The sequence below is a fragment of the Leguminivora glycinivorella genome, chromosome 14 (assembly GCF_023078275.1).
Source record: "Leguminivora glycinivorella isolate SPB_JAAS2020 chromosome 14, LegGlyc_1.1, whole genome shotgun sequence".
Lineage (NCBI taxonomy): Eukaryota > Metazoa > Arthropoda > Insecta > Lepidoptera > Tortricidae > Leguminivora > Leguminivora glycinivorella.
This window is the reverse complement of record NC_062984.1, coordinates 13,321,063-13,465,241: the sequence shown is the minus strand read 5'-3', so window position 1 is coordinate 13,465,241 and position 144,179 is coordinate 13,321,063. Positions and strand designations below refer to the sequence as shown.

The following is a 144,179-nucleotide window of genomic DNA, read 5'->3' as shown; positions in this document are numbered from 1 at the left end:
AATTTTATTTTAAAAGTCAAACTTCGATGAGTTTTGGCTAACTTATTTTGGCCTGTCACTATATTAATTATAATATAATAAGTTATCTTGGAAAGTTGTGAAATATATATGTTTTAATTTATTAAGTATGGTGTTGATTTGATTGACTCTAAGATCCCTAGTTCTAAGCAACTATATTTAAATGTTTTTGAAAGCTGTGCGTATGTCGAAACAGTTTTGACAATAAATGTGACTCGAAATGTATGAATATCTAGCCAAATACTCGGCAGTCGATCAGAATATTCGGTTTTTAATATTCGGCTAGACCATTATTTTGGGACATCTCTAGAGGAGACTTTGTAAGAAGGTAGAACTTAGCATTCAACAAGGAGAAAATAAGCTATAAGGGTTTCAGAATGGGATACTGTTACTTCATACTAAATGGAGTTAAACTTGCAATTGCATACTGCATATAGGTTCCATACATAAACACGCCTTTATTCCCAGAAGGGTTAGGTAGAACGAAATGGTGATATTAAATCACATCGCACAGTTGACTTCTACGACACTCGCGAGAGGAAAAGGAGTGACAATGAAATAATTCTTAACCCGTTACCACACAGGAGATACCTTCCAATTTACAGATAATTATTTAGCTAATTAAGTATTTGTAATAGAAAATACCGCTTTCATTAATTACCTATCTGTGTAAGTATTTCTGTAACATACAATTCATATTTATAAATGTCGCTATATCGATTGAATATAAATCATTATCTATTGACGACTAATTACTTTTCAAACAACAACTATTAATAATATTATTGAGCTATACCCCAACTTTGTTTCTATAATATTCCAGTAAATCACTACACCGAGAAAAACTTTGCCCATCGCGAATAAAAAACAAAAAACAAATCAAAACTAGAGCAAAACCATTCATGTGAAAAATATGCTTCGACGGTTAACACTGGATATGAACGCCATGTTGATTTTTTGTAAAAAGCTGTCGGAGCTCGCTCGACGTTACCCGCTGATCTTTAATCTCTTAATTACATGAGAGCTGGGTGCACGGGTTTCACCAAAATAACTACCTATGCAAAGCGGATGGCCTCTACCCTCCCTCCTGAATATGAATTATTCTTTCGCTGCTACAGCTTGGACGCGTATTTTCATTTTATATGAGTTGTTAGCGTGAAGTTGCGTGGCTGTTTTACTAGTGGCTTTATCCTCGAGCGAGAATTTGACGTATTGAATTTAAATCGAAAGCGATTAGGTTTGCGCTCCGAGCATAATAGGTATATACCTACACATTAACAGTGAATAAGTTTGTGATATTGTAGTGGCAGGTCGCCTATCGCCTAAACCACAATTGAATCCTTATCCCATAGCCAAGTTCTACGTCACCCACGGGAACAAAAGGGGGTGGTGAAATTCTTAAACCGTCGCCACACAATTTGAATCATATTAGTCTTAGTATTTCGTCATTGAATAAATGGGTTGGAAAATAATAAAATTATTGTTTATATGCCTACGTGGAAATGCATTTGGTCTCGGTTAGCTATTTTCGTGGAATTCAAATAATATGTAGTCGCTCAAAATACAACATTCAGAAGTGCTTCTATTATTCCAGGAAAGAGTACCGACCTAACTATATCCAATATTAAAAAAATAACCTACAAAAACTACGTTGATTAAATTTTTTATTAGATTTGCGCTGAGGTACGATTGAAATTGAAAAACTGTGTTTAGTTTAACTTAAATTCAACATCCTACTGGCGCTTAAATGCGCTATAACTAGCATTAGCACTAACTATTATAATTGGTTATGAACATATACATAAAATGTATATTCATCTGTGCATCACTAACGTTGATACAGCGAAATACACAGTTACACGCAAGGGTATTGCATCAACAAAGTTATATCCAGAAACTTTGTAGGAAAAGCGCACTATTGCTTCATGACCCTCTGAGCTGTTTCCCTTTGGAGTTGATAAGGTTCCTTAAAAAGGATTCCTTTAGGGTTTTCCAACTTGGTAATGCATTAGTGGCTCCTCTGACGTTGCTTACGTGGGAGGCAATGACTGCGTCGCATCAGGTGCTGCTCGTTTCCTAGGAAATGAGCATGACTAATGTTATGTTTTATTTCAATATATTAAAACAGTAAAACTTAAAGTAGTACGTTTGTCACTCAAAAAACAAAATGTCATTTTTTAACTGTACTAATAGGGAACATGACTGTACTTAAAATAAAATATTTTATACCATGCACGACAAAAAGCATCAGATAAATATAAGAAAAACGTGGATAGAAGTTATTTTTAAATCCAATTTGTATTGAATAAGTCAGGTAGAAATATAAGAAGTAACTGAGTTGACCGTGACGTCACGCAATTCGATTTAATACTAATTCTATAGCAAGTCCTTCAAATTCGTTTTGACAGTTCTTAAAAAGAAGCTGATTTGACTAGGAGGCAAGTAGCCTATTCAATTATATCAGTTATTTAATATTTTCCATGTAATAGGCTACTTGCCTCCTAGTCAAATCAGCTCCTTTTTAAGAACCGTCAAAACGAATTTAAACGTCTTGCTATAGAATTAATATTAAATCGAATTGCGTGACGTCACGGTCAACTCAGTTACTTCTTATATTTCTACCTGACTTATTCAATACAAATTGGATTTAAAAATAACTTCTATCCACGTTTTTCTTATATTTATCTGATGCTTTTTGTCGTGCATGGTATAAAATATTTTATTTTAAGTACAGTCAAGTTCCCTATTCGCAAACAGTCTCAGTTGAAATATTTCAGAGTACCATTTTGCGACCGATCGGACCGATGACAAGGGGGGTTTATGACGTTCACTGCTGGGAGTTTGGCACTTTCACCTCATTGGAGATATTTTCCAGTTTAGCACCACGCCCGCCGTCCGTCGCATACGATAAGGCCACGATTACACTAAGCTTATAAGTTTGATAGCTAGTAAATAGCTTTTAGGAAGCGACTGTTGCAAACATAGATAACATAGATAAACAGTACACGATACACAATCAGCTAAAAAAAATGGCCCCTGAAATATGCCTCCCGTACAAATGCGGAGGTATATTGTCGATTAGTCTTGTTTGTACTGCAGACAGTGACAGTTGTCCGGAATGACGAAATGCTCAATGCATAATTGGCAAAATAGTCATTAGAAAACATGGAAAAAGGATGGAATATATTATTTCCTTAAGTGGCGTACTAGAAGAGAGGCCTATGCTCAGCAGTGGGCGATAAAGGGCTGATATGATGATGATGATGATGATGATTTCCTTAAGTTATTTCTTTGGATTACATTACATTACAAAATGAATGTATACTCGTCGTAATTTAATGGATTTAAATAAATAATTTTATTAGTACAAATTAATTAAAGACCGTCAAGGAACAAAGTCGCTATTAGGTCTATATTTTAATATTTTTTATATGGAATTTATAGATATAATAACATAATCTTAATAAATTCTTTTCCTATAAGATTTTCATAAAATCTCCAGCGGTCTGCAGAATGGAATATCTATTATAGCGTGAACAAACGTGACGCATTTTTTAAAGCCAAGCTACACGAGTGTTGTATGGTCGGTATGCAGAGTGTAAATGAAAAGTCGAAAGTCGTAGGTTCTTTCTATACCTTTTGCTACCCATTTTATATTTAAATTTGGCATTTGTACCCATTTTATAGTACTTATAATACGGGCGCAGAATGCAGATATCGGGTTATCCTATAATGAAACTCGAACACTCGCATTTTAGTTTTTGAACTAATTATATTGGCCCCGGCAAGGCCAAAGGTCGCAGGTTCGAGTCCTGCCAGAGGTGTGAATTTTTCCATTTTTCCTTTAATTTAAAAATATTTAATATCGCTCGCAGACGTTTCTGCATGATAAAAAACAGGTTTTACATATCATTACTTTTGAATATGTAACGTATTGAGTATTGACGTCTAATATTATTTTGATGGCATTACAAACTTTCAACCTCCTTTTCACGTTAATTAAAAAAAAAAACATTATCAGATAATATCTACTTTAGAACAATATGTATAATAAATAAATCTGTTTAACCTTTGGGGTGTCTGCTGTCGAATTAAATTATTTTCATATGAAATATTTTAATTTGTATTTTTCCAGCTAGATCCTGAGATACTTAGAGGCCCTGTCATTTTTTCTTTATACATATATGATATGATTTGCTTCAGTAAATCCATATATGTATTGCAAATTGCAATAAACGGATTACAAATCACCAAGATAAAGAGGACACACTAAGTGTATTTTTAAAGTTAACATAATTAAAAAAGTAAAAATGCGGCCGTTTATTTTGGTATTTCTATTTATGGAATAAATATTGAATACTTGGTCCATTTTTTTCAAAGTTGTCCACCCCACTTTTTTTGTAACATGGGTATTTTTTACGCGATTCATACTCAGAATCGCGAGGTCTTTCAATCCTGATAGCAGAAAAAAATGTCCCAAGATTTCCATACATTTTTCAGACCTTCCATTCCGTTACCGCCATACAAAATGTATGAAAAAATGGTAACGGAATGGGAAAAAATCCTTGGGACACTTTTTTTCTCCCATTAGGATTGAAAGAGCTCGCGATTCTGAGTGGAAACCACATAAAGATTTACAAATCCAAAAAAAAGTGGGGTGGACAGCTTAAAAAAAAATGGCCCACTTATTATAGTTATTATATATTGATAGCGGCTCCATTCGTTCAGTATTCGTCCACAATTCATTTTGACATAAGTCATTTGAACATATTACGTTTAAAGGTATTTTGATAAAGAGTTTTTAGTGTGTCACAGTTCCATTTGCAATTTTGATATATTACACTAAGTTGGTAATGGCATGAATTTTTTTTACTCAGAAGATAAGGAGTAAACGTTATTAGCATCAACAAGAAGGTGACAAATGTCATTTAGACCCAGATATTTGAACATTTTTGTTTAGAACTGTGCGTCCTTGTATTTAATGTCATTGGTTGCAAATAAATAAATGCGACGAATGTGGATGACCAATTTTACTATAAACAATAGGGACCAAGGAATACCTACGGCGGTTTGTGGGTTCAACATTGACATGAGCCGGCAGCATGCATTAATATCACTTCTTTTGCTCGGGTTATTCAAACTTTATGACTTATGGGCGTTCCCTGCGCCAATGACCTTCGATTCGAATCCATTGATATTATGATAGTTTTTAAAGCCTATCATATTAACAGCATCGTCTTTAAATAAAATAGTATCTCATAATTACTTCACAGGTCATCGTTTCTGTGGAATTTGGTATCAAAGTTGAACAATTTTAGGATCAAAAACGGGTTTTTTGGTCATAACTTTTGTTTTAATTACTTTAAAGTTAAAATCTCTCTTGAATTTTCAGAAAAGTTAAAGGTAAACCAAAAATGTCGATTTCATATACGTAACATCCTTCACTAAAATCAAATTTCGATAAAAGTGTTTTTTAGACCATGTTTAAAAAATCATAAATAATAAGTATTTACTTTTTAAAAATATGGCTCTTACAAATAGAGATAAAAGATTGAAGAACCGATGGCCGTCTTATAATTCTATCTGTAGTGCAAATTTAGGTGATTCAACTCAAAACTTGTAAAAAATCGATAAAAACCCCTTATGACGTGAAACTTGAGTTTTCCTTACGTGGGTGGCGCAGAAGTCGACTGTAGGATATGGATTCAGTTGTGAAGAGGGCGACGGGCTATCAACCTGTCAGTGCAATATCACAATTTCGCTTTCTTATTCCCTTCATTGATAAATAAGGCTCTGAAACTTGAAGTTTCATGTGCTCTGTCTACCCTTTTTAAAAATACCTACGGCGTGAGTTTATGTAGGTACGTTCATGGAAGTCTTTGTCTGCGAATGGTGTTTTTTATTTTATTTATTATACAGGAATGATTCATTTTTAAAATATTAATTATGAGGTCCCAGTGTGCCACGGGGCTGCGCCCTCGTCCGTTTTGCACGCTTTACGACCAGCGCTCTCGTGAGCCGAGCGCAGTAAAATTTCAATATCCGCCCAAATATGGCATTTCATTTCGGCTGCTTAGTGAAACAGCCGAAATGAAACATAAAACTGTATTAGATTTCTGTTATAATGGACCCTTTGGGTGTCTTTTTTCACACGAATGTACAGGAGACATATTCGACAGGTTACTTTACCATACTGTCGTAATAACTAAGAAAAAAAAGTTAAAATACATAAATATTGGTAAGTAAATAACTTGTTTCAGTTTCATGTACTTATTTTATCGTAGCGACTGAAAAACTTTAATTTTTTTTCTATATCCTGAAGGTTTTTACTTCCAGATTCGACATGTCCATCCAATCCATTTGTAGCCCCTCTCGGACCTGAGAGAATTATATAAAAAGAACTTAATAAAATTATTTCCTGCATGTACTGTACGATCCTGATACAAAGTTTTAAAGGATCTTCCGGAGTAATGTTTTAAGACATGTTCGTGGGTTTCAAGTGTGCGTTGTCATAATACGGGCATTTAAAAAACAGTGTTGAACTGCCCCACAAGTAATAATTCTATGTCTCACGATTTTTATTAAAACTTTGGCTCATCCTAATAAAATATTAACATTGCTATATCAAATTAAATATTGCTTTATAAGTCATAGTATTATAATTCCTACTTCGCCTCTAATCATTAATATTTTCATGGACAGCCGAGCGGAAACCAGTTTCTTATCATTCCTTACTGTTCATCATCTCTGCTTACTCATAATTCCGTGGTGACGTGGCTTAGTTGTAATTGACCGTTAAGATTGATTGTTCGCGGGCTTAAAACGCGGTTATTTTATGCGATTAACGGAAAGTATAAAATTACATTTTAAAATTACATCACCTATTCGGAAAGCAGGCAAAGAAAATACATAGTAAGTTTTATATAGTACAAAATCTAGTACCTACATCATCTACTTTCTTTATAGATTACATGCGTATTTACCACATAATAAATATAATAATTTCCATAGGTGTTGTGAAAAGCAGTGTGTCACTTAAAACCAAAACAATTTTATCTTGGGCGTTAACAATTGATTCCCTCACTATGCTCAGGATTGTAATTTAAAATGTTTCTATTTTGTCAGGGATTTTATACTTAAGCTTTTTGGCTCCCTTGTGACACAATCTACTATTAGATCTTTTATTACGTTCATGTGTATTGTAATTGCTTGAGGCTTGACCATTCAAATGTAATTCCGAAAATAGAGATGTTAAAGTGTGTGTTCCTGAGATAATGGTCTTCCATTTGCTACTGCGGTGTAGTCCGACACATACAAAATGTAAGGTGCTTGCAGCCTTGCATAGATACAGAACGCATAGAGTGCATAGCAATATAAACAAGATACGCCACTCGACGCGGTTAGAACCTCAATATTATAATATTTATAAAATATCAAATAAAGTAAAAATATAATTTTCTCAAACTTGCAATGAAATACTGTCTTTACGTTCCTTAAAATGGGCTGGGAAGTATCGCTTTTTGGGCGCAACAACTCGAGAGGACTGTAAAGGGATTCCATATTATTTTTTAGGCCTAGGCCTGCAAAGTAACTTTTTTTATAAAATATTGTCCTTTAGAGCATTTTTTTATTTCATTGTATGTTTGAGAAAAGCACTATACATGCCTCGGCGTGAAAACGGATTCCCAGCCTCGTATCCCTATCCAGCCTCGCTCGCACGCTCGCTCGGCCGTATATACCCACTTGGCCGGAAATCCTCATTTTCCCGGCCTCTGATGTAATCCATACTAATATTATAAATGCGAAAGTAACTCTGTCTGTCTGTCTGTCTGTCTGTCTGTCTGTCTGTCTGTCTGTCTGTCTGTCTGTCTGTTACGCTTTCCCGCTTAAACCACGCAACCGATTTTGATGAAATTTGGAACAGACAATCTTTGGACCCTGAGACAGAACATAGGTTACTTTTTATTTCGAAAAAAAGGGATGAAGGGGTTGAAAAAGAGGTTGAAAATTTGTATGGGATTTCTTAATTTTAAAAGATAAAACCATGAAACTTTATATTTTAGCACTTGATAAGAAATCATTAAACATCTTGATAAGGTCGAACGCGATTAATTAACATTATTTTTACCTTTTTTCTATTTTTTTGTGTGTCGTGCGGTGGGAAATAAACATTAACTAAAAGCGGGTAGATTATATTTATTTGTCTACCCCGAACATTTATATAAATTAATATCGGGTAGTTTTGTGTTGTTTACATCTCCGGTGACATTTTGCTGGGACGTCAGTCTTCCGCGACCACGGCCAGTGCAACCTGGCCGAAACGTTGGGAAAAAAGGTAAAAATAATGTTAATTAATCGCGTTCGACCTGTATGTGACTTTAAATATGTGTACAAAGCGCGAGAACTTAAAGTGTTATCTTGATAAGGGATAGGGATAGGATAGATAGCGATAGGGATAGCGATAGCGATAGCGATAGCGATAGCGATAGCGATAGGGATAGCGATAGCGATAGCGATAGCGATAGCGATAGCGTTAGCGATAGCGTTAGCGATAGCGATTAGCGATAGCGTTAGCGATAGCGATATTAGCGATAGCGATAGCGATTAGCGATAGCGCGATATAGCGATAGCGTTAGCGATAGCGTTAGCGATAGCGTTAGCGATAGCGTTAGCGATAGCGTTAGCGATAGCGTTAGCGATAGCGTTAGCGATAGCGTTAGCGATAGCGTTAGCGATAGCGTTAGCGATAGCGTTAGCGATAGCGTTAGCGATAGCGTTAGCGATAGCGTTAGCGATAGCGTTAGCGATAGCGTTAGCGATAGCGTTAGCGATAGCGTTAGCGATAGCGTTAGCGATAGCGTTAGCGATAGCGATAGGGATAGGGATAGGGATACGGATACGGATACGGATACGGATACGGATACGGATAATATAGTAATCGTTAGAGGGATACGGATAATCGGTCGGCGGTCTCTTACAATCAATGTGCTCTAAGACGATCGTTGTTTGCTTGCTTGAAGATTACGTTTGCGATAAGTATAAGCAAAATGTAAAAAATTGTAAGGGATAATAGAAAAAAGTACTTTTTACCCACCGATCATAGTGTCGAAATACGGGCTATGTGGGATGTTTATAAAGGTTTCCCCAGCGTATATAGAATTACCTACGCTGTGGTCGATGTGTAATTTTTCTACAATCATTGCAAGCAAAAGTATTATGTGCAATCGAAATAATCGCAGATAAATATACCTACAGAGAAACCTACGGATCCAAATGAAAATCTTAATGAATACTTTTATTACGCGGGCGAAGCCGCGGGTAAAAGCTAGTGTACTATAAATAAGTCAAGAGTACAAAACATTGTATTTTTTTTTTACAAATTTTACTTTTAATTAAGTTTTGCTTTGAATATAGTAATTTGTTGGTATTTTAGTTTCAAATTTTATTATACATTTTTCGTTAATCATTATTCATTCATAATTTCTACATGCACTTTTGCAGCTGATAGTACTTAAAATCCAAACTACAAGGTACAATTTGACGTAACATTGTTCAAAACAACTGAGGGTACTACTTTCTACGTACCCAATTAAAACACACTCAGTCAGTTTCTCCAATTGTGAGCTAAAATGTATGGTAGCGGTGTATCCACACTATGTACACAAAATAATATGTAATCTGCATCATATGTGTAATTTGAATGGCACGTGGGCAGTGGTAATAGTGCTGTGGAAGGAAAGGCGGTTTTGACTGATCGATCGATTTTCGCTCAATGCTGTGAATTCACAGGAATAGGAATACAATTATGTTACTATGTGTTTGTATGTGTAGGAAAGCTAAGATTAGTTTTTATTTCATCCTGACGTGTATCGTTTGCATGTGACAGTAGGTATGCATAAATATGTATATTTATTATGACATCCTTTTTTGTTAGGTAATTACAAATAAAAATCTCTAATTCATTTACACAGTAGGTATTGTATCATACTGTTGGGCTTTGACTTTGACTTCAAACATTTTTCATATGGCGACTCCACAGATTTTAGAACCACGGTATGCGATAAAAACTCCTAACTCCTAAGCCTACTCATGAGTTCAGAATACTTACGTTCCTCGAGTATCAATTGTATTGGAGTAATTGAGCAGCGCCCCCATACGGTTACTTTGAACTATGAATTTCACGTGAAGCTATTGAGGAACGTATTAAAAACTCATAACTCATGACTTACTGACCTAAGGTGTTTTGATGAAATACTAGATGGCCATGAAACCATCATGGCTGCAACAAAAAACATTTGCACGTAAATGGTAGTTTAGCAAATATGTTGAGAAGTCTCAGTGAACCCTCCCTAGGGACCATCGGGTAAGTAATTGTATTGAATTTCGAATTCGTTTAATAAATAATTCAATGAATAGTTAACATAGGTATAAGTTTCAAATTAAGCAATGCCCGATGCTTGTTACTCCCAGTTTCACATTAATTAAACTCCAATCAAAAACATAAATGTGAAATGAGAGCCAAGTTCAATACTAAGAATATGCGTCGTTGTCAACTATGTGAACAAAAGAATAGGCTACTTGACCCTTTTTAGGGTTCCGTAGTCAACTAGGAACCCTTATAGTTTCGCCATGTCTGTCTGTCCGTCCGTCCGTCCGTCCGCGGATAATCTCAGTAACCGTTAGCACTAGAAAGCTGAAATTTGGTACCAATGTGTATATCAATCACGCCAACAAAGTGCAAAAATAAAAAATGGACAAAAATGTTTTATTAGGGTACCCCCCCTACATGTAAAGTGGGGGCTGATATTTTTTTCATTCCAACCCTAACATGTTAGTACGAGAGCCCACGACCAAAATTTTTGTCTCATAGCAATACAGCCAAAACCGCATCAAATCGATAGATACGATTATCCTGAACTCGAAAATACCAATATCAGACATTTTCCGCGTAGCGTTTGATCTGACCGAATTTTCAAAATTGTCAAAGAATTTTACCGAACTGCATCATAGCAATATGTCTGATTTGCAGACTGTAGTTGAATGATAGTTCTGAGATACCGGAAACATATTTTTCAGACGTTAGTGGTGTAGCGCAAATCCGTAAAATCACTTAAAAAAATTAAAAATGAGACAAAAAAAATGTCTCATAGCAATACGTCTGAAAATCTTTTTTATTAGTAAATTTTGGTTATTTGATGCGAACAAAACAATTTTCAGACGGAAATGTGAACGCATTAAATTTTGAGACCGTTTTGAAAATGTTAACAAATTTTACCGATCGGTATCATAGCAATATGTCTGAAAATTGTTGGACATGATAAAATAAGTTGTCCACATGTGCAAAAAATTTATATCAGACAAATAAAGTGTAGCACCTTCTCTATCAGACAACTTTTCGATACTCAGATATCATTTAAAAATCGTATTGAGGCATCTTGAATTCTCTGTTACAAACCAATGAATACGTTGCGACCCTGAATTTATTAGATGATAATTAACAAAGAATTTACCCGAAACCGTAACATTAAAGTTGAAGGACTGAAATAAATCGCACAAAAGGAAGTGCCGAGTGAACTGTATAATAGTAAGAAAGGAGCAGGAGCGTAACAAGCGCTGAGGCTGTTGAAATTAAATACTGATTGATTTGATAGTTTTGGTTTTATTTAAAGCACACTTGAGTAACTTTTACAAAAGAAATAAGTAATGACATCTGTCATCTGTCAAAGTACATATAATAGACAAGGGAGATTCTTGAATATCTATGAAGGTGTTGTGTGCAATCCTGCTTTTTGACAAAAGTAACATAGTGGGTAGCTCCGATCTCGCCACGGTGACGTCGCCCGCGCCGCCGACCCCCCCTGCGCCCGTCCTCAGCAGCCGCGCGCACCGAGCAAGCGCCCGCAGTATGCGTCGCGCTCTCGACATGTAAAGGCGGGGTCGCTACTCTTGAGAAAGGTTCTCGAAATTGAACCGGAACATGTCGAACGCTATATCGACTTAATACGTGAGTAACCCGCTTAAAATATTTTTAAATATCTATGAAGGCTGTAAATTTAAAAAAACATTTAACAGAGGCGTCGGCCAGGCGACTCCGAAACGTTATTTTCGTTTTTGGGAGTATATGCTACACTTAAAGTGTCTGAAAACAGGTTTTTGGTAATCATGGCAGCAATACGAAAAGTTAAAAAAAAAATTTATCCGTATTGCTATGATACAGGTCGGCTAAATTTGTTGACATTTTCAAAAATGCGCTCAGGCTATGTGCTACGCGCAAAATGTCTGAAAACAAACTTTTTCGTAATACAATTATAAAATCTATGTACATTTTCACTATCAGACGTATTGCTATAATACCGACTGCCTTTTTTTTTTGACACAGCAGAAATGGCCTCCCACGCAGTTGCTACACTTTCGACCGTTACTACACACCTAGTCGGGTTCAGAATCATACAATCTAACGATTTTATAGGGTTTTTGCCGTATTGCTATGAGACATGGTTTTGGTCGTGGGCTCTAGTACTATGTGATGTGATATATTGTTGGATAGGTATTTAAGAATGAATAAAGGTTTACTAAGATCATTTTTTGATAATATTAATATTTTCGGAAATAATCGCTCCTAAAGGAAAAAAAGTGCGTCCCCCCCCCCCTTTAACTTTTGAACCATATGTTTAAAAAATATGAAAAAAATCACAAAAGTAGAACTTTATAGAGACTTTCTAGGAAAATTGTTTTGAACTTGATAGGTTCAGTAGTTTTTGAGAAAAATACGGAAAACTACGGATCCCTACACTGAGCGTGGCCCGACACGCTCTTGGCCGGTTTTTAAAGTTTGTCTTATATTATTACTTACTGTCCAATTAACCGAAAAAAAATCACTATATTTTATTATGACTTATAAACCGCAAAAAATATTTTTAAAGAATACTTATTACGTAATCAGGCAAAAACAACATCAGCCATGTCATCTATAGATTTTTTGTTAATGAAGTCATTCAGTGCGAAAACAACACTTTCTGACACTTTAAGTAGCGAGGCATAAAGGTCATTATGTCTGCAATTGATTTGATATGAATTCTATGACGTCACTACACGGCCGACAGCGTTTTCGGTGGCCAAAATTAGAAAAAATACTCACATTTTTGAATTAAGAATACGTAGTCATTGAACACATTTAATATCCAAAATCATCAAATATTGGTTTCTTATGTCAAATATTACAGAAGACAATCATTCATTGTGCCAAATTAGATATGAGTCTAGTAGCCTATTGTGATCTAAGTGGGTGCCAAGATCGAATACACGTACGCACATTGTGATAAGGGGGGACGCTATGCCGATATCATTATTTCGGTTTTTTCCTTTAAAGTGACGGGTCGGTCGCCTTCATCTAGCGAACTTGGTAATCTGTCGGCCTCTACAATGTTCAAGATTAAGGTTTAAAACGGATGAATAGTTTAGTGTTTCTTAATTGCTACTTTTATATTGTTGCAGAACAACCAACACCGAGATAACAGTCAGGTCCAGCCGCATCAACATCCACCATGATCAGAGCAAGCTGGACAAGCTGGGGCTGCGGGGACAGAGGTTCTTCGAGGGCCGCCTGTATCGCGTCACCATGGCCGTCATTCTCCTACCCTGGCTCATGTGGTGGCAGGTCGTTTTAAAAGCTTTTATCTACATCCATATCATAAGCTCTCTATAATATGCTTAGGATGATTAGAAATCTCCTATATTAAGAAATCTGTATCGGCTCGTTTCATAAAACAACATTATGCACCAGTCACATAACTATCAGGATTTTCCTGGAGCCTACCACCAGAGGGAACACTTTGTTCATTTGTTAGTCTCTCCCTTGTGAGAGGCAGTTAAAAATATTTTGAATTTATACATGTACTCTGAACAAAATCGATACAATAAGGCCTGATTTAGACGGCGTGCGAACTCGCATGCGATTTTAGTTACATTTCCGGTTGTTTAGGTTACATAAAACTTTGCATAAAACTCCTTTGCCTTGCCTTAAGTAAGTATTGACTGAATTCATGAGAAATGGAAATGGTGAGCAACCTGTATTTTGTGGCAATCAATTAATTCCCATGTCACAGATGACTGCATGATATTTAGAGTCGTGTGCCAGTGATGACATATGCAATCTTGCCAGGTAGGGAGGTAAGTTTGGTTCGTCCACTTTCGTTTTAGATATGGCGCTATCAAAATTAAATTTAGAAAACAATTTTCATTGTTACAGGTCCTTGTGCAATTTACGAACATATACCAATACGTTGTCCTATTCATGACTGAATATTACTTCACCAAGTTCTTTAGCTACTACCTGGATACAACAATTTGCGATTTGATTTTCGCAGCAGATGTCTTTGTTTATCTGTTACACGCTTTTTGGACTTTGGCCCGACTTCATATAAGAGTTTACAGGAGAAGTAACATATTACTACTCTACGATGTGGTCAGTCTTATACCATTTCGATTGGTGTGTAAGTATCATCATCATCATCATCATGGCCTTTGCGTCTATTGCAGACGGACCTATTCCCTGTAGTCTAAGGCCGTTTTCACATTATCCGATCCGATATCGGATGTCGGAAGGATTTCAATACAAAAAATCCAAGATGGCGCCTGTAATGTAGGGGATATCGGTCCGACATCCGATATCGGATCGGATAATGTGAAAACGCACTTACCGCGTAGTTTTACCAGTTGAACCATTGGGAATTTTCTTCCCAATGGTTCTACACATAAATTCAAGGCTATATTCCCTAGACAGACCACATGAAAATACTCAAGATTCAGTGCCACGTCAATAATTCATGACATAATTTTAATAATTAATGACATACATGTAAGTTATCGATGAACTAAATATCCAAACATTAAATAAATGTCATATACAAAGAAAAAGTGACCAAAGCCTCCAGTGCTCCGAGCTGGAATCGAACCAGCGTACTCCGCTTACCGGGCGAATGCCAGAACCACTCGGCTATCGGTCCACGAAAGCAAGGGTCGAAATTTCTAAGTATATGACATTTCCGAAGGCTCGTGGCGCCCGGTAAGCGGAGTACGCTGGTTCGATTCCAGCTCGGAGCACTGGAGGCTTTGGTCACTTTTTTCTTTGTATATGATATTTATTTAATGTTTAGAACATAATAGTAGTGTTACTACTTAAAATAACAAGTTAAAATATTTTCTATGAAAGTAATTTAATTTGTTCTTAGAGAACTAAATATCGGAAGGAATTCACTAGTGTCACTTCGTTCATGCTAGAAAAATATCTAGGTAGGTATAATGATTATGTTTTAGTTGAACACCGAGGCGTACCGAATACAATTAATTGACACTTTTTGACTTGTGCTCATCGACGTATTGTGTAGCCATTAATTAACAGTAGATATGTATTTGTTTATTTTAGTTCAGCACAGTGTGAACTACCGCTACTTGGCTAACATGGGCTGTTGGTTTTGTATCGGCCGAATATACAGGCTGCTAATTTTCTTCATGCAAGTTAACGAGTATGTAAGTACCTGTTTGTAGAATTTTAGCTTTCTTTGCACCATGGTCATATTAATATACCAGTACAAGTGAGACGAATGAGAGAAGTGCTAATAGCCTAGCGGTGATTAAGTGCGACTTTCGTTCCGGAGGTCGCGGGTTCCAACCCCGGCTCGCACCAATGAGTTTTTTGGAAGGGCATTTCTCAGGAGGCGCGTTTTTACGTGTCCGAGGCAAAAAACGTCAGAACGGACTGGTCTAAAAATCTGAATTAATTCAGGCACAATCATTAGCCTCTGTACTACTTGGTACAATATAAAATTATTTATTTATTATCTGTATAATATAAGTAATAAAATATTAAACGCGAAAAATGACCTTCGGTGGGCGTGTCCCGCACCCAGAATTTGCAAACAAAAAATCATAACTCAAGATAGTAGTAGGGTACCCCCGTTACCAGCCCGGGTCTGGGGCCTGCTCCCAGGACCCCACCACCGCCCATCCATGGTCTTACTGAACCTTAAAAAAAAAAAAAAAAAAAAAAAAAAAAAAAAAAAACTAATAGCCCCCCATTTAGATTCATTGCGCTGGGTCTCGACGCTCTCAGAAGCCTCCTTCTAGTATTTACAGAATACGTTCTTTACACAATAAACCTTGTGCACGACGGTCACAAAAGGATTACCGACCCTTTCTATTGTTCGATCTGGACTCGGCGCTAGACCATTGTTACCCTACCCAGCTACCTGGCAGTGTCATGCACACCTTTTCCTTGTGTCTCATACTGATAGGTATTTTATAATTAATTTTTAGTATAACTTTGTAATCATATGGATTGCGATTCTAACCTAACCTAACCTAATTAAAATACCTAACTTTTCCATTCGTAACCTAACCAAATTTAATTAAAACCTACTCTTAGTTAACCTAAGTAGTCTAGACTTACCTTTATGAAACCTAACTGAGTTTCACCTACTTTTACTTTTATTTCTATAAATGTAGGTATTTATGAAATGTATTATAATTACGTTTTAACTTAAGAACTTCTGAGTTACATTTAAGTTTATCCAAATACCTAAACTTAACGATCCTATCTAGCGTATCTTTCTTTTTCTCGAATATTTATGATATCTTATACCTATTTCTATCATACATCTCTTTGTTGTATTACCAAATTTGTACATATGATTAATAAGTCAATTTTTTGATTACGTCTTAATAAAAGTTAATTTCCCATCTTATCAAACTTTCTTTTTTTACATATATTTCAATGTTTTGTATCTGAATAAACCTCGGTAATTTTGTGAAGTTGCGTTTTTGCTTAATTGCTTTATTTATTGTACCTTCTTTGAATAATTTACTTACCTATGTCTATTATTATTTTTTATGACTTGTGTATTGTTTAAGAGAATGCATACTTTCAATAAACTTGTTACGACGTGAGAAACTGAGAACCGGTTAAAACATGTTTAAGGCTAATTCTATGTGAATAAAAATGTCTTTTGTGCATTTTTAAAGATAATATATATTTATTGTTTCCGCTTATTTGAATAATTCGGGTTTTGGGTAAAGAGATCCTTCGACGAACATGTCAAGGCATGATACTTTCTATTCATATTTAACAAAGAGCATTAACTGGTGTAAACATGTTTTAGACTAACGCACCGGTAATTCTTGTGACTTGAATTTATTATTGTAACAACTTAGTTGCTTTATTATAGATGTTTATTGTATTGTAAAATGACAAAAAGCTTATTGTTTGCGTTCAGGTATAAGATGAACTGGTTGAAACAAGATTTATGGTACGTTCCCCTGCTCTCTACCATATTACGAGTATAAAAGCCAAAGAGAGTCGAGGCTGAATAAGTATTCCTGTAGAGGCAGCCTTCTGTACCAGAGCTCCTTGTATCTAGTGTGGTATATAGAGAAGTGGAGTGTGCGTTCAAAAGTGAAGTGTTTATAGACAGATCCAACAATGGACGTGAGTATGTTTTTCTTTTTAAATTACTGTAACCCATATTGCCTTTTTATAATATTGTTTCGTCTAGTGTTCTTTGTATTTAATTAATAGAATTGTTAATAGTGTTTAAAATATTGTCTTTCATTGTTTCAGTTCTCTGAAAATACTTTCAAGAACTATTACTACCCGGAAAATCAGGGTGATTCAACCGATGAGGAAGGTACAGCTGGTTTCAAAGTTAAGCAAGCCCTCGCAAAGAAACGTCCTGGAAATAATATTGACAGCTTCTTTGAACGACCTAAAAAGCAGTGTAAAACCTTGAAACGGTCTTCGAATGTAAGCAAAAGTTCGCCAGAAGGCGTGGCTAATTTATCATCTGGACAAGATGATGGGGCGTATTCATCTCACTTAATTAAAATAGAGATATATGATATGCAAACAATCAAAAACATCCCATCCACGGAACACTGGAAGCACGCGGACGTCAGACTGAAGTATTTTGCGTTGGAAGACGACTTGGAATTACAAAATACGCGAAATATTGTATATAATATTACAAAACAATTAGCTTCTAAGGACACATGTGTAAAATATTTTATAGATAATAAGAAACAGTGATAAATATAATTTTTAACGATAGCAGTAGGATAGTGTTAAAGTGTTTCACATTTCTTATCTTTCCTTTTTATGATTTAAGTAAATTTCCTTGTAAGATATTCTTTTGCATTGTTTCACATTAAAAATGACGAAAAGTGTTAAGTCGGTCCACTACATTTGTTAATATGTAATAACCCTCTTTGTTTTATAAAATGTATACTCTTTATTGAATTACTTAACGCAGAAACTCAATGTGGGGAGGCGGCTTCGTTTGACAATGGATTCTCTGAACTGTGATGTTTATGATGCGGAACTTATAAGACTCTGTGAAGAAATCGAACTAGATGAAGAGTTATATGAAGCCGCCCGACTTGTGAGCCAATGTCACGGAGAGACGTAAGTTATTTCCACTTAAAATATTCATGTTCCTGCATGTTCAAACCATTTAACGAATACCTGCTTCATGTTGAGTTTTAACTTGTTATGACCGGATCTTGTTTCTACTTGTAGCGATTATTCCATTACCTGCTGAACAATAGGATAGTTTTTTAACGAGGTGATACTTGATCTTATTGTTACGTTGATGGTGAGGTGGGAGAGCCCACATATATAAACGGGGTATCTGAGATTGTTATCATTCAGTGTTTTACCACCGTGCTTCAATAATTGTAATACTTATTTGTGACGTTCATTTCCAAAATGGTTTTTACTTACTATCATATTGGTCCCACTTTACCTCGTGACAAGATTGCACAATTAAGTAAAGAATTTATTTTAAAATGTTTCCATAACAGTATAAGGCTCTGGTACACAGAAAATAAGTTACCTTCTACATTAGTGGAAGATTTTGATATTAAACCATACTTTACACCATGTAGTGGTCATTATATCAACGATTCCAAGAAGAAAACTGTATCTGAAGATGTAATTGACGGTGTTTTAATGATGCAAGCCTATTGTCAGCAGTGTCGAAAAGATTTGAGTTAGTATAAATGAAGTAACATTTAAATATTTTTAATTATATCTCGCATCAGAGTATTTATAAATGTATATGTTTTCGTTGTTTTAGATCTTCTCAAATAGGAGGTGGATTGAAAAGGTCGGCTACAGTTTTAGAGACAGAAGAAGAAGTATCTGTTAAGAAAAGTCGCCTAGCTGTTGAGCCTACATCATCAACGTCATCTAAACCAACCCCTTCTGTCATTGTAAGTACAAATAATAATGCTGAAATTGAATGTTCTGTATGTAAAAAGTTAGTGTCTAAAAGATATTTTAAAAATCATTTAAACAGTAATCTTCATAAAAATAATGTTATAAGATCTGACTTAGAATGGATTGATGTTCAATTAATTGAGAATGCGTTTAAGAATAGGGTGGCCACTTATAGAATACTACTTAATGAAAAAGTTTACCAACCTTTTACACCTGAAACTATTTTACAAAAGAATAGAGATAAAATCTTTGCATTATTGGATCGTTCCCTTAGTAATCATTTTGCATTGAAAGTTAACTTTATTCTAAATGCCGATTTTACACAAGAGAGCAAACAAATCAATAATACTTTTGATTTCCAATTATGTAACAATATTATTGATACTAGTAGCGACAAGGATGAAATTTTCGAGTCCGTGATTAAGGATATATTAACAAAATTATCTAACTTTGAAAGAAAAGACAGTGGGTGGGGTTTAGTAAAATTTAACTATCTAGATGTTAATGTTAACAAATTTAATCCGTTGCGCGGTTCTTCTTATATTGAGTTACCACGAGATATTCAAAATAAAAAAGCAGTTATTAATGTAAAAAATAGTGATCAAGAATGTTTTAGATGGGCAGTATTGTCAGGATTATACCCCCAACAAACCATCGTTCAAACTGTACTAAATCGTATATTGTTCATAAAAATAAATTGAATTTTAGAGATTTAACTTTTCCAATAAAATTGGGGGATATTCCAAAATTTGAAAATAATAATAATATGAGCATAAACGTTTTTGGAATTGAATACAATTCTCAAAATAAAAAACATGATATAGTAGGACCATTGCATTTAACAAAGTGTAGAAAAGATATCCATTTGAACTTATTGTATATATCCAAAAATAGTAACGGACATTATTGCTTTATCAAAAACTTATCTAGATTAGTATCTAAGCAATTATCAAATACACAGCATGCTGTTCATATTTGCGATGGATGCTTATCCAACTTCACAACTCACGAAAATTTAATGAAACATCAAAAAAACGATTGTTTCCATGTTTGCACACATTTACCTTCAGAACAAGATAAAAAGAAAAACTGGTTCAATGAAAACGTTCCCACCAATGAAGTTACCTTCGATAATTACGAACGTAAATTAAGGGTGCCTTTTGTTGTTTATGCTGATTTTGAAGCCTTTTTAAACCCAATAGCAACACAGTCAAATAACCCTACAACATCTTCTACTACAAATATTCAAAAACATGAGGTATATAGTTTTGGATATTATATTAAGTGTTCTTATAATGATAAATTGTCTGTGTATAGAACATACAAAGGTAAAGATTGCACCCAGGTATTTATGAAGTACATAGAAAAAGATTTAAAAAGCATTTGTAAGAGGAATACTTTCGGAAAAACTCCATTGCCTTTATCCATTGAAAATAATAAACATATTGCTCAGAGTAGGACATGTTACATTTGTGATAGAAATTTAAATAGTGATTCTATCATTTCCTACAATTTCCATACTGGTCTTTACGAAGGCGTAGCACATACATTTTGTTCTGAAAAATACAAAGCACCTCAATTTATACCTGTATTTTTTCATAATTTGAGTAACTATGATAGTCATTTCATAGTACATGGACTTGGTTTGGTGGAAGGGGACATTGAATTGATTCCACAGAACAAAGAAAAATACATTTCATTTTCTAAGAAGTTACAAATAAATAATCGCACAATCAAATTGAGGTTTGTAGATTCACTTAAATTTATGCCCAGCAGTCTTGATAAACTAGCAAAAAACTTGTTTCCTAAACAATTTCATGAATTAAAATTGAATTTCACTTGTGAGGACGATTTTAAACGCTTATTACGAAAGGGTGTGTATCCGTATGAATACATGACATCATACGATTCTTTAAAGTTAACTGATCTTCCCTCTAAAGATAATTTTTTTAGTTCTTTGACTGATAGTCACATCTCAGAAGATGATTATAATCATGCAAAAGATGTTTGGTCCCATTTTCGTTGCAAAAATATGGGCGATTACTCCGATTTATACCTAAAAACAGATGTTTTGTTACTGGCTGACGTATTTGAAAATTTTAGAAACCTTTGTCTTAAGACGTATGGTTTAGATCCCGCTCATTATTATACTGCTCCAGGATTAAGTTGGGATGCAATGTTATTTACTACAAAAATAAAATTAGAACTCCTAACTGATATAGATAAAATATCATTCATTGCAAAAAATATTCGAGGTGGCATATCGCAATGTAGTAACAGATATGCGAAAGCTAATAATAAATTTATGGGTGATTTTGATTCAAACATACCATCGTCCTATCTTATGTATTTTGATGCAAACAACCTTTACGGATGGGCTATGTCTCAATGTCTCCCTACAGGTAAATTTGAATGGGTTCATGTAGATACAGACTTCAATATAGCCGATGACGCTGATCATGGTTTCATATTAGAAGTTGACCTCGAATACCCTAACGAAATTCATGACTCACATTCAGATTTACCATTCTGTCCTGAAAACGTTTGTTTGGGTAATTGTAAAGAAAAAAACTGATTCCTAATTTAAATAGAAAAACTAATTATGTAATTCATTATCGAAATCTAAAACAGTGTTTGAAGAATGGTTTGGTATTAAGTAAAATACATCGCATTCTTAAATTTCAGCAGTCTATGTGGTTAAAAAGTTACATAGATTTAAATACCCACATGAGATCGCTGGCATCATCTGATTTTGAAAAAGATTTTTTTAAACTAATGAACAATTCAGTGTTCGGTAAGACTATGGAAAATGTTGCAAAACGTGTAAACGTCAAATTATTAAATCACTGGGAAAATCGAGGGAAATCGCAAGGGGTTCAGTCTTTGATAGCTAGACCTGAGTTCCACAGTCTATCCATATTCTCAGAGAATTTAGTAGCTGTTCAATTGAAAAAAAACTAAAGTCTTTTATAATAAACCGATTTATTTGGGGTTTTGTGTATTAGATATATCAAAAACTTTAATGTATGACTTTCACTACAACTACATGAAAATCAAATATCCTAACAAACTCAAACTTCTTTATACAGATACGGATAGTTTAATTTATCAAATTTTCACTGAAAATTTTTATACAGATATAAAAAAAGATCTTAATTTCTATTTTGATACATCTGACTATCCTCCTATCAATAAATATAATTTCCCACTTATAAATAAAAAGCGATTAGGATTTTTCAAAGATGAAAATAATGGTAGAATTTTAAAAGAGTTCGTTGGTCTAAAATCTAAAATGTATGCCTTAGATGTTGAAAAATATGATGAGAATGATGACAAAAAAGGTAAATATGGTGTTTTATCAAAAGCTAAAGGAGTCAATGTATGTGTTACAAAGAAATTTACTCTAAATAATTTCAAAACATGTTTATTTAACAAAAATGTGCAACGTGCTCAAATGCTAAGATTTAAATCTATAAAACATGTAATATTCACTCAAAAAATTAATAAAATATCATTATCTCATGATGATACAAAACGTTACTTATTAGAAAACACTTGTGACACCCTTGCGTGGGGACTTTGTAAAATAAAAAAATAATTTAAATTTTGTCATGTAAATGACAGAACATTCAAATTCGAATTATTGTTTGTAATATATATTTTGTATGTAAATTTGAATAGTTAACTTAAATTTAATTGTAAATTATATTTTAATTAATTGTTTAATTTAACATTTATTCGTGTTTTGGCATAAGAATATTGTAAACATAGATTTATTGTTTTTTATGTTTAAATTTAAATTGGTGGTTGGGTATATAAAATGTAACAATAGATTATAAAGAAAAGTGTTAATATCAGAATAAATATACATATTTTTTATCAGTTTTTTTTTTACTCTACTATAGTTTAAATAGTAATATGTTTATTGAATAGCACCATTTAATGTCTATCCGCATTCATATCAACACTGTTAAACATATTACAGCATTCAAAGATGATTCATTTTTATCATCCTTTCACTACCATTGTCGCAGGTCCCAGTGGGTGTGGCAAAACTCAATTTGTTACAAATTTTTTGAATAATACTAAAGAGATATGTAACATAGAATTTGATGAAATTATTTGGTGTTATGATGAGATGCAACCTCTTTATAATCTAGAAAATGTAAATTATAGTCAAGGAATACCAGATTTTTCAACTTTCGATGGGAAAAAACCTAAACTTCTAATAATAGATGATTTAATGAGAGAATCAGATGGACGAGTTGTTGATATTTTTACTAAAGGAAGTCATCATAGAAATTTAAGTGTTTTTTATATAACACAAAACATATTTCATCAAGGAAGAGGTCAACGTGATATTTCACTGAACACAAGCTACATTGTATTTTTTAAGAACCCTAGAGATAAAACTCAAATACGATACCTGTCACGACAAGTTTGTCCTGAAAACTCAAAATTCGTGGATGAAGCCTACAAAGATGCTACAAAGGATGCTCATGGTTACCTTATGATTGATCTGAAACAAAATACAAATGACATATGTCGTTTTAAAACAAAAATATTTCCATTTGATGGACATTGCACAGTGTATGTACCCAAAAAAGGATTTAAATATGATAAAAATCAACAAATTTTAGTCAGTTCTACATGATGCATGCAAGAGTAAACACATATAAACATTTATTAGAAGCATTGCACTTGCTTAAACCCAAATATCGTACTGCATTACTTAAATCTTGTGATGATGAAGAGATCAACATTATATGCGAGTGCATTTATAACGTTCTGAATGGGAAAATTCCTTTAGAAAAAAGGAAAAAACAAAGTTAAAAAAGTACAAAGACATATTAAGGAAATTAGTTTCAAAAGGTAAACATAAATTAAGAAAAACGGTTATAATTCAAAAAGGAGGTGCCTTTTTACCTATTATTTTAGGAGCAGTTCTAAGTGCCTTAGTTAACTCTTTATCATAAATAAACAAAATGGAAAACACGAAAAAAATGTTATTAGTTGAATCGGACTTTATTGAAAAGTTGAAACGCAACGAGAACCCTCCTGAAAATTCCTCATCTCGGCTAGATGAAGAGATGCAAAAAATTCTCAAAAGTAAAATGAACGATCGTGAAAAATGGATGCTTTATTCTCAAGCATTGCAGCGGTTTCTACATTTTATTGAAACAGATCGAAAACCGTTTAAGATACCTATAGTAATGGAGGGGTTCGATCAATTCAACAAAGAAAGTAATGATATCATAAATTCAAAGATACCCAAAAAGGAGGAGACAGAATATAAGGAATCAGCGAAAGGTGATGTAACTGAGATAGCTGCACCATCTTTGTTTAACACGACACCTGGTGAAATAAATCAAGAATCAATGCCGATCAGTCCATCAAAAATAATAGAGATATTACCTAAATCTTATGAAAAAAAAAGCTAGAACGCTATTAGATTACATTGTTTTAAGTAAACCTAAAATTTGGTGGAAGCAGACTGGTGAAGTTGTTATAAACAACCAGACTATTCAAAATAGCAATATTACTGATTTGGTGAGCGACACGGTTAGATGTCTTAAACGTCCTAAACCAATTGGCTGGGAAGTGTTTGCTTTACTTTTAAAAGATATCAAAGTTCCTAAGTCATGCATAGGTAATCCTACAAATTTAGCATTTATTAATGACACTCCTTTGATTGAGCCCTTTACCCCCTCTACTTCTATAAGAACACGAGCCTCGTTAGATAAAGAAAACAACACATCTACTCCTCTTACTACACGAGTACAAAAATCATCTGCAAAAACTATAAATTGGGAAAGATGGACTCCTTATTAGATATTAACAGAATCTACTATGATATCTCTCATCCCGCTGGTTATAGCAGTTTAAATAATTTAACAAAGGAAATGAAAGGTCAAATGAATAAAGAAGATGTAAAAAAATGGTTACAATCTCAAGACACGTATACACTACATAAACCTGTTCATAGGCGGTTTACTAGAAATAGATACATTCTATCTAACTTTAATGAACTTTGGCAAGCTGATTTGAGTGACATGAGTACATATAGTCAATTTAATGATGGTTACAAATATATTCTTTGTGTTATCGATGTATTCAGTAAATATGCTTTTGCAAGAGCCATGAAGAAGAAGGATTCAGCAACAGTTAAACATTGTTTTGAAAGCATATTTACTGAAGCCAACTCAGTTCCTCGTCATATCCAATCTGATAAAGGTACGGAATTCGTTTCAAAGGTGGTAAGAGATTATTTCAAAAGTAAAAATATTAATTATTTTACCACTAATAACCCTGATATTAAAGCAAGTATAGTAGAGAGGTTCCAGAGAACTCTTAAAACGAAAATGTGGCGTTACTTCACTCATAAGAATACATATAATTACATAAATGTTCTACAAGATCTTCTTTATTCTTACAACCACAGCTATCATTCAAGCATAAAAATGTGTCCAGTTGATGTTAACTCTAATAATATTATGACTGTTTGGTGTAATTTATATGATCGCAATACAGATAGACAAATCTCACCAGAAACTGCAAAACTAAACGTAGGAGATCATGTTAGAATCACTAAATACAAACATATATTTCAAAAAGGTTACGAAAGTAATTGGAGTGATGAAATATTTATAATTAATTCAATTATTAAAAGATCTCCTCGGATTGTTTATACACTAAGGGATTTGGAAGGCGAACGCATAATTGGGACGTTTTATTCAAAAGAAATACAAAAAGTAACTTACCTCCCCTCCAACGAGTATAAAATTGATAAAATATTACGTTCACGTCGAGTTGCTGGCAGAAAGGAAATACTAGTGAAGTGGCAAGGTTATCCTAATAAATTTAATTCTTGGATACCTGAATCAAGCTTAAAGAAAATATGAGTGATAATAGCTTTTATTTAACTTTGTTAAGTAATAGTTCATCCGATTATTACACAGATAATACGACTGCACATTTTTTAACAAAATTACCAAAGACCATTAAATTGGATGGAGAATGGGTAGTTGGTTTGGTGGAATTTCAATACCCTTGTTCTATGTATAATGTACAAGAGCATGAAAACATAATTTATATAAAGAAAAAAGTGTTTTCGCCTGCTGACAAGACTTCAAAAATTGTGGATATAAAAGCTCATATACCAGCCACTACTTACGATAATATAGATCACTTTCTTCAAGCGTTTAATGAAAACCCTCAGTTAAAAAATAATGTTAAATTTCGTTATGATGAACTAACAAAAATGATAGGAGTAACAACATCAAATAAAGATATCACTTCTATCATAACAACTCCAATACTAAGTCTTCAAATGGGTTTTAAACCAAGAACAAATTTGAAACAAATCACATTGGGAAAAAACCCAGCAAATTTATATTTAGGTTTACCATCTCAAATATTTGTTTATACAGATATCATTCATCCACAAGTAGTTGGAGATGTTATAACATCGTTACTTAGAATAATACCTTTAGATCCAACTAAGTTCATTTATGGAGCTTATAAAACACATATTTTCTCACCTGCTCACTATGTACCAGTTTTACGAAGAGAGTTTGATACAATTGAAATAGATATAAGAACAACAACCGGTGTCAGAGTACCATTTCAATTTGGGTCTTCTTGCGTGAAACTACACTTTCAACGTGTAAAATGATGTATAACAGATCATCAACCTCTTGTCCTTACGAACATTATTATTCACACCAAGCCGGCTCTGGTGTAGGAATTGTCTATAAGGGAGTTCCATATCAAAGAGGACATGGTATAGGCAGTTTTTTGGGAGGACTATTTAGATCCGTACTCCCTTTATTATCTAGTGGTTTAAGAACCATTGGAAAAGAAACTTTAGGAGCAGGAGTTGGACTCTTATCTGATATGGTAAATGCTCGCCCTATAGACAGTTCCATACGATCACGATTCAAGGAAGCAAGTGCAAACCTGAAAAGAAAGGCCGATGAAAAAATTGATTCCCTTATGTCAGGATCTGGGTATAAAATGTCCAATAAAAGAAGGGAACCGCTCATTGCTCTAAAAGCATCGCGACGAAGAGGAAGTAAAAAAAATAAAAAAGATATAAATAACGATATATTTTCAAACTAAATAATGTCATTTTTACATAATCATTCATGTGAGTGTGCGAAATCTGAATTAGATATATTTGCCCTTCCATCAACTCAAACAAGCATTGAAAGCGGACAGTGGATTCATTATAAACCAATTTCATCTTTAAGCGATGACGGTCCAATCGAATTTCAAGTACCTGGATCAGGTGATGACTACATAGATCTATCACACACAATGATACACATTACTGCTAAAGTGTTGAACCAAGATGGTACTAAATTAAAAGCAGATGCTGCAGTTGGACCCACCAATAACTGGTTACATTCTCTTTTTAATCAACTTGATGTATATTTAAATCAAAAACTCATATCACCACCAAACAATACATATGCCTACCGTGCTTATATGGAAAATCTTCTCAACTACGGACCAGCAGCCAAAACAACTCATCTTACTTGTGGATTGTGGTATGAAGATACGCCGGGCTATATGGATACTGTTGACGTTAACAACAAAGGGTTTAACAAAAGGCTGGAATTCATCAAGGAGAGTAAGGAAGTAGAAATGATTGGTCATTTACATGGTGATATATTTAATCAAGAGAAATTCTTAATAAATGGTGTAGAACTACGTATTAAGTTAGTTCGCTCAAAAGAATCATTCAATCTTATTTGCCACCAAGATAAAAAATTCAAAGTACAAATAATGGATGCCAGCCTCATTGTAAGGAGAACGAGAATCAATCCTAGTGTTTTGTTAGCCCATCAAAAAGTATTAGCCACAACAACTGCGAAGTACCCCATTACGAGGGCAGAAGTTAAGGTTCTCACAATACCAACGGGGGTTCAGGGTAAAACATTAGATAATATATTTCTCGGACAAATTCCTAAAAGATGTATTATTGGATTTGTATCAAATTCAGGTTTTAATGGTAATTTAGCATTAAATCCGTTTAATTTTCAACATTATAATATGAATTCATTTAGTTTGTTCGTAGATGGTCATGAAGTTCCTTCTAAAACATTACAACCTTCATTTAGTTCTGGTACAATAGCAGCAGCATATCACACTCTATTTTCTGGAACTGGTATTCATTTCCATAACGAGGGTAATGGAATAAGCAGAACAGATTTTGGTCAAGGTTATTGTTTATTGTGTTTTGATTTAACTCCTGATTTATCTGCTAATTCAACTTCACACTGGAATCTTGTTAGACATGGTAGCGTTCGGATAGAAGTACGTTTTGATTCCGCTCTAACTAGTACCATTAATTGTATTGTGTATGCAGAATTTGATAATATAATTGAAATAAATAAAAATCGTGATGTATCTGTAGATTACAATAGTTAAGAAACATATAAATACCCCGTTCTCTTTAATTTATTTTATTTGAAATTCACCATTGTTTGCATGATCATCGATAATTTGTATATGTTACTTAACTATGGATACTAAAGAAATTCAATTTTGTATGAGGAAACTAAACCCATTGTTTAATTCAAATGTTTTTGCTGCCAACAAAATACCTATTCGGGTTAATCTACCTACCTTTATTGTCAGTAATTTGGACCCTGATTCAAAACCGGGTTCCCATTGGGTTGCTATACACATTAATGTAAATGGTGTAGGTGAATATTTTGACTCCTTTGGCAGGAAACCTTCCGGTTATCATAAGTCATTTCTAGATAGAAATACGAGACGGTGGTTTTACAATAATAAATCACTTCAAAACCATTTCACTTCTGTTTGTGGTGAATATTGTTTAGTTTATTTGTATTTTAAGTTTCATGGAAAATCTATGAAACATATGCTTAACTTGTTTTCTGATAATTCTTTATGTAATGATCTAGTATTACGAAACATGTTTAAGACCTTTTTTGTGAAATAAATAAAAATACGTGTACTGGTAATAATGATTTTTATTTTGAATTCTCACATAGTAACCTTTATAAAACTACAGACATTTGACACCATTTTATTTCTTATTTATTTTGTTTGGAATGTGAAACAATGCAAAAGAATATCTTACAAGGAAATTTACTTAAATCATAAAAAGGAAAGATAAGAAATGTGAAACACTTTAACACTATCCTACTGCTATCGTTAAAAATTATATTTATCACTGTTTCTTATTATCTATAAAATATTTTACACATGTGTCCTTAGAAGCTAATTGTTTTGTAATATTATATACAATATTTCGCGTATTTTGTAATTCCAAGTCGTCTTCCAACGCAAAATACTTCAGTCTGACGTCCGCGTGCTTCCAGTGTTCCGTGGATGGGATGTTTTTGATTGTTTGCATATCATATATCTCTATTTTAATTAAGTGAGATGAATACGCCCCATCATCTTGTCCAGATGATAAATTAGCCACGCCTTCTGGCGAACTTTTGCTTACATTCGAAGACCGTTTCAAGGTTTTACACTGCTTTTTAGGTCGTTCAAAGAAGCTGTCAATATTATTTCCAGGACGTTTCTTTGCGAGGGCTTGCTTAACTTTGAAACCAGCTGTACCTTCCTCATCGGTTGAATCACCCTGATTTTCCGGGTAGTAATAGTTCTTGAAAGTATTTTCAGAGAACTGAAACAATGAAAGACAATATTTTAAACACTATTAACAATTCTATTAATTAAATACAAAGAACACTAGACGAAACAATATTATAAAAAGGCAATATGGGTTACAGTAATTTAAAAAGAAAAACATACTCACGTCCATTGTTGGATCTGTCTATAAACACTTCACTTTTGAACGCACACTCCACTTCTCTATATACCACACTAGATACAAGGAGCTCTGGTACAGAAGGCTGCCTCTACAGGAATACTTATTCAGCCTCGACTCTCTTTGGCTTTTATACTCGTAATATGGTAGAGAGCAGGGGAACGTACCATAAATCTTGTTTCAACCAGTTCATCTTATACCTGAACGCAAACAATAAACTTTTTGTCATTTTACAATACAATAAACATCTATAATAAAGCAACTAAGTTGTTACAATAATAAATTCAAGTCACAAGAATTACCGGTGCGTTAGTCTAAAACATGTTTACACCAGTTAATGCTCTTTGTTAAATATGAATAGAAAGTATCATGCCTTGACATGTTCGTCGAAGGATCTCTTTACCCAAAACCCGAATTATTCAAATAAGCGGAAACAATAAATATATATTATCTTTAAAAATGCACAAAAGATATTTTTATTCACATAGAATTAGCCTTAAACATGTTTTAACCGGTTCTCAGTTTCTCACGTCGTAACAAGTTTATTGAAAGTATGCATTCTCTTAAACAATACACAAGTCATAAAAAATAATAATAGACATAGGTAAGTAAATTATTCAAAGAAGGTACAATAAATAAAGCAATTAAGCAAAAACGCAACTTCACAAAATTACCGAGGTTTATTCAGATACAAAACATTGAAATATATGTAAAAAAAGAAAGTTTGATAAGATGGGAAATTAACTTTTATTAAGACGTAATCAAAAAATTGACTTATTAATCATATGTACAAATTTGGTAATACAACAAAGAGATGTATGATAGAAATAGGTATAAGATATCATAAATATTCGAGAAAAAGAAAGATACGCTAGATAGGATCGTTAAGTTTAGGTATTTGGATAAACTTAAATGTAACTCAGAAGTTCTTAAGTTAAAACGTAATTATAATACATTTCATAAATACCTACATTTATAGAAATAAAAGTAAAAGTAGGTGAAACTCAGTTAGGTTTCATAAAGGTAAGTCTAGACTACTTAGGTTAACTAAGAGTAGGTTTTAATTAAATTTGGTTAGGTTACGAATGGAAAAGTTAGGTATTTTAATTAGGTTAGGTTAGGTTAGAATCGCAATCCATATGATTACAAAGTTATACTAAAAATTAATTATAAAATACCTATCAGTATGAGACACAAGGAAAAGGTGTGCATGACACTGCCAGGTAGCTGGGTAGGGTAACAATGGTCTAGCGCCGAGTCCAGATCGAACAATAGAAAGGGTCGGTAATCCTTTTGTGACCGTCGTGCACAAGGTTTATTGTGTAAAGAACGTATTCTGTAAATACTAGAAGGAGGCTTCTGAGAGCGTCGAGACCCAGCGCAATGAATCTAAATGGGGGGCTATTAGTTTTTTTTTTTTTTTTTTTTTTTTTTTTTTTTTAGGTTCAGTAAGACCATGGATGGGCGGTGGTGGGGTCCTGGGAGCAGGCCCCAGACCCGGGCTGGTAACGGGGGTACCCTACTACTCAAGATGGAGTTGTTGATCGCAGTTGATATAGATATTCACGTATAAGGTGTTAGTTAACCTATCATATTTTCTATATAAAAATAATATGTTAGCTAAACTCATCGAGTAAAGACAAATTTACGATGTGTCCCGGGCTAGTGACTGATTTCGGTGTAATTTGTTAAACATGACAGTACTCTTACAGATCAGGGACGTAGTAGCACAAATATAGTTAGTTTTAGCTATGTTTTATCCATTTAGTGTAGAGGAGATGAAGTACCGTTTTATAAAGGGGACTTTTTGAAAGTTTCTCAGTCGTTCGCTTGGTTTGGTCCCATGTTTTTTAAGATTCGGTGGATCAATTTACTCCCACAGTTTAGGTCAATTTGTCGTTATGTAAGGTACTAATAAATCCTTGAAAGTATGTTATTACGTCATTATGACATCTCCTCTGTATCATGCATGCTATTGCAGTTATCTCGAAAAAAGCTATAAAATTTGATATCAGTGGAGTTGATTTCCGTGGTTTCGGTGGATTTTTTGACCACCGATATCAAAAAAAGTGACCACCGACTTCGATTGCCACGTTGTAAACTGATTAAATGTCCATTATTTTTTAATATTTCATACTTAAATAGTAGGATATACCTTGTAAAAACATAGAACTATGTTTCTAAGCAAATTAAGCCGCTCTATGGGTACAAAATTCTCTACTGGATAATGACTAGCATATTACCATGTTAAATTTAGTAAAATTGCGCGATTATGAGCCTTTTTACATGACCTGTCATCGAATTAAAATGAAAAATATCAATAAATTGAATAATAATTAATAAGTTACATATTAAGTTGAAATGTGGAATAATATTTAAAAAATTGAATTCGGTGGCGCAAATTGATTACAGTGCCCATACATAATTTCGGTGATTTTAAAATGTCAGATTTCTTACAAACTATAAGGTTCTAATGGAGGCCTTCACCACCAATATTTTTTATATTTAGGCTAGATTTTAGTAAATTGACTGACATATCAATAAAGTAGTAAATAAAAATCAGCACCGAAATCAGGCACCGAACATCATCCCTGAGAACTGCCCGGAATTTATGTGCGAAATGTCATTTGAGATTTGCCAGTCGCTATTCGGTGTAGGGAAAACATCGTGAGGAAACCGGACTAATTCCAATAAGGTCTAGTTTACCCTTCGGTGGAAGGTCAGATGGCACTCGCTTTCGTAAAAACTAGTACCTACGCCAAATCTTGGGATTAGTTGTCAAAGCGGACCCCAGGCTCCCATGAGCCGTGGCAAAAGCCGGGATAACGCAAGGAGGATGATGAAGTGAGACGAATGAGATGCAAGTTACCTACGCATTTTCCGTGTCATAAGTACTCGTAACGTTTTCTTTCTTACCAATGCAGATGCACAAGTCTAGGCGACTGGTTTTACTCTCACAGCACTTCATATGTCTAGTGCTGTTCTTGCATGGCACGACATGCATTTGGTACTACATTCACCAAGTGAACTTTGACTCGTCCGAACATTATGACCTGGGATATCCGCCGGAAGTTGGAGCTGACCAGCTAAGGTTTAACAAGTAAGTAATGTAAATGATGTACTTATGATGTGTAATGCCAAAAAAATATTTTTGAAAATCCATCTGTCTTGGAATCTTTCAAAAGTCCGTAGATGTTATTTGACCAAATTTTTAAATAATGGCAGCAGCTTCTGCTTTACGCGTTTATTCTCGTCAAAACTTTTTTATTCGGTCCATGAACACAACATTTCTGAGTTCCTATCACTGTAACAGTATGAATTCTGATGGACAGTCACCGAAAAATGGCATGGATGGGCATAAAGAAGTGATGATTTCTGTACCTTGTCGCTTATAATCGTTTGACAATTTCCTATGACATTTCAAACAAGACGTTAATATGATAAGGTACAGAAATCATAACTTCTTTACGTCGGTGACTGGACAGATACAGTCAAGCAACTAACTTTCCACTTCTTACACTGAGAGAAATTTGCATTGTGAATTTAACAAGTTCGACTTGTTGCGGTTTATCCGTTTGAATCAGCCAAACGTATGTTTAAAACAATATGTGTCAGGTCAGGTTGTTTTTATAAAATCGACTTGTTGATTCAAATATATTGCCGATTCAAATGACAAGTAGCTTGTTGTTTGAACCAAAGAGCACGTAAGCGCTATTTTAACCAAAAAACTTGTTGAACGAACATGAAAACTGGTTGTATTTTCTCTCAGTGTACATTTTCACAGCCGTTGTTTATTTGATGCTGTACAAAGTGGAAAATTTATTAAATATTGCCAAAATAGCACAATGAAATAGGTACTAACTGTGGCTTATTTATTTCACAGTTATATGGCTTGCTTCTATTACTGTGCTTGTCGCCTTTTGAATGTTATATTTGGTGATTCTTTTCCTGTTGTAAGTATATTTCAGTTTGAATGTTGCTATGTTACCTACTTACCTATACACATTGTAGATTATAGATTTGCATGACTTTCACAGATATGCCCTAAAAGACCCAATTAGCCTATTAGACATTGAGTTTCGTCAGGCAGTGTATATAGATCTAACTTTTAATAGCACCTAACTTTTTTTTTTACTATTCAAGGTTAGGTGCTATTAAAAGCTAGATCTATCTAGTCGGTTCGTATTAATAAGCACTAAATACTATTAAAATGAAAGATCTACACCTCCGACCGATCGGTCTGGCTCAGTCGGTAGTGACCCTGCCTGCTGAGCCGCGGTCCTGGGTTCGAATCCCGGTAAGGGCATTTATTTGTGTGATGAGCACAGATCCTTCGTCATGGACGTTTTCTATGTATATAAGTATTTGTCTATTATATATTGTATATATCGTTGTCTGAGTACCTACAATACAAGCCTTCTTGAGCTTACCGTGGGGCTCATTCGATCTGTGTAAGAATGTCCTATAACATTCATTTATTTATTTATTGGAACTTATTCCATGCTGACTTTAGTTGTCATTCTTTTTATTTATTATCCAGGACAAAAATTCCCTTTGCAGCAGAAGACTTCAATCAAGTTACTCCACTATTTTTTCTTAGAATTATAAGTAACTTCTTATTAATGTTTCTACTAATATAGCTACCCTTGGAGATGTGGATGACATCCGCCATGATGATAATGGGACACACTATCGTGCGATATCGTTTCATCGGGAAGCTCACTTGGGATTTAGTAGTTGTGAATAGTCGCCGCCTGCTGTTCGTCGACCAAGTAAGATTTCTTTGCGAGTTCGTAAAGGGCAACACTGCTGGGCAAAGGTCTTTAACATAGAATTTAAATTTTTCTGTTACAAAAAAAATACAGACGAATTGAGAACCCTCTTTTGGGGCGGCGCGGCGGTTAAAAATGTATCTTGCTCTTAAAAGTTGTCAATGTTTAATGATTCTTTTTATTGGGTGGGTTTTTATAATTCGATTTGATTCAGATCATTTACAATTGTGCAGACATTCGTGAAAGCTGCAAAGAATATTTAAAATTTCATCTTACAAGAAAGTTAAAATAAGTTGAAAGTTTCTATAGAAATCTTGTCCGTTTTGAACATTCATTCCGATGGGAACTTTTATTGGATAACTGGCTTTTGTTCGCGTGGCTAGGATATTGTGTATTCTTTGTGAGGATAGCTTTTCTTCCGGCAAAAAATTGCTTTTTGTTATGCATATTTGGGATTGGCAAAACTTGTGCCTACGCCGAATCTTGGGATTAGTTGTCAAAGCAGACCCAAGGCTCCCATGAGCCGTGGCAAATGCCGGGATAACGCAAGGAGGATGATGATGATGCAAATTTGGGATTGGACACAAACTAAGTTTTAAGTCGTAGTACCATGACGACTTGATGATAATGACATATCTATGTGTTAAACTACCTTTAGGTTAGAAACACTTTCTATATACAGGGTGTAAACCTAATACGGGCGAACCTCTTAACGGTGGTGAGTATAGGACATAAAAAATGGAATTAGATAACTTTTACTTAAAATTGAAATATTTTTTTTATCCATACAAATTAATTCGGCCCGCAACGTAATGCAAACACACTCGCGTTTAACGCTCGTTGACAGTTGTCATTGATTGTCATCCACAGTTGTCATCGCAACCACGTTTACAGTACATTGCTGCTGGGAATTTTTTCAAAAATTCATTATGGAGTGAAAATTAAGAGTAACTCAAAAACACCTCTTAATTAATGATAACAATATTGAATTATATGCCTGGTTTCATTTAACGCCCTTATTAGGTTTACGCGCTGTATAATGGCAAAGTCTAAATTAATATTTAATGTTACAGTTTCATCACATGCTGGACTATTTACAAAAATCCGGTGCCCCAAGGACGTTGGTCGAGCTCGCCTATACATACAAGATGCAACTCTGGCGCATGAAAGATGGAGTCTTGACGTCCGACCACCTTCAAAAGCTGCCGCTGCCACTGCAGATGGAACTTATATTTGACATTAATATAGCCCACTTTCACGATACTTTGATATTTCGGGATTCACGTAAGATATTTTAGGATTTTGCTTTTGCTTTGAAAATTCGTATTTGTGTAACTACCTACCTTAGAATAGAATAGAATAATAAGTAAGGTATGTCTTCAAGTGTAAGTTCTATGAGTGACACGTCATGGAAGGCAGTAAGGAAACGGGATCCTACGATAGTAAATTAAATGCTGAAGATTTAACCCCGTTGCTTAGAATCAGACATAATATAAAATCCTAGTTAAACTCTTTTTCATTAGCTTACTCAAGCGTATTTCATTATTTCTAATATGAAAGTTGACTACTAATTGCTAACGAATGCAGTATACCTACCTACTTAACCTTTTTGATTTTAAAGTATTTAATATAAAAGCGATAAAGTATAGCGGGACAAATCTAGACTGGGGGACAAATGTAACTGGTCAATTTTTTCCATGTTTTACAATGTTTGCGTTAAGAGTTTTGAATGATTCACGGTTATTTTCATTAGACTTATATTGACCGGGATATAGACCGTGATTACCTTTTTGATTTTTGTCGAGCTCCCGATATTTCGACGCAGTTGCATGCATCATGATCACAGAAAACTGACGAAGGCGGGTGGATGTTAAAGTTGTATAGACAGCGCGCGATCTACCCTCCTTCGCGCGCGTCGGCTGCGTTCACTTTCAGCGTTACCACTGGTCGCGTTCACACTCGATGGTCTGTCCAAACACACTACACTCACAGTGTCACTACGTTTGTTCAATTCTGACTTCACCGGTTTTTTACACAAACAAATCACTGGATTCCATACATTAGATAGTTTGAAGCCATCCTCACGATTGAAATTTTTATATTTGTGAATCTCAATGGCTTCTCTTACCAATCTCGGTATGTAGTGGCGTTCCGTCGAAATTACCTTAGGACTATGCAACTCGATCCAATGATTTGCACCCGACTCAATGAGATGTTGAGCAATAGCAGACTTGCGAGTATCGTTCTTTTTGACTGCAGCAATGTGTTCTCTAATTCTGCAGGCAATAGTGCGCTTGGTCTGCCCTATGTAAGAACTGCCACAACTGCACTCAACTTTGTACACACCAGGTTTTTCCAGAGGAAAATTGTCCTTAGGTGACCGCAAGAACTGTGCAATTTTCCTGTGTGGGGTGAAGATAGTTTTTACAGAGTACATACACACCAGACACACACAGATCGTTACTTGCATGCGAGCTCACACCATCATCCCAGACAGTTAAACTCGGTCGTAACATCACTAACCAATCGAGCACACGCTTTGTGTGACTCCTCTCATCGTGTACAGGAGCTGAACCATGTTCAGAGAGTCCTGAGGAGAAATGGTTACCGAGTTAACGTTAATAAACGGGATGCAAAACCCAAGCACCTCACTCATCGCGTAGAGAGACAACCAGCGTTTATGCCGTACGTAAAGGGAGTGACAGATAAGATCTCTAAAATACTAAACAATTACTCTGTAAAAACTATCTTCACCCCATACAGGAAAATTGCACATTTCTTGCGGTCACCTAAGGACAATTTTCCTCTGGAAAAACCTGGTGTGTACAAAGTTGAGTGCAGTTGTGGCAGTTCTTACATAGGGCAGACCAAGCGCACTATTGCCTGCAGAATTAGAGAACACATTGCTGCAGTCAAAAAGAACGATACTCGCAAGTCTGCTATTGCTCAACATCTCATTGAGTCGGGTGCAAATCATTGGATCGAGTTGCATAGTCCTAAGGTAATTTCGACGGAACGCCACTACATACCGAGATTGGTAAGAGAAGCCATTGAGATTCACAAATATAAAAATTTTAATCGTGAGGATGGCTTCAAACTATCTAATGTATGGAATCCAGTGATTTGTTTGTGTAAAAAACCGGTGAAGTCAGAATTGAACAAACGTAGTGACACTGTGAGTGTAGTGTGTTTGGACAGACCATCGAGTGTGAACGCGACCTGTGGTAACGCTGAAAGTGAACGCAGCCGACGCGCGCGAAGGAGGGTAGATCGCGCGCTGAAATATCGGGAGCTCGACAAAAATCAAAAAGGTAATCACGGTCTATATCCCGGTCAATATAAGTCTAATGTTTGCGTTATTAAATAGAGTGTCCACCGGTTATACATATATGGTAAGCGTCTTCAGTGGATACATGTAGAACTCAACATCATAGTGTAATAATGGAAAAAGCGGATCAGTTACAATTGCCACCCAGTCGAGATTTGCCCCGCTGTTCCTTATACTATTTCCCTGACAGAACACAAAGTAATATTCACTGTCCTACTTCATTATCCTGTAGCTGAAGCATTCCTGCGCCAGATCTCGTTACTCATGCGCCACGAGATCTTCATGGCGGGCCAGCACATCTGGAACCAGGGTGTGGTGAAGAATGGCATGATCTGCCTGAAGAAGGGCGTTGTGGAGATGCTGTCTGATGAGGACAATGAGAGCCCAATGATTGCTTTTGCGGAAGGAACGGTGAATTAAATTTTTCCCCTCACTAGCTCGGAAATACGTGTTTTGTCCTTTAATACCAGCGGGTAAAAACGCATTTTATCCACTAGTGGGTAAAGTAATTTGACCTTGAATAAAGTCAAATTAAATGCTTTAAAATGGATAAAAGTAGGTGAATCTAGTAATAAAGATGATTTACCACCTGTGGAACTACTGGAAGCAGTGATAAACGCATTTTTTGCGTTGTAGTTTCCTCGCTATAGTGAGGGGAAAAGTTTTGTGTTACACTCGGGTGCAAATGTATTTTACTTCTCGTGTGTTAAAAAACTCGCAAGTTCAGGATTCTATTCTCGAACCACTCGCTTCGCTCGTGGTTCAACTATAGAATCCTTTCACTTGCTCGTTTTTAATTCCACACTCGGCGTTAAAATACAACTTTGCCCCCTTGTATAACAAATAACTATTGTTAATTATTATTATGACGAAAGGGAACAGACCGTGCGACATCATTTCTCATACTATAAACCCAGTCATTTCTCCCCTGGGTAACGTAGCCGAATGCACAAACTATTATGATAGTATCCTTATCGCTATCTCTATTGCTCTTCTGAGAGAAACGGCTGGCGTAGCCGAATGACAATCGTCGACGCCAGACGACGATAGAAATGAAGTCTGGCTCTGTCGCGCCAATACGCAAAAGCGATAGAGATAAATAGCTATCACAGACCAACCCCTATAGACATCCATTACAAGACGACTCGCGGTCGCCAGCCTTCCTAGTATTTGCACTGATATGAGCGCGGGCGCTCGCCGTGCCCGATCAGTATCGACCAAGTAACAGACCCGAAAGCAGCGCGTGTTTTTCGCACTAAAAAATTGGAAAAGGGTATTTTGATGCCTTAAAGATGTCCACCTGTAGTGTGAAATGGTGTGGAAAGGTAACAAGAAGCTCAAATTTAAAAACAGACGGCATTACATTCCACAAATAAGTCATATTTATAATTTATTCAGAGCCGGCATAGGTCAACTTACATTGGCCACTTACGCATCAGTAGAGGGACAGTCATACTTCTGTCCCTTTTCATCTGGCGCGACTGCCCGCCGTCCTTGAAACGGCCAATCACAGCGCGCTTAACACATTCCCCGCCCGCTCCTCGCACCCCAAACACTGGTGACTCGTATCGCGAACAAGATATACAAGCTTGCTACTCTATAGGAGGTTCTCTGTGATAGCTACTAAACAGATATTATCGATGTGCATTCGGCTACACACAGAGACTGCGTTTGGATTGGCGTCTAGCGTCAACGATTCAGCTAGGCCGGCTGGGATAATAACATAATAACCTAACCACAAAATTAGTAGACCGATTTTCATGAAACATGGCTAAGAACACTCCCGACTTACTCAGCTTTCAGAAAAAAAAAACTAAATCCAAATCGGTTCATCCGTTTGGGAGCTACGATGCCACAGACAGACACACACACAGACAATTTATCGCCTAACTTTGATCATCGTATTATTATGGGGGATTTCAATACGTGTCTCATAAAAAACGATCACCGGTCTCGCAAGCTTAACTCACTGGCATCCTCCCTAAATTTTGAAATCTTACCCCTCGGCCCCACTCACTTTCTACATAATGGTCCTCCCTCCCAACTTGATTTAATTCTTACTTCTTCCGCTGAAATAGTGGCACGGCATGGACAATTTAACGCACCAGCCTTCTCTAATCACGACCTTATTTTCGCTTCTTTCAAAATTCGTCCCCCCAAAAAGCGTCATAAAATAGTGCTGCGCCGAAACCTTCTAGACGTTGACATACAGGCTCTCCAAGATGACCTGCGCATGGCTGATTGGTCAGCCTTACAGTTGGCTGATGATGTTGACGTAAAACTGGGGACTTTCAACGACGTATTGCTCGCGATCTTTGATAAGCACGCTCCTCTAAAGCCTACTCGAGTCAAGTACTACCCCGCGCCATGGCTTACAGATGAGATTAAGGCCCTCATGGCGAAGCGGAATCGTGCTCGCGTCAGACTCCGAAATGATCCTTCGTGTGCTAATCAGAGTGCTTACATGACCTTACGCAACCGTTGTAATAAGGCATGTAGAGATGCAAGACGTCGGTATATACACCAGGCAATTGATGACTGTCCCCCCACAAAGCTGTGGAAATTTCTCAAATCTCTTGGGGTGGGCAAAACTCAGCAAGATCCGGTGGGTGGCCTTGACTTAGATGCCATTAATCGACATTTCAGTTCTTCTCCGGTCGAACTTGACTCTTCAGTTAAGCAACGAACTCTCTCCCTTCTAGCCAGTGTTCCTCGACCCGATTCGTCTCTGTTTCAGTTCCGCCCTATTGAACCACAGGAGGTTCTTGCTATTCTGCGAACCATCAAAACTAAAGCCGTCGGAGAAGATGGGTTCAGACTGGCCATGATCATGTTAGTAGCGGATATGCACCACCTGGCCGGCCGAGATCATCAATTTCTCTTTTGCTTCTGGCTCCTTTCCCTCATCTTGGAAACTTGCTAACGTCATCCCGCTACCAAAGGTCTCTAGTCCGACTTCTTTCTCCCAGTACCGCCCAATCTCTATTCTCCCAATTCTCTCTAAAGTAATTGAACACTATGCCAACAGACTTCTCTCTTCGTTTCTTAACAGACATAATCTCTTTAATCCCTTTCAATCTGGCTTTCGCCCAGGGCATAGTACTGTTTCGGCATTAGTTAAGGTTACTGACGACTTCCGCCTCAACATAGAAAACAAAGAGGTTACAGCTCTGGTTCTCTTAGATTTCAGCAGTGCCTTTAACTCCGTGGATTTTGATATTCTTCTGGCTATTCTTCCTAATTATAACCTATCTCCTTTAACTCTTTCTTGGTTTCGTGACTATCTACTTGGAAGACGCCAACGGGTCATGGTCGATGACACAGTCTCCTCCTGGTGCGATCTGTCAGCGGGGGTGCCGCAGGGCGCTGTGCTATCTCCTTTACTTTTTTCGTTGTTTATCGATGGGATCACGAAGTCTCTTGCTTCGTCTTATCATCTCTATGCAGATGACCTGCAAATCTACTCAGCGGCAAGCATAGACAATTTAGATTTTTTAATAAGCCGAATCAACCGGGATCTCGACTCTATTTGTTCTTGGGCAGCTTCTTTTGGCCTTATGGTTAATGCGAAGAAGTCGCAAGCGATTTTGATTGGGAGTCCTCATTTCATCTCCAAGTTGTCTGAAGTGACAGTGCCTGAAATTTTCTTCGATGGAACACTCATTCCTTTCTCTTCTACCGTCAGGAACTTAGGCATTGTCATTGATCAGACTCTCTCGTGGGCACCCCATGTGACTGAAATTAACAGGCGACTCTTTGCCTCTCTTCACTCGCTTCGACGTCTCCAAAGCTTCCTTCCGTTCCGTACAAAGGTTGTCCTTGCGCAGTCGCTTTTGATTCCACTTCTGGATTATGCGGATATCGCATTTTTGGACCTTACCGAGGAGCTACTTGACAAGCTCGAACGTTTGCAGAATGTGTGCATCAGATACATTTTTAATTTAAGAAAATTTTACCACATCTCTCATTTCCGCTCCCAGCTGGAGTGGCTGCCCATCCGTCGCCGTAGAGACATGCACGTGGTTTCTCTCCTGTATAATGTTTTATTTTCTCCTACTTCCCCTCCCTATCTTTCAGAACGATTTAAATACTTGGCTGACGGTAGCGGGCACCGGCTCCGTTCCAGTGTGAATCTCACTTTGAGTATCACGCCCCACAAACATAGGTCCTATAATAAATCGTTTACAATCTACGCAGTTAAATTGTGGAACTCCTTGCCTTTATCTCTTCGACAGTGTCAGTCGGTCGCGTCGCTGAAGGCTAATCTAAAAAAGCTTTGGCTCTCTGATGAAGACTAAGGTATTGGATGTATGCGGTTTTGTAGTTGTAGTTTTTATTATGTAAATTTATATATTTAATTTATATATTATATATTTATGTTATTTGCTATTTGTATAGTTGTATATTATGTATTTATTCGTATATATTGCATGTTAGTGTAAGTTATAATTTATTATTACCTAGAATCCGTTTCCTGCGCCGTTTGTACTGTATGCCTACCATCTCCAATTCTCCCTCAATTGCTCAAAGGTTAACTGGAAGAGATCCCTTAAAGGGATAAGTTCGCCTTTGTACTTATAATAAGCTCTTTTTCCTGTGTGTTGTATTTTTTCTGGTACAATAAAGTGTTTTACTACTACTACTACTACAGACAAACAGACAGACAGACAGACAGACAGACAGACAGACACGTCAAACTTATAACACCCCTTCGTTTTTGCGTCGGGGGTTAAAAATCTAGCGCTGGACATGCGACTGCCCAACAGATGATGGACTTAAGAATGCATGTGGCTTCGAGGACACAGTCGAACACTGATACTTTAACCTTAACATTATTAAAAATATTTTAAGGACAATGAGAGCCCGATGATAGCCTTCGCGAAAGGAACGGTAAATGCAATTTCATTCAGTAATTCATTTAATGCAATTTTATTACGACGAAAGGGGACCGGCCACGCGAATTCGCCTCTTCATAGAAAGCTATTAGCTGTTGTATTTTTATTTTTTAACCCCCGACGCAAAAACGACGGGGTGTTATAAGTTTGACGTGTCTGTCTGTCTGTTTGTCTGTCTGTGTATGTGTCGGTCTGTGGCACCGTAGCTCCCGAACGGGTGAACCGATTTCGATTTAGTTTTTTTTGTTTGAAAGCTGAGTTAGTCGGGAGTGTTCTTAGCCATGTTTCATGAAAATCGGTCCACTATGTCGCGGTCTAAATTAAGTTCTGTGTTAAACCCGGTTGAGCAAACCGGTTTTTGAAATTCGAACTATGAAATAATCTCGATTTGTCGGGTTTTACCTCCATCCCTTCGATATGGGCTTTCAAATATGTAGTAGAATTAGTTAAGCTTGATTCCACTCGCTGTTGCACTGGTTTAGTTAGCCGGGGAGGCTTACTATAAGCTGCTGGCTGTACGATAAAATACCTACAACTAGGTATTGCGTGTGACTTCATCTGCGTAGAATTTATAATTTGGATAGCGCATGATACTTATAACATTATACCTAGGCAATAAGGCCAATAAGAATTGAATCTTAGCAGAACCGATACAACTAACAGGATCTGCCTTATTTCTGTTATTTTTGAATTGGAAGTAACATAATTTTCCACCTATTTAGGGATGAATTCCGAGATATCCAGTGTCCTTCTGAACGATCTCTTACCAAAATTAATCTTTACTTAACATATAATACAATATGTATACTTAGTAGTCTACATTCAGGTAAGAGGTAATATTATGTATATATGTGAGCAATTCCCGTTAAGTTTGTACATTTGGATCACCGATTTTGATAAAAATTGGTAGGCTCATAGAGTCCATCATGATGCTGAGCAAGATCCACTAGGTTTCCCAAAATGTCCTATGTAGTTTGTATGAAATGTTCCTTTTTTGTTACCAGATTTCTATACATTTCCGGTAATAAAAAAGGAAAGTTTCATACAATCAACCTAGGACATTTTGGGAAACCTAGTGGATCTTCATTAGCATCGTGGACTCTTATCAGCCTACCAATTTTTATCCAAATCGGAGACGTGATCCAAATGTACAAACTTATCGGGAATTGCTCATAAATATAATATTTGAAACAAAACAAATGACTGATGGATGAACTCTAATCGATTCTTCTGAACGGAATGTTCAAAATTTTAATGTAATTAAAGTACCTATGGGTTATAGTGCTTGTAAAGTAATAATAGGCTACTTGACCCTTTTTCAAAGTATGTCTTATATTATTAATTACTGTCTAATTAAACGAAAAAAATAGTACCATATTTTATTACGACTTAAAAAGCCGCAAAAAATTATTTAAAGTTTACTTTTACGTGATCAGGCAAAAACAACATCAGCCATATTAATCTATAGAATATCTATGACATGACGTCACTATATTTAGAAAAAATATTTCACATTGTCACACCCAGTCACACCCGTCAACGACTATGAATTCTAATACAATAGAGGTTGCTTCTATGGAGATCAGATTACTACCTATAATTTCCATAGTTGATCTGAATTATGTGACGTCACTCAATTGGCCAACACCGTTTTCGGAGTCCATAATTAAAAAAAAACATACACAGGGCAATTGTGTGGTAGGGCCCAGCACAGCGGATATCGTCTCCGCTCGAATCTAGAGCAGAGCCCAACTGGGGTAGTACCTCCGCTTTACAGAAGACCGCAGCCAAATAGCACTAGACCCTACTCATAGTGTTGTGTTCCTGTCGGTGAGTAAGGCTGCCAGAGCTCAACGAGGGTGCGGTGTGCTGATGACGGGAGGTCTTACTGAACTAACTTGTTCCGTTTATTGTCCTTTGAGTCGTCGGCAACCCGAACCCTCCTTGGAACTTGTACACTCCTTTTTGCTGTGTACTTAACACAGCAAAAGGGAATGTACAAGTTTCTAATGGGGTGGCAACGCGCATGTGACACTGTTTGAGTTGCAGGCGTCCATAGGTTACGGTGACCGCTTTACATCAGGCGGGCCGTATACTTGTTTGCCACCGACGTAGTATAAAAAAGAAACACATCTTTAATTAAAGATACGCAGTCATCACGCACTTTTAATGCCCGCAAGCTATAAATATTGATTTCTGAAGTCAAATACTACAGAAAACAATAACTTGATGTGCTAAATTCGATACGAGTCTAGTAGCCTAGCCATTGCCTATCGCTCCTAAGCATGTTATAGGGAACATATGATATGGATGTAGATAAAATATTAAACATTTACAACTCCCTCTGTGATCTCCGCTCTCCATTAGAGTAAATCTCTAGAGCTTACCAATCCCTGGAAAAAAGTTTTTATTGAAAAAATGTTTAACACATTTTTTCTCTGTTTTGGCAGATTTTATTTATTTATTAATACCTGTATTTTTACATTCGATTCTTATTCTTTTTTTAGATGGTACAGTAACGTAATATACCCAGTTGTAAAAATAGAACTTCTAAGTAAAGAATATGCCAACAAGTAGGTAAACGATAATTTCCAATAGGCTATTAGGCTAATTAGGCTGCCACAATAAATGATTGTCTTCTGTAATATTTGACAAACAAAAGCAATATTTATAGATTTTGGGTATTAAAAGTGTATGATGACTACGTATTTTCGATTAAAAATGTGTGTATTTTTTTATTTCGGTCACCGAAAACGCTGTCAGCGATGTAGTGCCTTTATCGAATTCGAACTTACCTACTTCATATCAAAACAATCACTGACATAATTTTTATGCCTCATACTTAAAAGTCAGAAAATGTTGTTTTCGAATATAATGATCTGCACAGATAATCTTTAGATTAACATGACCGTGTTGTTTTCGCCTGATTACGTTAAAGTATACTTTAAAAATATTTTTTATTAATATTTGTTTGAGACCCAGAAACAGTTTTCTAAAATTTAGTTATTTAATGTGAGTTTATAATTTGATTATTAAATTGTACTCTGGTTCTGAGAAGGTTAATTACATCAATTTAGTTAATTTTCTCTCATGGTACTTAACAATAAGTAGGTAATTTAAGTAAAGTGAGTAATCTCTTCACTGTCGCTATGAATAAAACAGTATTCCGTTTCCAATACAATTTTAAAACATGAACTTCGTATAACGTAATCAAATACGATTTATGATTGGAATTTTTTTTGATTTCCCAGGTTCTTGGAGAGTTGAGTTTGTTCTACTCGATCCCGGCCAAAGTTACCGTCACAGCTGCTACGTACGTGGAGCTACAGGCAAGTTTTAGGTTTTCAACTTTTCCACTTAATTACCTGAAATGGGTTATTGCTAGAGAAACTTATATCACTTTAACTTAACAAAAATACATTCCTACTTGCATTTATAAGCGATTTGGTCCGGTGGCTAAGGGGCAAGGGGTGTAACTCTTGGTCCAGATCGTACCTGGTCCAACAGATCTCATTGGCTATTCAACGTGGTAACGCGGCCGGTGTGATGGGGACATTTGAACCAGCACGGGAAGCATGGTCGCGCGATAGACGATAAAATAGCAGGCCGTCCCTATCACACTATTTGTAAGTGCGATAGGGACGGCCTGATATTTTATCGTCTATCGCGCGACCATGCTTCCCGTGCAGGTACGATTCGGGCGGTTTTACTTAGCATAAAGTTATTATTTTACATATGACGAAGTCTGTTGCGGATATCATCATTGGTTTGTTTGACGAAGCGTGTTGTTGATTTGGATTTGTGGCCACCTGACGAAGCCTGCGTTGCGGATGACTTTTCAAATGAGAATAGTGTTAAGTAGGTACTGTTTTATTTTAATGTTGGAATTGTAATTTTTGTATATTTGACCCTAATAAATATTTTAGTTATTTACATTTACGCAACTATGGGAACAAATCAAATAATTTTAAGAAATATTTTGATTTGCGTTTTTGAAGTACTATATATAAATTAAAAATCGAAACAAGATGTCGTATATTAGGCCACCTCGCCACCTCGTCACGGTGGCGAGGTGGCCTAGGGGTTCATGGCGTTAGCCCGGATTGCTAAAGACGCCGGTTCGAATCCGGCCTTCACCACTGGTGGTGCTCGTCGTTTTTTCTTTAATATAATATGACATCTTGTTTCGATTTTCATTTACATTTACATTGAAAAAAGTTGAGGCTATCACAGTCTAAAGTGTCCGTGACACTGCCGACCGTGGCATGTGAAAGTGGAGTGCAAAGGATGCGTTATACTCAATAGACAAATCTCGTAATACAACCGTGATAGTTCCGTAAAAAAATCACGAATAAGGGACGGATAACATTTATGACGTTGGTGATAAAAAGCTAAAGGATAATACGCATTTTTTAAACATTGATTACTACAGTGTTTAAACACCCTGTAAGTTCCACTTGCACCAACCACTTATTCGTATTCGTATAATAATGGCTTTCTGCTACCAGGGCACTTTGCCAATGTCAAGTAAATTACAGAGATATTTACAGTATAAGTAGTTTTTTTGCGAACGAGGCCTTCGCGATGCACTGGAGGATAGCTGGAGCAGCAGTACAACTACAAAGCATGATGGCGGCCGGGACCACGAACTACCGAGTGATGTCCGTAGAATTGGTTATTCATATCTCCAAAAAAATTCTTCATTAAATGCACTCTTTGCGCGCTCTATACATTAAACAGCAGAATGCAAAAATAAAAAAATATATCGGAAGACGATCCGCCATGTTCCACGGGTCAAACGAAAGTCCATCCACCAACCACGTAACTTAGGGTTGGTGGGTGGTGGATGGTGGGTTAACCCTCAATTTTCGTTGGTGCAAGTGGCCCTTAGTGTGATAATTTAATGAAAAGCCATTGAACAGGTTTTACTTAGTATCTCTTAACTGTAATTGGTCAGCAATACCTACATGTAGTTACTTTATGAGTTTTTACATTGATGCCTGGAGCTTTTTAAATTGTGGTTAAACTGTTGAGTTTTCTTGTTCAAAGCTATAATAATATTAAGAATATGAGACGATACTACTACAATTTTGCCATTACCATTTGCCACTTCTACATTTTCTTGTCATACTGTAACTTTGATAGTTTTCGCATCTTTATAAGCGCATTGTAATATGCTTACCTACTTGAAAAAGCATTTTTCTACTCCCGTAGTGTTATTTGTCATTTACAGTGTCGTGCATAGATCTTGAAAACCCTGCATAAAAAATGACAGCTGGGGGCCGGCGCCCCGAGCACCCACGCATACGTTACAGTTCTTAAAGCATTGTTAGGAAGTCTTTAAGGGATATAGCGTGGGTGCGTGGACCGCCGGCCGGGGCTGGCGGCGGCGCGGGGGAGTGAGAGCGACAGGGTGAGTTCAGGAATAGAGAGAAGGCCTTTGCGTCAAAATACAGGAAACCGTGCGAATATCACGAAATTATTCTAGAAAACGATTAAAAAGTAAGTGCATGGTCGTAGAAAAAGTATTGTATGCAACAAAGTATGCACGCGCGTAGTAACGTTACAACAATGCGTTGCCACGGTTACAGATGCAAACAATGCGTTTTAAATTTTTTCGTTACTGTGCGCATGTGTGGGAAGCCGGCGGGGCTGGCTTTGTGGAATAGACTTTTATGTAGGGTTTTAAAGATCTTTGCACGACCTTGTAAATGACGAATAAAAGTTCGGCAGTAGAAAAATATACTTATTTTTATTTACGGCATTACCATACATATCATTCTGGGATTGTTTAATCTGTAATTGCCCATCCTTCATGCAGGGAAGTCAAATTTAGCTATCAATATTTCATGATAATATTTTATGAATAACCATTAAAATATCGGCTGCATTGAATTTTTAAGCCATCCTCGGTGTGGAGATTAATAACGGCTTCTGTTAATGATGGCCAATTTCATTTTCTGATTTCATAACGGTATTGTTAAAGCTCTCAATTTTATTTTACTGAAGTAAATTTATGGAAAATATTTTATAAATGGCTTTTACACAAAAGCAAACGATTAATATTTCATGTGGTTAGTTATGTACTTGCGCTTTTAATTATGTAAATATACGTTTAATGTTATTGAAGCATTATATTGATGTTTTAAGGAAGGAAAGGTTTTACACTTACGGAACAATGATGCAACGTTTATACTTTATTTTCAAGTTACAGGATTTTTTTTTTAAGTTGACGCAAAATAGATCTGTATATCTTATTTGTTAATTCTGCTCACTTTGTAACCCTATATCGACATAAAGTTCGTCTGCTAACACTACAACGTCGGAATGCAATTCATATGTTCGTTTATATAGCCGATAGCTCATACTGACTAGCTCGCGGTGGGACCAGTGCCTATAGAAGTTGCAGTAGTTCCACTGTATCGGCCCCTACATCCAACATAAAACTATTATAAAGAATGAATGACTCGAACGAAATGCGATGCTTCTAATACGTTTGAAAACGCTGAGAAAGCGATTTTCTGTCTGACGATATTTCATTACTTGGCTTTGATGATATTGTATATTTTCGAACGTTACGGATTTGATAGAAATACAAGCCGTAAAAGTCATTTTGCAAAGGATTCTCGTGGAATACACCTAATATGGTATATTTGAATGTGCATCATTTGTTTTTCTTTCATTAGGTGTTGAGGAGAACTGACTTCATGCGCGCTTTATCTGAACAGCCAGCTTTATTGTACGAAATTCGCGACAAGATAGAGCGACGGCTCCGTAGTGCGAGGACGAAGCAAGTAAGGCGGTCTTCACATTTTACCTAGATAACAGTAAAAATTACCACCACACATGAAACAGTAAATTGGCACGATTTTGAAAGATTCGTTAATGAAATGAAATGAAATGAAATATTTATTTTCCAAGTAGGCATATTACAATGCGCTTATGAACGTCAAATAAAACTACGCCGGCTCTAACCCTACGCCTCAGCCTCGAGAAGATTTCAGTCCCCCCTCAGTTGGAGGAGGGTATCCACTATGGGACCGGCAAGAAACTCGGCGGGCCACTTCTTTTCAAAACATTACATCTTATATTTAACATGCATTAAAAAAAAAAACAAGATACAATTTAATAAGCAAAAGTATTCATAAAAAAAAATTAACACAAGAAATTATACAAAGTACAAAGCTATTATGATTATTAATAAGAGATGTTAGAGATGTATAGAGTCTCTAAGTGTCAAAGTACATCTAAAAAAATTATACATGAAGAAAAAAACCGAATAACTAAAATAACTTTAGAGTTGTAAAAGACTCTTGTTGTCTTAAGCAAAGGAAAAAAAAATATATGTATACTTAATCTACTTTTTTCCTTGGAGATGTATATGGTCTCCAAGAGTCAGAAAGAAAAATAAACAAACAAGGACCGAACAGAGTGCCTCAACGTAATCTCATTCAAAATTAATGTTACATAGAATAGCATAGCCCCTATTAGCTGAAACAGACCGGTCTTCACAAACAGCACCCGTTCACGAATATGGCGCGCATCTCAGCCATCGCCTCCCTCAACCTTCATTCGGGAAGGTGGCGACCCGATCAACGACGTCACCGTAAGCAAAGACTTTTTAGCGAGCATGACATGTTCAAGCTGTCCGGGCTGTATTAAATATTCCAATAATAAGTGAATACGGTATACCTAGATGTAAGACACAACATTCCGTGCTTGTATGTTACATAGTTTAAATTGACTTAATTGAAAACAAGATCTTGGGAGATGTAAAAGGTCCCCACAGTCAATTATAATTAATGGGATATAATAAAAAATAAAAATTTGGAGGTGTAAAGGTTCTCCAAGTGTCAAAAGAACTAGAAATAGAAAAAAAAATGCGTATGAAATACAAATTTCACGTCAAGAGACTGTTAAGCTAGCAATCTCCAACTAATTCTACAGAATACATAACTAGTATGTACTCAACAAGTCAATATATATATATACCAAATTATAATTATACAATAATAAGGATCAATAATTTAAACAGCCAGTAGCAACAGCGCCTTAAGCATGACACAATGTCTCCCCGGGACACTGCTAGCAAAACTATGACAGATTTTGAGCCTGGATAGTCGGCCATGGTGTAGTATCTCCCAGGTAATCATCAATTTTGTAGTACCCCTTTTTGAGAAGTGCACTTTTTATGTACTTCTTGAATGAAGTAAAGGGCAGATCCCATGCCTCTAAGGGTACCTTATTATAAAATGTTACACAGTTTCCCAGGAACGATTTCTTCACTTTCTGTAGACGAAACTTGGAAACCGCTAGCTTATGTTTGTTCCGTGTATTATAACTATGAATATCTGACAGTTTCTTAAAGGACTCTATATTCTTATGAGTATACATTATCACATCTAGTATGTATTGTGAAGCTACTGTAAGGATGTCTATCTCCTTAAAGCGTTCCTTCAGTGAGTCACGTGACGCCATGTTGTAGATAGATCGTATTGCCCGTTTCTGGAGAACGAAGATGGTTTGAATATCTGCTGCTTTTCCCCAGGCCAATATGCCGTAAGACATAACACTATGAAAGTAACTGAAATAAACTAGGCGAGCTGTCTCCACATCAGTTAATTGCCTAATTCTCCTTACGGCATACGCGGCAGAGCTCAACCTTTTTGCTAGGGCAGATATATGAGGACCCCATTGCAGATTGCAATCTAAAGTAAGACCAAGAAAGAGCGTATTCTCGACAAGGTCCAGGTTTTCGCCATTCAGCGTGATGGTAGTATCTGTCTTCCTTACATTGGGTAAAGAGAATTTAACACATTTCGTCTTCTTGGCATTAAGGAGCAAGTTATTTGCTGTAAACCATTCTAGTACCTCCTTCAAAGTTTCATTCACATGGCTATAGTCACTCAGTTGCCTATCAACTTTGAAAATTAGTGAAGTATCATCAGCAAATAAGACTATCTCACATTTGTTCTTTACAAGACATGGCAAATCATTTATATACACAAGGAAAAGAAAAGGTCCCAGAATAGAACCCTGTGGTACTCCAAGCTTTACAGTTGTACCGTTAGATTCAGTACCATTTACAACCACTTTCTGGGTTCTTTCGTTTAAGTAAGATTCAACAAGCTGTAAAGCTTTAGAGGATAGACCGTAGTGCTTCAGCTTGTGTAGTAGTGTGTCGTGCTCCACACAATCGAAAGCTTTGGAGAGATCGCAGAAAATACCGATAGCATCTAACGAGAGTTCGCAGGCATCGTATATGTGCTTGATTAGCACAGAGGCAGCATCTGTCGTCGAACGACCTCGTGTAAAACCAAATTGCTGATGCTGAAGTAATCCATTCGTGTTAAAATGTCGAAGCAACTGGTTCAATATAATTTTCTCAAACACTTTGCTGAGAACGGGAAGTATGGAAATTGGTCTAAAATTTCCAAGGTCATCCTTGCTGCCTGATTTAAACAGAGTTACTATATAACTACGATAACAAATTGAACAATGGAGTTTATTTACAAGTACAGTCGTCCAAAAATGTGGTTTACCACCCTACGGTTGAGGTTCGTTTGAACGTCATGAGGCAAGGTCGATTTCCGCTTGCAATAATATTATGTCAGTGACAATTGCTCTCTCTCTATATATGATACTTACGTCATGCCATATGTCATCAACCTTATCGATCGTTAGAGCTCGCAAAAACTTTTGTCAAAAGTGGTAAACCACTTTCATGGCCGACTGTACGTAATCATGGAATAAATGTACTTAGGATAACTTTTTAAATCAAAATATTAGATAAATGTGACAAAACCAATGAATTAGATTACTGTGAAGAACGGAAGTTTAATTTTTTTATATATCTTCAGGATGCAATAGACGCGTATGAAAAAAACGATTCTCGACAAATCAGGACGCGGTACAGACCGATGAAAGTGCTCAAAAATCGCCTAGCGGGTATAGAAGACGAGGATCCTACGTTCGTGGACGATTCACACATGTATTACAGAGGTAAGAAAAAGGCTGGAAAATGTTTATTTTCTCTCCATGGAGTTTTAGTATTGTAGCAACTCTCCATACAAAGACTCCAGACTCCATACGATCTCGTTTGTCGCCTTTCATGTTTTCCTAATAAAACATTGATACATTAAGTGGATTCCTATATTTTTTTGTTATTTACGCCTTCACTAATCTCTGCGTCTATATTTGGATAAAACTTTTTTAGTAGTAATATTTATTTTTCAATATACCTATTAATGATCTATAGGCACTGGTCCCACCGCGAGCTAGTAAACTATGAGCTATCGGCTATAAAAACGAACAAAAGATAATCACTCTCGTGTAAATAAAAGAGACACGGCGATGTTTATAGTTACTCGCCCAGCGGTGAGCTATCAATATAGCCGTGTCTCTTTTATTTGCACGGGAGTGCTTATCTTTTGTTCGTTTTTATAGCCGATAGCTCATAGCTTACTAGCTCGCGGTGGGACCAGTGCCATAAACATGTGTTAAAAACCTTTCGTAGACTCTAAAAACGTACGTCGGCCGAAATTTACTGAGGAGTTCCTAGAACTGTATCAGATGTCCCCGAAAGTGACCAGCATCAAGGCTCCAAGGATTTGTCTCAGGGCATCATTCCCTTGGATATTAGAACCTGATACTGATTTTGTAAGTAACAAACCAGGTATCATTTCTGTTACCTGGTAATATGTTTTCTGAAAAAACCGGCCAAGAGCGTGTCGGGCCACGCTCAGTGTAGGGTTCCGTAGTTTTCCGTATTTTTCTCAAAAACTACTGAACCTATCAAGTTCAAAACAATTTTCCTAGAAAACCTTTATAATGTTCTACTTTTGTATTTTTTTTCATATTTTTTAAACATATGGTTCAAAAGTTAGAGGGGGGGGGCGCACTTTTTTTTTTTAGCAGCGATTATTTCCGAAAATATTAATAATATCAAAAAACGATCTTAGTAAACCCTTATTAATTTTTTAATACCTATCCAACAATATATCACATGTTGGGGTTAGAATGAAAAAAAATATCAGCCCCCACTTTACATGTAGGGGGGGGTACCCTAATAAAACGTTTTTTTCCATTTTTTATTTTTGCACTTTGTTGGCGTGATTAATATACATATTGGTAATAAATTTCAGCTTTCTACGGTTACTGAGATTATCCGCGGACGGACGGACGGACGGACGGACGGACAGACAGACATGGCGAAACTATAAGGGTTCCTAGTTGACTACGGAACCCTAAAAAAGGGAGGAGCGTGCTTCTCTAAGACAGGAATGGCGTCGTACGGTTCACTAAAGTATTGGCCTTTTTGAGACACGGCGTTTAGAAAACCTTGACGCAAAACGTCATTCCCGGAAGACCAGTCCAAAGCCGTCCTGCACTTACACGTATAACACAGCTGGCCAGCTATATTCTGCTCCGTGTAATCGCACGTTTAAAACCAAGTTCGATTTTGCGAGTCATTTAAGAGCCCACCAAAACCAAAACTCAGACAACATGGACTAACAAGGAGTCGCCATGATCATTTCTGATAAATATAATTAGGATGTAAACCGTCCATTACCCCTCCAGCCCCTGTCTGTGTGACTGGACAGTTGGACACCCTATAATATAAAAAAAAAATATACTATTTAAAAATAGTAGCAGAACTGATATAGTGCCCTACTGGAGTTTATAACAAACAACACATCTTTGTTACAGTCTATTTGAACGAGTATATATCAATTTTACGTCACATACTTAGAAATCAGAGTAACGTCTTCGGGACATTTCAGATGCGCATGTTGAATATCATCCACTTCCTCATGATCCTGTACTTATGCACCATGGTGCCCTACTCGAACATCATTCAGCCCTCGCAGTCCGACGTAGAGAAGGTTCTCAACACTGTGATCACCACCGGCCTGGTTCTGAACATCTACATTCAGCTCACTACTGCCATTTATGATAAGGTTTGTCAGCTGTTAACTTATAAGATTCACGACTCACTACAACATTGAATGTTACATCAGTGATGTAACATCACCATCATGATTTTAGCCAGTAGTCGCAAAGGTCTCTTTATGTACATCGCTTACCCCGGGTTGGTGTCATCTATAATTATGTAATTCTCGATTTTCCGTATGTCGTTCACCCAATGATTGTCAAACCTCCAATCCGTCAACTATGTTGTGCGGGACATGTTGCCGGAGAGGAGGAATAAGTATGTAAGCACCTGTCTGACAACATGTCCCGACCATTTAGGCTTGATATGACGTGAAATGTTTAGTAAAGTGACTGCTATTTTTGCCGATTTGCATTTGTGTCGCTTAACTTCAAAACTGGGTAAATCCATTCTGCTATAAGGTTGATTATGTTTCAGATCATATTATGTTTTTTATATATTCAACCTTAAAGCAGAATGGATTTACCCAGGTTTGAAGTTAAGCGACACATTTAGCAAACCAGTGAAAACTGTTCATGTGTACCAAAGACATATAACATACATGTAACTCCGTATTATAGACGGATAAAGTCTAAGAAAAAAACGTACCTCAAAGCCCTAGAGAAAAAGGTACGGTGTCCTAGATGGCGTTACACCTTTGGGAAATGCTCGGCTAGATGGCGCTAATATTAATATTTGACATTTGAACACATATCAAGCTAACAATATGGGCCAAATTGTCAAAACTGAGGTTCAAAAGTTTTAAGCCTGTGTTGAGAGATGGCAGTGCACTGTGATTACACATTTTACTTTGACAGTAACTCTCTATAATACTCGATCCTCTTTGATGTGTACATTTTGATTCAGACCATGTAATTTTGATGTCATAAGAAGCGAAAAATAAATAGTGCTCTCGTTTTCAGAATGTAATAAGAGATACAGTAAAGGATATATCGGAGGTAAAAATGGCAACGATTGGTTTCTACTTAGACATATTGTCAGTGTTCCCTTTCTACATTTTCACGGACACGCTGGACCCACAAGGGAGTTCAATGGCCAACCAAGTGGCGGCACTCTTTCCCGTGCTGCAAGTGTGGCATATTTGGGAGTATATGGACAAATTGGAAAGAAATTTCAAAAGTAATGTCAGGGTATGTCTAAATTTTGTGAAATGATTTAAGGCAGAGTCCATTAGGTTGGTTCATGTTTTATAAGAAACAACGAATTCACTGCGGGACCTGAGAAATTGTATGATGGTGAACGCGCATACCTTCATTGCTGACAGTGAATATTATTCTTAATCTTCTATGCAGACGAAGTCGTGGTCAAATGCTATTAGTCCGAATTTGACCATTTGGAATTCCACAGGTACTTAATAAAATGCATTGTCATACATTGACACTATCTCAAAGCGATTTTGCGGTTGTAAGTAGTACACAATTCTATTACTCGGATTTTTGTTACTTTCCGACTAAGGTAATTTTCTAGAGGTACGAAGTTGCTAATTATACCTATACATATTAATGTTTTCAGATGGTTTGCCTTCTGAAGTTCGCTCTAATGTTTTGCATATTCTGTTACTGGTCTGGTTGCTTTTTATGCTTGATCTCCTGTCCCAATCAATTATGCCGACCGGTAAGTTTAATACTTACTGTTTCAAATTTTAACGTCTATTATTTTTTTATGTCTTTCCCATCACGGAACAATGGCGTTCCGGGCCTTTGGGAGGCGTGCGCGGGATAAAAAACCGTACGCCTGCCTGATAAAACGGTATCCAATTATATTTTCCGCAGACGATGACTCGTCCCCACAAGATGGGCCCCCACACAAAGCGTAATGTCTGTTATTATTATGGTACCTAACGGTATTTGTAAATTAAGTCACTCGCAGTCACTTCTAAAAATAATACGTTTTGTAAAATAAAAAAATCTCACATATATTTGTTAATTCTTTTACTTTGATTTGCATTTAGAACTCATGGGTAAAGCATCTGATATATTGGGAGACGAAGGTGTTCTCAACTATGAACGCCAAGCATGAGAAACCGATGGTGTCGTCTCTGATGTTCGGCTCCGCAGCCTTCACCGGTTCCGGCATAGCCGACATTGCCCCAGGAGTCGCTGATCTGTTTGTGGTGAGTAGTTCTGATACACAGGGACCTATGTGGTATCAATTTTGAAAGCGTGACATGAAACACCGATGCACGACGTGTCGTTTACGTTCGACCCCATGGTTTTCAGCGACGCTGAGGCCCTGATATATCGGACATAGCCGCAGGGGTTACTGATGCGTTTGTGATTGGTCAGTTCAGTCGCTTGGCTACGCAGTCAAAATCACAATTGCTACTTATTACTTCGACAACGAAAAGCTTAGTGTCTCTCTATACCTATTAGTCTGACACAGTTGCGTTTCGATCGCTACGGTGCGTAAACGATTGTCACCTTCTCTAAATAGGTACCGATTGTACACAAAGTTTTTTACTGGACATGCCATCCTAAGTAATTCAACTCCACCATAAAAAGGCCTGTTACGCCTTGCTAAGATATTTGTTATGTCTTGTTTTATTATCCTTTTAACTGTTTGAAAATTTTAACCGAGCCGGTAGTACGATGCCGGTACCTATACGAAAATTTGTATTATTTATAAGACCGGTGGAATGAGCTGGATAATGCTTATTTATCGGACCATCGGTTAAAGGGTTATATAATGTATGCCTAAGAAGATGACTTTACTGTTTCAGGTGATAGTAATATTTGTTCTCGGGTTTTATCTGAGCTGTTTCTATACTGCCACTATGTGCAGCCATTTCATGCTTGCAGCGCAGAGGAGATGCAAATTCAAGGTGACTTATTAATGATTTGCAAAATGACATGTGAACATATTTAAGTCTAGTAATGGTCGTCGTCCTCCTTGCGTTATCCCGGCATTTCCCACGGCTCATGGGAGCCCGGGGTCCGCTTTGACAACTAATCCCAGGATTTGGCGTAGGCACTAGTTTTTACGATAGCGACTGCTATCTGACCATTCTGACCTTCCAACCCGAAGGGTAAACTAGACCTTATTGGAATTAGGCCCGTTTCCACACGATGTTTTCCTTTACCAAAAAGCGATTGGAAAGTCTAGTAATGTATTAACATTGACTATACTTAGTTAAAAAAAATGAAAAAAAAAAAATGAAAAAAGTTTATTATATAAATTAACAATTACAGAAAATCGCGACCCTGTGTCCTGAGCTAGGAAACCCTGTGTTACAGCATTAAAACATTGTTAAATAATATAAACTTTGCCATTCTGTGAAATTTCAATACATTTTTAACAGGAATCAATGAGGGAGCTTTTCTGCTTTCTATCAGTAAATCAAGTTAGCGAGAAAATCAAGTCTCGAGTGAGGAAGTTTTTCTGCGTACAATGGTAAGTGGTTTTTTCTTTTGGTGAATTAATATTTTAAAGTTTGACTTTCGCCGTGACGTCGTATTTCAGATTCGGCCATTAGCAGATTAAAAACTCGGCCGGTAAAGATTGTTGTAACTACATTCGTAGCATTACTGTAATGTGTACTTTCTTGTACTAAATTAAGATAAAGAATTGAATACATTTATATTATGAATTTGAAATAGTATTATTAGTACAGTTAACTACGGATCTACGGATTTGTTTGTGCAGTAGAGGGAGTCGTTAGTATTTAAATACGCTTGTAGACTTGCTTATTACTATACCTCTATACGTATGGTAATGATTATGTAAATTCAATTTACTTGCGACTTTGTTCAGGTTGTTATCCCAATTTCATCCCATTTCATTTTTTAAATTCAACCTGAACTAGAATATTTGATTTTATAAATTTGAAGTTTCAGGAGTCTGTTTTAGCTAATATTGCACCAATTTTAATAAACAAGTGAAAGAGCGTCACTAATAATAACGTCATGTCTTCTTAGATAATAGAAATACATATCCCTTCAGGTGGCGAAATCCGGGAGCCGACCGCACGTAAAGTGGCAGGTAACCGGGAGCCGGACTTGAAATAAAAAGCTGTTGAGTGGCAAGGATACCGATAAAATGACAGAAAAAGTTTACCCTTGAGTGGCGGGGCTCTCACGGGTGGTCATCGCGAATGTCACTTGTGTTACAAAAATTATAATTTCTCAAAAAGTGTAGGGATGTTGTGCATAAACCATGTATCACTGGATTCATTATGAAACGGCTAAAATCATTCCATAGCAAAAAAATATATTCCATTTATGTGAATTTTGCTAGACTCGATCAAATATCAGGTGGCTACGTTTTCCACTTCCATGTATTAAAGTAACTTTATTTAGGAAAACAAACAGTAAATTGTAATAAAAAGTTATTCAGGGACTTAAATATACATTTATTTACACTTATATCCCTTTTTTTAACATATTACAGTACAATTTTTGCAAAAAAGACGGTTTTTAAACACGTGTCTCAAATATGGCAGGCGGTTGGTCCAATCAAATTGGGTCATATTTCAAGCTGTTTTGAAGTTGAGGGTGTTGGACCTTTACTGAATGCCGTCCTTGTTTAGTGACGAATGGTTCGTGCAAGTGTGAGGAAGCTAGATACAGTTTTAGACGGTTTTATTTATATATTTAGGTACTATATCGTCGCACGGGGTCCGGGAGCCGGTCCCTGCCACTTATCGGCTTGTTTTTCCCAGAGTCCGGCTCCCGGCGCCTGCCACTTAACGGAATGTTTTATAAAACGACCGTGCCACTTATCCCCTATGCAACTTGTAGCTCCGCCACCTGAAGGGATATACGATGACATTTCCACATTTGCCTTGCAATCGCAAGTAAATAACGTCATTTAGTGCTAGCTTGATCTGCCAAAAGATGCTCGTATATTTATGAACAATGATGTCAACAGGTATTACAATAACGCTGTATGCGTGAAGGATCTATTCGAAGACATGTCCGCGAATATTCAGCAAGAAGTGTTGTCTATCGAGACTGTGGAGACATTACTTTCCTGTCCGCTGTTTCAGGTAAGTATTCTTGCTGGATTTAATTCTTACTGGGTGTTCCCAAAGTTTCGTATAACTACTGGTACAACTTAACACGTTGTTACTTTTATCAATAAGTGATGATTTTTAACGTGAAGTCTGGTTCAAGTATTTTCGAGTGGTGTTTTTTAGGGTTCCGTAGTCAACTAGGAACGTAGGAACCCTTATAGTTTCGCCATGTCTGTCTGTCCGTCCGTCCGTCCGTCCGTCCGTCCGCGGATAATTTCAGGGTGGCTAGCCGAATGGCACAATCGCTCACGAAACGCTCACGAAACGAAGCGCTAGTAGATATCTATCTCTATCGCGCTTGCGTATTGGCGCGACAGAGCCAGCGGCGTATCGCTTTCGTTTGGCGTCGGAGAAATACCATTCGGCTACGGGGCCAGTAACCGTTGGCACTAGGAAGCTAAAATTTGGTACCAATATGTATATCAATCACGCCAACAAAGTGCAAAAATAAAAAATGGAAAAAAATGTTTTATTAGGGTTTTTCCCCTCACTAGCTCGGAAACACGTGTTTTGTCCTTTAATACCAGCGGGTAAAAACGCATTTTATCCACTAGTGGGTAAAGTAATTTGACCTTGAATAAAGTCAAATTAACTGCTTTAAAATTGATAAAAGTAGGTGAATCTAGTAATAAAGATGATTTACCACCTGTGGAACTACTGGAAGCAGCGATAAACGCATTTTTTGCGTTGTAGTTTCCTTGCTATAGTGAGGGGAAAAGTTTTGTGTTACACTCGGGTGCAAATGTATTTTACTTCTCGTGTGTTCAAAAACTCGCAAGTTCAGGATTCTATTCTCGAACCACTCGCTTCGCTCGTGGTTCAACTATAGAATCCTTTCACTTGCTCGTTTTTCAATTCCACACTCGGCGTTAAAATACTACTTTGCCCCCTTGTATAACAAATAACTATTATTAGGGTACCCCCCCCTACATGTAAAGTGGGGGCTGATTTTTTTTTTCATTCCAACCCCAACGTGTGATATATTGTTGGATAGGTATTTAAAAATGAATAAGGGTTTACTAAGATCGTTTTTTAATAATATTAATATTTTCGGAAATAATGGCTCCTAAAGGAAAAAAAAGTGCGTCCCCCCCCTCTAACTTTTGAACCATTTATGTTTAAAAAATTTGAAAAAAATCACAAAAGTAGAACTTTATAAAGACTTTCTAGGAAAATTGTTTTGGACTTGATAGGTTGAGTAGTTTTTGAGAAAAATACGGAAAACTACGGAACCCTACACTGAGCGTGGCCCGACACGCTCTTGGCCGGTTTTTTCAATGTAATATGTGTTAGATGCAAAATTTTAGGTAAAACTCGCGGTACGCGCCCATGTGTCAGCGGTGCGCTGACTGACATGGGCTGACACATCATACTATTTTTGTGAACCGGCTTCGCTCGGTGCACACGCGATACGTTGCGGACTTCCTAACAAGCACGTAGAAAAAAAGTGTAAGGGCCTTAGACGGGTTATACAGAATCGAAATGAAAACTCTAGCGTTAAGACCGCGAGTTTATTCGATACCTAATTTGAGGATTAATGCAATGCAATGTATAAAGATTTCATACAGAGACGGTATGGTTCTGTTTCTTCTGTAAGTGATGCATGGAGTTTGACGACTTCACGATCACTACTAGAAAGAGGGAGTTGGGGACTCATGAGTAGGACGAATAGGCAATTTTTTTTTCAAGATTTAGGCCCGGTTGCATCAAACCGTCTGTCACCGTAAAACCGTTCCTTAAATTTTATTGTATGGGAAGTTCCATAGTCGTCTGCTGCGTGACGATGATGTGTCTTTCAAATGTGGTTGATGCAACTGGCCTACCCTACTGTTTTGTAGGACTGCAGCCGCGACCTGCTGCAAACGGTTGCGTCCAACAGCAGAACCATAGTATTGCCCGATGACGAGGTTGTTCAACACGCAGCGGATATTGGCCGCGATATGTATATCATACAAAAGGTCAGCTTGTCTTACTATTTCAATTATATTCTCGTAAGATCCGCGGCAATATTTCCTTCACATCACTTTATATCCATATTTTTAGTTTTTGTAGAAATTAAAACACCATAATATGCGCTGATTGTGCTCGTAAGTATATACAGAACAGAGTGATTCATGAGTCGTGAGCAGGAGTGAACAGGGTACTGGTGAGGGTCACACTGAGCAACTTTCATAATGGGGCAACACTAAATTGTGATTCTTTTTAGGGTTCCGTAGTCAACTAGGAACCCTTATAGTTTCGCCATGTCTGTCTGTCCGTCCGTCCGTCCGTCCGTCCGTCCGTCCGTCCGTCCGCGGATAATCTCAGTAACCGTTAGCACTAGAAAGCTGAAATTTAGTACCAATATGTATATCAATCACGCCAACAAAGTGCAAAAATAAAAAATGGAAAAAAATGTTTTATTAGGGTACCCCCCCTACATGTAAAGTTGGGGCTGATATTTTTTTTCATTCCAAGCCCAACGTGTGATATATTGTTGGATAGGTATTTAAAAATGAATAAGGGTTTACTAAGATCGTTTTTTGATAATATGAATATTTTCGTTAATAATCGCTCCTAAAGGAAAAAAAAGTGCGTCCCCCCCCCTCTAACTTTTGAACCATATGTTTAAAAAATATGAAAAAAATCACAAAAGTAGAACTTTATAAAGACTTTCTAGGAAAATTGTTTTGAACTTGATAGGTTCAGTAGTTTTTGAGAAAAATACGGAAAACTACGGAACCCTACACTGAGCGTGGCCCGACACGCTCTTGGCCGGTTTTTTTCTTAACTATGACTTAGATTGATAGTTAATCATCAATTAAGTCATAATTTGAACGTAATTGATAATTAGCTATCAATTAAGTACCGATCGATTAAGCCATAGTTAAGAAAAAAAGAATCACAATTCAGTGTTACCCCATTATGAAAGTTGCTCAGTGTGACCCTCCCCAGTACCCTGTTCACTCCTGCTCACTACTCATTAATCACCCTGTATATTTAAGTTAATGAGTAATAAGCCCAATTATTACTACCTACGATGTAACTTATCACAATTGAAATTCAATCTCAGGACTCCGAATTTAAATACACGCATTTTTTTTTAATTTATCATATGTACGTGTGTTTTTGTTTCATAAATATATCTAGATTCAAGGGCTCTAAGAAGGGTAAAGCTACGTTAAAGAAAACAGAGTTTTGATAAAATTTTCTGAAGGTAAATACTTAATAGGATATCATATTTTGAAAGGGACAGATATAAAACTCTAGGTAGGGAAAAATGTATTATAATATTTTAGGCCTAAGGAAACATTTGCCGAAAGAAGTGGCGAAACCTTTATTTTAAGAGGATATTATAGTAACCTAGACCTAAATGATCCGTCTCTAAGAAAATTGTTTATGTTTCTAGGGTTACTGCAATGTTGTTGATAACCAGGGAAAAGTATTAACATGCGTAGGCCCTGGAAGCCAATTTGGAATGATTGAAATGCTTTTTGGATTGCCGAAAGTAAGTAACATATTGTAACGTAAATTAAAGGAACTACCTACGTATTTCGTATCTATAAGTAATTTTTATAGCAGGCAGAAACGTCTGCAAGCTATAATACAATTTTAAGTAAGATTGAACCTGTGATCTTTTGCTACGACCGGTGTTTCAAATGAAGAATCCTGAAGAAGTTGTGAATTGTCCCGTTTTTTCTTTAATCAAAAACGTATTTTTAATTAATTTCCCAAAAAAACATGTTGCTTATTATTTCTAAGTCCTCCCCACAGACCACAACATAATAATATTAAACGGATTTTGGCCGTTGTATCGAAAGTCACTCAAAATAGGTTCCCAATCTGCACCGCAGGGATATCAGTGGACACGACGTATCTTACCTTTACGCAAATAAGTAAAATACCAAAATGGAACTCAGGACCATGAGCAAAACTGTCAAGGGACGTACTAACTTTCTCAATTTCCATAGTTCCATGTTCACATGACTCGATTTTGTCGTAGCTACATAAGTTAACCATTGTCGTGGGCAGGTATACACCGTGTTGACGTCAACTAACTGCATATTGCTGCACATGGAGTACAGTGCGCTGGTGCAGTGTTGGGGCACGTTTCCTGACATCAGCGCTCCGATTATGAAGGTGATTCATGTATAAGGCTGTGGATTGTTCGTGAGAGAGCGTAAAACGTAGGGTGGCCCTATTTAACGCAAGATTACGCAGATGTACTCGATAAAGTATAAAGTCGATTTTTTTTATTTTAAAATATGTACTCTGAAAATGAATTTCAGATTAATTTTGTAATTGCAACCCGCGCTGATTTTCAAGCGATTTTCCAATACGATGTATGAAATAGGCCATGTGTGATGCGGAGGGTGTTGGTTGTGGATGAATAGACTCTTGTAAATAGACCACGGCCATAGCTATGCCCCGTAACTGTGATGGATTTGTTTTTACGTTATGAATTTTAGGGAAGCTTTTGGTCAGGAATTTCTAATATTATTTTTGTATAAGAAGTGGAAAAAGCATGGGATACACTGAGAAACAAATGGCTAGGGTAGGCAGATATTTTTACTTAATCATTATTCAAATTTCAATTTGGTCCAATAATTGTTTTTTTGCCCCACTATGGACTGTCGAGTTGTTTGTTAAATAAATAATTATATGTACTATATATCCAATTATAAATTAAATCTATCAAATTTTCCTTTATATAAATAACGTCCTACTATTGACTAAATTATTTTACACATATATTTTCCAGGTTTTAGAGGATCCCGAAATCCGCAGCCAAGCAGTTCAGTACGAAAATGCTAAACCCATGGTCGGCCGCATAGACGTCAAAACAAATCGGATTGCGGTAAGATACTATTGTGTCCTGTGATATTGTTGTAGGTAGTACTCATAGGTACCGTGTATATCAAGAAGAAGATGTGGTTAGAAATATATTAGGGCATTGATTTGCAATGCAACACTTTAGGTCCTATTCTGTTCTAAACTCGACAGTTCAGTGTAATCCGTAAAGTTGGTACATTGAGTAATTACAGGTACAAATGAAGTGAAAAATCCTTTGCCATCGTACTTTGGCGTTGGACCTCCTGGCATCCTGCCTTATATATGCCGCAGACATTTAGTTACAGTTTCATATACATAAGTACAAAAAACTCATATAATTAAACCACCGCGCGAACCGAAGACAATCATTATTATAAAAAAAAACCGGTTACCTACCTAGTTCCTAAAATTAAATAAACTTTACCTCGTCTCAAAACGAAGATGCACTTTTGACGAATATTTGCGGCACTTTCCGCGGTTTAGATTCGAGCTAGCATTCACCGTTACCGGTATAAATCAAAGTCGGGCAGTTCTCCGATGTAGTTGGAGATTCTCGTACACATATTTCAAAATATTCGCTTTTACAGTAGTTTAAAGCATTTCCAGAAAGGAATTCCTCGCGAAAAGCGCGGCGTAGGTTAACTCTAAAGCTGCGTGTTCACTTAGTGTTCTGAACAGGGTGCGTAGCCGAATTGCACAAACGCTCACGAAACGCTCACGAAACGAAACGCTAGTAGATATCTATCTCTATCGCTCGTGCGTATTGGCGCGACAGAGCCAGACTAGCTTTCGCGGCGTTTCGTTTTCGTTTCGCGTCGGAGAAATGCCATTCGGCTACGGGGCCAGTTCTGCGAGCATCGGTTCGATCGTGCGCAGATGAAAACACTTGACTTCCATACATTTATCGGTGCACGAACGAACGAATGCTCACTCAGAACTGTTCAGAACACACGTAGAAGGTTTTTCACGTCCGATTTGCGCCCGATTGTATACGGTGACTACTTAGTACTAACCATCAGGCGTTGTTTGTTTTGAAACAAAGCAGAAAATAGCCGTCGTCAAAAAATGCTAGCGTTCTTAGATTCAATGATAGCAATTTTGAGAGAACTGCCGGTCGGTGCAAGCGTTACTTCGAAAATCAAAGTTCAATGAAAATATGACATTTAAGGTCAGTGCGGGCAAGACCGGCATAGTTTATATTTGAAATAAAGTTTGAGTGGATAAAACTCTATAATTAATGCAGTCTGGCGTAATGCGCATGGTCCTATGGGATAGCAAATATCATATTTTACAAAGCTTTTAAGTGATAAAAATCACATTTTTTAAGGCTCGGCGGGTTGACCGTTCTCCCGCGATGAGCACGGAAAGACCGTCTAGTGCTTGTTGTCGCGTAATTTCATATGAGACTAGGTTCCAAAATCATGATCATTGTTATTTTACGTAATAACGGGGCAGAGTGTGCTAGATAATTATTAAAATAACGTTGAAATTTTGAACATATAAGCATTTTTCTATTTATAAGGCAAGACCGGCATATGTCCCGTAGATGGGGTTCATAACCTTTTCTTTTCAGGTCCAGATATTGCATAATACTGTTTTTCCAACGAACACCTGCGAATACAATTTAGTCACGATATTACAGGCTCATATAAATCCAACTACTTATTCTGTTTTTGAAACTATGTTATTAAGAAAACGTAATAGGATATTAATATACGTGAATTAGTTTGGTAACATTTCTTAACAATGCTTGGTTTTGCTATAGTCACTACAGTATGAATGAATGCGTTTTTTTTTTCATCATACTCGCACACTAAATGTGATTTTGCACGCTGGCGGAGCGTGAGTTATAGAAAAATCGTTCTCCCGAGGGAGTTATGAAAATTCTAGTACCGTATTCAATTTTTTTTTATCTTTTTACATATTTTTATATTGCAAACATTGTGTGTAACTCGAGGAGTATGAATATTACAAACACGAGTCTTTAAATTGCTCTGGCATGCCGTCGCGATTTAACTTACTCTCGTTAGTAATATTCAAGTTCCTTCCCTTGATGCACAATTATTAAATGCTAAATAAAAAAATACTACCCACTATTTATCCATTACAGCCTTTGTTAAAATACGTCAAATTGGCATTGTTAATACCAAGTTATTTTTTTTACAAGGGCGTTTTAAAGTCGTTATTTAATCGCAAGTAGGCTTAGTTCGGTTCACCACTTATAATTCTTCACAACTATGTCATTTTTATTTAATACTTTCGAATGATATTAGTAACACCATACGAATAATTACCAAAACTGTATTTCGAAGTTAAAATCAAAAACAGTACAATTATCATAAGCCAAAAACGTACTTATATATTGATATTGTTTACACTCGACTTATCACTATCACTACATAGTATAAAACAAAGTCACTTTTTCTGTCCCTATGTCCCTATGTCCCTTTGTATGCTTAAATCTTTGAAACTACGCAACGGATTTTGATGCGGTTTTTTTTAATAGATAGAGTGATTCAAGAGGAAGGTTTATATGTATAATAACATCCATTAAATAGTGGAGAAGTACTGTTATTTTTGAGGTTTCTAATGTGATGTCGTAAATAATTACATGCGGGTAGATTATATTTATTTGTCTACCCCGAACATTTATATAAATTAATATCGGGTAGTTTTGTGTTGTTTACATGGGGTGACATTTTGCTGGGACGTCAGTCTTCCGCGACCACGGCCAGTGCAACCTGGCCGAAACGTTTCTCCACTATTTAATGGATGTTATTATACATATAAACCTTCCTCTTGAATCACTCTATCTATTAAAAAAAACCGCATCAAAATCCGTTGCGTAGTTTCAAAGATTTAAGCATACAAAGGGACATAGGGACATAGGGACAGAAAAAGTGACTTTGTTTTATACTATGTAGTGATAACATCCATTAAATAGTGGAGAAGTACTGTTATTTTTGAGGTTTCTAATGTGATGTCGTAAATAATTACATGCGGGTAGATTATATTTATTTGTCTACCCCGAACATTTATATAAATTAATATCGGGTAGTTTTGTGTTGTTTACATGGGGTGACATTTTGCTGGGACGTCAGTCTTCCGCGACCACGGCCAGTGCAACCTGGCCGAAACGTTGGGAAAAAAGGTAAAAATAATGTTAATTAATCGCATTCAACCTGTCTGTATGTGACTTTAAATATGTGTACAAAGCGCGAGAACTTAGTGTTATCTTGATAAGGGATAGGGATAGCGATAGGGATAGCGATAATCGTAAATTCGTAAATAAACTTAAAAATAAACTTATGCTTGAAGCGTATTACACTGTTGACGAATTTTTCAACGACGTGCACTCTTGAACTGGTTCACTATACCAACCATTTTGAATTATAAAATTGAAATGTATCTTCGACAGCATGTTTGCATTAACTATGTAAGTTATAAGTGCCGACTGTAGACACTTAATAACAAAAAATAATAAAGAAGAATGTATTTATATGTAATTTTGTTGACATGTAAAACTATGTTTGATAAAGGAATAAATGAATGAATGAATGAATGAATGATAGGGATAGCGATAGGGATAGCGATGTCACTACATAGTATAAAACAAAGTCGCTTTCTCTGTCCCTATGTCCCTTTGTATGCTTAAATCTTTGAAACTACGCAACGGATTTTGATGCGGTTTTTTTTAATAGATAGAGTGATTCAAGAGGAAGGTTTATATGTATAATAACATCCATTAAATAGTGGAGAAGTACTGTTATTTTTGAGGTTTCTAATGTGATGTCGTAAATAATTACATGCGGGTAAATTATATTTATTTGTCTACCCCGAACATTTATATAAATTAATATCGGGTAGTTTTGTGTTGTTTACATCTCCGGTGACATTTTGCTGGGACGTCAGTCTTCCGCGACCACGGCCAGTGCAACCTGGCCGAAACGTTGGGAAAAAAGGTAAAAATAATGTTAATTAATCGCTTTCCACCTGTATGTGACTTTAAATATGTGTACAAAGCGCGAGAACTTAGTGTTATCTTGATAAGGGATAGGGATAGCGATAGGGATAGCGATAGGGATAGCGATAGGGATAGCGATAGCCATAGCGTTAGCGATAGCGATAGGGATAGAGATAGGGATACGGATAGGGATACGGATACGGATACGGAAACGGATACGGATACGGATAATATGGGTATCGTTAGAGGGATACGGATAATCGGTCGGCGGTCTCTTACAATCAAAGTGCTCTAAGACGATCGTTGTTTGCTTGCTTGAAGATTACGTTTGCGATAAGTATAAGCAAAATGTAAAAAATTGTAAGGGATAATAGAAAAAAGTACTTTTTACCCACCGATCATATAGTGTCGAAATACGGGCTATGTGGGATGTTTATAAAGGTTTCCCCAGCGTATATAGAATTACCTACGCTGTGGTCGATGTGTAATATTTCTACAATCATTGCAAGCAAAAGTATTATGTGCAATCGAAATAATCGCAGATAAATATACCAGAGAAACCTAAGGATCCAAATGAAAATCTTAATGAATACTTTTATTACGCGGGCGAAGCCGCGGGTAAAAGCTAGTTTCCAATAAAGCCTAAAAAAGGTTGGCAACTCCTTGTTTATCATATGCCGGTCTTGCCTTTCTCTTTTATGCCGGACTTTCTGAGTAGGCACAATTTCTAAGTTACATATAATGACGGCCGGTCTGGCGCAGTCGGTAGTGACCCTGCCTGCTACGCCGCGGTCCCGGGTTCGAATCCCGGTAAGGGCATTTATTTGTGTGATGAGCACATATATTTGTTCCTGAGTCATGGATGTTTTCTATGTATATAAGTATGTATATATTATATACATCGTTGTTTGAGTACCCACAACACAAGCCTTCTTGAGCTTACCGTGGGCCTCAGTCAATCTGTGTAAGAATGTCCTATAATATTTATTTATTTATTTATATTTATTTATTTACATATTTCAGAACATAAAACAAGAAATTGAACGCGTTTTGAGTAGATTAATAGTACTAGTCAGAAAGAACGGTTATTAAATGACTACGTTACATATATGATATACAAATATTCCGACTGCTTCTATTTTATTTTAATTTTTTGCGGAACCATGTTGAACTCGATGCTCGAGTTCGAAACACGAATCAAGTTTATTGTTAACTATAGTGTTCGTCCTAGGGATATGTATTGAAGACCAATGGCTTAAGGATGAAAAACTGATATACCTTCGGAGGTGTGAGAGGCGTAGATATATAAACACAAAAGTTATAGTCAATAGACGGTCTTTACGGGTAGACGGTCTTCCCCACACTGACCTTACTTAACACACGGGTCTATCTAATCGCTATCAACTCAGCTTGGTGCGACTCAAGGCTCTTAAAAAACCTGTTACGAAAAGTTTTTATCCTTACAGCAAGAGATAAAGGAAAGTTTCGTCGCCTTAAACGGCCGCGAGGAGCGAGCCCACTACACGAAGACCTTCGAGAAGTTAGGCGTGATGAGGTAAATATTAAAAGGATGTCTCTGAAATTATGGTATAGTATTATAAACGTAGAACTTTGCAGCTCGGTTACTATGTTGATTTTAAATTGTAAGCTTCAAGCTAGCGACAGTGTGAAATTGATTGCATTTTCAGATCGCGTAACTCTATCGCGCTTTTACATTTTATCCGGCAGTGATTATTGCGTTTTATTCGCTATACGGGTCGTTTACCATTGGTTACGTTGGCTATGCAGTTATGCACCCAGATGAAGGGACTGTAATCGAGTTCACTAACATAGTATTCATATTAGCATTTTCACGTTTTGAACGACTATGAAAGCCGTTTTCAGCATTTAATTTTATAAATATCTTTTGAGCGATCATCTCATACGAATCGAAGTTTCACAAGCCTGCCCCTAGATTGATAGGTTTTTGAAAGAAAAATATGTTTTTAGGCTCGAAGTTTGTTATTTAACGACACTTCACTATAAATTACTCAGATGAAAAATGCGATGTTTTTATGAAATAATTTTCCAAGATGGTTCTGAATTTTTAGTGTCTGATGAGAGTGATGAGGTGGCGCTTATTAGTTAATGTACATTTAAACAGAGGTGCTCGAAATATGTCGTGGGTGCTATGAAATATGCCAATTGTACCTAAACATGGTTGATAATAAACTTTAACCGAATAAACCAAAAGTGCATTTAAAAAGAAATGTGTTCATATGAGTCTAACTAAAGGCAAGTCATACATGATATATTTTTTTGTAATTTCTTATTATATTTATACCATTCCACAGTCCTGAACTATTAGTTACCTTCGTTGTTAATATACTGTTTCAATAAACGAATTCTTTTCTTCCTTCCTTTACGGATATCTAGAAAAAAAAATGTAGAACATAAATATCAACAATGCGGTAACCAAGGACCATTTAATACTAGACTGATATAGCCCATACAAAAAAGCGTACCCCTGAAAAAAGCTTAGTTTTTGCTTTAAAACTAGATGGCGTTGTTTCGTAACCCGGGAGTGGAAAAAAACATATTTTCACACATATTTTTACTTGTTTTTATATTATACTATGAATAACTATCAGAAAACTTTATTTTAATATCAAAATATTGGCTCAAAACACAATTTTTACAAATTATATTTTTTGGTCGGCCTCGACGTAGTTGTGATCGCTTCGCTGGCTAAGTTTGTTCGCATGTTGTCTAATTATTGCCAAATAAAATGACTAGATGACGTTGGTGGACTAGGAAAATGTCACATCCGTTTCGTTGTTCATTAATATAATATACTTAGTGATAATAAACCTATATGTTGAGCTCAAATACGTTCAACAAAACGCAATCATTGTGCCAACAGATGTGACATCTGACATCCATGTCACATCACAAATGTCATTGTATGATTTATTAGGATTTATTGAATATTCATAATATATGGATATTAAATATTTTAGAATCGCAGCAGCAATGCGAGTAGAGATACAGAATTAATAACTGTATAAATTAATAATTGTATGACCAATGACCTCATACATAAAATTACCAGTTTAGGTGACAGAAGGCGAATCCAATTTGTAAACATTAAATGTGCTAAGGAAAAGAATCTTTCCGATTTTCAACGGGACACGGCTGAAGGGGCGAGCTGGTTTCGACTGCGCCCAATGCATCTCAATTGTCCAGAAAGTTCATTCGAAGATCATTTTGCTTATAATAATCTGAGTAATCACAGTGAATGGTTTGACAGTATTTCAGCTAACATTTAGAGAGACTTGCTAGCTTTGTCGGTCAGGTTTCGTCTTGGACACAACGCGGATAGTTAGGCCGCCAGGTGTGGCACTTTTTGGATTACGTTTTTATAATAAATTAATGATAGTTTGTATTGTTTTGGTAATATATTTTCTACTCATATACTACTCGTTTGGTACTCGTATAAACCTAAACTGAGATAATAAATGAATAAAAGGAAATAATTAGTAAAACTCTGACATAAGTAATAATTAATGAGACTAAATGCGTTTCCACATTATCCGATCCGATATCGGATGTAGGACTGATACCCCATACATTACAGGCGCTATCTTGGATTTTTTCCATTTAAATCCTTCCGACATCCGATATCGGATCGGATAATGTGAAAACGGACTAAGACAATAGATACCTTGTTAGTGTTATATACCTATGCCTATGTATATCCCACCAAAAACATTCTGTAAAAAATAGCCGTCTCGATGGAGCTGCTTGTTTATCTCTAAAAAGTAATGAAATCTACATAAAGTTCCTTACTGCGATTTCTTTATTATTATAGTTAACTAGCCTTTGCCCGCGGCTTCGCTCGCGTTAAATTCGAAAATCTCTCCACAAACTTCCATCCTCCATTCTAAGGAAGTGGGGGATATAAAAAGAGACAAAAAGTAGCCTATGTCACTTTCCATCCCTTCAACTATCTCCACTTAAAAAATCACGTCAATACGTCGCTCCGTTTTGCCGTGAAAGATGGACAAACAAACAGACACACACACTTTCCCATTTATAATATTAGTATGGATGTTGTGTGACTTGGCCGTTGAAGTGTAGCGGTGCTGGCGACAGATTGGTGCAATGGTGTCATGGAGCACCTGGTTATAAACTTCTTTATACCCTTGTGTATGAAGAAGTTTATAAGTTTCATATTCGATGGTCCGAGCTAAGGTTCGTAAAGCCATGAAGCCGAGCTGATAATCATTGTCGTTTGTCGCTAAACGCCGATCGAAACGCAGTCTGAAGTGGGTGATAAACGTACGATACGAGCAGGTATGCGTACTTATGGCTCGACGACCTTTTTCGATTGTGTGTCACCGTAAGTACGCGTAAAAACCGCTGCGCATAGTAGTCGTCCATCCAACGCGTACTTGCTCGTACGCCTATCACCCACTTGACGTCGCGCCAACACTTTATGGAAAAAGCGGGTTTTCGACATCTACCAATAAGAATTTAGACATTCAAAAATCTTCAATAATACTCAACTGTTTCGGTCGCACTCGTTCAAATATAGGATAGGATTGGTATGAGCGAGACGGTCAGGAGATTGATTGTCAACATGATATCTATCATAAACACCGTTCGAAATGGCCTCATTAAAATCTAAATTTTAAATATATTGAAAGTAATATTACTAATCATTGACGTCACGCTCAAAATGAAAGAGATAGAAAATTTGACAGTATGGTACTCTTTTGCATGATTGTCATAATTCAAAATAAGAACGATGGCTTGCGTTGTAAACAGGGACTGAAACATGACACGGGCCCCTAGCGTCATCTATATACTTTTCACTGTATCACTTGTAATGCCGTTGAACTACCGCGTGCGTATTTTAAAAAAAAACGACATTTTTATTCAAATGACACTCTTAGTGACATCTAGTGACATAGATTTACGGCTGCCAACGGGGTACGGTATTTAGTATGGACTCTGCTGGTCCTTTATAATCGTCCTTGCGGTAACAAAGTATAGCACAGGTTTTTTGCTCACAGGTTTATACGATTTATCATAATACCAGGAAGCATTACACCTTATGGGATGTTCTTGAAAGTCTGGTGCCTTCTCAGAGCGATACTGGCCATATATTATCTGATTACTGTACCGTATGGCATAGCGGTAAGTACAACTAAAGATGATAAACAAAATCTAAGATAAAATGGAACCATAATATAGCTAAAAGTTATGCTCGTTTATAGGTAGATGGCGCGCACCTTTAGTTGATGCTCGCGCTAAATAAATAACAATTATAACACATACTACTTAGAAGCCATGATTCAAATTGTAAAAACTGAAGTTCTCTATCTGTACCTATATCGATTCTCTTTGGTAGACTCATACAACATTGTATCACAGTCAAGTTGACAACCGAAGATTACTGCGTCTTTTTTATGTCGGCGGTGTAGGTATTTGGCCACCACATACTATCGTCTTTCAAGCGTCGGTGTCCAGTCAGCGATATGGAAAAAGACATCGGTATGCAATTGCCTTTTTAATGTCGCGTTGAGTACCTACGATACGTAGAGTTGCCGCGATGCTAACGCTCGGGAGACGGTAGTGTGGGGTGGCTAAGTATTGAGTTAGGGCTATGGAAAATTAGGTAGCTTTGGATTAGAGCCGACATTGCGCCGAGCATCAGCGGGCTTAGCACAACTTCATACTTCAAGTCGCGCTAGATGTATGGACTCGCGCGCGACAAGTCGACAACGCAAGCTATGCTAGCCCGCCAGCTATGGAGTTGGTACAACGCTCGGAAGACGATAACTTGTGGGGTAATGTTAATTAGATATGTCGTAGCATGCCGCTATTGCACCTACCTACTGGTGATTTCTAAACATTAATAGTTATTCTGCTTTACTTTAATTAGGTAAAATAACTAAATAAGCGCATTATTTTAATTTATTTAATGAACACGATGCAGTCACACAAGCAAGTACAAACGACATAAGTATCTTAATTCAATTATTTGTTATTTTCCCATTTGAGAAGTCCCACGGGACACATTAAACTCCAGAAAACAATTAGCTCTCGTAACATTGCTCAAATTATGAAAAAGTTACTAAATAAATTATCTCCAGTTTGGAAACAAGCAAAAAAAAAGTTCGTATATCAGTCTGTACATTCCAACTTTTTTATTGGATGGCATCCTCATGGAGTATACCAGCGGGTTCCAATCAAATTAAATTTGTTTACGAAAGCCTATATTTGGTAGAGCTTTTATACATACATGCGTCAAATATTTTCACAATGAATGCCTATTACAAAGGTTTTGCGGTAATCTTGTACAGAAAATTATCAAGTCGTCAAGAGAATGTAAGCTCATACTTTCTTTATGAGTCTATTTACTTAGTGTCCCGCTGCAGACCAAAAGTCTCCCTTTGTTTTCTTCAATAGACGCTGTCATCGATGTTTACCCATCTCTCTATCTCCTTATCAAAACTATTTTTATCATGCAATAAACATGCAGAAACCTCTGCGAAAGATACTTTTTTTTAAATTTGTAAAATTCATACCACCGGCTGAACTGAACATGTGTCCCTTTAAAACACCAGTCCAATTCCAATTCAAAGCTTAAGACATTAAGATAAAATTTATATGTAATCTCTTTGCACTCTTGTGGATAAAATGCTACCTAACTATAAAACTCCCGTGAGACTCATACATATTTAAAAATATTTTAAGCGGGTTACTCACGTATTAAGTCGATATAGCGTTCGACATGTTTCGGTCCAATTTCGGTACATGTCGAGAGCGCGACGCATACTCGCGCTCTCGACATGTAAAGGCGGGGTCGCTACTCTTGAGAAAGGTCCTCGAAATTGGACCGAAATATGTCGAACGCTATATCGACTTAATACGTGAGTAACCCGCTTAAAATATTTTTAAAATGCTACCTGTTTTCTAATAGCAAAGAGATCCTTTACCAGTTGGTGTGGTGTAAAAAATTGTTGTATCTAACTCTTTATCACTATGCCAGCACCCCAACATGCACTGTGTATGATGTTCCGTGATAAAAATTGTATAAGTAAGTAGGCACCTCTAGTATCCCATTCTTGTTTTCAGGTATCATACAGCAAATTTCGTGGCAATTTCATTTTTTACGAGGACCTTCTGCTGTACGTCGACATAATGATAATGGCGTATGTGGCGTATTACGACGAGCGATCGCTTTTAGTCACTCACCCGTTATATACGATATCACGATATCTCAAACATGGATTTGTTTTGGATATTTTCATCTGTTTTCCGCTATCCCGTTTTGTACGTTAATGAATATTTTATAATGTAGATGGGCCATTTTTTTCAAAGTTGTCCACTCCACTTTTTTGTATGGGTATTTTTTTACGCGATTCATACTTAGAATCGCAAGGTCTGTCGATCCTGATAGCAGAAAAAATCTTCCATACATTTTTCAAATTTTCCATTTGCCCTGTGTCAATCGATACTAACATATTGCATTTCATCTTGGGGTGGCACAGCTAAAACCACTCTATTAAACTTAGAAAGAGCCCAGCGAGCGGTGCTAAAAGTAGCTACTTCCCGACCTTTTTTATACCCTACAGATCTTCTTTATCAATCATGTCAAGTACTAACTGTTCGTCAATTGTTTATTTTAAGCGCAACATTAAAGCAGCATGGCCGAATATCCTTCAACACAGATTATAATAACAAAAGGCGGAAAGATATCGTTTGTAGTCAAACCGTACATAGAAAACACGTTTTCTCATCTAGATTTTTCGTCTTTCTGGGGCCATTTCTATACAACAGGTTAAATGCAAAATTAGACTTATGTCCACTTAGCTATGTTTGTTGTAAAAGTGCTCAACGACGAGTCCTGCAAAATATGACGTACGATGATACAGAAAAGTTACTTATGGTCGTTAAATAATTACCTATTGAATATACAATGAATATATATGTAATGTAATAGTTCGGAACCTACGAAAATAAGTCTTGTGTTTATTTTCTTATAATTTTTATTTTAGTGAATAATTAAAAATAAATCACTAATTTAGTCTTTCCTCTGCCAGAAACACAGGAACTATCCTAGCTCAGGCATTTGTATAAAACATCTCTTATATGTATAACAATTCTTAGCCTTTAAGAACAATCACTGTATAATTATGTTTTTATTAATAAATTATTTGTATTTGTATTCCTTTACCGCCATACAAAATGTATGAAAAAATGGTAACGGAATGCAAAAAAAACCTTGGGACACTTTTCCTTCCAATTAGGATTGAAAGAGCTCGCGATTTTGAGTTTAAACCTAAAAAATATTTCCAAATCCAAAAAAAATGGGCGGGAGGCATTTTTTTCAAAGCTGTCCCCCAGCTTTGAAAAAAATGGTCCAGATAAATCCTATGAATTAACTTTCTATGTATCGTTTTAAGACATAATATTTAGTATTAAGTATAATATAACTTACTTAGTAGTTTGTACGGAATCCTCGATGGAAGAGCACAACATGCTCTTGTCCGTTTCTTTTAATTATATTATATTTATTTTGAAACAAATATTAATGTTTTTTGTATTTTTCCAGGTAAGCCTTATAAATGACCAAGCGGATTTAGATTTATATCGTTTGAACAAGTTGTTTCAGGTATGATTACAGACCTATTTATTTATTTATATGTATACATAATATATGTGTCCAAAATATACCTACTTGGGAAAATCTTAATAAGAAAATATTTTAGCAAGATAGCGTATATGGCTAACCCCGAAATCACGAAATAATATGGCTATTTCATTTTGACTGTGAGTAATGTACATTGTGTTTAGTACATATGTTTTAACTGTGATCGCTCAAATAGTACATGTGAACGTTTGTCAAATTACATTTTCGCTATTTCCGGGAGAGTAGGTCCTGTATGTCTTACAGGTATATTTTGATACAGTTTTGTACGCCTTTACAGACATTTTGTGACGATTTGAGTAACAGGTATCACATTGTCGCTGGCCATAAGGACGAAATTTGCTCAAACGAATAACCTGTTAGAGCGTCCTTTTACTTGTGCGACAATGTAGTGCCTTTTGCTTGAAAACGATACATATGCTCTTTTGACAAACTAATAAAGTACAGCGGGGCAATTAAAACTGGGGGACAATTTTCAACTACTCAATTATTTCCATGTTTTACAATGTATGCATTATTAAATAGAGAGAACAGATCATATAATGGCACAGTATAATAAAGAGTACTATCGTGCGCGTTCACCTACACGAGCTTAGACTGTGTGCTAGGAACGCGCCTTTTTCATATATTTGATCGCCAGTGTCCGAGGTGTGATAATGGCACGCGTGTCTAGTGGATACATATGGAGCTCAAGTTAATAGTGTAAAACATGGAAAAAAGTCGATCAGTTGAAAATTGCCCCCAGTTCTAATTGACGCGCTGTACCTTAATTACAATTTCAGCTAACCAGAATAGTGGCCGCGGTGAATTACTGGGAAGAAGACATCATGCAAACGAGCCAATTGATATTCTTACTAAAATTCTTGCCAGCAGCATTGACTATCGTGAACTTTGCTTCTGCGTTTTCTTTCATCTCGTTTTGTAGGCCCTATCTACCGAATGGGACCGACATTATCATGGCTAACTGTTCAAGGGTTATTGTTATGCATGGGACGAATCATAATATTGGAGGTAAGTGAGGATGGGTGAATCAACTTTTTCTTTTCTTTTGCATAATTTCAGTAGCATAATTATGCATAAAACCAGCGTGACTCAGGGGACCGTAAAAAAAAATATGAGGAATACTCAAATATACCTAGTATGGTGACGGGTTAAGAATTTCGCCACCTCTTTTCCCCCGTGATTGTCATAGCCTCATCCTGCCCACCATATACAGTTTGAGCCATTGAAATTTAAATAGGGTAGTTTTCCTTTGTAACACGATTTAAGTAAAACATACAAAAATGGTATTTTTTTGCCTATCCAGGCTTTTAATTTATAATTTTCTAAAAATGGAATATGTCCTTTTTAAATAAATCACATTGGGTAGGATGAGGAGGTACTATCAACTATGCGGTACAGGTTCCATTGCGGTGTAGGCAAGGGGCTAGTAAGCTGCCATTGCAAAATCACAATTTCGTTTTTCTTCAACCCCTTTATTGCTAAAGGTGGCATTAAAACTTCATGTGCTCTGACTACCCCTGTAGGTTTGTTCAAACCAGAATCGATAGCACGGTCGCGCGATAAACGATAAAACATTAAGCCGTCCCTATCGCACTTATGAATAGAAGTACGAAAGGGACGACCTGCGTTAGCCGAATGCACAAACGCTCACGAAACGCTCACGAAACGAAACGCTCGTAGATATCTATCTCTATCGCTCTTGCGTATTGGCGCGACAGAGCCAGACTACCTTTCGCGGCGTTTCGTTTTCGTTTCGCGTCGTAGAAATGCCATAATTCCGTTAACTTTAAGGGAAGATTATTTAGTACATTAAACAATCAATTTCTTTAAGGGCCACTTGCACCGACGAAAATGGTGGGTTAACCCGAGGGTTAACCTACCATTTTATATGGAATTTGACAAATGACAAAGTGAAAATGACAGAAGTGGGCCTAAGAAACTAGCCTCTTAACTTTTACGCTTATCGAATTATGAAAAAAAAAAAAATGACTGAACACGTGTGCGGCATCCCTTACCACTCAAAATCAAAATCAAAATAATTTATTCAGCAAATAGGCCACAGGGGCACTTTTACATGTCACATGTAAATATTTAAAATTGAATTGAAATTACAATTGATACTATTATATACTCGTACTAATTCTAAGTTCTAACTAAAGTTAACTCTATACTTTCTCATGTTATTTGGTTTGGATGTGCCGTCAAACACTTGACAATGACTTTAATGTTATGATTAAGGTCCTCTCACACTAATTAATCCACTTATTATGTATAGAAACAAAAAAAAACGAATTTAATAAAAAGCGATATACAGGGTGGTTCCTGATGATGAACGTTGCGCTTGCGTGTCGAATTTAACGGAAAACAAAAAAACACGGTGTATACGACTATACCTGAATATACACGTAACATATCTCTTTAGATACTTCGAGATAGAGAAATTCCCCTTTGAATTGCTAACTTCCAAGTACCAGGCCCCGTAGCCGAATGGCATTTCTCCGACGCCAAACGAAAGCGATACGCCGCTGGCTCTGTCGCGCCAATACGCAAGCGCGATAGAGATAGATATCTACTAGCGCTTCGTTTCGTGAGCGTTTCGTGAGCGATTGTGCCATTCGGCTAGCCACCCAGGTCATTAGTCTGCCTCGCTCGTTTTAGCTGTGCTGTAGCTGAACTAAGTAGTTAACAACTTGTCGGTATCGAATTCATTGCTGCGAAGCTATTCCCGGACTGATTCCTCGACTCGATGAGTGGTTTTGTCGATACATCTGAACTTTATACTATACCCGCATATTTTATAGAATAGAATTCATTTATTTAACGTCACAACATAGTAAACACAAAAAGAAGGCATGCATACAAAACATACAATGAACGCTAAATAGGACCCTTACTCAGCAGTCAGCATAATGCCGCGGCAACCCGCAGCGCTGGTTTTCTGTGAGGACCTGACTACATCTAAGTTAAGTGGCGGCGCCAACGACACATAAAACAATTAAGAAAAAAAAAGAAATAAAATAACATAAATACATTTTATAAATTAAATTAAATTGTGTTATGTTATTTTATTCGTTCTTTTTTTTTGTAATGGCTATTATGTGTGTTTTTTTTATATTTGATTGATTTTGTATGTTTTTCTTATAATTGACAACATTTCATATTTTTGAGTACAACTTTTTATTGTTTGATTTGAAAGAACTCAATACTAAAAGATACACGTATTTTTTTATTTTTCCAAAAACTGCTATTTTAATGAGAAAATCCCTTCTTATTACTACTTCGAGCAGAAAGAGCGTAAGTTACAAACGTCAAGACAACAGCTTCGTGACGTCACAATGTGTTAGACTTATATTGACCGGGATATAGACCGTGATTACCTTTTTGATTTTTGTCGAGCTCCCGATATTTCGACGCAGTTGCATGCATCATGATCACGGAAAACTGACGAAGGCGGGTGGATGTTAATAGTAAGGCGGCGGAATTGAAAAAAGTCGTCTAGTTTTAAAGTTGATGTGACTGGAGAGTATACTGCTGACAAGTGGTATCGTTGTGATCGGTAGACTTTACTGAGTACGAAATAATGACTTGTCACATTCTCAGACTGTGGGGGGGTTAACTATGACGTCACAAAGATCGCGGTCCCGGGTTTCAATTTTTTGCCAATTTGTCTAGAACCCCTTATCCAATTTTGAAAAATGAGGTGTCGATTGTGAGCGTATAACATGCTGATTAAGATTTGTTATAAGTGAAAAGTATAGTTTTGTTAGTTATTTTTTAATTAACAATAATGCAAAAAATACTTTTTTTTTACTCTCTTTTTTTATTTTTGTGACTCAAAAAGGCAATGAAAACGGCCACTTAGCTAAAAAATATGTTATATAAATCATTTAGCTACATTATTAAGCTATCTGTTGCTTTTTAAATTTTTACGATCGGATAATAAATAAGCAAACTACAAGCACATACCTGTTGGCGGGGAGTACCGCTTGACACGCGTTCCCATACATTCGGCGTCTACCAAATTACACCTCGCGCAAAATTCGTTTCAAGCAGATATACCTCTAATCTTATTCATCGTAACCTATCAATATTTGTATCATTTGAAAGTACAATTAAAGTCCTTTAAGAAACAATATCAACCATTTTCTTAAAATCAATAATCGCCAGTCTACGGTGGTTACAAAGAAAAAAAGCGGGGATTCAATTTGACTGGTTCCCTAGGTTTGATACCCTAGACGAGTTTAAAAGGGGAGGTAAAGGTGACAAATATGGGTCGTTCTCTGGCCTGAAAGCTACACAGAGGGCCAGGGGAAGAAAAACTAGGGTTTAAGTTATTTTTTCTTTTATTTGTTGATTTTATTGTGTTTAATTTTTTTGTAATTTTATCAAGAATACACGCTGGTTTCTTTTTGTGAAAATGCCCTTTTTTATGAGAAAATCGATGAATTTCATGGCATTTTCCGATAGAGACTAAAATTAACTTTCAAATAAGGCCACATAGTCATACTTTTACTTATATAATATTAAGGGAAATAGCCCCGGCGGAGTAGTGCAAGCGGGACAGCAGTGTAGCAATCCAGACTTCACTGGTTCCTCAGTGCCACACATAGTGTTACGAGGTGCCCTGCGCGCCCTGCTCTCACTGAGTGTACTGAGTGTATTTGCAGGAGCTGCATGTACTTAACAAGTGTAACCCAACAACTATTTCATGTTTATAAGTTTTATAACGCATTATTAATAATAAATATGCTCTTAATGTTATCTTGATCTTGACTTCTGTCGAATAATTATGTTCTGAGAAAAGTGGCTAAAAGTAATGATTATAATTACTAAAACATTAAAGGTAACTTCATTTTAGTGATTTAATGTGTATAACGACCGAAGTTTGATTTTAAGATTACTTTTTAATACCTACTGGGTCAAAAAACCGCACCTCTAAGTCGTTTGAGTTCAAACGGTATTACTTGGTATTACCCTTAATATTATATAAGTAAAAGTATGTATATGTGGCCTTATTTGAAAGTGAATTTTAGTCTCTATCGAAAAACGCCATGAAATTCATCACATTTCTCATAAAAAAGTGAATTTTCAGCAAAAGAAACCAACGTGTATCCTTGATAAAATTACAAAAAAAATTAAACACAATAAAATCAACAAATAAAAGAAAAAATAACTTAAAACTAAACTTAAACCCTAGTTTTTTCTCCCCTGACCCTCTGTGTAGCTTTTAGGCAAGAGAACAACCCATATGTCACCTTTACCTCCCCTTTTAAACTCGTCTAGGGTATCAAACCTTAGGAAACCAGCCAAATTCCATACCCACTTTTTTCCTTTGTAACCACCGCAGACTGGCGATTATTGATTTTACGAAAATGATTGACATTGTTTCTTAAAGTACTTTAATTGTACTTTCAAATGATACCAATATTGATAGGTTACAATGAATAAGATTAGAGGTATATCTGCTTGAAACTAATTTTGCGCGAGGTGTAATTTGGTAGACGCCGAATGTATGGGAACGCGCGTCAAGCGGTACTCCCCGCCTACAGGTATGTGCTTGTAGTTTGCTTATTTATTATCCGATCGTAGAAATTTCAAAAGCAACAGATAGCTTAATAATGTAGCTAAATGATTTATATAACATATTTTTTAGCTAAGTGGCCGTTTTCATTGCCTTTTTGAGTCAAAAAATAAAAAAAGAGAGTAAAAAAAAAGTATTTTTTGCATTATTGTTAATTAAAAAATAACTAACAAAACTATACTTTTCACTTATAACAAATCTTAATCAGCATGTTATACGCTTTCAATCGACACCTCATTTTTTAAAATTGGATAAGGGGTTCTAGACAAATTGGCAAAAAATTGAAACCCGGGACCGCGATCTTTGTGACGTCATAGTTAACCCCCCCACAGTCTGAGAATGTGACAAGTCATTATTTCGTACTCAGTAAAGTCTACCGATCACAACGATACCACTTGTCAGCAGTATACTCTCCAGTCACATCAACTTTTTCCGAGACCCTCTCGCCGCTCTACTATAAAGTTGTATAGACAGCGCGCGATCTACCCTCCTTCGCGCGCGTCGGCTGCGTTCACTTTCAGCGTTACCACTGGTCGCGTAATCACGGTCTATATCCCGGTCAATATAAGTCTAATGAAAATAACCGTGAATCATTCAAAACTCTTATTGTCACATGTGTTGTTTCATACACCCAAGAAAACGACAAAATCATTTCTAAAAAAAAAGTTTTAACAGTCAGCTCAAACAGTTCGGTATGTCTGACTGTCAAGTGACTCAAGTGTCACTGTCAACCAATAGTGAATGACTACGAACCATAGACTAAGCCATGAAACTTTTAATATCTTTGCTACGAAGAGTAATAAGTGTCACTGTCAAACTCAAGTGACATCCCAACTGGAAGATTTTTTTGTTATAGTGGCAGCTTTAAATCAGCTATTTGACGTCACTTCCCCTTTAAGCTATTTTTAAGATTTTTTATACTAAAAATACGGAAAAAAAATTAAAAAAAATATTTATGTGATCTACAAGCGTATATCTCGAAATGGTTTTCGATTTAGGGACATTGAAAATTTTGAAACGTTGTCAATTATACCCACGTACCCACGTGGTGGTTATACCCACGGCGAAATCAGTCATTGATTTAATACAGCTAAGATTTACATAATGTACCCTGTGAAAGTCCTAAAGAGGTTTTCCTTACAGCGACACTGAATTTGTTTTGTAATTATACCAATTCTGTTTTTTCTTGTATTACATTTTCAGGAGCCATAACGGAGTATGTGAAAGTGTTCTTCCACAGTTTCAAAACTTTTGTCGGTTAGTATTAGTATGGTTTGATTTTGTACATTTAACCATGAACCTAATACGAGTACCTATATGCAGAGTAATTTACCTTTTTTTGGGGTTTACAGTAATAAACTCATGTAACATATATACATGTGCCTTCGTAAGTTCGAGTTCGAAGCCTCAAAATTTTCCATCAACATATATATCTTCACTGGTGACAATTTTGGCACAAAAAATATAAGGCTTGAACAGATTATATGGGTAATAATGTATGAATTGTTAGGTGACCATAAATTATGATTAGACATTGTGAGAATTTGTATGCAAAATTTCATCATACTAAAATTACCTAATACCAGTACTGATTTTGAACTGTTAGACAAAAAACCGGCCAAGAGCGTGTCGGGCCACGCTCAGTGTAGGGTTCCGTAGTTTTCCGTATTTTTCTCAAAAACTACTGAACCTATCAAGTTCAAAACAATTTTCCTAGAAAGTGTTTATAAAGTTCTACTTTTGTGATTTTTTTCATATTTTTTAAACATATGGTTCAAAAGTTAGAGGGGGGGGACGCACTTTTTTTTCCTTTAGGAGCGATTATTTCCGAAAATATTAATATTATCAAAAAACGATCTTAGTAAACCCTTATTCATTTTTAAATACCTATCCAACAATATATCATACGTTGGGGTTGGAATGAAAAAAAATATCAGCCCCCACTTTACATGTAGGGGGAGTACCCTAATAAAACATTTTTTTCAATTTTTTTTTTTGCACTTTGTTGGCGTGATTGATATACATATTTGTACCAAATTTCAGCTTTCTACTGCTTACGGTTACTGAGATTATCCGCGGACGGACGGACGGACAGACAGACATGGCGAAACTATAAGGGTTCCTAGTTGACTACGGAACCCTAAAAATAGTCTGTATGTTCACAATATAAAATTTTGTATCAACTAAATATGACATTCAGCAGGCCTATGATGTTTACAATTTTATCACTTATCTACGTGGATACCTCTGTTACGTCACAATATAAAACCAGTAATAAATCTTCTAACAAACGTACACCGCGCGGGGTGCACACAAGCGCGTCGTGTACATACGCAACACATGCAAGCGGATAAACGTGGATAAGAATAATATGCATAATGATATTTTTTGTGTTTTCTGGCTGATATAATGTCGTATTATTATACTAATATTTATAGTTAATAGTATTCAATAACAACATCTTACTTTGGACGATGAGTAACATTTATAGTAATTTTGTTCAACCACGTGCTTTCGAACGCAGTAGGTACCTTTCGCGTCGCCGCTGCCGGAGATTAACTACTGAGTCGTCCTTATACTGTGGTTACGTTTTGGCAAGTATGTCAGAGTGACAGATGTCTTATTCACGTTGATAAGTGATAAAATTGCAAGCATGATAGCCCCGCAGGACTTAATAAATGCTTGCTTTTAGGATGCGGCTGCACGCCCACAATGTCTGTCAATACGACGGACGCCCTAATCTCTACGTCGCTTGCGATCTTAACAATCTTGTATTTCGCCTTTATGTGCGGGTATGTCGCGTCAGCTCGCTCTTCCACGGGCACCGCCTTACTTGATCACACTGTGAGTACCAAACAAACTTTTACTACAGTCGAGTTCATAAATATGTCAGCATTTTTTCACCTTATTGCAACGAATTAAGGTGAAGAAATGTACACATATTTATGAACTCGACTGTACAATAATCAATACCATCAAACAAGCGCTGGTGGCGTAGCGGTAAGAGCGTGCGACTTTCGATCCGTAGGTCGCGGGTTTGAACCCTGGCTCGTACCAATGAGTTTTTCGGAACTTATGAGCGAAAGGTCTTTTGATATTTGCCCGTCGCTTTTCGGTGAAGGAAAACATCGTGAGGAAACCGGACTGATTCCAATAAGGCTTAGTTACCTTTCGTGTCGGAAGGTCAGATGGCAGTCGCTTTCGTAAAACTAGTGGCTACGCCAAATCTTGGGATTAGTTGTCAAAGCGGACCCCAGACAAGAAGGATGACGAATCAATATCTTCAAATGTCCTCACTTCGTCTTGAAGAATCTCCTACTCTTTACCTACTATTAAAATTTCAAGAACTTACTGGAACTTTTTCAAACCCTCATGTTGAACACGCAAGTATTTTTCAGGAAAAAACTTCAGACTTGGCAAACTTCTTATACCAAGAAAACGTCGATCCAATGTTAACAGCGAGAACGTTAAAGTACTTCGATTATTTGTGGAGACGCACCAACGGAAGCAATCCTCAGGTGAACTAGTTCATGAAAAGTCAACTCTTTAAGTACTCATCAGTTATCACTCCCAATCAGCCCACTAAAGGTGTCATTACACTAGCGATTTGCGGGTGATTTGCGACAAAGCGACACGAGTTTGTCTAGAGCGCGCAACGAGAGCAACGAACGCAACGAACGCGGCAAAATTGCTACGAATACGCTTCGCTCTTAAAGATCACTTAGCAAATCGCTGATTGCTCTGAGATAAAAGCTAAGTTGAGCATTTCTTATGTTTTTTTACCATTTTTTTATTTTAATTTTTTTAGGAAATTTTAGGTCAACTGTACTCAGAATCACGAGTACTTTCAATTTCACTGGGAGACAAGAAGTGACTCATAATTTCCATACATTTTTGCTACTTTCCTCTTTTGTTACCCCATACAACATGTACGGAAAATGGTAACAAAATAAGAAACAATCGTATGGGACATTTTTTTTACTACTAGGATTGAAAAAGCTAGTGATTCTGAGTAGAAATAGCATATTGTTTTTCAAAAATATTACATTTCATAAAAGTGGCGAAAAAAAAAGAAATTCTCAGTTACGCTGCAAATATTTGAAAATGTAGGTGTATTTTATTACTCGTACCTTCAAATAATGTTTTATTTCTTGACTAACAGAAAGAATTTGTTTAGCAAATATGCCGGCGACTCAACTCTGCATTAATGGAAGACACTCTTGTGTTCATGTACGAGAGAACCCTACGCGAGGTTCCACTCTTCAGCAAAGTGGAGCGCTCTTTCATCAGGGTCATCACTCAACACCTCAACGAAATGTACTTCCTAAAGGCCGAAACAGTCATTCAATGCAAGGATGTGCAGCCCTATATTTACATTATTTATCGGGGCAAGGTAAGGCAACTTGAATTGCGGGTTCGTGATAAATTTTTTGAAGGGTAGTTCTCATAAATAAGTGGATTTAATATTTTCAGGTTGATGTCATGAATTCTTACAATGAAATGATCACTTGTATGGGACCAGGTGGAATGTTTGGGAATTTTACAGGGGTAAGGAATGATTTAAAAAATACATTTCGTATATCAAGTGAAATGACAAATATTTTTTCTATGAACGAATCTAATTACTAATACGATACTAATTATTTATAATAAATTTAAAAGATAAAAATGTACTGTCTCGCGTAAACTCATGGTCTTCTGGAGCACTATTCCAGCGCTTTGCGAATCGAGCCACCAATTCTTTATCCATAGTTAGCGAACTTTTATTTATTTATTTACCATCATGAGTTTAACGCCGTCCAGAGACCTTGAATTTAAATTCAAGCACACACAGTCATTTTTCCATTTTTTTTATCATTTTGAAAAACGCCTGTAAGTATGACTAAAAATGTTTTCTTTACAGCATCCAATATCTTGTTCCGATGTGTCAATATACGCAAGCCGGAGCCTTGATTTGCTGGTCATCCCTAGCCAGACGTTCTTCAACCTGGTGAAGTACTATCCCAAGATACAGGAGCCCTTGAACAAAGCGTTCGAAACGTCGAAAGACTACATTCTGCCAATTAATGTGAACATCGCTGATGATTCTGACTCAGGTATCAAATTCGACCTAAATGTTAAGGGAAAAATTTACTTATGACATCAAATTGTGGCCTTGCGAGTTCAATCTCACCAAGAATTATCACGGTCATTTTTGCCGGCCCTTAGACAATCGTTCTCACTGTGTAGCGTAGCATTTGTAGGATATATAACTATTGCTCATCTGTATTGGCGCGCCCGAGCCAGTTGCGTTTCGGACGCAGCGTGAACCCTGTCACTTCGGCTAAGCCGCCAAGAATGAAACTTTTCTATGACGTTAGGAGGTTCCATAATTTATGATATCATTTATTGAAATAAAGCTTCATGTGGTTTTGTGGATACTTTTGTTATCAATTGGTAAATTATTAATACAATATTATTATTCGTTTTATTGCCATTTCATTAATAAAATTATTATCTTTTTTTGTTTTTACAGAAGGGTCAACACACGATGTGTATTCTATGGACTCTAAATTCAGCTCCATCTGTACGACAGATGACAGTCGCTATGACATGCCCGATTACACAGGTACTTTCTAGAGTTGTGCCTGCTCGTTCACTGAAAAGATCGCTCCCAACTAGACCAACTAGTACGATCTCCGAAGTGTATATACTAGTTCGTTCTTTTAGGACATTTAGTACAGTAGTACACCGAGAGAGCGAGAGACAAATTGTGCATATGGCGTACAGTAACGCTTGCTCGTACTAGCCAAGAGCTGATCGGCCGTTTTCGCGCACTCTCGGTCCGAGTCAGTCGGTTATATTTCGGTTGCGGTCGGATCACACGGATCGCTTTGCTGTCATTGTCACTTCCCGGCTCTTCGCTCCCATTCTGTTGCGCTTGTGAGTGTACTAAATGTACTAAAGAGCAGAATCATTTGGGAGTAGTTCGGTAATACAGTGCAGGGAATCGTGTCTTTTGTACTATTAGTACATGTACTACACAAGCTTAGTACTTTCATAATTACCATTTTAGCCTCCAGTCGCTTACTGCTGAACATAGGTAGGCACTACTTAGTAGTAGGCACTACCCAGGACCGGGCTGGGCGGCTGTTCCCATCCAAAAGTATGTCGAGATTTTAAGAATGTAGTCCGCCCAATGGTTGATTCATTTTAGATATACCTGCAGCTGAATACAAGAAAATAAATTAGGAGCAGAACCCGTGCTGCATTAGTTTCGTGTGTCTCCATACCCGGCTGCTACAATTTTGCGCGCTATATTACTTCACATATAAATAGTTTAATTTATATGAAATGAATATCGGTATTCGGTATCGGTATAATACGGTATTACAGTACCTTTTACGTTAACTTCGCAAGTCCTGGCAGGCAAGTATGGCCATCCCTATCGCACTTACAGATAGTGCGATAGGGACGGCCTGATGTTTTATCATTTAACTCGCGACCATACTTGGCTGCCTGGCGTGCTTAATGGACAGAAATAAAAGAAAGTTCCAAATTGACGACAAATGAAGACCGGTCTGGCTCAGTCGGTAGTGACCCTACCTGCTAAGCCACGCTCCTGGGTTCGAATCCCGGTACCTAAGGGCATTTTATTTGTGTGATGAGCACAGATATTTGTTCCTGAGTCATGGATGTTTTCTATGTATATAAGTATGTATTTATCTATATAAGTATGTATATCGTCGCTTAGCACCCATAGTACAAGCTTTGCTTAGTTTGGGGCTAAGTTGATCTGTGTAAGGTGTCCCCAATATTTATTTATTTATTTAAATTCACAACCGGAAAAATTGTGTGAGTCTTACGTTAGTTTTCAATGGCCTTTCAGTGATTTTTGGCATCATTTATCAATCAATTACTAGTACAACGATTGCTACAACGATGTACCCGTATTTCATTTAATATTATGAGTAGGTATAGGTACAAAACCCGGTTCAATATAGTAATTACCAAACTTTGAAGTAAATGAAATTTGTTTGTACGCAGCTGTTACGACGCTGAGATCCGCCCAATCGCAGTCGAACTTGAGCCAGACGAAGTCGGTGGGCACAATGAGCGCGTTCTCCGTGCAGAGCCAGAGGAACATTTACAATTTGTTCAGGCCGGGGACTTGGATGTATTTGGTGAGTATTCAGACCTCTACATATATACGTATATATTATGTGGGTACATACTTTCGATTACGTTCGGTTAAAAATAATTTTTGAAAACTATGCTGTTTCTTTATGCTCGAACTTTTCAAACATGTCCAATAAACATTGTCGTTTTGGGTAGATTGTACTATCAGGATCTTGTCTTGTAAGTTTTGCTTAAATAATTCAAACAAGATGCATTCATACGCTTGATGGTACGTCCCTCCTTAAAGTTTGATATGTACCTACTTCCAGTAGTGGTTTGGGTCTGGTTTTTACCACAGAATATATAATAGTACAAGTACAGAAGGCTCACTGCTTTGATGTTCACGAAATGCCGCCTTTTTAAATGCCTACAAAATTCTAACAAAGAAACGAGCCGCACGTGCGCAGCGTCGGACGATAGGGTTGCCTATGGATTAAAACGAATTAATACTCAGATAAAATGTTATACTATTATAGTCAAGTATTGGGTACTCTAGATATATACATATACAGTATTTATATATTTTTGTTTAAGTCCCAACATCACAAGCCTTATTGAACTTTTTCGTGTGACTTAATCAATAGAAGATAATTATATGTAAGATTTATTACGATGTCTATTTAACTAAGCATTATTAATCATTCCACATGCGGACATCGCATATGAACCTTAAAAAAACTCGCTACGTAAAGTAACAATAGAAAGTACGAACGTGCGTTCCGTGAGAACGCGCACCACCCCTGATTTATTAGGCCGCGAACTCGCGGCCGCCAGCATGTACTTGTAGCGCGGCGATAGAATCGAAGTCGATTATAAGGGTCGAAAGTCCTCTAGCCAAACGTACAATCGCTGATACTCCGTGGCGACGATACGCAAGAGGCCTTGTCGGGCCAAGACGGAAGTGCGATAGGGAGCGATACGAAGCGTCAACGATTGCACTCTTGGCTACAGGTTCTGGACGCCATTTAAAGTCCAAAATGGTCCGCGTTCGTCATTGTCAGCAAGCCGATTATCTTTTAAGCCTTTACACTCACTCGGCTTCTTCCCCTCTTTTAAATAATTATACCCGAAACCGGCTAAAGAAATAAAATATGAGTATTTTTACGGAGATTTGTAACTGGCGTTAATTTGGGAGGGGGGGGGGGGGTGATAAAAACGCTCGACTTATTATTTTTATTTAGGGCCGTTCAATTTTTATATTATGATATAGTGCTCCAATTATCTGAGTTTTACCGGTTATTTGAAATACTACAACCTGAGGTATCAATACCAAGTCATGGACAGAGACTTGATAGTGGTAGTCTCATTCCTACTTAATACGATTGCGTTATATGAGAAACTAGCTTTTACCCGCGGCTTCGCCCGCGTAATAAAAATATTCTTATTGAAACGTTTACAAAAAATAAGATTTTCATTTGAATCCGTAGGTTTCTTTGTAGGTACATCTGTCCGCGATTATTTCGATTAAGGTAAAGCGGGGCAATTCTCGACTGGGGGGCCATTGTAACTGATCTATTTGCTGTACGGTCCGGTTTTGGCTGACTGTACCTTACACATATTACTATTGATTTTAAAGAAATTCGTGCAATGATTGTAGAATTGTTACACAGCGACCACAGCATAGGTAGTAGGTACGAATATATATGTATTTTACCTATATAAATATTTATACTGGGGAAACTTCATACAACCCACATAGCCAGTATCTCGACGCTATGGTTGGTAGGGTAAAAAGTACTTCCTTGCATTATCGCTTACAATTTTTTCCATTTTGCTTATACTTATTGCAAACGTAATAAACATATAAAAGGCAAGCAAAACAACGATCTTCTTACAGAACATTGAATGTAATAGTTATTACGGATGCAAGATACTCGCCGATGCCTATAATACTTACTAATCCCTTCCCACTGAGCCACCTGCATTTTACACTGCCTAGATATCGATTGCCGACCGATTATAACGACCCCAATCCCTATTCTTATCCCCGTCCCTATCTCTATCTTTGTCCCCGTCCCCGTCCCTCCCCTATCCCTGTCCCCGTCCCCGTCCCCTATTTTTATCCCTATTTCTATCCCTATCCCTATTTCTATCCCTATCCCTATCCCTATCCCTACCCCCAATCCCAATCCCTATCCCTATCCCTATCCCTATCCCTATCCCTATCCCTATCCCTATCCCTATCCCTATCCCTATCCCTATCCCTATCCCTATCCCTATCCCTATCCCTATCCCTATCCCTATCCCTATCCCTATCCCTATCCCTATCCCTATCCCTATCCCTATCCCTATCCCTATCCCTATCCCTATCCCTATCCCTATCCCTATCCCTATCCCTATCCCTATCCCTATCCCTATCCCTATCCCTATCCCTATCCCTATCCTATCCCTATCCCTATCCCTATCCCTATCCCTATCCCTATCCCTATCCCTATCCCTATCCCTATCCCTATCCTATCCCTATCCCTATCCCTATCCCTATCCCTATCCCTATCCCTATCCCTATCCCTATCCCTATCCCTATCCCTATCCCTATCCTATCCCTATCCCTATCCCTATCCCTATCCCTATCCCTATCCCTATCCTATCCCTATCCCTATCCCTATCCCTATCCCTATCCCTATCCTATCCCTATCCTATCCCTATCCCTATCCCTATCCTATCCCTATCCCTATCCCTATCCTATCCCTATCCTATCCTATCCCTATCCCTATCCCTATCCCTATCCCTATCCTATCCCTATCCCTATCCCTATCCCTATCCCTATCCTATCCTATCCCTATCCCTATCCCTATCCCTATCCCTATCCTATCCCTATCCCCTATCCCTATCCTATCCTATCCCTATCCCTATCCCTATCCCTATCCCTATCCCTATCCTATCCCTATCCCTATCCCTATCCCTATCCCTATCCCTATCCCTATCCCTATCCTATCCCTATCCCTATCCCTATCCCTATCCCCCTATCCCTATCCCTATCCCTATCCCTATCCCTATCCCTATCCCTATCCCTATCCCTATCCCTATCCCTATCCCTATCCCTATCCCTATCCCTATCCCTATCCCTATCCCTATCCCTATCCCTATCCTATCCCTATCCCTATCCCTATCCCTATCCCTATCCCTATCCCTATCCCTATCCCTATCCCTATCCCTATCCCTATCCCTATCCCTATTCAAATTTATTCAAATTATTCAAATTTATTATTCAAATAAGTTACACAGCATAACAGTAAAACCAAAGCACTGTGAAACTAAAAAATAAAAACAATAGGTATAGCACATAAAACAGTAAAAATCAGACAAAAAAAAAAACAATATTCTATTTAGGCGACGACGTAACAGCGTGGCTCCGTTGCGTCGTCTGACACGGCGTAGGGATCGGCAGGTTGCCCCGGAACCCTATCCCTATCCCTATCCCTGTCCCTGTCCCTGTCCCTGTCCCTGTCCCTGTCCCTGTCCCTGTCCCTGTCCCTGTCCCTGTCCCTGTCCCTGTCCCTGTCCCTGTCCCTGTCCCTGTCCCCTGTCCCTGTCCCTGTCCCTGTCCCTGTCCCTGTCCCTGTCCCTGTCCCTGTCCCTGTCCCTGTCCCTGTCCCTGTCCCTGTCCCTGTCCCTGTCCCTGTCCCTGTCCTGTCCCTGTCCCTGTCCCTGTCCTGTCCCTGTCCCTGTCCCTGTCCCTGTCCCTGTCCCTGTCCCTGTCCCTGTCCCTGTCCCTGTCCCTGTCCCTGTCCCTGTCCCTGTCCCTGTCCCTGTCCCTGTCCCTGTCCCTGTCCCTGTCCCTGTCCCTGTCCCTGTCCCTGTCCCTGTCCCTGTCCCTGTCCCTGTCCCTGTCCCTGTCCCTGTCCCTGTCCCTGTCCCTGTCCCCTGTCCCTGTCCCTGTCCCTGTCCCTGTCCCTGTCCCTGTCCCTGTCCCTGTCCCTGTCCCTGTCCCTGTCCCTGTCCCTGTCCCTGTCCCTGTCCCTGTCCCTGTCCCCCTGTCCCTGTCCCTGTCCCTGTCCCTGTCCCTGTCCCTGTCCCTGTCCCTGTCCCTGTCCCTGTCCCTGTCCCTGTCCCTGTCCCTGTCCTGTCCTGTCCCTGTCCCTGTCCCTGTCCCTGTCCCTGTCCCTGTCCCTGTCCTGTCCCTGTCCTGTCCCTGTCCCTGTCCCTGTCCCTGTCCCTGTCCTGTCCCTGTCCTGTCCCTGTCCCTGTCCCTGTCCCTGTCCCTGTCCCTGTCCCTGTCCCTGTCCCTGTCCCTGTCCCTGTCCCTGTCCCTGTCCCTGTCCCTGTCCCTGTCCCTGTCCCTGTCCCTGTCCCTGTCCCTGTCCCTGTCCCTGTCCCTGTCCCTGTCCCTGTCCCTGTCCCTGTCCCTGTCCCTGTCCCTGTCCCTGTCCCTGTCCCTGTCCCTGTCCCTGTCCCTGTCCCTGTCCCTGTCCCTGTCCCTGTCCCTGTCCCTGTCCCTGTCCCTGTCCCTGTCCCTGTCCCTGTCCCTGTCCCTGTCCCTGTCCCTGTCCCTGTCCCTGTCCCTGTCCCTGTCCCTGTCCCTGTCCCTGTCCCTGTCCCTGTCCCTGTCCCTGTCCCTGTCCCTGTCCCTGTCCCTGTCCCTGTCCCTGTCCGTCCCTGTCCCTGTCCCTGTCCCTGTCCCTGGCCCTGTCCCTGTCCCTGTCCCTGTCCCTGTCCCTGTCCCTGTCCCTGTCCCTGTCCCTGTCCCTGTCCTTGCCCCTGTCAAATTATCATGCTAGGAGGTGAACTTTGAAAAATCCTTTCTTAGTGCTCCTCTAAGGAACTTCCGTGTCAATTTGAAATCTCTTGAACCAGAAGTAAAGATAAAAACTAAAGCTATACTTATGGCTATTTTGGATATTTTAACCCCATTGCACAACAACAGGGGAGAAAATTTCTTTTCCACCTCATTGGATTTTAAAATCGTTGTATTTATCGTGATCAGCGACCCGATAAACCATAAAAACGATACCCATATTGTGTTTTTGACTTTACCCCCTTTGCACCCCTTTAGGGGTCAAATTTTCAAAAAACCTGAAACATGTATTTAGTCAATATGTCTTTAGGAAGTTTCGAATAAAATAGTCAAACTAATCTTGTTTCCCCATACAAAATTTGAACCCCCATTTCACCCTTTTAAGAGGAGAATTTTGAAAAATCCTTTCTTAGTGCTCCTCTACGTCATATAAGGAACCTATGTGCCAAATTTGAAATCTCTAGGACCAGCGGTTTCGGCTGTGTGTTGATATGTCAATCAGTCAGTCAATATCTTCTTTTATATATTTAAACCCCATTGCACCACAACAGGGGAGAAGGTATTTCACTTCCGCCTCGTTAGATTTTAAAAACGTTGTATTTATCGTGATCAGCGACCCGATAAACCATAAAAACGATACCCATATTGATTTTTTGACTTTATCAACCCCTTTCCACCCTTTTAGGGGTTAAATTTTCAAAAAACCTGAAACACGTATTCAGTCATATGTCTTAAGGAATCTTCCTGTGAAGTTTCGAATAAAATAGTTAAACTAATCTTGTTTCCCCATACAAACTTTGAACCCCCATTTGACCCCCTTAAGAGGTGAATTTTGGAAAATCCTTTCTTAGTGCTCCTCTACACTATATAAGGAACCTACGTGCCAAATTTGAAATCTCTAGGACCAGCGGTTTCGGCTGTGCGTTGATATGTCAGTCAGTCAGTCAGCTTCTTCTTTTATATATTTAGATTAAGAAATTCTTTGCTTTTCATCAGTGCTGGAATAAGTGCGTATTGCAAAAATAGATTATCATCATCGCTACAGACTAGCCGAGGCGAAGACGTGGCCTAAGGAGCTTGCCCAGAAGATGCCTGTTTCCCTTTGCATGATAGGTTGCGTTGTTATATGAGCTGTGAAATATAGATGCCGGCAAGGAATTCCACATTATTATTATATTACTTTTTCTTTCTTCCGCAGATGGGGGGCTACTTGACCAGTTTCATGGCAACGGCGAATTACGTGCTGGTACTCTACGCTATGACTACGCTAAACGACTGCTCTGCTATTATGTGGGCGTTGGCATTTTTCGACATCTATTTCTATCTGACCATGTACTTGACTATGCACGAGGTACATTTTTCACCACTTTAATAAATATGTATTAGAAGTGTAAGGTTTGGTGTGACACATTGAAAAAACCTTTTAGCCAAATGGTATTTTTGCATAAACACACATGTCATAATAATTATTTCCCATAATGCTCATTAGGAAATTTTTTTTTGGGAATGGTTTTTTGTCAAATGAATATTATACATACATACATACATACATATACATACATATAATCACGCCTGTATCCCATAAAGGGGTAGGCAGAGCACATGAACTACTAATTTTCAATGCCACTCCCCATACAACCATTTCAGTCGCAAAATCTTCAAATCAGTAACTAACTGTCAAATGTGACATAACGCGTGGTAACGTCGTGCAAACAATGCGACCGTATTGATACAATAACAAAATGTAGTCGTCGTGTGCACTCGTTACGGTAACAAAATGTGTACGAATTTGTGGCTGTCAATGTCACTGTCAGAATGACTTTTAACGACACTTTATTAGTCGACGTTTGCACACATAACGGTAACAACATGTGGACGAATTTGTGGCTGTCATTGTCACTGTCAGAACGGTTTCTGACAGTGACATTGACAGAATTTGTACACACATGTGTAGGTCTGATTACCGAACTGCTCCTAAACCACTGTATCCGCAAATGACAATCTGAAATACGAAGGTTTCTCAAACTGTCTTGTGAAGTTGTGGACTGGTTGCTTTGAATCATTTAAATATGAGCGAATTAAATAATAATAAACGACGACGACCATTTAAGCACTCTTCGACATTTTATAGAAATGTGGGAAAGTTAAGAAAAGTGCAGAATGATAATACAAATAGATAAGCACTTTATAGTTAGGTACTTAATGTATTAAATATATAATTTTTAATTCTTATTGATAAAAATGAAGTGTAGTGTTGCTTTACACAATAAAAGTAGAAATCAAATGAAATAGAGTATTTACTGTGATATTAATAGAATTTCTGTTGCGCAATGATAGTTTTTTTTCAGTACAGATGCTGCTTTTTTTAACGCAGTAGTGCGAGCAAATCAAGCAATGATTCTTTTCTTGTCTGGTCGAAACTCTTAGCTTAGATTTAGGTACTGAAAATCGTCGTACGATACACGTGCGAAAAGGACATTCACAACTCGTGTCGATTTAAAACACTCCCTTCGTTCGTGTATTAATTTATCGCTACTCGTATCGATTTTCCTCTTTTCCGCACTCGTATCTACAAGTATTTTGTTTGGGTTACAAAAAAACACATTATTTACTCTACTACGTTTTATTTATGTCTCTTTAACATTACAAATTTGTAGACACTTATCTATACAAAAATCTTGACAAAAGAAGTACAGATCGCTGAAATTAATGTTGATAGTAATATTAATGACGACTACTTCAACAAGTGTCAATTGTGAAATGCCGCAAAATACTAGTTGCTCTATAGAAGACCATAATAATATGATCCCCGATCCTTTACAACCCAGCAGCTCGGTACGCACGTTACAATTTTTTTTAACCTTCTTTAGTGAGGGCAACTGAGTACGACGGCATATTTAATTGTTTATAAAGTTTGAGGATACCTGGAAAAAATTAATACAAGAAGCCATTTTTTGCTTTCGGTCACGCGTGTACGCTGCGACCATTTTGCGACCGTTTGTCGACCGTTTGGTGACCGTTTGGCGACTGTTTTTTATATGGAATATTACCGTCTTAATCCATATTTTAACAACTTTATTGGTTTTCTAGGCATTATTTTTATTATTTCAGTATAGTATATGCAATTATGCACCGGAGCACTAAAACTTCACCAATCAATATACATAACACACAAACACCGAGTAGTCAATAATATTATTACTGGTTAAACTGAGGTAAATTGATGGCGCGTTGATAAATTTAGACTTATTGTATGAAATCACTCGAGCAATTTAATTGGCCATGGTAATTAGCCCACATTATATTACAAATGCAAACAATATTTTATCTTTAATAAATTCTTACGCCATTACATTTTAATGTCAAATGATTTTATTTCTTTTTTACTTTGACGTCTCTGACAGTCGCCATTTGAAAAGAATGAAATGAACGAATGATTTTGGGAAAGTAGTCGCCAAACGGTAACAATGTGTGCACGCGTAGTGCACACTTCTGTCATTTCTGTGACCATTTGTGCCTGTTACCAATCGTCCCCATTTGGGTCGCCGCGAATAAACGTCGACCGTACTGCGACTAAGCATTGAGACCTGAAGACCTGTGTGTACACAAAATAGGAGGATTTGCGTAGGAACGGCGACCGATTATGGTTATATGGGTCGTGGCAAAAAGGGGTTGAAAGAAACCCAAATTGTGACATTGCAGTGACAGGTTGTAACGTTATACGTTACATGAAACTATTATCACTCGAATAAATAAAATCATAAATAAATGTACCTCTAAAAACTATATATTTTACAAGCTAATACTTATAACTATTTACAATATACATCTATTTTAAACAAACAAAGTGCAACAGTGTTCGTCGGCGCCGTTTTAGCGCTCCCAGAATAATATCGCGTGCAACATTTAGCGCCCCGGCAACTAGTCCTTTTGTTTGTCACATCTGGTGACACCTATATCACAGCGGCGCTTAGCCGCGCGACCATTTCCGATCTTCATTCGATACAGAACGCACGGCACATTAATATCGGTCTTTATACATGCATCGTTTCGACATGTAACCAATTAAATATTTTGTCGTCTCTAAACGTTCGTCGAAGTGCTCAACGTTAATATTTTTATAGTAACGCGAGTGTAATAAACCCCAAATTGGGTAAGTGGTACATTTAATAACTCAGATGTAGTTAATTTTGCTAATTAGATTAAAAGACTTTGTGTTGTAATTTTAGTATTTTTAGTGCTTAAAATATCTTCCTCAAACATCAACCTATTAAATACTAAATACTGTAAACTATTTTGCACAATCATTTCGTTGTAACGGTATTGCATCAGAATTTATTTCCACCCTCATTTTAAAAATGTAAACTGCTGCATCATCTTTCCAAAATGTAATCTCCGATTCTGATTGTGAACATCCACGGCATCACTGCTACATCTTAGGTGCTTTCTCTTCCTTCCGCTTGCCGAGGATGTTCACAAATCATGCAGCCGGACTGTTTTCTCATGGATTTGGATGACGCGTTCCAGGGTCCAAGGTTCGGGCTGTCATTTGGAGTGTCGACTCCACCACATCACCACCATCGCTACTCTCGCCAGGCAGAGCAGACCTCCCTTGCCGAGCCCTCGGACAGCCCCTGAGTACCTACGGTCGGCTGCATTTCCAGAGGGGCGTCCCCCCACCGACGGCACAAACCAGGCGAGAGTACCTAACCGCAGTGTAGACAGGATTTTGTGTGAATTTATAAAAACTAGAACCTACGACCTAAATTAGCTCAAAATTTAATCATTAAATTTCTCGTTTCCGAACTTCGTCTCCGTTTCCGACATTTAAATAAATTAATATTTTTTTTTTGCACGAATTTGGATTACTCATTTCTCTCTTTTAGCTAGTAATTCAGACCCTAATCGTGACACTGGCGCCCTCTAACGTGGTTAAATTCACACAAATCCTATTTATTCTCGGCTTTTGTAGTTAGTGTATGTTGGTGGCTTTTATTTTGTGCAACGTTTTCTTTTGGTTTTTATTTGCTACTAAGGTGCACTATTATTAGTAAAGCCGTGGGAAGTTTTTTTTTTTCATTTTTGTAAGTTATTGTTAAAATTTATATCTACCCACATTTTTTTGAATTTAATAAATTGTATATTCTTAATTGTCAAGATATAGGTATTGTATCACAAATATTGTGAAGTTATTAATATTAGTTTTGGACATTACGAGTGCACATTAGTAGCACGCTTTTCTTCTTTTTATTTGCAACTAACCTGTTTTATTTCTTTTATTTTGTACTAATCGGGAAAACCAAACGTTCATCATTCAACCAATTTTGTAACAGATCGGAGAACTTGTTTATATTAGTGGAATATTAGTTTCTTTTACCACTTACCCTCTAATCAAATTCAAATTCATGATGTTACCTGTCAAATATCTATCTCTTCAAAAATCGGAGCTCGAATATGAGGTCCAGATCAGAGGTGCTACTGCTGCCTCTTCAGTGGAGGAATTGCGTAGACAAATTGTAAAATTAGCCGCAGAGCACCCAGCTGAACACATATTGGAGTCCCCGCTAGATGTTCGACAGGATCTTAGGGGTTGCGTAGAGGTCCTTACCAAAATTCAATTAAATCTGGACATTCCCGAACCAACCTTACCAACAATTATGAGAACGCAAAATATGCTGAGCCATCTTCATAATCGTTTAGCAAGGATAACGTGCGGTGACGACAAAAAAGAATTGAAAGATATTCAGGACAGTTATAATGTTGCTGCTCAAAAGCTCGCGGCTCTTCAAGCTAAGAAGGTAGTTCTTCCAGTGGCTAGCACTTCCTCTAACTTAGGCGCGGGTTCTTCTAGTGAAACTTCGACGTCGGTCCCCGAGGTTCAGAACTTGATTTCGGTAACTTGTGATCGCACTGTAGCTGACCTTAGTAAATTAAAGTTTAACGGCCGAACTTGCGTCCGCTCATTTATACAGCGCGTCGACGAATTCATTGTTGCCCGTAACATTTCATCAGCTAAAGTATTAGCTTTTGCCACCGAAATTTTTCAAGACAACGCGTTGCATTGGTTTCGCTCAGTTCGGAACAAGATTTCTTCCTGGCCAGAACTTGCTTCCAAATTGAGGGAGGATTTCGATCAGTCCAATTACGACTATAGGCTTACTACGGAGATTCGGTCTCGGACACAGGGTGAACATGAGAATATAACAGTTTACCTGTCAATTATGAGTGGTATGTTTTCTCGTCTTTCGACACCGCCGAGCGAAGCAGAACAGCTCGAAATCCTGCTTCACAATATTAGGCCGTGTTACGCAAGTACATTAGCAGCAGCATCTACCGAAATTAGGACAATAGATTCCTTACGCTCCTTGTGTCGCAATTACGAGACATATCATTCTCGTCTCTCGCAATTTCAGGAACCGCCCCGGGTGACTTCTGACACTGTGGCACCGGAATTTGCATACTCTAGGGAATCAAATAAAAGCACAAATAAATTTAATAGTAATAGTAATACGTACAATAAACAAAATTATGTGTTTAACAATAACCATAATAAAGGGCAATATTTTAAAAATCAAAATTATAGTCAAAATCAATATAAATCACAACAGCAAAATAACATACATTCCGTTTCTGATACAGCACAAAGCAATAAACAGCAGCCATATTGTCCAAGGTGTCGTAGTAATACACATCATATTCGACAGTGTAAGGCGAGTAGGGATGTTGTTTGTTTTAAATGTGGTATGAAGGACGTGAAAACTCCAGATTGTCCAGTTTGTAATAAAAATAAAAATACAAAAAACTGAATAGGAGGAATTGTAGTAATTTTGATAAGCAAGACTGGGACTCTTGGCTTTCGTTCATTAAAACATTTTCTACGTCTTATCAAGTTTCTACAATTCTGCAGAATAAACCTCTCTTTGATTCTAGGCCTTATGTAAATATAAAAATCAATGATATTAATGCTTGTGCTTTGCTCGACTCTGGTGCTGCAGTATCTATAATAGGTAATAATTCTCACCTCAAATTAATGGACTGCACTTTGCATCAGGGTGCCCACCCTCCTTTAACAGCAGCTGGCAATCACCCTTTAAACTGCATTGGGTACATGAATTTACCCATCACATTTGAAGGCCAGTTTCATGTGATAAAGGCTTACGTTGTTCCTGAGGACCCTACGTCAATAATATTAGGAGTCGATTTTTGGCGTGCATTTAATATTTGTCCCAAATATGTAGGTAGTATAACGTTATCGGAAAGCCCCCTTGATGGTTTAAACGTTGATAACTCTGAATCTTTTATTAATTCCTACGACAATTTAATACCATCGCAGAAGTCGATTGCTGATAACGTCATAGCTCAATTCAAATCCATTTCTATGGAAGAGAAGGGTTTAGGTAGGACAAATCTTATCACGCATAGAATAGACACGGGTGATGCCCAGCCTATTAGGCAACGCTATTACAGAATGTCGCCAGAAAAACAGCGTATACTGGTAGAGCAAGTAGACGAAATGCTGTCCCTAGACGTTATAGAGCCATGTGAGAGTGCGTGGTCGTCTCCAGTACTTATCGTAACCAAGAAGAATGGTCAGCCTAGGTTTTGCCTCGACAGTCGGAAGCTCAATGCGGTGACTAAGCGCGACGCGTACAATTTGCCATACGTCTCGGAAATTCTCGACAATCTGCGAGATGCAAAGTACCTGTCAAGTGTTGACCTTTCTAAGGCATTCTGGCAGATACCTATAGAACCTGCGGATCGCGATAAAACAGCTTTCTATGTACCCGGCCGCGGGAGTCTAAGATTTAAAACTACCGCTTTTGGGCTAACCAACGCGCCTGCGACCCAGCAGCGTCTGGTAGATTTGTTATTTGGTGACATGGAACTTAAAACTTTTGCATACCTAGACGACATCATCATTATTAGCTCGTCCTTTGAAGAACACGTGTCACGTCTTTTACGCGTGCTAGATAAACTTAAGGCAGCTAACTTGACAGTCAATTTCGAGAAGTGTCAGTTTTTCCGTAGCGAGTTGAAATATTTAGGTTATGTTGTCGATTCTCGTGGCTTACGTACAGACCCAAGTAAAGTAGACGCTATCTTGAACTTTCCAACTCCGACAAGCAAAACGGAACTGAAACGCTTTCTCGGTACAGCAACCTGGTACCGACGTTTCGTTCCTAATTTCAGCACCATAGCCGGACCACTCAATGCTTTGACTTCGAATGGCAAGAAAGCGCCACCGTTCAAGTGGACGCCTGAAGCTGACGCAGCTTTTAACGCTTTGAAGGACTCTTTAGTGTCTGCGCCAGTTCTTGCTTGCCCGGATTATTCTAAGCCGTTCGAAGTCCATGTTGATGCTAGCAACTATGGTCTTGGGGCCATGCTGACGCAGACCATAGATGGCAAAGAACATCCGGTGGCTTATATGAGTCGAGCCCTCACCGGTGCCGAGAAAAACTATAGCATAACTGAGAGGGAAACCCTCAGTGCGATAGTAGCCCTCGAGCACTGGCGCTGCTATTTAGAGAATGGTCAAAAGTTCACGCTTTACACTGACCACTCAGCGTTGAAATGGTTCCTCTCTTTGGAGAACCCGACAGGTAGACTCGCACGCTGGGGAGTCCGCCTAGGTTCGTTTAATTTTGAAGTTAAACATCGTCGTGGTGTTGATAATGTTATCCCCGATGCTCTCTCTCGTGCTATCCCTATCTCTGCAATTTCTTTAGCAAGTGCAATATCTACTACTAAGGACGAATGGTTCATTAAAATGTATAACGGTTGTCTCAATAGCCCAAATAATTTTCCAAATTTTTTAATAAAAAATAATTCTTTATACAGGCTCACCAAAAACATGTCACAACTCACCTCGGAGTTCGCTTGGAAGGAGGTTGTTCCCAGCGAATTTCGTGACCAAATTATTCGCGAAAACCACGCTGAACCGACTGCTGGTCATCTCGGAATTTTCAAAACCTATAAACGTTTAGCATTGTCATACTTCTGGCCCGGGATGCACCAGGACGTAGTTCAATTTGTTACCACTTGTTCTGTTTGCCTAGCATATAAGTCTCAAAATCACACTACTTTGGGAGTAATGGGGCGCCCTAAGCAATGCAGTCGTCCCCATCAAATGATCTCCATTGATTTTGTAGGTCCACTTCCAGTAACTCGCAAACAGAATAGTTACATTCTCGTCGTGACTTGTTGTTTTACGAAATATTGCAATATATTCCCCCTTCGTCGCGCGACTGCCGATGCAGTTGTTAGGGTCTTAGAAGACTCAATTTTTTTGGTACACGGTGTACCACAAACAATTTTCCTAGATAACGGTACACAATTTACTAGCTCTGCCACAGACGCGTTATTTAAGAAATATAAAGTACCAAACGTGTACTTTACACCAAAGTACTGTCCACAGATAAATTTGGTGGAGCGTTTTAACAAAACTCTTGTCACGTGCCTGTCCACGTTTGTAGGTAACGACCATAGATCCTGGGACACTTTTATCCCCAAAATTCAATTTGCAATGAACAATTCCGTAAATGAGGTAACTAATTACTCTCCATCTTTTCTAGTACACGGTAGGGAGCTAGTCACATGTGGATCGCACTACACTGACACAGATTTAGGTGACGAAGTTTTGTTCTTGCCGCGTGATATTTATGCTGAGAACCTGGGATGCCTTGCTTCGGTATTCAATGATGTGCAAGCCTCACTATGGAGGGCACATGTAAAGAATACCATGCACTACGATTTGCGCAGAAAACCAGCAGAATATAATGTAGGCGATATAGTGTTTAAGCGAACGTATATTCTTAGTGATAAGGATAAATATTTTAGTAAAAAATTGGCCCCAAAATATTTACAATGCAGAATTGTTGAAAAACGTTCACCTCTAGTTTATATTTTGGAAGATATGTCAGGCAAGAATATTGGAGCTTGGCATATAAAAGATTTTAAACTTTTTAATAATAGAGTTCCCCGTGTGGTGACGGGATAAGAATATCACTACCCCCTTTCCTCCCGTGGGTGTCGTAGGAGCCGACTTTGGGATCTCTTCCTTTTGGGATAATAATAGATAGACATGCCCTCTAAAATAAATATCTTAGTCTCCAGCATGAGTCATAAGCTATGCTAGCTAATGCCTCGAATAATGAATGTGTACATCATCAGCGTATGTAAGAGTTGATGCTGTTTTAATGAAAGTGGAATTTGAAGGACTGTATGGAAGTGGATGGTATGAAACTGTAAATGCTAAGGCTAATAAGACGGGTTTTGCTGAGGCCAAAACCCTTACCCAGACGAGGCGGGTATATGTAACGTTATACGTTACATGAAACTATTATCACTCGAATAAATAAAATCATAAATAAATGTACCTCTAAAAACTATATATTTTACAAGCTAATACTTATAACTATTTACAATATACATCTATTTTAAACAAACAAAGTGCAACAGTGTTCGTCGGCGCCGTTTTAGCGCTCCCAGAATAATATCGCGTGCAACATTTAGCGCCCCGGCAACTAGTCCTTTTGTTTGTCACATCTGGTGACACCTATATCACAGCGGCGCTTAGCCGCGCGACCATTTCCGATCTTCATTCGATACAGAACGCACGGCACATTAATATCGGTCTTTATACATGCATCGTTTCGACATGTAACCAATTAAATATTTTGTCGTCTCTAAACGTTCGTCGAAGTGCTCAACGTTAATATTTTTATAGTAACGCGAGTGTAATAAACCCCAAATTGGGTAAGTGGTACATTTAATAACTCAGATGTAGTTAATTTTGCTAATTAGATTAAAAGACTTTGTGTTGTAATTTTAGTATTTTTAGTGCTTAAAATATCTTCCTCAAACATCAACCTATTAAATACTAAATACTGTAAACTATTTTGCACAATCATTTCGTTGTAACGGTATTGCATCAGAATTTATTTCCACCCTCATTTTAAAAATGTAAACTGCTGCATCATCTTTCCAAAATGTAATCTCCGATTCTGATTGTGAACATCCACGGCATCACTGCTACATCTTAGGTGCTTTCTCTTCCTTCCGCTTGCCGAGGATGTTCACAAATCATGCAGCCGGACTGTTTTCTCATGGATTTGGATGACGCGTTCCAGGGTCCAAGGTTCGGGCTGTCATTTGGAGTGTCGACTCCACCACAGCCACATCACCACCATCGCTACTCTCGCCAGGCAGAGCAGACCTCCCTTGCCGAGCCCTCGGACAGCCCCTGAGTACCTACGGTCGGCTGCATTTCCAGAGGGGCGTCCCCCCACCGACGGCACAAACCAGGCGAGAGTACCTAACCGCAGTGTAGACAGGATTTTGTGTGAATTTATAAAAACTAGAACCTACGACCTAAATTAGCTCAAAATTTAATCATTAAATTTCTCGTTTCCGAACTTCGTCTCCGTTTCCGACATTTAAATAAATTAATATTTTTTTTTTGCACGAATTTGGATTACTCATTTCTCTCTTTTAGCTAGTAATTCAGACCCTAATCGTGACAAGGTTGCCATCAGCCTCTCGCCTACGCCACAATTTAACCCATATCTCACAGTCGACTTCTACGACATCCACGGGAAGAAAGGGGGTGGTGAAATTCTTAACCCGTCACCACACGGATGAATATTATGCGAAAAGAAATTTTGCGAACCAATTTTATGCGAAAAGTAGTATGCCAAAATGTTTTTTGCCAAATAACAATACGCAATACAAACATCGAATAATCAATTTTCTGCAACACCGAAAACCTTGATACTTTTTCAGGGGTACGCAAGTAAGCGGGGCGAGCTGATCATGGACGCCAGCAAGTGTCGCAGAAACTACTACAGGCATAAAACATTGTTCTACTCAGATCTGTTCGTTAACTTCCCATTCATGCTCTTCGGATTTTGTTTTCCGTAAGTTGACTAACTCTGATTGACTTTATTTGTTTATTTTAAACATTATTGCACATAAAAAGACCTTAGGATTTAAACACTTGTCAACCATGGGGCGAAACAGAAATGCATTAACCCCTGGAACGCCGTTGACAAAAATTTGCTACTGAATTAATAACCTTTCATTTGTTAATTAGAGTTTACATTATCTGGGATAGATCTGGAACAAGGCGTTTGAGGGGTAATAACTTATAACCTATAACCATAATAACTTATAACCATTATCACTAAATAAAAACCGGCCAAGAGCGTGTCGGGCCACGCTCAGTGTAGGGTTCCGTAGTTTTCCGTATTTTTCTCAAAAACTACTGAACCTATCAAGTTCAAAACAATTTTCCTAGAAAGTTTTTATAAAGATCTACTATTGTGATTTTTTTCATATTTTTTGAACATAGGGTTCAAAAGTTAGAGGGGGGGGACGCACTTTTTTTTCCTTTAGAAGCGATTATTTCCGAAAATATTGATATTATCAAAAAACGATCTTAGTAAACCCTTCCTGATTTTTAAATACCTATCCAACAATATATCACACATTGGGGTTGGAATGAAAAAAAATATCCGCCCCCACTTTACATGTAGGGGGAGTGCCCTAATAAAACAGTTTTTTCCATTTTTTATTTTTGCACTTTGTTGGCGTGATTGATATACATATTGGTACCAAATTTCAGCTTTCTAGTGCTTACAGTTACTGAGATTATCCGCGGACGGACGGACGGACGGACGGACGGACGGACAGACAGACAGACATGGCGAAACTATAAGGGTTCCTAGTTGACTACGGAACCCTAAAAATGCGCTAGTGCTTTACTAAGTAATACAAGTAGAGGTACTATCGAATATTTACCTCTAATAATGATTTAATATTTCTTAATTCTCGAGGTGACAGACTAAATACAAATTAAACCCAGAAATATAGTATTGCAGTTAAATTCGATGAATGGTTAAAGGTACGTAAGTCACAAATATTGTTTTTATAAAAGCCCAGGCTACGAACTGAATGGAATTCATACATAACATAAAGTAATCTTGTTATCTTTGCGGCTACGCGCATACGGTTAGAAGCCGATATAATTCACGATCAAGCAGTATGCTGAATTGACATCAAGGAAGTGAAGTCATAACATAAAGAACCTATTTCTAAATTTAAGGAAGAATGCAAAAATTAACACCTCCGGCAGAACTCGAACCTGCGACCTTCTGCATTGGTGGTGCAGCCTCTCTGACCATCTGAGCTACGGAGGCCTGCTGCGATTTTTTCCATGCCTTTACTCAATTCCTAAACGCTTTGGAATGGCGTACACCGGCAATGCAGACAGTCGCAAGTTCGAGTCCTGCCACGGGTGTGAATTTTGCCTTTTTTTTTAATTGCCTCCCTTTAATCGCTTGCCTTTAATCGCCTTTTATAGTATTTTTATGATTTTGTAAATATTAATTGCCTGTTTTCCAAATATTTGCACGCCTGCATGAGACTGAATACACGGATTTATTTATTTTGTAACACCTTATAACTGTGTTCTATGCGCAAATAAATTCTTTGAATCTTGAATCTTAATTTAAAAGTATACAATATATATAAGTACCTACTTTTGAATTACCTACTTTATCACAGGCAGACGCATGCATGAAAGAATAAATAAAGTACCTAGTTGAGTATATTTGCAGCTTTGTACCATCAGGCCCCGTAGCCGAATGGCATTTCTCCGACGCCAAACGAAAACGAAACGTAGTCCGGCTCTGTCGCGCCAATCCGCAAGAGCGACAGGGATAGATATCTACTAGCGTGTCGTTTCGTGAGCGTTTCGTGAGCGTTAGTGCCATTCGGCTACGCACCCAGTTATTCCAAGAAATAGATTGAATTCATATTTAATTTTAATTGATCGACATTGGTAGGTCTGTATTTATACGACGTCATTTTCTCATTATATCCAAACGCGCGATTGCATGCACACAAAATTTACTACAAAGTATTGAGTCTCTATTAACATTATTGCAAAAGGTAAAAGACATTATCTAAGTAGGTACAAATACATTTTCAGAGACAGAGGAGCATATAGGTACAGGTTTTATCAATGTAGTGTACCTATAGAAACGCTCTGTTCTGAATTTTATTGCATTCAACATTGAAACCTTTCATTCGACATTTTTCTCTGAAACATATTCTCGTTATTTCTTTCTGCTTCGATGAGTGTAAAAATTTAATAACGACCATTATGCCGAATTCTCGTTAATTGGTTTTAATAATACAAATATGCATTACCGCATTAAAATGAAGGGCTATAAGGCTTGTATATGAGTATACATAATCATAAAGTACGTGAATGCTCAGTTGAGATCGCTCAAAAGTTTAGTAATAAGAGTACTAAGCTAGCATCGATTGTCATATTTGTGTACTTTGTGTTTAATGATTAATGATGACTATTAAACGATTAAATCGAAATAAATGTCATAATAATATCGTCACTTCGTCACTATCTTGAAAAAGTCTCGATCTCACATCTTCTCAAAGTTAAAACACACTAACTCTATACATATGCATTCCATAATTATACTACATTTTTTTCTTCATTGACAGAAGAAGATACAAGTTTTTTTTAAAGTAGTGACGATATTATAGACAAAGAAAAAATTACCAAGGCCTGCAGGCTCTGCTGCTTGATAAGAACCATGTCTACTTAGAAGCACAACTTAATGTGTTTTCTATGAAAATGATTTTATTCGTTGGAGTATTAACAAGTAATATAATTTAGTTACAGGAAAACCATGAAATCTATGCACTACCTTAGAGCAAACAAGTTATTCCGAATTAAATACTTGTTTGAGTTTTATAACAAGTCGTCGGTTGTTCTAACAAATAACCTCACTACGTTACAGGTTTGTGCGTATACTCGTATTGCGTTTTAAGTTAGTTTTACTAGGTCTTATTTAAGTACATAGCTTATTTAAGTATATAGTAATTTACTTATTAGGGAACAAATCAAAATATTATTTTATACTATTTTTTTATGTTTTTTTTTTTAAGTGGTCACAGTGTATATATGAATTTCAAACTGAAATAGCATAGACTGAGAATAAGCGGTCAAGTTTACCAGTGGCCGAGCCGGGAATCAAACCCGTGTATTTAGCTTACGCGGCTAACGTCATTACCTCTAGACCACCCGACCGCCTGTAGTACCTATCCTGTAAACCGTAAGCTGAAGACCCAGTTCCAATCCTGTTGCTGTCATTCAATTCACCTGTTGAAAAAACGTCACTTTTGATACTGATAAATAGCTAATAGTATACTTTTTATAAGGTAGATTTTACAAATTGAATATTTTTTAAATGGGCCAATAGTTGCTAATTTGTTATAATTATTTTTTAAATCGGGACTTAATCGCGTATGAACATGAACCACCCGAGCCCACGAGACCCCGACCACGACCACGACCACGATCCGAGACTACGGGGACAACGCCGTCCCTGAAACGTTGGAGGTCAGTTTAATATGTAGTCATACGCGATTAAGTCCCGATTTTAAAAATAATTATGTGTAACAATCGTTTCATTCACTTGAAAGTTTAAATCAGTGTAATTTGTTATAGTTACAAAATGTAGTGCGAAAAGCTTTTCATTCGTATTTTTAAGGAAACTTACAAACTTGTCGTGCTATTTCAGTGTGAGACTCACTGACTACAAGATGTACTGACACTGTCTGAACTAGCATGACAAATACGAACGTTTCCGGAAAATTACGAAGGAAAAGCTTTTCGTACTACATTCGTAGGTAATCTTTTAAATGTGTTTGTGCGCAGGCGGTGATGACAGTCCACGCTGTGGTATTCTTCGTGCACACATTCACGTGTCTGTGGCTCATCGTCATCATTGCCGTGCAACCCATCTGCACCGTGAGGACCATCAAGACGCACTTCCTTGAAGAGTAATTAATTAATGATACACATGCATCTTATCTTATGTTATCTTAAAACTGGGGCTCTTACCATACATTTCGACACATCGGGATCTTTTGTGCAATTCATCATCATCATCATCATATCAGCCATTTATCGCCCACTGCTGGGCATAGGCCTCACTTCTAGTACGCCATTTTTCCCGGTCCTGGGCTAGTCTGATCCAGTTAAGACCCGCTATTTTCCGGATGTCATCGACCCAACGAGCCAACGGATGCCCAGAATTCCTTACATTTGTAAGCGGCCACCACTCCGTTAAGAGCGCTATGACAAAAAAAGGCGATATATTGTAAAATGCACAATATTTATCGACAAAATTGTACACTTTACTCATACTAAAAGACAGTGAAAGTACTTGTTTCAGTTAGAACATCTTATTAACTGTCGGTTAAATAAAAAACATATGAAAAAAAAAGCTTTTTCAATTAGTAATGATTGTTTTTCTGATGCTCGTTTAGGAAAAACCGCGTGAAGCACAGAATTCGGAGCACTTATTATGTACAATTTGATAAGATCACTCTCATAAATGAGGTAAATTTAAGTTCCAAATATCTTGTACTTAAGGCCCATTAAACAATATTTATCATTTAATCCTTTGAAATTGAGAAATTGAAAGTAAAACGAACTCAATTTTGTCTTGAAAATACATCGAAACAAGTGATCATTTCTCCGAAAATCTACATGTTATCGAAGTTATTTTAGTATATAAATAATCTGCACAATGTGCTTAAACTGCTGTTATCCATTTGTCGTTATAATATTTTATCATGATTTTTTGCCAATTTTTTGAAAACTAGCCTTCCTGTCGCTATTTTACCGGCGACGGACGCCTGCGATTTCAGTGCCGCGCCGGAGCTCGAGCAGGTAAGACGTATGTCGCTTTGGTCTCCGAGTTTTCATCGCAAACGTCGAGAATATTTATTGTTGTGTGGGTCGGACGCCTTGTTTCTACACGGGCTATCCTCGCATTGTGTGTGTGTAAACAGCGACCAACGAATTTGATCCTAGACCCGTAAATATTTGCTTTTGTAATACTTTGTTATGTTTGAATGTTAAAGTATTACAACGTTGTGATGATAAAAATGTGAAAATTACAATACGGTCAAGATGATAAGACACATCAAGATGGTACTCGGGATCTGATGATGGAGCCAGAAGGTGGTCACCAGTACCAGTGAACCATGTAAGTAAACGACTTCGTGTTTAGGCTCGTTGGGTTCGTCTCAACAAGACCTTTGACAAGAGGTGGTACTCAGGGTCTGATGATGGAGCCAGATGGTGGTCACCAGTACCAATGAACCATATAACTAAACCCAGAGATGGGGAAATCGTAATCGATTCCGGATTACACGATTACTTGATTTTACTTTGTAATCTGACACTACTGGGTGTCAGATTACTTGTAATGTAATCAAGTGAAACGGTAAATTACCATTACATGTAAAGGAATCACTAATCATCTATACAATCATTACTATTACCAATAATTCGGAATCATAGTCGATTCAAAATAACTGAAATTATTGACTTGATTACTTTCAGATTACGAATATGTAGTACCTCAGATGACTGTCACTTTGACACAAAAGTCATCATGGGTGTCGTAAAATAGGTTTTAGGGGTGCTGATTCCAAAATTAATGACCAATGTGGAATCTGACATTGCTGACTGTCACTTTGACACAAAAGTCGTCATGGGTGTCGTAAAATATGTTTTAGGGGGTGCTGATTCCAAAATTAATGACCAATGTTCAATCTGACATTGCTGACTGTCACTCTGACACAAAAGTCGTCATGGGTGTCGTAAAATAGGTTTTAGGGGGTGCTGATTCCAAAATTAATGACCAATGTTCAATCTGACATTGCTGACTGTCACTCTGACACAAAAGTCGTCATGGGTGTCGTAAAATAGGTTTTAGGGGGTGCTGATTCCAAAATTAATGACCAATGTTCAATCTGACATTTCTGACTGTCACTTTGACACAAAAGTCATCATGGGTGTCGTAAAATAGGTTTTAGGGGTTGCTGATTCCAAAATTAGTGACCAATGTGGAATCTGACATTGCTGACTGTCACTTTGACACAAAAGTCGTCATGGGTGTCGTAAAATAGGTTTTAGGGGGTGCTGATTCCAAAATTAATGACCAATGTTCAATCTGACATTGCTGACTGTCACTCTGACACAAAAGTCGTCATGGGTGTCGTAAAATATGTTTTAGGGGGTGCTGATTCCAAAATTAATGACCAATGTTCAATCTGACATTGCTGACTGTCACTCTGACACAAAAGTCGTCATGGGTGTCGTAAAATAGGTTTTAGGGGGTGCTGATTCCAAAATTAGTGACCAATGTGGAATCTGACATTGCTGACTGTCACTTTGACACAAAAGTCGTCATGGGTGTCGTAAAATAGGTTTTAGGGGGTGCTGATTCCAAAATTAATGACCAATGTTCAATCTGACATTGCTGACTGTCACTCTGACACAAAAGTCGTCATGGGTGTCGTAAAATATGTTTTAGGGGGTGCTGATTCCAAAATTAATGACCAATGTTCAATCTGACATTGCTGACTGTCACTCTGACACAAAAGTCGTCATGGGTGTCGTAAAATAGGTTTTAGGGGGTGCTGATTCCAAAATTAATGACCAATGTGGAATCTGACATTGCTGACTGTCACTTTGACACAAAAGTCGTCATGGGTGTCGTAAAATAGGTTTTAGGAGGTGCTGATTCCAAAATTAATGACCAATGTTCAATCTGACATTGCTGACTGTCACTCTGACACAAAAGTCGTCATGGGTGTCGTAAAATAGGTTTTAGGGGTGCTGATTCCAAAATTAATGACCAATTTGGAATCTGACATTGCTGACTGTCACTTTGACACAAAAGTCGTCATGGGTGTCGTAAAATAGGTTTTAGGGGTGCTGATTCCAAAATTAATGACCAATGTTCAATCTGACATTGCTGACTGTCACTCTGACACAAAAGTCGTCATGGGTGTCGTAAAATAGGTTTTAGGGGTGCTGATTCCAAAATTAATGACCAATGTTCAATCTGACATTTCTGACTGTCACTTTGACACAAAAGTCGTCATGGGTGTCGTAAAATAGGTTTTAGGGGGTGCTGATTCCAAAATTAGTGACCAATTTGGAATCTGACATTGCTGACTGTCACTTTGACACAAAAGTTGTCATGGGTGTCGTCAAATAGGTATCCGGAGGTGTTTGAAAACTAATGACCAATTTGGAATCTGACACTGTTGACTGTCACTTTGACACAAAAGTGATCATGGGTGTCTTCAAATAGGTTTTCATGGGTACTGATCTCAATATTAATGATCAATTTGGAATCTGACATTGCTGACTGTCACTTTGACATAAAAGTCGTTATGGGTGTCGTCAAATAGGTTTCCAGGGGTACTGTGCAATGTCAGGTTCCAGATCGGTCATTACTTTTTAAATCATTTCATTAATTTTGGAATCAGTACCCCCTAAAAACTATTTGACTACACCCATGATTCCTTTTGTGTCAAAATGACAATTAGCACTGTGAGATTCCAAAATAGTCGTTAATTTTGGAATCAGCACCCCCGGAAACCTATTTGACGACACCCATGATGACTTTTGTGTCAAAGTGACAGTCAGCAATGTTAGATTCCACATTGGTCATTATTTTTGGAATCAGCACCCCCTTAACCTATTTTACGACACCCATGATGACTTTTGTGTCAAAGTGGCAGTCAGCAATGTTAGATTCCACATTGGTCATTATTTTTGGAATCAGCACCCCTAAAACCAATTTTACGACACCCATGACGACTTTTGTGTCAAAGTGACAGTCAGCAATGTCAGATTCCACATTGTTCATTAATTTTGGAATCAGCACCCCCGCAAACCTATTTGACGACACCCATGACGACTTTTGTGTCAAAGTGACAGTCAGCAATGTCAGAATCCACATTGGTCATTAATTTTGGAATCAGCACCCCGCAAACCTATTTGACGACACCCATGACGACTTTTGTGTCAAAGTGACAGTCAGCAATGTTAGATTCCACATTGGTCATTAATTTTGGAATCAGCACCCCTAAAACCAATTTTACGACACCCATGACGACTTTTGTGTCAAAGTGACAGTCAGCAATGTCAGATTCCACATTGTTCATTAATTTTGGAATCAGCACCCCCGCAAACCTATTTGACGACACCCATGACGACTTTTGTGTCAAAGTGACAGTCAGCAATGTCAGATTCCACATTGGTCATTAATTTTGGAATCAGCACCCCCTAAAACCTATTTTACGACACCCATGATGACTTTTGTGTCAAAGTGACAGTCAGCAATGTCAGATTCCAAGTCGGTCATTAATTTTTAAATCAGCACACCCGAAAACCTATACTCGTGGTATATGCACTTGAAATGTGAAAGTGAAAATGCTAGAATGACATGTAAACCACGAAGTTGTATAGTCATATTGTTCATTGGTATTGGTGACCACCATCTGGCTCCATCATCAGACCCTCGACCCTGAGCACCATCTTGAAGTAATTAGAATTGTATTTGTCTTATTTTATCATCATATTAATATATACTTTACTCTAATACTTATCATATAACAAAAGCAAATATTTGGGATGGGATCTACTTTTATAATTATTACTTTAATTTTTTAAATAAATTTTAACATAATTGATATTATTTCGCACTATATTCTCGTATTTTCGTACAAAATAATGTTTATTAGAAACCAAAAGTTTATATCGAGATAGTAGATTGTGGTTGTTATCAAAATTCCATAGAAAGGATCAAGATTGTTTTGTCCATTATTGTAGTGCGAGCGAGTGATAAGACGTGCTAGAAAGGGTCGGCATATTGGGCTCGCGCGGCGGGTAAAATACCTAATTTCGCCCGACGCCGAAATGTTATAACGCTCTTAACATTTTAGTTCACCTGCCATCACTCTGCCTAGCAACATGTCACGCCCAACTCCACTTTAGTTTGGTAATAACGAAACCCATGTCTTGGTGCGACGACGGATCTCGCAATTACCCCCTACGATCCTAAGATCCTTCAGCTATTCAGGAGCTTCTCGACCATCTCCACGTATCGGATGATGATGATGAGGCTCATGGGTAGCTCTCTGAAATCATTTGGCACCAGGTAACCTGCTCCAAAGTTCTTCACTCTTTGTTTGGCGAGGGCGTGACATTCACACATTAGATGACTGATGGTCTCTTCCTCTTCACCACACATACGACAATCAGTGTTGTCAGCGTGTCCCATATTGCCTAAAATGCCTTTGACCCTGTAATGGCATGTGAACACCCCCGTTATAATTTGGAGTTGTCGTTTGCTCAGTTTCCCTAGCTTTCTGATCCACCCAGAGTCTACACTCTGCATAAAGAGCTTTGACTGCTTCAGATGCACATGCATACATGAAGACGCCTGTATCCTTAGAGGGGTTGGGCAGAGTACATAAAGAGAGTACACTTTTAGCAATCAATCTCCAAATTGTCATATTGATATGACAGGTTGCCGACCCATGCATCGCTCACACCGCAAAGAAACCGAGTCGATTTCGACAACTGTTAAAAGCATAAGTTAAAAATGTAAACAAACTAATTTGATTAGTGGCTACCGGCCCGGCAACTTTATATTCGTACGAGGGTCATGCCAAAAGAAGTTAGATACTCCATGGTCATTTGATTGATACTGGCCAGTTATACATCAATGTAAAGGTAGGTTATCTGCTTATAAATTTAAAAATGGAACACTTGGAAATTCTTAGGATTCCTTTTTTAATTTTTTTTTTTCTAAATAATTTTGGCGGGAATTTTCCGCAACAATGGAGCTTACTCGACGTGATTTTCGTGTTATGATATATTATGACTTTAAAAAAGGTTTAAGAGCGTTATAACATTTCGGCGTCGGGCGAAATTAGGTATTTTACCCGCCGCGCGAGCCCAATATGCCGACCCTTTCTAGCACGTCTTATCACTCGCTCGCACTACAATAATGGACAAAACAATCTTGATCCTTTCTATGGAATTTTGATAACAACCACAATCTACTATCTCGATATAAACTTTTGGTTTCTAATAAACATTATTTTGTACGAAAATACGAGAATATAGTGCGAAATAATATCAATTATGTTAAAATTTATTTAAAAAATTAAAGTAATAATTATAAAAGTAGATCCCATCCCAAATATTTGCTTTTGTTATATGATAAGTATTAGAGTAAAGTATATATTAATATGATGATAAAATAAGACAAATACAATTCTAATTACTTCAAGATGGTGCTCAGGGTCGAGGGTCTGATGATGGAGCCAGATGGTGGTCACCAATACCAATGAACAATATGACTATACAACTTCGTGGTTTACATGTCATTCTAGCATTTTCACTTTCACATTTCAAGTGCATATACCACGAGTATAGGTTTTCGGGTGTGCTGATTTAAAAATTAATGACCGACTTGGAATCTGACATTGCTGACTGTCACTTTGACACAAAAGTCATCATGGGTGTCGTAAAATAGGTTTTAGGGGGTGCTGATTCCAAAATTAATGACCAATGTGGAATCTGACATTGCTGACTGTCACTTTGACACAAAAGTCGTCATGGGTGTCGTCAAATAGGTTTGCGGGGGTGCTGATTCCAAAATTAATGAACAATGTGGAATCTGACATTGCTGACTGTCACTTTGACACAAAAGTCGTCATGGGTGTCGTAAAATTGGTTTTAGGGGGTGCTGATTCCAAAATTAATGACCAATGTGGAATCTAACATTGCTGACTGTCACTTTGACACAAAAGTCGTCATGGGTGTCGTCAAATAGGTTTGCGGGGGTGCTGATTCCAAAATTAATGACCAATGTGGATTCTGACATTGCTGACTGTCACTTTGACACAAAAGTCGTCATGGGTGTCGTCAAATAGGTTTGCGGGGGTGCTGATTCCAAAATTAATGAACAATGTGGAATCTGACATTGCTGACTGTCACTTTGACACAAAAGTCGTCATGGGTGTCGTAAAATTGGTTTTAGGGGGTGCTGATTCCAAAAATAATGACCAATGTGGAATCTAACATTGCTGACTGCCACTTTGACACAAAAGTCATCATGGGTGTCGTAAAATAGGTTAAGGGGGTGCTGATTCCAAAAATAATGACCAATGTGGAATCTAACATTGCTGACTGTCACTTTGACACAAAAGTCATCATGGGTGTCGTCAAATAGGTTTCCGGGGGTGCTGATTCCAAAATTAACGACTATTTTGGAATCTCACAGTGCTAATTGTCATTTTGACACAAAAGGAATCATGGGTGTAGTCAAATAGTTTTTAGGGGGTACTGATTCCAAAATTAATGAAATGATTTAAAAAGTAATGACCGATCTGGAACCTGACATTGCACAGTACCCCTGGAAACCTATTTGACGACACCCATAACGACTTTTATGTCAAAGTGACAGTCAGCAATGTCAGATTCCAAATTGATCATTAATATTGAGATCAGTACCCATGAAAACCTATTTGAAGACACCCATGATCACTTTTGTGTCAAAGTGACAGTCAACAGTGTCAGATTCCAAATTGGTCATTAGTTTTCAAACACCTCCGGATACCTATTTGACGACACCCATGACAACTTTTGTGTCAAAGTGACAGTCAGCAATGTCAGATTCCAAATTGGTCACTAATTTTGGAATCAGCACCCCCTAAAACCTATTTTACGACACCCATGACGACTTTTGTGTCAAAGTGACAGTCAGAAATGTCAGATTGAACATTGGTCATTAATTTTGGAATCAGCACCCCTAAAACCTATTTTACGACACCCATGACGACTTTTGTGTCAGAGTGACAGTCAGCAATGTCAGATTGAACATTGGTCATTAATTTTGGAATCAGCACCCCCTAAAACCTATTTTACGACACCCATGACGACTTTTGTGTCAAAGTGACAGTCAGCAATGTCAGATTCCAAATTGGTCATTAATTTTGGAATCAGCACCCCCTAAAACCTATTTTACGACACCCATGACGACTTTTGTGTCAGAGTGACAGTCAGCAATGTCAGATTGAACATTGGTCATTAATTTTGGAATCAGCACCTCCTAAAACCTATTTTACGACACCCATGACGACTTTTGTGTCAAAGTGACAGTCAGCAATGTCAGATTCCACATTGGTCATTAATTTTGGAATCAGCACCCCTAAAACCTATTTTACGACACCCATGACGACTTTTGTGTCAGAGTGACAGTCAGCAATGTCAGATTGAACATTGGTCATTAATTTTGGAATCAGCACCCCTAAAACATATTTTACGACACCCATGACGACTTTTGTGTCAGAGTGACAGTCAGCAATGTCAGATTGAACATTGGTCATTAATTTTGGAATCAGCACCCCCTAAAACCTATTTTACGACACCCATGACGACTTTTGTGTCAAAGTGACAGTCAGCAATGTCAGATTCCACATTGGTCACTAATTTTGGAATCAGCACCCCCTAAAACCTATTTTACGACACCCATGACGACTTTTGTGTCAGAGTGACAGTCAGCAATGTCAGATTGAACATTGGTCATTAATTTTGGAATCAGCACCCCCTAAAACATATTTTACGACACCCATGACGACTTTTGTGTCAGAGTGACAGTCAGCAATGTCAGATTGAACATTGGTCATTAATTTTGGAATCAGCACCCCTAAAACCTATTTTACGACACCCATGACGACTTTTGTGTCAAAGTGACAGTCAGCAATGTCAGATTCCACATTGGTCACTAATTTTGGAATCAGCAACCCCTAAAACCTATTTTACGACACCCATGATGACTTTTGTGTCAAAGTGACAGTCAGAAATGTCAGATTGAACATTGGTCATTAATTTTGGAATCAGCACCCCCTAAAACCTATTTTACGACACCCATGACGACTTTTGTGTCAGAGTGACAGTCAGCAATGTCAGATTGAACATTGGTCATTAATTTTGGAATCAGCACCCCCTAAAACCTATTTTACGACACCCATGACGACTTTTGTGTCAGAGTGACAGTCAGCAATGTCAGATTGAACATTGGTCATTAATTTTGGAATCAGCACCCCCTAAAACATATTTTACGACACCCATGACGACTTTTGTGTCAAAGTGACAGTCAGCAATGTCAGATTCCACATTGGTCATTAATTTTGGAATCAGCACCCCTAAAACCTATTTTACGACACCCATGATGACTTTTGTGTCAAAGTGACAGTCATCTGAGGTACTACATATTCGTAATCTGAAAGTAATCAAGTCAATAATTTCAGTTATTTTGAATCGACTATGATTCCGAATTATTGGTAATAGTAATGATTGTATAGATGATTAGTGATTCCTTTACATGTAATGGTAATTTACCGTTTCACTTGATTACATTACAAGTAATCTGACACCCAGTAGTGTCAGATTACAAAGTAAAATCAAGTAATCGTGTAATCCGGAATCGATTACGATTTCCCCATCTCTGGGTTTAGTTATATGGTTCATTGGTACTGGTGACCACCATCTGGCTCCATCATCAGACCCTGAGTACCACCTCTTGTCAAAGGTCTTGTTGAGACGAACCCAACGAGCCTAAACACGAAGTCGTTTACTTACATGGTTCACTGGTACTGGTGACCACCTTCTGGCTCCATCATCAGATCCCGAGTACCATCTTGATGTGTCTTATCATCTTGACCGTATTGTAATTTTCACATTTTTATCATCACAACGTTGTAATACTTTAACATTCAAACATAACAAAGTATTACAAAAGCAAATATTTACGGGTCTAGGATCAAATTCGTTGGTCGCTGTTTACACACACACAATGCGAGGATAGCCCGTGTAGAAACAAGGCGTCCGACCCACACAACAATAAATATTCTCGACGTTTGCGATGAAAACTCGGAGACCAAAGCGACATACGTCTTACCTGCTCGAGCTCCGGCGCGGCACTGAAATCGCAGGCGTCCGTCGCCGGTAAAATAGCGACAGGAAGGCTAGTTTTCAAAAAATTGGCAAAAAATCATGATAAAATATTATAACGACAAATGGATAACAGCAGTTTAAGCACATTGTGCAGATTATTTATATACTAAAATAACTTCGATAACATGTAGATTTTCGGAGAAATGATCACTTGTTTCGATGTATTTTCAAGACAAAATTGAGTTCGTTTTACTTTCAATTTCTCAATTTCAAAGGATTAAATGATAAATATTGTTTAATGGGCCTTAAGTACAAGATATTTGGAACTTAAATTTACCTCATTTATGAGAGTGATCTTATCAAATTGTACATAATAAGTGCTCCGAATTCTGTGCTTCACGCGGTTTTTCCTAAACGAGCATCAGAAAAACAATTATTACTAATTGAAAAAGCTTTTTTTTTCATATGTTTTTTATTTAACCGACAGTTAATAAGATGTTCTAACTGAAACAAGTACTTTCACTGTCTTTTAGTATGAGTAAAGTGTACAATTTTGTCGATAAATATTGTGCATTTTACAATATATCGCCTTTTTTTGTCATAGCGCTCTTAACACCTCAAGAGTGTTTTGAACTTTTAGTCTCGACTTTTGGAGAGTCTGCGTGTTCACGTGCAACTGTTTTCAATTGGTTTGCTGAATTTAAAAGAGGATGGGAGAGCTTTGAAGATGAGGTGAAGACCGGACGGCCGCCAACCGCAGTCAATGGGACAGAGTCATTGGGACAGAGTAGCTGCCTTAAGTTCTTCGATCTGCTGCTCCGATTTGATCAAGACTGGTGGGGATGCATCCGTTTGTTTGACAAACACGTTTCCTCGCCGGGTCCAGCAGTGTTTGAAGTTATGATTTTTACGAAGATCACGTGCAAGGTAATGAAGCTTGCGGGCTCGCGTAGTTAGGGATTCCGATACAAAAACTAGCTGCTTTTCTCCTTCTATATTTAGATTCAAGGTATTAAATTTGTCATCTTGATGCAATTTATTGTATTCTTTTACTGCTTGAAGCAAGGTAGTGCCTTGCTGCACTGTCTGAAATTCGGCGATTATTTGTTTTTGACGTGTAGTCTTTAACCGCCTAACATTCTTGAGGTTATTCGGAGAGAAAGGAATTCCCAATGAGTTGTGCATCACAGCTATTAAATCACTCAGATTTTCATTTCCTTCTTCCGGAATGTTCCTTATTTCTATGTTTGTGGCGTTTTGTGCTCTGTGTAAGGCTTCAACTTGTTCTTCAAGGTTGTTTATTTTTATCATAGCATTATCATGTTCAGTAGACATTTTCTCATACTTTTCGTTCAGTATGTTGTACAGCAGAGTCGTATTTTCCAGAATTTTTTCAATATTGCTGTTAGTTTTGATGATTTCTTTATTTTGTGCCTTCAAATCATCAATTGCTGCATATAACTTTGTATTTTGAGCCTCACTGTCGGCTTTAAAGTCATTTAGCATCTGACGTATATCTGACTGGAGTGACGTCATATCGTCGAAGTCCAAGCGGTTTTTCCTTTTTCTTATATTTACATTGGACGTATCCGTGATGCCTGGTAAGTCAGGATTCGACATTGATTTAATGTCAGTTTTTGTTCCCATTTGTTCTGAAATTCTTGCATATACTACAATCCGTATGCAAGCAGTTACCTGTTGCTTATCAGTTGTGGAAACCGAGTATCACTAATTGAGTACTATATTGTCACATAGATAGGGTTGATATTAGTTTGCACAGTATTTAACTTTAAGTAAAATTAAAATATTGGAGCAGAGTATTTGTCACAGAGGTGGAAAATGTGATTTTTCTATGTATATAAGTATGTATTTATCTATTTAAGTTTGTATATCGTCGCTTAGCACCCATAGTACAAGCTTTGCTTAGTTTGGGGCTATGTTGATCTGTGTAAGGTGTCCCCAATATTTATTTATTTATTTATTTATTTATTTTATTTCTACAAAAGTTTTGTTTCAAAAAATGATACAAAGCCTGTTTTGTCCCTTCTAGACCTCAAAAATACTTCGTTGACTTTAAATTAGTTTCTCACAAGAGTTCATTATCCTGGTATCGTTATAGGCGGATTTTGCTTTGAGTACAGAAAGTCTACGAGCTCTGATATTGTTTGTTATTGGATAAAACTTTGCTCTTGTATTTGCTTACAGTAAACCAAGAACGATATAATACGACACTGACAAAGCCCATACAAAAAAGCGTACCCCTGGAATGTATGGGCTTTTTAGGCTTAAAACTAGATGGTGCTGTTTCGCAGTCTGGATGGCCAAAGTCATATTTTCCCCAAATATTTTTGCGTGTTTTTATTTTTTATAAGAACAAATGACAAACGACATCACGTCAATATACATTTTGAAAAAAGAAAAAAAAAATGTAGGCGTCATCAGTGTAGTTATGATAGTATTTAATAGGTGGCGCTAAAAAATGGAGGTACGATTCTTAGTATGAAGATTGTAAATCCTATAGGTATGTATAAATAATCCTTGCAGTAAACCAATAGTTAATATGGGCCTTTTAGTTTCCTCAAGTAATGTCGTAGTGACGTACATCTGTAAATGTCTATCAGAGCTTCTAATAATAAATGACACGGGAAGTTATATTTATTGTCTCTCTCTCTTTCTCTTTCTCTGTCCCTGGTCCCAGCTCGCTAGTTGGGGTCGGGCCTCCTTATGGCTCGGCGCCAGGACGCTCTGTCCCGGGCGGGAAGTTATATTTATTGTATGGAAAATTAAACAGGGGTTACTTACTAGAACGAAAAATTACAAACTAAAACATCTAAAATCACAGACTCTACGGCTCTCTACTCTAGGGGGGTGACTTATTAACAGGGTTCGGAAATTCGGGAGCTAAGCTAAGCAAGTATGGAGTCAGCTTCTTAAAAATAATATTATTTATGATTTAAATCCCGGGATCCCGGGATTGTATGCAACATCAGAAAATTGTTAATGTGTATCAATTGTCGTTGGGTTATGCCTTTTTTAGCGAATTTCGTCAACATATGTACAAGCCGTTTTAACGATATGTCGGCAGCATGTACAAAAAGGACACGTGTTAGTACATTTAAGGCCTAAATTTAGGTATTGTGTTTAGTAAATTTTGAATATCTGTATTCATTCGAATTAACATAAAATAACACGGCTACATCTTACCTCACATAAAAAAGTATTCCAGTATAAATCTCGTGCAATAACAATCAATCAATCAAAAGTCCAGGAATTCACAGCATAAACTGTCGTTATTCGATGTAATACCACTAATTACAGAATCCAATCCATAAAACAAATCATAAACCGTTGTTGAAAAGCCGTTGCATAACCGTTGAAGATACGTGAAATTGACACCCGAAGGAAAAAAAAACGTTTGGAAATATTATTTGGAAGGGGTTCGGAAGAAGCTGTAAGTACAGTGAATACTAGAACTACAGTGGCAACGAGAAAATGTAAAAATAAGCTAATTAAAGACCTCCTCATTAATGTATGTCAGAAAGCACAGCTACCAAACCATTTTAACCCGATTCTTTCATTTGAAATTTCCAGTTTTATTTCGTTACACCCTTTTATTGCTTTAAATACATTTCTATGGCTGTTACTCAAATTACGGGAAGTCCCGGGAAATTTATTAGTAAAACCAAATTGAGTCCGCCTCCATACTAGTCAACATCACGCAAAACAAAAGACTGAGGTCGAAGTTTAGGTATAGAAGCTCCCGAATTTCCGATCCCTACTTATTAAAAAATAAAAGTTCTTATAACTCCTCCTCCAACAAGATAAAATTATGAAAAATCTATCTACCTTATTCTTTCAGAGAAACTCCAAGTAAAGTGTGGGACTACACAACATCGTTCTACGTTATGGCAACCTTGCTGACTGCTACGGGTGGCGACGAGTATCTGGTCAGCGATTTGATTCCCGAGATCATTCAGAACATCTGTCTGCTCTCTGGGAAAGTGCTGGCGGCTGTGGTAGTCGCTACTGCTATGCAGGTAACTACGGGATATACAAGGTGTAATATGGGGAAACCGAAAGATTTTAAGTACCTACGCTTTTCTGAGGGCAAAATAAAGATCATATCATATGACATCAAACAAATTTCAGCAAAAAAAATTTTTTTTTGTATTTTTTTTGCCTTTTTTGGATGTATTTTCACATAAAAAGTAAATCACACGTAAAATAAATATTTTCATTTTTTTTTTCTAAAAAAAAAATATACCTTTGCAACAAGTCACTAGTTACTTTTTGATATCTATCAACGAGGATAGTTAGATTATGTCCGATAACGGCATCATCGCCATCAAACCTTATTTACCTACTTGTACCTATGTATTATCCAAGTTTAGGCTTTTACTTTGAAAATTGAAATATTTTAACCTTAATTATTTACTCAGGTTACCTTCTCAAAAGAACATACATTAACTAAGTACGAAAAGGCAACGGGGGCACTTATGGACGTACTTAAAAATCAAGGACTTTCAGGTAAACGATACACGCTTTACTTATTTCTTATATCTTTTAATAATATTTACAAGCCGATTAACAAAATTATTCTATTGTTTTAGATTACCAATCCCAAAAGTTGTGGAAGTACGTTAAACAACTTTGGGTGACAGAGCGTGGACGACAGGTAATTAACCAAAAATATTTTTAGGTGTGTGAATAATTTTTCTTGTTTGTGACGGTACAGTGGCCATTAAATGTATCGGCGTATTTATGCGAACACGCACTAATGACTTGTTCAGGTCCTAGTTATTAGAGTGCCCGTGTGCGCAGCCGAATGCACAAACGCACACGAAACGCTCACGATAATATCTCTTTCGTAACTAGGTATCTATCTCTATTGCTCTTGCGTATTGGCGCGACAGAGCAAGACTACATTTCTATGGCGTTTTGGTGGTATTTCGCGTTGCAGAAATGCCATTCGGCTACGGGGCCAGCACACTCTCAGAAATCTGATGGTGACTGTACTAATTTCAAAAAAATATTTGATCAAACAGTTGCCAGCTCTGCTAGCTCAAACCCCGTACGTGCGGCGCTGCGACCTTATGTCGGCAATGTTTGGCCAACATTTGAGGAATTGCTACGTTTTCGCCGACACCGGGGAGTCGTTCCTTCGCCAGCTAACCGTGGCTATGGATTACACAATATTCTTTCCTGGTAAATCCCCAGTTAATTAAGCTTTTCTTTCATTAAAAAAGGATTTAAGAGAAAAATGCGAGAAACTTCTTTTTTAATTGTCTCCGTCTCGTCCTCATTTTGTACGTAAACAAGTCCTTAGATTTTAACTATAAAGAGAGTTGGGTAATTTTCATCATTGTTTATTTAATAATTTCAAGGGAATTATGAATCACGTGGAACTGTTGTCTCAAAACAAAATCATAAATATTTCTATCTGCTTAACTCGACACGTCCTTTGACTGATCTTTATAAATTATATTAGCTGTTGCCTTGATTATATGTATACACTCTCATTCGATGTTAGAAATAATCAATGACGAGTATATTTCATATTGGTTTTTTATTGGTTTTACTATGAAGTAAAATTTGTTGTTACGGCTGTCAGTGTGATTACTGACTGACATTTCACAGAAATCTGTTTATTTGTGACAATCACAGCCAGTCTTCCACGCATTGCCAATATTGAATGATGTTTCAGGCAACTACATCGTAGTAGCAGGTGACAGCGACGCGCGCATGCACTGGGTGTCATCCGGCACCGTGTCTGTAGTGTCTGTACGACCGGACCTGACGGAGACTACTCACGAACTGCTGGGACCTGGAGACGTGTTTGGGATCCTGCAGGGGTTGCACCGTGGCATCATTCACTGCTTCTCCTACAGAGCTGAGACTAAGGTAAGGCACTGGTTCTCTTTGAACAACTACATGGTTGTAGCAGGTACCAGCGACGCGCGCATGCACTGGGTGTCATCCGGCACCGTGTCTGTAGTGTCCGTACGACCGGACCTGACGGAGACTACTCACGAACTGCTGGGACCTGGAGATGTGTTCGGGATCCTGCAGGGGTTGCACCGTGGCATCATTCACTGCTTCTCCTACAGAGCTGAGACTAAGGTAAGGCGCTGGTTTTCTTTGAACAACTACATGGTTGTAGCAAGTGACAGCGACGTGCGCATGCACTGGGTGTCATCCAGCACCGTGTCTGTAGTGTCCGTACGACCGGACCTGACGGAGACTACTCACGAACTGCTGGGACCTGGAGATGTGTTCGGGATCCTGCAGGGGTTGCACCGTGGCATCATTCACTGCTTCTCCTACAGAGCTGAGACTAAGGTAAGGCGCTGGTTCTCTTTGAACAACTACAAGGTTGTAGCAGGTGACAGCGACGCGCGCATGCACTGGATGTCATCCGGAACCGTGTCTGTAGTGTCAGTACGACCGGACCTGACGGAGACTACTCACGAACTGCTGGGACCAGGAGATGTGTTCGGGATCCTGCAGGGTTTGCACCGTGGCATCATTCACTGCTTCTCCTACAGGGCTGAGACTAAGGTAAGGCGCTGGTTCTCTTTGAACAACTACCTACATGGTTGTAGTTGGTGACAGCGACGCGCTCATGCACTGGGTGTCATCCGGCATCGTGTCTGTAGTGTCTGTACGACCGGCCCTGACGGAGACTACTCACGAACTGCTGGGACCAGGAGATTTGTTCGGGATCCTGCAGGGTTTGCACCGTGGCATCATTCACTGCTTCTCCTACAGAGCTGAGACTAAGCTAGGTAAGGCGCTGGTTCTTTTTGAACAACTACATGGTTGTAGCATGTGACAGCGACGCGCGCATGCACTGGGTGTCATCCGGCACCGTGTCTGTAGTGTCTGTACGACCGGACCTGACGGAGACTACTCACGAACTGCTGGGACCTGGAGATGTGTTCGGGATCCTGCAGGGGTTGCACCGTGGTATCATTCACTGCTTCTCCTACAGAGCTGAGACTAAGGTAAGGCGCTGGTTCTCTTTGAACAACTACATGATTGTAGCAGGTGACAGCGACGCGCGCATGCACTGGGTGTCATCCGGCACCGTGTCTGTAGTGTCCGTACGACCGGACCTGACGGAGACTACTCACGAACTGCTGGGACCTGGAGATGTGTTCGGGATCCTGCAGGGTTTGCACCGTGGCATCATTCACTGCTTCTCCTACAGAGCTGAGACTAAGGTAAGGCGCTGGTTCTCTTTGAACAACTACATGGTTGTGGCAAGTGACAGCGACGCTCGTATCATAGAAGAATAAGTAAGGGAAGAGTTGTAACTCTACACATCAGTAAATGCGAGTTATTTATATAGGCATAGTTAAGTGACATCTAGACAATCACGCGTCAATCACGCGTCAACTAGCATAACATATCAGTACAGTCACCGGCATAAATAAGTGATGATTTCTGTACCTTGTCGCTTTTAATCGTTTGACAATTTCGTATGAAATTTCAAACAAGACGTTAATGTGATAAGGTATAGAAATCATCGCATTTTTGTGCCGGTGACTGTACTGCTACTTGTCACTATTGACGCGTAATTGTCGCTAGATGTCACTTAACTATGCCTATACAAATAACCCGCATTTACTGATGTATGGAGTACTCTTCCCTTACTTATTCCTCTATGCTCGTATGTACTAATGGAGGCCACGCATGAACTGCTGTGACTTGGATACGTGTTCGCAATCCTGCAGGTGTTGCACCGTGGCATCATTCACTGCTCCTACAGAGCGGAGACCAAGGTAAGGCGTTGTTCCTATTTGAACAGTACCAGTCAGTAAGTGGATGTCTTCTAGTACAGTCATACCATGTCCGCGGTGTGGTGGGCCCGTTTCTCGAAAGGTACAAGCCTTGTATTACAAGTGTGTTTCCATGACAACCCATACGATTTGACAGTTCGTGCACTTGTAATACGAGGCTTGTACCTTTCGAGAAACGGACCACTGGTGTCCGTTTATTCAGATGTGACGGAGACATTTTACATCAATCACATTAGTTGGCTTTTTTTTCGAGACCTTTTAAGATGAGGCAGTCTATATAGGCAACTCAGTGCTAATCGAATAACCAATATAATTGGACGTAAAGTTTTTAGACTAGTTTGACATTTGTTGATTAGATCTGTAAAACAAATGAACAGTGTCAACCCGTCGTGTTGCCAAATTAAATTATAATAATAGGAACAAGGATTGAAAAGTGAATGAAGTGAAGCTCCAACCTCGTTTTTGTTGATATAAACTGTCAACGGTTATGTTATTGTAGTAAATTTGTACAAAACTGAATTGAGGAGGGTACAATCGGGCCTCGAAATTGACAGATCTTTTTATTGATACTCTACGCTGCCGAAAACCCACACAAAAGGTTGTCAGATAATAGAACGTAATAATGGTGGATGGAATACAATCAAGGTACAGAAATGTGATTTGTGTCGGGGCGATTTCCTTTTTTTAACACGCTTTTATTAGGTCGTCGTGTATGTAACTATGTATGTAATGGAATCTAAGGAAGCTAATTTAACCATCTTCCAGGAGTCGTAGCGTAATGAAAATTGGCAGCTATATGTAGTTCCGATGACAATACAATAATATGGTACTGTTGAGCTGATCTGATGATGGAGTCGGAAGATATGAACTGGAACTACATGATGGAACATTGTATCATAGCCGTTTTTGGGTTTCTTAGAAAAGTCTTGTAATGAACTTTGACTACAATTAGGTTTCAAGGTCTGATGATGAAGCCGAAAGATATGAACTGGAACTACATGATGGAACATCGTATCATAGCCGTTTTTGGGTTTCTTAGAAAAGTCTTGTAATGAACTTTGACTACAATTAGGTTTCAAGGTCTGATGATGAAGCCGAAAGATATGAACTGGAACTACATGATGGAACATCGTATCATAGCTGTTTTTGGGTTTCTTAGAAAAGTCTTGTAATGAACTTTGACTACGATTAGGTTTCAAGGTCTGATAATGGAGCCGGAAGATATGAACTGGAACTACATGATGGAACATCGTATCATAGCTGTTTTTGGGCTTCTTAGGAAAGTCTTGTAATTAACTTTGACTACAATTAGGTTTCAAGGTCTGATGATGGAGCCGGAAGATATGAGCTGGAACTACATGATGGAACATCGTATCATAGCTGTTTTTGGTCTTCTTAGAAAAGTCTTGTAATGAACTTTGACTACGATTAGGTTTCAAGGTCTGATGATGGAGCCGGAAGATATGAACTGGAACTACATGATGGAACATCGTATCATAGCTGTTTTTGGGCTTCTTAGAAAAGTCTTGTAATGAACTTTGACTACGACTAGGTTTCAAGGTCTGATGATGGAGCCGGAAGATATGAACTGGAACTACATGATGGAACATCGTATCATAGCTGTTTTTGGGCTTCTTAGAAAAGTCTTGTAATGAACTATGACTACGATTAGGTTTCAAGGCCTGTAGATGGTGCCGGAAGATAAGAACAGAAAAAAAGGGGGGGGGGCTCGAGGGGGAAGCATGAAAGAAAGATCAACGTAGTATTTAAAATAAGTTGGGTTAGCGTTTTCTTGTGACCTTTCAGAGCAAACAAAGGGGGCTCGGGGGGCGTAGCCCCCCGTATAAAAGAAAGATCATCGTTGTATTTAAAATAAGTTGGGTTAAGGTTTTCTTGTGATTCTTAAGAGTAAAGAAAAGGGGGGCTCGGGGGACGAAGCCCCCCGCATGAAAGAAAGATCAACGTAGTATTTAGAATAAGTTGGGTTAGCGTTTTCTTGTGACCTTTAAGAGCAAACAAAGGGGGCTCGGGGGGCGAAGCCCCCTGCATGAAAGAAAGATCAACGTAGTATTTAAGATAAGTTGGGTTAGCGTTTTCTTGTGACCTTTAAGAGCAAACAAAGGGGGGCTCGGGGGGCGAAGCCCCCCGCGTGAAAGAAAGATCAACGTTGTATTTAAAATAAGTTGGTTTAGGGTTTTCTTGTGACCCTTAAGAGCAAACAAAGGGGGGCTCGGGGGGCGAAGCCCCCCGCATAAAAGAAAGATCAACGTTGTATTTAAAATAAGTTGGGTTAGCGTTTTCTTGTGACCTTTAAGAGCAAACAAAGGGGGGTTTGGGGGGCGAAGCCCCCCGCATAAAAGAAAGATCAACGTTGTAAGAGTAAAGAAAAGGGGGGCTCGGGGGCGAAGCCCCCCGCATGAAAGAAAGATCAACGTAGTATTTAGAATAAGTTGGGTTAGCGTTTTCTCGTGACCTTTAAGAGCAAACAAAGGGGGGCTCGTGGGGCAAAGCCCCCCACATGAAAGAAAGATCAACGTTGTATTTAAAATAAGTTGGGTTAGGGTTTTCTTGTTACCCTTAAGAGTAACGAAAAGGGGGGCTCGGGGGGCGAAGCCCCCGCATAAAAGAAAGATTAACGTAGTATTTAAAATAAGTTGGATTAGCGTTTTCTTGTTACCTTTCAGAGCAAACAAAGGGGGGCTCGGGGGGCGAAGCCCCCCGCATAAAAGAAAGATCAACGTTGTATTTAAAATAAGTTGGGTTAGCATTTTCTTGTGACCTTTAAGAGCAAACAAAGGGGGGTTTGGGGGGCGAAGCCCCCCGCATAAAAGAAAGATTAACGTAGTATTTAAAATAAGTTGGGTTAGCGTTTTCTTGTGACCTTTAAGAGCAAACAAAGGGGGGCTCGGGGGGCGAAGCCCCCGCATAAAAGAAAGATCAACGTTGTATTTAAAATAAGTTGGGTTAGCGTTTTCTTGTGTCCTTTAAGAGCAAACAAAGGGGGGCTGGGGGGCGAAGCCCCCGCATGAAAGAAAGATCAACGTTGTATTTAAAATAAGTTGGGTTTGGGTTTTTTGTTACCCTTAAGAGTAACGAAAAGGGGGCTCGGGGGCGAAGCCCCCGCATAAAAGAAAGATTAACGTAGTATTTAAAATAAGTTGGATTAGCGTTTTCTTGTTACCTTTCAGAGCAAACAAAGGGGGCTCGGGGGCGAAGCCCCCGCATAAAAGAAAGATCAACGTTGTATTTAAAATAAGTTGGGTTAAGGTTTTCTTGTGACACGTAAGAGTAAAGAAAAGGGGGGCTCGGGGGCGAAGCCCCCCGCATGAAAGAAAGATCAACGTAGTATTTAGAATAAGTTGGGTTAGCGTTTTCTTGTGACCTTTAAGAGCAAACAAAGGGGGGCTCAGGGGGCAAAGCCCCCCGCATGAAAGAAAGATCAACGTAGTATTTAAGATAAGTTGGGTTAGCGTTTTCTTGTGACCTTTAAGAGCAAACAAAGGGGGGCTCGGGGGAGGAAGCCCCCCGCATAAAAGAAAGATCAACGTTGTATTTAAAATAAGTTGGGTTAGCATTTTCTTGTGACCTTTAAGAGCAAACAAAGGGGGGTTTGGGGGCGAAGCCCCCGCATAAAAGAAAGATTAACGTAGTATTTAAAATAAGTTGGGTTAGCGTTTTCTTGTGATCTTTAAGAGCAAACAAAGGGGGCTCGGGGGCGAAGCCCCCGCATAAAAGAAAGATCAACGTTGTATTTAAAATAAGTTGGGTTAGCGTTTTCTTGTGTCCTTTAAGAGCAAACAAAGGGGGCTCGGGGGCGAAGCCCCCGCATGAAAGAAAGATCAACGTTGTATTTAAAATAAGTTGGGTTAGGGTTTTTTTGTTACCCTTAAGAGTAACGAAAAGGGGGCTCGGGGGCGAAGCCCCCGCATAAAAGAAAGATTAACGTAGTATTTAAAATAAGTTGGATTAGCGTTTTCTTGTTACCTTTCAGAGCAAACAAAGGGGGCTCGGGGGCGAAGCCCCCGCATAAAAGAAAGATCAACGTTGTATTTAAAATAAGTTGGGTTAAGGTTTTCTTGTGACACGTAAGAGTAAAAAAAGGGGGCTCGGGGCGAAGCCCCCGCATGAAAGAAAGATCAACGTAGTATTTAGAATAAGTTGGGTTAGCGTTTTCTTGTGACCTTTAAGAGCAAACAAAGGGGGCTCAGGGGCAAAGCCCCCGCATGAAAGAAAGATCAACGTAGTATTTAAGATAAGTTGGGTTAGCGTTTTCTTGTGACCTTTAAGAGCAAACAAAGGGGGGCTCGGGGGAGGAAGCCCCCCGCATAAAAGAAAGATCAACGTTGTATTTAAAATAAGTTGGGTTAGCATTTTCTTGTGACCTTTAAGAGCAAACAAAGGGGGGTTTGGGGGGCGAAGCCCCCCGCATAAAAGAAAGATTAACGTAGTATTTAAAATAAGTTGGGTTAGCGTTTTCTTGTGACCTTTAAGAGCAAACAAAGGGGGGCTCGGGGGGCGAAGCCCCCCGCATAAAAGAAAGATCAACGTTGTATTTAAAATAAGTTGGGTTAGCGTTTTCTTGTGTCCTTTAAGAGCAAACAAAGGGGGGCTCGGGGGGCGAAGCCCCCCGCATGAAAGAAAGATCAACGTTGTATTTAAAATAAGTTGGGTTAGGGTTTTTTTGTTACCCTTAAGAGTAACGAAAAGGGGGGCTCGGGGGGCGAAGCCCCCGCATAAAAGAAAGATTAACGTAGTATTTAAAATAAGTTGGATTAGCGTTTTCTTGTTACCTTTCAGAGCAAACAAAGGGGGGCTCGGGGGGCGAAGCCCCCCGCATAAAAGAAAGATCAACGTTGTATTTAAAATAAGTTGGGTTAAGGTTTTCTTGTGACACGTAAGAGTAAAGAAAAGGGGGGCTCGGGGGCGAAGCCCCCCGCATGAAAGAAAGATCAACGTAGTATTTAGAATAAGTTGGGTTAGCGTTTTCTTGTGACCTTTAAGAGCAAACAAAGGGGGGCTCAGGGGGCAAAGCCCCCCGCATGAAAGAAAGATCAACGTAGTATTTAAGATAAGTTGGGTTAGCGTTTTCTTGTGACCTTTAAGAGCAAACAAAGGGGGGCTCGGGGGAGGAAGCCCCCCGCATAAAAGAAAGATCAACGTTGTATTTAAAATAAGTTGGGTAATGGTTTTCCTGTGACCCTTAAGAGCAAATAAAGGGGGGCTCGGCAAAAAAGAAATACTTAAATTTTGTTTGAATTAGTTGAAATGTTTTTTTTTTTATTTTATTATAAATGGGCTTACTCTTGACCACAGACTAGCCAAAGGCAAATACGTGGCCTACGATGGAGTGAGCTCGCCCAGAAGATGCCTGGGTGGCTAGCCGAATGGCACAATCGCTCACGAAACGCTCACGAAACGAAGCGCTAGTAGATATCTATCTCTATCGCGCTTGCGTATTGGCGCGACAGAGCCAGCGGCGTATCGCTTTCGTTTGGCGTCGGAGAAATGCCATTCGGCTACGGGGCCAGTTCACTCTTGATTTGAAGGTTGCCGGGTTATATGAGCTCGGAAATATAGCCGCCGGCAAGGAATACCACTCCTTGGCAATGTGACAATATTTTCTAATCGAGTCAAACAAAATCCCACTAGCTGAGAGCTTCAAAACAATGTATGGCGAAAGTATGTCTCTCTAATGTCTTCAAAAAGTCCGCGATGGCACATGTCTATATTGTCTATCTTTTACGGATAACTTACTAGGTATAAACATTTTTATGATAATACCGTAATACGAAGGTAGCCGCTAGTTATTATTAAGTAGCAATTAGCAATAAGTACACGTTAAGCCACAAATGGCATGTAAAATCCGCCTACTTGAAATAAATTTATGTATAAATGTTAAAAGTATTTCATTATTAATGACTAAAAAGTATAAAATAAATTAATAGTTTAAAAAACACTATAAAACACGCTTTTATAAATGCACGTAAAAGCCAAAAATAAATTATGGATCGTTCAAGTTGTCTCTATTTGTGAGCTGAAGTTTAAAAACTATGTGCTTTTAATTATAATATTTGATTGTAAAAGCGTGGGGCGCTGGAACAGGAAAGACTTTCTTGTAAACAAATACTAATCCGAACTTCCTGGCGAATGAAGTTGCATAAGAACATAACGTTTACATATGCCGCCTAAGGGTTACCAAAGAGAACCAAAGATATCTCGTCCACGAACAAGAACTCTGCATCCTGTCACTGTAGACACTTTCCCCTTTTGTACTTTGATTACCGGAAAAAAGCGGCGTTCTAAGTGTCGGTGACTGTCGACTCTCCTCGCTACTAGCGCATATTTTGTCTGAGTTCGACAAACTGGTACCTACTTTGAACACTGACTTTTAATTGATTTGACTGTTTAATGTAGAACCTACTAGTCATGCTGCAACTCCAGTTAGCGCGTCAATCTGTGTAACCTCCTTCCCGTAACATAGCATAATTTGATTTATCAGCAAGTTATACAAAAAGTCTTTCCTGTTCCAGCGCCCCACGCTTTTACAATCAAATATTATAATTAAAAGCACATAGTTTTTAAACTTCAGCTCACAAATAGAGACAACTTGAACGATCCATAATTTATTTTTGGCTTTTACGTGCATTTATAAAAGCGTGTTTTATAGTGTTTTTTAAACTATTAATTTATTCTTTTAAATAATATTTTCATTGTCTTAAACTTAAACCAGTGACTCGGAAAACTTTTGAAATGAAGTGTCAACTGTAGTCAAGATCAGATTTAGGAAAGTCAAAGTGTGTTTCTCAAATATTATTAGTAGTAAGAGTCCTTGTCTTATATTAATATTATGGTTAAATTAAGAACCGAAATTGTGTATTTGACTTGATTACGTAGTCAAATCAGTTTTCTTTTCAGAACCGCCAGAACGAATTGTTACTATAGAATTGACATTAACATTTACACATACATATTGATGTCACGCGCAAATTACCTACTGTATAGTTTTGTACGTTTTATAAGATAAAAATTGTATCTGAATATAACTGCTGTCTACATTTATATTTTAATATTCTGAAACGGTCAAATACCCAATTTTACCGCAAAAAAGCCGCATGGAATTTGAAAGCCACGGTTTGTTGACTTCGCCTCACCTTATCGAATTTTGACTTAATGTAAGTTAAGTACGGTCACGGACTTTAATTGTTGATCCACTTCTAGCTCAATTTATACTGGACATTTCAGAGTTAACCATTAGGTTAAGCTGTGACGTTCCAGTATAAAATGAGCTAGAAGTGGCTCAACAATTAAAATCCGTGAGACCGTGACTGTATACCTACGTATCTTTTCAGGTCAGTATTTTGACACTGTCGCTGGATTCCTGGATCCACATATTGCCGTACTTTCCGGATGCGCAAAATAGTATTACAAATAGATCTAACATTTTGTTTGCTCGCATCACTAACTGAAATGTGACAATGTAAGCAGGCATCAAAAAGCAAAATGGCTCTGCGCCATCGTTGGTATACAAAAAAGTAGATTAGATTCTACATCTACTATTAATAATAATGTTAAAAGAATTACAAATGAATACCTATGTTTTTTGCATGTTCTCACTTTGCCCATGATTGTTAGGCAGTTTATGTTGTAAGGTTCTAAGTAATTGTTCTTGCGATTAATTTAGTATAATAAATAAATTAAATTTATAAAATATTATTATTCTTCTACGATCTCACATTAGGATTTTAAAATTATTAGGGACATAACCATTGTTTCACTGAAATATAAATGAGATTAATAAACTACCATTGGTTCTACTCGTCAGTATTGTCTTTACAAGTCTTTCCAAACTACATCCGTTGGCGACGAGACGAAGTCGTTAGGTATTTTTCCACAGTGAAATTGACACAGAACTAAAAGACTGTTTTTACTCTATACGAAATCTAAGTACGGAATTTGTGCCGACACAGCGTCGGGTTCATGTCGCTACTGTAGGTATATGGGTATACGCATAAAACAGGATAAGGGCGTGATAATCATCACCTGAAGTTTTGTTAGAAAACTTTTTTAATGCAGGTAGGTTATTGGATATGTTAGCTGACAATAATACGAGTGTAGTGGATTGCCGCCGGTCCAGCCGCTCTCGTCAACTGAGCAGGTGCCGTAACCGAATGGCATTTCTGCAACGCGAAACGAAAACGAAACGCCGCGAAAGGTAGTCTGGCTCTGTCGCGCCAATACGCAAGTGCGATAAAAATAGATATCTACGAGCGTTTTGTGAGCGCTTGTGCCATTCGGCTACGTACCCAGTTGGTGGTGAGGACCGGCAACCGTGTTAGGTCGCAAGTTTGAGTCCTCCCGGAGGTGTGAGTTTCCGTGACCACGGTCAGCGCAACCTAGCCATAACGTCGGAAAAAGGGTAAAATAATGAATTTATTGGGTTGGTAAGAAAGTAATGAGCGAATCATAACCAATATTGTAATTTTTATTTAATTTATTATTTTAATCATTTATCAAAAATATAACGGCCTTCGTTATCTACTACTTGTCTCCATCGTTCTGGTAAAGAATGAATAGCATCGGCGAAGAAGTTCTTAGGTTTAGATTCAAAAAACTCAGCTATGTACTGTCGTAGATGGGCTTGATCATCGAACTTTTTTTCATTCAAGGCATTGCTTAGCGATATGAACAATGCGTAATCCGTAGGTGCCAAGTCTGGAGAGTACGGTGGATGAGGTATCACTTTCCAACCTAGCTCCAATAGCTTTAGCCGAGTCACTTTTGCAATGTGTGGGCGAGCATTGTCGTGTAAGAAAAAAACTTTAGCATGCTGTGGACGATTCTGACAGATTTTTTGGTTTAAATTTTCAAGCTGATTACAGTATACCGATGCGGTAACAGTCATTCCACTTGGTAGGAGTTCCCAGTGAATAATACCATGAATATCTCACCAAACGGACAGCATAACTTTTTTCGGGTGAGGCTCTGTTTTTAGTGCCTCTATTCCTTTTTCGTTTGGAGCTAGCCACTGAGGTTTGCGTGTGTGATTTATATATAAGACCCATTTCTCATCTCCAGTGATAAGATGGTCCAACCAGTTGAATGTGCGGCGAAAAGACAGAAGTTGTATGCAGATATCGGCACGGCGGTTTAGTTGATCTCTATCAAGTTCGTGCGGTATCCAAACACTGTATTTGTAGTTTTTTCCCAACTCGTGTAAATGTGTTTCTATGGTGACATGAGAGCAGCCTAACTCGGTAGCAAGAGTACGACTCGTTAGCCTCGGATCTCCTTCAATGAAGGTTTTTAATTTGGCTACATCAATCTTCACCGGTCGACCAGACTTAGGTTGATCTGATAATGAAAAGTCGCCTCTACGAAACCGCTGGAACCATCGTTTCGCCGTGGCCTCAGACACAACTTCAGGAGCAACACGCTGACATATATTACGCACTGCTTCGGCGGCTGAATGGCCAGACTGAAATTCATATAGTAAGCAATGCCTTACATGCACTTTTAATTCGTCCATTTTCTTCCTTATATTAGCTCGGCGACAGCTAGTGAATGACTGACGAGAAACTGTGCGACTCGCCCTTTATATACTTTCGACCATAGAAGATTCTAGAACTCTCTCAAAAATTTTATGTGGAATTCAATCGATCGCTCATTACTTTCTTACCAACCCAATAAATAACATAATAATAGTATTAAATTTTTTTTCTCAAACATAGTATGAAATATTGATGTTATGTGCCTTATAATTGGCAGCGAAGTATGACGTTGCAGGTGCGGCTAGGACGATTGATAGATAATGGAATTTCATACAAACCTTGCAGGCCAAGGCCGGCAAAGTCCTCTTTTTTATTTAATTTCCAAACACAGATAATTGTGACATAACGTATTTAGCCAATTAAAAAAAAAAAACTATAAGGGGCTTTATAGACGTGCCGACTGCAACTGGTACGGGCCCTAGACAATATTTGATTTTGGGTGCGTTTTCATACAAAAAAAATTTTTTTCGTTTTTTTTTGGTTTTTTTTTTTAACTTTTTGTTTTTTTATAAGCGTATACGGGGCATCAAAGGGGAACGAAAATTCGATTATTTTTGCGCTACGACGCACCGTTTAGGAGATACAGCCATCCAAAGTTACTATTTTCAGTAGACTATTTATTTCATACCATGTTTGAGAAAAGCACTATACATACCTCGGCGGGAAATGCTTGCTTGAAATGCAAGAAATTGCATTTCAAGCAAGCATTTCCCGCATAAAAGAAAGATTAACGTAGTATTTAGAATAAGTTGGGTTAGCGTTTTCTTGTGACCTTTAAGGGCTTTGTCCCGGCCTCTGTAGTAATGTACTATTAATCTTCTTAAAATCTGCTCTTAAAGTTAAAGTTACTCCAAAGTAGAACCCTGTATCATGATATGGATGCGACAAAAATAATTATACAGCAATTAAATATAAACTGTTATTAAACATAAAACCTTTATTGTCCAATCGTTGAAATAAATCCATTCAAGTTGTTCAAAATCTTTCGCGTGTTAGCACAAAAAATTGTCGAACCAGAAAAAACCGATACATTTTGAGCATTAAACATTTTCGGTTCACTTAATGCTCGCGGTTTGGCGCGATGAAAAATCCGATTTTCCATAATATTGATTTGGATAGCAAATGGAGGCAATATCGAAGTGCTGATTTGTCGCTCCGCTGAATATTGGTCTGGCGTGGAGTCAAATCGACGCGGGGCCGACCGACGCATATCGACGATGTGGCGCGACAGAAACAGCGGAACATCTGGCGGATATTTACCTACATGTATGTAAATCGTGTCGTTTCATCCACGATGATGTTCAGGCTAATAAAACCCTGTGTGTGACCTGTGTGACCTAGGTGCACCGATGATTTTTTATATTGTGTACTCAATCATTAAGTAAATTACAAAATCATTATGGTGAAGATACTTGTGACGATTACTTTCAAACTCAAATAACTTTTCCTATATTACACTGATTACAATTTATCGTCATAATCCGTTCGTTAAGTCTCACTCTTGATTTCGGGAATGGCAACATGTATCATAACCATGTATCCTCAAAGTAAACGACCTATTTACCCTTTCTGGAAAAACTTAAATAAAATCTTGTAAGTAAATAAGCAATGGGTCCGCTGTCCCTTTTCTCCTACGCCGACATCCCAACACACAGAACAAAATAGCTAACATTGATTTCGTTTTTCTCATCCACAGCTCATTGGTAGACCGTTATCTATTATTTACACTCGCTGCGAGTCGTTCGAGCATCAAGAGTGTGGTTGATGGGGTAATGTGGAGTCGGTAATTTTTGGTGGCAGTCGATAATGCTAATCCAGGGAGGATAATATAGAATTAATCAGCCAAGCGTCTATTTTTAGCGGAAAATAAGCTTCTTAATAACTCCCCGTCGTTTTTGCGTCGGAGGTTAAAAAGAAGCTGATATGACTAGTAGGAAACTAGCCTATTATTAGTATGTTGTCTATTTCAAATCAATGAGAACCGTCTCAAATATGTAAAGAATGATAGGAGCATAACTGCTAACTTTAATTTACCACGCTGAGTTATGCAAGGCACTAATGAATAGCGATAGCTCGTGGCAGTCGAGCCTTGATTTAATTCCGCCGAAGTGTGGAACCCGGCTTGATATAATGCTCGACTAAATAATGCGGACCATCTCTCTTGCCTCCGCCTCCATACCCCTTTCCTAGTGTTGCCAGGCATTAAAATGTACGATTTTGTGGATATTTAAAGCTTTCTTACATAGAACCCTTATTTAACTACGTCATATTATGTAAATTAATTGACGGTTTTGTCTCGAAAATATCTGAGACCATTTGTTGACAAAATGCTTAAAAGAAGGTGATTTGCCTCCATACCTCTACTTTGATTGCGAATTGCGATTATTTGGCCATGATGATTATGGTTTTAACTGAAATTTGCTAGAATTCAGTACACATGAAACAATGAGACCACTGAAAATAAAGCCGCTTATATTTATTAAAATGCAAGATTAGCGGACTGCAAAAACAAAAAATAACTGTGATAAAAAAAATCATGTCCGGTCAACCAATTGGAACCCTAAGCCACTGTAGAACTATGTCATAGTGATGTTATACTCATACTCATACTCATTTCAAACCATCATTTCATTTCATACTCATTTTAATCAGATTGTAAGAAATTTTTACATGGTTGTAAAGTGGCTTAGAGTTCCAATTGGTTGACTGTACATGTATTACTGTTTATGTATCTGTAGTTAGTGTTTTTAATCCAAAGTCCAAGTATTTCAATATTCTAATAATATTTTAATATCACACTTTTTAAACTTTAAAAATCATATAGTTATGATTTTAGGAGGGTATTGGTTAAAAATATATATCTACAAATTATTTTTAAAATCTGGCAACACCAACCTTTCCCTACTTTGAGATTAATCGTCAACATACCTCAATGTCAACCGCTCTTGTAAATGACGCAAAAAATAGTGACAAATAACCGTAAATATGAAACAGTCCTTTCAAAATCACTGTCGTTTTATTACACGGAATTTATTCCTGTAACGATGACATGCAAACGCTTTTGGGACTAAATGATGATAGCGGTTTGTTTTATTTTGCGGAGCCATTATGCTAAAATATGCTCACGCGTTTATTCTTAAAACTGGGAAGTCATACTGTTGGATGTAGGTACCTCTGTGTGATTAAAATTTTGTTTTCAGGAGTAGCGGATAAAAAAATGTGTCTAAACTATCAGACACTCTTATATTTAACATGTGTTCCACTGAAGAATATACGAGTACATATGCTATTTGTCGTATTTATAGTTACATAGGTATATCAATATTTTAAATTAAAACTTTTGCATTACAGATAAATCTGGTAACAGGGGATCGATGTTAGAATTTCGAACGCACGAATTCGCCGTTCGAAAATCTGTGGAAAACGACGTAATGCTATTTTTGAAAAAGAACGGCTAGTAATTTTAAAACTAGTGGTAATGACCACTCGTTTTCGATTCTGTTAGTAGAATTTAATTCGCTAGTAGTGAAGATAATATTGAACGAATATCACGAAATCGAATGGCCGAGATTCTTAAATCGGCCCCCTGAATGGTTATTATAGAAAGTTTCATAGAAGGTCACCTGTAGCATCGTCTTTTTTGCGTATTATTTTCTTGTACATAATTTTTAGGAGTTTAGAGTAAGTATATTGACAAATTAGGATTTGATCAAGAAGTTTTCAACAGACTTCATTTCAGTCTTGCCTGATAAAGTTTTCAAAAGTTCCTGAACAATGCGAAATGTGTTATTCCTCAAATCTATGTTACCTAAAAATATACACTTTGTAAATTAATTTAACCCTGTCGGACACTGTCCGACTAAGCAGACACGTTTAACCCGTTTTGCAACTTACCTAAATCACGTATCGGACACACACGCTCCGAGTCACGTCCCGTGGTGTCCGTGACAGATCCCAGTTGAGCTTATTACTGGACCATTACACAATACCTTTGATATTTTATTTTAATTGAATATCACTTTGATGTTATTGATGTTATTTTAAAGTATGGGCATTTTAACACAAAAGAAGAGACTTTTAAGAAACAAATCAAATTGATTTATCAAATATATTTCAGCAATTCCCGTTAAGTTTGTACATTTGGATCACGTCTTCGATTTGGATAAAAATTGGTAGGCTGATAGAGTGTATTATGCTGAGGAAGATCCACTAGGTTTCCCAAAATGTCCTAGGTTGATTGAATGAAACTTTCCTTTTTTGTTACCGAAAATGTATAGAAATCTGGTAACAAAAAAGGAAGGTTTCGTACAAACTACATAGGACATTTTGGGAAACCTAGTGGATCTTGCTCAGCATCATGGACTCTATCAGCCTACCAATTTTTATCAAAATCGGAGACGTGATCCAAATGTACAAACTTAACGGGATTGCTCAATTTATGCTTTTTAGGAAGTTACAAAGTTAGTCTTAATAGTAAAAAATAATAATATTCCTAGTTTGAAAGTTATTGAACAGGGTACGAAATTTAATAATGGATAAATTGGATGTCTATTTTACATCATACCTGGCCTCGTAACCGAATGGCATTTCTGCGACGCCAAACGCGGCAGAAATGCAGTCTGGCTCTGTCGCGACAAGACGCAAGAGCAATAGAGATAGATAGCTACGAAAGAAATATTATAGTGAGCGTTTGCGGGTTTGTGCATTCGGTTACGCACACAGGACAGAGGCCAGACCCAAAAAAAACATTCACAACACGCCTCGACAAATATTAAAAGTTGTAATTTGACGAAAAACCAAGTTAAAAACGAAAACTTGTTTTAATTGGTTTCAGTTACGTTTCAGGAAATGTTCATCGTTAATGTTCATATGCAGCATGCGATGCGGCGCATTTTCAAATATAGCATACAGCCGCCGCGGAGCGGGCTGTTGCACGTCAGTCAAGTTAATAATTTTAGGCAGCAGTGCAGCAGGTAATATAAATCACTGCATACACCTGAGATGTCAGGGTTTGATGATGAAACATCGCCGTCCCGCAGCTCGCAGGCTACATCAATCTCTATTAGACAAGGGATTACCTGGAGCCGCGATATTGCTGCATCAGATGCTAATACGAGACCCTCATTCCGACAGTGTTCGATTGGTATCAATTTATATTTTGCTTTTGCGTATTTTAAAAATGTAAACTAAGGTTTGAAATTACCTAAGATATTCCAGCGATAACATTAATTGGTGTTACATTGATGATGAGATGTGTAGTAAAAATATAATTACGAAAATATGCATTCTTAGAAATTAAAATAACAATTGCCTACATTCACATCATTATGTTATGAGGAAACATAATCGTTTTCTCTCACGGTGATGTGTAAATCAGAAGGTATATCACTTGGTACAAAATTATTTCAGAGTTAACACTTGTGATTTTCAATTTCTGGATGAATTGAATGTCACTGTGAATTTTCTTGAATAGTCAAAAAATATAATGAAAATTAAAGAATTTAAAGTTTAAAAAAATTAATGACATTCAAAATATTCAAATCAAAAGAATGCACGCAATGTCGATATCATTTCGATACGTTAAGTCCTCATTTGAGAATAAACCCCCTGTGACTGATTAAATTGATACCTTACGACGGTTCTTCAAAGCTTTTTCGAAGCTAATGAAATTAATATGGATTTGGAGATAGGAAATGCTCAATCGATTGATCGGGGATTTGATTCTTATCCTGTCGAAATTGTACGGATATGGGTGATAGATATGGTGTTTTTTTGGTCAGTTTTTACGTAAATTAGAGCATCTGGTACATGAATGAAAAAAAAGTAAAAGTGGGCCGTCTCAAAAAAGTGTGCAGAAAGTCATAGGTAAGTACCTTTTTTTTATTATGAAAAATAGTTGAATTTTGATTTGAAATCAATTTAATATAGGTACTTAAAATTTT

The 144,179-nt window shown here is 37.8% G+C and overlaps 1 protein-coding gene and 1 long non-coding RNA gene across 2 annotated transcripts; both read left to right on the top strand.

Annotated features, from left to right (window-relative positions):
• The first annotated feature begins 33,025 nt into the window (after window positions 1–33,025).
• LOC125233252 lies at window positions 33,026–136,422 on the top strand. Its single transcript, XM_048139191.1, has 38 exons — window positions 33,026–33,201; window positions 33,985–34,054; window positions 34,742–34,873; window positions 52,957–53,098; window positions 53,613–53,755; window positions 55,952–56,179; window positions 56,562–56,663; window positions 57,001–57,162; window positions 57,769–57,870; window positions 58,348–58,439; window positions 59,916–60,033; window positions 61,899–62,018; window positions 63,449–63,547; window positions 64,072–64,179; window positions 64,802–64,897; window positions 70,303–70,391; window positions 73,894–74,017; window positions 75,962–76,159; window positions 77,442–77,501; window positions 78,320–78,548; window positions 84,325–84,378; window positions 85,814–85,965; window positions 86,520–86,639; window positions 87,299–87,514; window positions 87,595–87,669; window positions 88,025–88,217; window positions 88,637–88,729; window positions 90,148–90,284; window positions 96,213–96,365; window positions 106,799–106,932; window positions 109,719–109,842; window positions 110,763–110,887; window positions 124,747–124,924; window positions 125,327–125,414; window positions 125,498–125,562; window positions 125,933–126,092; window positions 126,592–126,788; window positions 136,039–136,422. The coding sequence occupies exons 1-38, from the start codon at window positions 33,026–33,028 to the stop codon at window positions 136,153–136,155; spliced, it is 4,971 nt and encodes a 1,656-aa protein (XP_047995148.1). The 3' UTR covers window positions 136,156–136,422.
• Window positions 105,533–106,474, top strand: LOC125233253. Its single transcript, XR_007177839.1, has 2 exons — window positions 105,533–105,772; window positions 106,147–106,474. It is a non-coding gene; the product is annotated as an uncharacterized LOC125233253 (long non-coding RNA).
• Window positions 136,423–144,179: the final 7,757 nt, after the last annotated feature.

Bases quoted from the DNA above. Each gene is read 5' to 3' on its own strand.
- LOC125233252 (XM_048139191.1), top strand. From the start codon at position 33,026: ATGCACAAGTCTAGGCGACTGGTTTTACTCTCACAGCACTTCATATGT. The intron at 78,549-84,324 runs GTAAGTGAGGAT...TTACATTTTCAG, and splicing joins GACGAATCATAATATTGGAG to GAGCCATAACGGAGTATGTG. The intron at 96,366-106,798 runs GTACATTTTTCA...ATACTTTTTCAG, and splicing joins TGTACTTGACTATGCACGAG to GGGTACGCAAGTAAGCGGGG.